This window comes from Enhydra lutris, unplaced genomic scaffold, assembly GCF_002288905.1.
Source record: "Enhydra lutris kenyoni isolate GAN:26980312 unplaced genomic scaffold, ASM228890v2 scaffoldscaffold68, whole genome shotgun sequence".
NCBI classification, from domain to species: domain Eukaryota; kingdom Metazoa; phylum Chordata; class Mammalia; order Carnivora; family Mustelidae; genus Enhydra; species Enhydra lutris.
Window position 1 is genome coordinate 9,831,146 of NW_019154152.1, and position 144,179 is coordinate 9,975,324.

At 37.6% G+C, this 144,179-nt stretch overlaps 12 protein-coding genes and 1 pseudogene across 13 annotated transcripts; 7 read left to right on the forward strand and 6 right to left on the reverse strand.

The window, feature by feature from the left end:
- Positions 1–2,632: 2,632 nt before the first annotated feature.
- On the reverse strand, positions 2,633–3,577 carry LOC111159589 (olfactory receptor 51G2-like). Its single transcript, XM_022522124.1, has one exon. It carries the CDS (start codon positions 3,572–3,574, stop codon positions 2,633–2,635), a length of 942 nt encoding a protein of 313 aa, XP_022377832.1. The 5' UTR covers positions 3,575–3,577.
- Positions 3,578–10,842: 7,265 nt separating this feature from the next.
- On the reverse strand, positions 10,843–11,799 carry LOC111159536 (olfactory receptor 51L1). Its single transcript, XM_022522062.1, has one exon. The coding sequence runs from the start codon at positions 11,788–11,790 to the stop codon at positions 10,843–10,845; it is 948 nt and encodes a 315-aa protein (XP_022377770.1). The 5' UTR covers positions 11,791–11,799.
- A 6,904-nt stretch (positions 11,800–18,703) lies between these two features.
- On the reverse strand, positions 18,704–32,033 carry LOC111159320 (matrix metalloproteinase-21-like). The gene is made up of 6 exons (XM_022521725.1): positions 31,713–32,033; positions 22,615–22,737; positions 20,407–20,597; positions 19,454–19,587; positions 18,817–18,978; positions 18,704–18,738 (listed from the first exon to the last, which is right to left on the reverse strand). The coding sequence occupies exons 1-6, from the start codon at positions 32,031–32,033 to the stop codon at positions 18,704–18,706; spliced, it is 966 nt and encodes a 321-aa protein (XP_022377433.1).
- A 10,197-nt stretch (positions 32,034–42,230) lies between these two features.
- LOC111159322 (olfactory receptor 51A4-like) lies at positions 42,231–43,146 on the forward strand. Its single transcript, XM_022521726.1, is given in 2 exon segments — positions 42,231–42,730; positions 42,732–43,146. Coding segments are annotated over 2 exon segments (915 nt in total).
- A 1,597-nt stretch (positions 43,147–44,743) lies between these two features.
- On the forward strand, positions 44,744–45,693 carry LOC111159323 (olfactory receptor 51A7-like). Its single transcript, XM_022521727.1, is given in 2 exon segments — positions 44,744–45,356; positions 45,359–45,693. Coding segments are annotated over 2 exon segments (948 nt in total).
- A 7,863-nt stretch (positions 45,694–53,556) lies between these two features.
- On the forward strand, positions 53,557–54,504 carry LOC111159324 (olfactory receptor 51A4-like). The gene is given in 1 exon segment (XM_022521728.1): positions 53,557–54,504. A coding segment is annotated over 1 exon segment (948 nt).
- Positions 54,505–66,943: 12,439 nt separating this feature from the next.
- Positions 66,944–67,888, forward strand: LOC111159542 (olfactory receptor 52J3-like). The gene is given in 1 exon segment (XM_022522070.1): positions 66,944–67,888. A coding segment is annotated over 1 exon segment (939 nt). The 5' UTR covers positions 66,944–66,949.
- Positions 67,889–79,650: 11,762 nt separating this feature from the next.
- LOC111159325 (olfactory receptor 51G1) lies at positions 79,651–80,610 on the forward strand. Its single transcript, XM_022521729.1, is given in 1 exon segment — positions 79,651–80,610. A coding segment is annotated over 1 exon segment (960 nt).
- A 7,419-nt stretch (positions 80,611–88,029) lies between these two features.
- Positions 88,030–95,380, forward strand: LOC111159495 (olfactory receptor 51G2). Of its 2 annotated transcripts, XM_022522013.1 has the most exons (2): positions 88,030–88,945; positions 95,346–95,380. In XM_022522013.1, exons 1-2 carry the CDS (start codon positions 88,030–88,032, stop codon positions 95,378–95,380), a joined length of 951 nt encoding a protein of 316 aa, XP_022377721.1. The 2 variants fall into 2 exon arrangements, with proteins under 2 accessions (XP_022377721.1, XP_022377722.1); XM_022522014.1 differs by lacking the exon at positions 95,346–95,380 and having other exon boundaries at positions 88,030–88,971.
- Positions 95,381–100,024: 4,644 nt separating this feature from the next.
- LOC111159588 (olfactory receptor 51A7) lies at positions 100,025–100,962 on the reverse strand. Its single transcript, XM_022522123.1, is given in 2 exon segments — positions 100,025–100,689; positions 100,692–100,962. Coding segments are annotated over 2 exon segments (936 nt in total).
- A 14,059-nt stretch (positions 100,963–115,021) lies between these two features.
- Positions 115,022–115,957, forward strand: LOC111159622 (olfactory receptor 51A7-like). The gene has a single exon (XM_022522159.1). The coding sequence runs from the start codon at positions 115,022–115,024 to the stop codon at positions 115,955–115,957; it is 936 nt and encodes a 311-aa protein (XP_022377867.1).
- A 7,252-nt stretch (positions 115,958–123,209) lies between these two features.
- Positions 123,210–124,212, reverse strand: LOC111159242 (olfactory receptor 51T1). Its single transcript, XM_022521677.1, is given in 2 exon segments — positions 123,210–123,986; positions 123,988–124,212. Coding segments are annotated over 2 exon segments (984 nt in total). The 5' UTR covers positions 124,195–124,212.
- A 7,294-nt stretch (positions 124,213–131,506) lies between these two features.
- Positions 131,507–132,433, reverse strand: LOC111159326 (annotated as a pseudogene).
- Between the last annotated feature and the right edge of the window lie 11,746 nt (positions 132,434–144,179).

The window sequence follows — 144,179 nt, forward strand, 5'->3', positions numbered from 1 at the left end:
TCATGGCTGCATATTTTTCTCATTTAGCATCCTGAATAAATCAGGCCAGTCCCTTCTGGCCTGCCAGGTCTCTGTGGATAGGTCTGCTGCCAATCTAGTGTTTCTACCCACAGACCTCTTGTCCTGAGCTGCTTTCAGGATTTTCTATGTGTCTTTGAGATTTGCAAGCTTCACTATTATAGGTCAGGGTATTGGCTTATTTTTATTGATTTTGAGGGGGGTTCTCTGTACTACCTGGACATGGATCCCTGTTTTTTTCCCCAGATTTGGGAAGTTCTCTGCTATAATTTGCTTCAGGATACTTTCTGTCCCTCTCTTTCTTTCTTCTTTGGGATCCCAATTATTTTAATAGTGTTTTTTCTTTATGGTATCACTTATCTCTCAAATTCTCCCCTAGTGATCCTATAGTTGTTTATCTCTCTTTTTCCCAGCTTCTTTATTCTTCATCATTTGGTCTTCTCTATCACTAATTCTCTCTTCTTTCTCATTTATCCTAGCAGTTAGAGCCTCCATTCTTTTATTAACATATAATGTATTATTTGCCTCAGGGGTACACGTCTGTGAATCATCAGACTTACACATTTCACAGCACTCGCCATAGCACATACCCTCCTCAGTGTCCATAACCCAGCTACCCTATCCCTCCCTCCCCAGTCCCCAGCAACCCTCAGTTTGTTTTGTGAGATTAAGAGTCTTATGGTTTGTCCCCCTCCTGATCCCATCCTTTTTCATTTTTCCTTCCCTACCTCCAACAACCCCCTGTCCTGCCTCTCAAAATCCTCATATCAGAGAGATCATATGATAACTGTCTTTCTCTGATTGACTTATTTCACTCAGCATAATACCCTCTAGTTCCATCCACGTCATTGCAAATGGCAAGATTTCATTCCTTTTGATGGCTGCATAGTATTCCATTGTATATATACCACATCTTCTTTATCCATTCATCTGTTGAGGGACATCTAGGTTCTTTCCATAGTTTGGCTATTGTGGACATAGCTGCTATAAACATTCCAGTGCACATTCCCCTTCAGATCACTACATTTGTATCTTTAGGTAAATACCCAGTAATGCGATTGCTGGGTCATAGGGGAGTTCTACTGTCAACTTTTTGAGGAACCTCCATGCTGTTTTCCAGAGTTAGAGCCTCCATTTTTAATTGCATCTCATGAATAGCCTTTTGGTTTCGAGTTGCTTAGATTTTTGTTCTTCTATTTCTCCAGAAAGGGATTCTTTATTGTCTTCTATGCTTTTTCAAGCTCAGCTAATGTCTTTATAATCATTCTAAATTCCAGTTCTGACATCTTACTTATATCTGTACTGATTTGGTCCCTGGCAGTCAGTACTGCCCCTTGTTCTCTTTTTTGAGGTGAGTTTTTCCATCTTGTCATTCTTCCAGAAAGTAATAATCACTTTTCTATTTGTAGATTTGCAGGAATTCTTTTCTTAAGTCTCTGGTTGAGTTCACAGGTGTTCAGAATGTTTTGATAGCTATCTAGCTAAATTCCTGGGACCAGACAAAACTAAAGTCTCCTACTCCTCTGCCATTTTGGAAAGTCTCCCTGTAAATGTATCTTAAAACACTGAATTTTATACTTTTTTTTAAATAAGATTTTATGTATTTATTTATTTATTTGAGACAGGAAGAGAAAGCACACACATGCCCATGAGTTGGGAGGAGGAGCAGAGGAAGAAATAATCTCAAGCAGACTTCTCACTGAGCCCAGAGCCCAAAGTCAGTCTCAATCTTCACAACCCTGAGACCATGACCTGAGCAGAAACCAAGAGTCAGACACCTAACACTGCAACACCCAGGCACCCCGAATTACATACTTTAATTGAATGAATTATATGTAGGTGAATTATATCTCAGAAAGCTGTTAACATTTTTTAAAAAATACAGTACTTAACAACCTAGTCGCCTAAAATATATATTGAAGTAAAGGGATGGAGATAGATACAACATGCTAACATTAATAACAAACAAACAAACAAACAAACAAAAAATTCTAGAGAAGCTATATTAATTTCAGAAAAGACAATCTTTAAAGTGAGAAAAGCTATCAAGGATAAAGGGCATTATATTTTGATAAAGTGATTTCCAAGAAACAACAAATCTTAATATCTATGCACCCAACAAGAGAGAATCAAAATACCTGAGGTAAAAACTGATAGAATGATGAAGAGAAATAGAAAAATCCACTCATATTTGGAAGCTCTAACAGCTCTCTTTCAGTAACTGATAGATCAAAAGCCATCTTAAAATTTATTCTTCAGAAATTGAGGAACTTCCCAAAGTGTAATGAACAACTTCATTAGACTGTTGACTTCATGACTTTTAGTTTCACAAACATATACTGCTAATTATTAAAAGAAAAATCATAATTCTGGTAAGAAGGACCTAACTTAGGTTTAGTGACTTCCCTAGTTGTCAACATAAAGACAAAACAAAACCATGTCTTTATTCTCTATACTGAAAATACAGATTTTACTGCTATTGAGGTTTATATCTACCACCTTGAAATTAAAATATTATTAGCAAAATTTAATTCAAAATTCAACATTAATATGAAATACTCTCATAAATATAAAGGAGAGGGGGAAGAAATATGTCTTCTAGGTTCTCTCTCACTTAAACTTTCTGTTGCTTAAATTTCCGGAGGATTCGATCACGAATCTGCTTGGTCTTGACACTGTAGACAATGGGGTTCATTAGGGGTGGGACCAGCAAGTAGACATTGGCCATGAGCACATGGACAATTGGGGAAGCATTCTGCCCATAGCGACGGATCATAGAGAGCCCAATCATTGGTATATAGAAAGTGAGTACCGCACAGATGTGGGAGATGCAGGTGTTGAGGGCTTTCACCCTCTCTGTCTTGGAGGCTATACTCAATACTGTGCCAAGGATGAGGATATAGGAGAGGAGAAGAAGCACTGAATCAAGTCCCATGGAGCAAATGACCACCATGAGGCCATAGATGCTGCTCACTCGACGGCTGGATACAGTTGTTTTTATGAGGTCCTGGTGTAGGCAGAATGGGTAGGAGAGAATATTGACAGGATGATATTGAAGCCTCTTTAGGAGGAAGGAAGCTGGAAAGACTAGAGCCAAGGCCCTTCCAGCAATTGCCAACCCAGTTCCAATGATTACATCATTGGTTAGAATGGCCACATAGCGCAGGGGCTCTCGGATTGCTACCAAGCGATCAAAGGCCATGGCCAACAGCACAGCTGACTCAATAATTGAGAAAACATGAATGAAGTACATCTGGACCAGGCAAGCATTAAAGGAGATCTCCCGGGCATGGAACCAGAAGATGCTGAACATTGTAGGCAAGGTAGTAGTGGATAGGCCCAGGTCAGTAAGTGCCAGCATTGATAGAAAGTAGTACATTGGTTGGTGGAGGGAAGGCTCAGTTCTGATGATAAACAGAATGGTAATGTTTCCTGAAATTGAGGTGGCATAAACCAAAAAGATGGGGATGGAAATCAAGCTATATCTGCTTTCAAGGCCTGAGAAGCCTGTCAGGAGGAAGCGAGGGTACAAGGCAGAGCTATTGAAGACAGACATCGTGGTGATGGAGGCACCCTCAGTCTAATTGGGAAGACGAGAACCTGCAACAATTCATGTACAGTCAATATTGCAAGAAGAACCAATGCTCTGATGCATGCTGCTCTGCATAGTCTTTCTAGTCATTCCTTTGTTCATTATATACAATTACCACCCACATTTATTATCTTCCCAATTAATCTATTTCATCACTGTACATTTATTGAGAATATATTTTATAAAAGGAAAACTGGTAATACTAAAATGTAGAGAAATATATAAAAACAGAATTCAAATACTTATAGCCTAGTAAATGGAGAGATCTAAAATCAATGTAGTAGTTTAATACAGGCCCCTACAAAACACAGAAAGAGGGAGTTAACCTGACCCAGAGAAGTCAGGGAAGATTTACTGAAGGAAGATTTATTTATTTATGACCTGATTCAAGACCTGAACCCAGTCTTGAATTAGGTCTTCAATGACAAGTATGAGATAGAGGGAACAAAAGGCTGTGTTGGCTATTCTATGCTGATTGAAAACCAGGTAAATGCAGAAAAATGTTAGCATTATACATGTAAATGAATGCAACTGAGCAAAACAGTGGGATAGGGTGATTTTCAGATAGTTATCAGAGTGAAGTTTGAATAGAAATGGACCAGAATTTTGAAGGAATCTGTGTATAAATATAAAGAGCTTGGACTTAATCTTAGAAGACACAATATAGTCATTTTAATAAAAAGTAAGCAGTATGACCAGATTTATATTATATTGCCATCAAACTAGAATCATTGATAAGAATAGACTAAAGGTTGGCAATAGAAGGCAGAGAAATCCTTTAGAAGTTTATCATAGTAATATTTAAGACAGATTAGTAAACTTCTTTGAGCATAAAATCTGGGAACCATATTATCTTACTTAAGAGATTATGTAAGAAAATGTAGCTAAAATTCTTGCACAGAGTCTGAGACATTTGGGCTTAAGTGAAGCAAAATGTTAATGGAGTTACCAAAGTACCCACAATCTTAAGTGTACCAATTTTAAGTGTAACAGGAATCCAAAGGCAGGTGTGACCTGGAGTGTCTAAGTTATCACTTATAAAGATATTACACTTCAGGGCTTCTCTTGAGAGCTATTTTGTCAAATTTCTTTTTTGGCTCATAATACTGCCAAGAGTGTATGATACATGGGAGAATGAGATAGAGGAGGTACTCAAATCACCATGAACATTATCATCATCATTTTTAATGGTATAATTTTTAGTTAATATCAGATACCAATGTTTCAAAGAACAGAGATTTCAGTACATTGATTCCTATCGTGTACTACTTATATCTGGCGATGAGTTTACAATGGTATCGCATCCTAGGGCTCTTTTGATCAGCCTTTGAAGATGATACTCTGGCTCACTTTGGGGGAAATGACACTCTATACCTCTGACTTATCCTAAAGCTGTGAATTTGCATGAGCAATGCTTCTTGACTTATCCTTCTACTTCTTGGATTCTTCAAATATATTAAGTACTTATAATTTCTTGCCCATTTTGCTCACTTTTGAACCCTTCCTTTAGGCATACCTGAGTCCTCAAGTGCGGACAGCCATCCACCCTGCTACAGATTTGCTGGGCTCCATTCTGCCAGGCCAAGGGTATTGTTGCAGGTAGAAAAAGCCACTGAATATGGACATAAAAGAAGACTAAAAAGCACAATGGCAGGTAGCTCTCCAAGGAAGAAGTATAGATGTCCTGAATGAGGCATCTGTTTCTCCTTCAACAACTCCAGAGCCAAGATAACATGTTTGCTTTCAGTGTCTCTGACTCTACCCAGCTAGGTGCTTTAACCATACTACACTTCTTGGCTTTAACTACTTTAAACTGCATTGCCCCTCTTGACTAGCTATCCCCTCAGGAACATTCTTTTTTTTTTTCTTAATGTAAACTTCAGAGAGGATAAATGCCACTGGAGATTTTACTCCTGCTCAGACAAAGGAGATGATTATGCCAATTCCCAAACTGGGAATCCAGATGTGCCAGCAACTGAGCAGTGTCCTTGGGATCCTCTGATAGAGTAAAACAGTGAATTTAGTCAGAATAGAGTACTAGAAAAAGTCTGTGCGCTGAATAAAAGACAAAGACAGCAGTTATTTACTAGCAGTTGAATGTTGGGAAAATTACAGTAGTTCCTCCTTACTTTAAAGTGGTTTCACTTTATGTGGTTTCAGTTACCCAAGATCAATTGTGGTCTGGAAACAGATGATCCTCCTTCTGAAGTATCATCAGAAGGTCAGTTGTGGCACAGGCTTCAGTGCATTAGAAATATAAATCATAGCTTCTTTCCTCATTGCACTTTATTTGGTGCCTTGATCAAGCCTTCGCTGAAATAACCTTCTTCTAATGTCTAACGTGTGGCACCAAAGGGAAAAAAAAAGATGAAAATGAAAACAGACAAATAGACCAAAGAATAATTAACATGTGAGACATTCAAAGGCTCTAAAGATACATGAGAGAAGAGAACAACACAGAGCCAATATCTGAGGGACAATGGCCCAGAAATTTCCATCTGAATCTAGTGTTCTGCAGATTATCAGGAATTGATGTCTTTCTTGAAACCTTATTTGAAAGTTTTATAGAGAGAAAATCCCAGGCCCAGATAGCATTTTTTTTAAAGATTTTATTTATTTATTTGACAGACGGAGATCACAAGTAGGCAGAGAGGCAGGCACAGAGAGAGGAGGAAGCAGGCTCCCTGCCGAGCAGAGCCTGATGTGGGGCTCGATCCCAGGACCCCGAGATCATGACCTGAGCCAAAGGCAGAGGCTTAACCCACTGAGCCACCTGGGTGCCCCCCAGATAGCATTTTTTTTTTAAGATTTTATTTATTTATTTGACAGAGAGAGATCACAAGCAGGCAGAGAGGCAGGCAGAGGGAGAGAGAGGAGGAAGCAGGCTCCCCGCTGAGCAGAGAGCCCGATGCGGGGCTCAATCCCAGGACTCTGAGATCACGACCTGAGCCGAAGGCAGCAGCTTAACCCACTGAGCCACCCAGGCGCCCCCCAGATAGCATTTTTAATGAATAACTTAAAACATAGAAAGAAGAAGAAGAATAGAAACCCTACATATGTATTTCTGGAGAATATAAAAAGAGGGATCATTTCATGATTTTTATGAGGCAAGTATAACTGTATGCCATTACCAGAAAATGACATCACAGAAAACAAATATCGAAGAGCAAAATACTCTGTAAAATTGATTATAAAAATCAAAACCAAATATTAAAAACTGTAATCCACTGACTACATGTGCATGCACGCGCGAGTGCACACACACACACATACACACATACACACTATGATCCTGTTGGATTTTTATGATAATACATAATCAGTATTAAATTTAGTCAAATATTTTTTCTTCATCAGTCTGGAGTAACAAATGATTTTCTCCTTTTTGTTTGTTTAAGTCAAGCATCAAAGTTGTTTTACATGCAAAAATCACACAGTGTAATTAACTATATGTAATATAGTGAATAGGGCATATATAGAAAATATAGTGAGTATAGTATATATAAAACATAGTGAATAAAAGGGATAAATCATTTGGTAATGTAGATTGATGAAGAAAAAATATTTGACTAATACTGATAATCCTTATTAAAACATATTAAACTAAAAAGAAGAACTTTCTTGATCTGATTTTAAAAACAAAAATAAACTTGATGTCCAGTTTCTTCTGGTTCCTCATGTCCTAACAATGAGGAAAAAACTGAACAGACTGAAAATCAACCATCTCTTCTTGGATCCATGAGAGAAAGGAAACAGGGCAAAACAGCCCCATCAAGAATGGAGAGTCAGAGAATATAGGGAGTCACAACTTACAGAGTAGAAGCTCACAAGAAAGATGGCTTCAGGAGACACCACTAGTGTAGGAAAATCTGAACCAAATTAACAGGTTACTGGAACCTCAGCGTGGACAAGTCTGACAGTTAAAATCCTCAGGGGGACCCAACAATGGCAGAGGGTGGAGAGTAAAATACTGTGATATTTGCCTCCAGAAACGCTGTAGAAAAATTTTCTCATGCTCCAACCATGGAGAAGGGGAAAGGAACCATTTTGAAATATGCCATGGCTCTCTGTTCATTTTCATAAGGCCTTAGGAGAAATTAGTTAATCAGGGCCTAACCTGCTAGAGTATTAGCATTTAACTGACCTTAGGAAAGCAAAATACCCAACTCCAGCCCTCTCTAGCTTGTCCATGTGGGAGATGGAAATACCCAACAGTCCATGCTAACTATCCTATTTCATCTAAGGCAGAAGAATTAAAACAAAACAAAATAAAACAAACTGAGAAACAGCTGTGAAGGTCAAATTTCAGGGGTATAGATAGGCTCACTGAAAGACTGAAACTTAATCATAAGACTATAGGATACTTCTGCCCACCCCCACATATCTTCCTATATATTAATAAACCCTATTTAAAGTAGTTCTTTTTACTTGGTACATCATGTCCAGCTATTGGGGGAGGGAAGGAGCTTCCTAAAAGGCTGAAAATATAATTTGAAGAAACAGAGCAAACATCAGAACTAAATATGACAAGGATAGTTGAATTATCAGACCAGGAATTTTAAAATCTTATGATTGATTAATATGCTAACAACCCTAATGGATAAGGTAGAAAGCATGCAAGAACAGATGAAATTTCCTTTTCTCAACCTAGCCAAATGAGAGCCTCCACAACTCTTTTTTGTCTATACGTACATACAATGCTTAGGAGTAGAGGAATAAGAATTATGTACCTTCTCCCAGGCTCATACACTGAATTTGGACTTTTCTTAAGGCTTAGAATCAAAAATCATGGCTATCTGTTCTTACTTTGTTCCATCTTCCTGCACAAGGATGTCTCTGTGAGAATTAAATTTCATCTTTCATCTTTATCACAGTTTTTCTGGGAACCTCTCATCCCAGGGTTTCTAAGAAAGCAAACTTTGAGATAAAATTTAGTCTGCAATATGTGTCAGATAGAGACTCGTTGGGATAAACACCCTAAGATGAAGAGGGATAGAAGTAGGATTGTCAGAAGGAGAAATTGAGCTGTGAGTCATATCTGATGCTATCTATGGTCCATACCACAGAAAGTTCTAGGGGTAAAATTGTCCAAGTGAATTTTTTTGCATTGGCCAAAAAGGTCAGGGCTTTATACCTTATATCTCAGTGGTTGGATAGGTCCTGACCTTGGGTGAGGCTCATATCTGCAACTGAGGAAATTCTTGAAGAGGCTGAAAGTCAAAGGCTTTTTACTGACAGCCCTTCCAGCAGCTGAAGCTACAAATCCTTTACTGAAGTGGGATCTGGGCAGGGGCATGTCCATGGCCATTACAACTCATTTCAGAGTCATTTCTTTTCTTAGGTAATGTGAGATAGTTTGAGAAAGTCTCAAGTTTCTCCTGGAGATGGGGGTATATTACTAACACATGCTCTTTCTACAGTCTTTCTTTTTCTTCATGCTACCTCTCCTTCCTGGAATACCTTGCCTGGTGGGGTGCAGGTAAATGCTTAACAACCAACTCTCTAGGAAAATGTTTAAAAGTTTTGGTATATAGTGTTTACCTATTTCTGTTGTGTATTATATAATGTATACATGATGTATTTCCATCATGACCAGTTTCAAACTACCAGTGTTTTATAGAACATGGATTTGGAACAAGATATTGCACAATTGGCTTTCATAAGCCAAAGAAGCTAGCTTCAGCACACCACTTTCTTTCACACTTAGTCTAGATGGCAAGAATGAATTTAACCCACCAGACACAGCCAAAGTGTCAATCGCTTCAATCTCAATCTTTTTATTTTTTAAGATTTTATTTATTTATTTGACAGAGATCACAAGTAGGCAGAGAGGCAGGCAGAGAGAGAGGAAGGGAAGCAGGCTCCCTGCTGAGCAGAGAGCCCAATGCAGGGCTCGATCCCAGGACCCCGGGATCATGACCTCAGCTGAAGGCAGAGGCTTTAACCCACTGAGCCACCCAGGTGCCCCTTCAATCTCATCTTTAATAAAAATATTGTACTATTTATTTATTTCAATGATAGCATCTGTTAACTTTAATAATCCTTTTATAAATGTGTCTCCGCTATTAAACATTAATGCTTTAACATTAAGACCATGCATTCTATATTTTATATATCCACAGTATTGCAAGCAGTGAGTGCCGCAAAAGGTATTTCATTTTTCTCAGTATGTTTTACTTGGATGAACAAATAGGCAATATCATTTACACTTATTGGTACACATGATGGTTGGGGGAGGCCAGCCCCAGAGTGATGTGTTAGTGTAGCAGTCATGATAAATAGTAAAATATCACTAATGAAAGCATATGTGTAAAGCATATTAGTGAAAAAGAGAAGTCACAGGTTATTGACAATAAAGAAACTGAGAAAGACAATAATATTAAAGATCTACATAGAAATGCAGAACAAGAGGAGAAAAAAACATAAAAAAAAATTTTATGTTATAAAAAATAACATTTTTATTAAAAGATAATGATGGCTATTCTACACAACTCCCAACCTACTCACTGAGGAAGACATGAAATTCTGTGCTGTTGAACAAGGAATCTGCACATTTGCCTGGAGGTTTAGACTGTCAGGCCTTCTGGAGCAACTCCTATGTGTCTTCCTCAGTATTTGCTGATAAACTGAAGAAGCTGATAGACCTACAGCGGCCAGGGGAGAAAAGACACATCACTGTGTGATGATGAGGTGAAAACTTAGTTTATAGCCAACAGCCACAGTAGCAGTTCAAAGTCTTGTCAAAAAACTCAATTTCCAAACTTGCCCCAAAAAGTCAGAAATCTTTTCATTAAAAAATATGACATTTTGGCATGAGAGACACAATATGGGCAAGTGAGAGAGATTTATTTCTGGATCATAAACATGAGAAATTACATAAACAGTTGTATTTTATGAAGAAAATTCTTGCTATTATTGTCATTCATAGTAATAATTTAATGATATCAACAAATTTGTAGTTTTCAAAAGTAATCTTTTTTACACACATTGTCCCTTGTAAGTCTCAATTATTTGGGGCATAGAAAAGAACATACTTAGCACAATTTGGTTATGAAAAATCTAAATCTCATAAGGGTTGATGATTAACTGAGATCACATATCAAGGGAGTAAAAGAATTATATATTTAACCAGATGACCAAGACCCAAGTATTTTACTTCTCATCTACTCAGACAGCTGCCCCAAGATTTTTCAGTGGGAAACCTTGAGGATAGATTTATTAATAGAGGTTATTTAAAACCTCCTCCCTAGTCCAAACTTGTGAAGAATTCTTAAACGAATCTGCTTTGTCCTGACACTATAGACAATAGGGTTAAGTACTGGGGGGAAAAGCAGGTAAATATCGGCCATGATAAGGTGAACTATGGAAGACAGATGTTTCCCAAAGCGATGAACCATTGACACTCCAATAACTGGCACAAAGAAAATGAGCACCACGCAGATATGGGACACACATGTGTTGAGTGCCTTAAGCCGCTCTTCTTGAGATGCGATGCCCAGCACAGCATTCAGAATCAGAACATAAGAAAGAAGTATGAAGACTGAATCCACGCCCAGTGTGGTGATAACTACACATAGTCCATAGACACTGCTGATTCTGGCATCTGAACAAGATAATTTCAGAACATCTTGGTGCAAACAAAAGGCATGTGAAAGGACATTGACATGGCAGTAGTGATAACGTCTCAGGAGCAAGGGTGTAGGAAGTACAACTCCCATGCTTCTTAGCAAGCAGGCCAAACCAATCTTGCCTATTACACTGTTGTTAAGGATTGTGGTGTAGTGCAGTGGACGACAGATAGCAACAAAACGATCGAAGGCCATGGCCAATAGCACCGAGGACTCCAGGAATGTGAATGTGTGGATGAAGAAGAGCTGAGCATAGCAAGCACTTGCCTGGATCTCCCGAGCATCCAGCCATAACACAGCAAACATGGTGGGAAGCGTGGACATGGACATACCTAGGTCAGTCAGTGCCAAGATGGAAAGGAAGTAATACATGGGTTGGTGGAGTGAGGACTCTATCCAAATGACAGAGAGGATGGTGACATTACCAATAAATGCTACCAAGTACACAAAACAAAACGGGATTGAGAGCCAAGAATGGACATACTCCAATCCAGGAAATCCCCTCAGAATAAATATGGGCTCTACAGCGTTATTATTACTCCAGACCACCATGGTGACCTTTGGCAAACAGTGAAGAATGTTTTCCTTTTTTTCCCTCAAAATTATCCCTTGTGAACATGAGCAGTGCAATCAGGATACAGTGTATCTTTCCTCCAACCTCACAGAGATAGGAAGGATGTACTTATTGTTCTTACATGAGAATCAATTCCCAGTAGAGCACCAAATTCCAGAGCAAAAAGTGTGTACCACAAAATCTGGTCATCTCTGACAAGAAAGTTGATGAATTTGCATGGAGGACACTAAAAATTAAAGCAGTAAAAGAGTAGATAAAGAAATTTTTATCAAACATTATAAAAATAAAACTAGAGAAAAGTCAGATTAAATGTCTATGAATTTGCATTAAGTTTCCTGTCAGTGATGTTCTTGAGTTAATCTTTTGTTGCTTCCACGCAGTCTCTTAATTCATAACAACTGAACTGTTCCCAAGGACTAAACATAATTTCCTTTCATATTTAGTTTTATTTAATACTTTATAATATTTTAAAGATTGAGAATATTTAATATTTTAATAATAAAAAATAAATGTCACATTATATAAAATGGAGACATGAAAAAGAGTAAAGTCCATAATCCTAGCACACTTGCATATTTTCTGCTGTTTAATAAAGCAATTCTTCCTTCATCTAAACTCCTCACAGTAGCAGGAAAAGTATTTATTATGATCAATATATCATAAGATCACAATGTAACTATTAAAACTCTTCCTATATCCCTTCCCACAAAATAAAATTAAAACAATATATTCAAATTAGACATCTGTTAGTAATAGTGGATAATATCTGCTTCATTTCTATCGATCTTTTCTTGCATTTTTCTCTCAAAATGATGCCTATAATCATATTTTTTAAATGTGCAACTTAAATATTAAATGTTTTTCCAATTTTATGACCCAGTTCATGTACCTCCATGAACCCAGAGCAATCCCAGAGATGTCACCTTTAGCATCCACCATCAATACCTCTCAGAAACAATTTTTTTTTCCTTTTTCAAAATAGAATTCTAATGTCTGGCCTTACTTCCTCAGATCAGTCTTCACTGTGATTGCCTCTGCTGATGCTGGTCTTGCTATTCCCCAGGCTGATAACACTGGTCACAGCAGCTAAGCCCTGTGGAATTCTCTGTCCCTTCAGTTCTCTGCTTCCTTACTTTAGCCCTGTCTAATGCCATTGACTGTCCTTGAGAAAATTCTTCACTTACCCCATCTTTTTTTTTTTTTTCCCCTCTCTCTCATTATAGAAAGAAAGAGAGCAAGCTTCACCAACTGAGCCACCCAGGTGCCCTTACTTCCTCCAACCCTTAAGGTCAGACATCTCTTCTGCAACATCTCAGCATCTCCCTTATCCTACCTTGTAGACACTTAGTGTCTGAACTCTTAAAAGTCTAACACAGATTTCAGCTCTGGCCAGAAGTGAAGATCTTTCCAAATGTAGCCCCAGGTTGGTCATTGGTTCCATTTGTCCAGTACTGACATTTTATTGTCTCTATTTTATTTCACAAAACCTTTTTTTTTAATTCCCCCCTTTGGTGGATTCTCATCTGCATTTTTTTATAGTGTTAACACTGAAAGTTCTCCAGGCTGAACAATCTGTAATTCCAAAGAACTCTTCAGCTTAGAATCTACAATCTGAAGAACAGAAGGAAATACCAAGCCATCCTCTCCATGTAGTAAAACAGACTTGCCGCTTTCTCCTTTTTCCCCCAAGCCCAGGCATCCCATCGTCTAGGAGTGAGACACCTCCCTGGTCCTCTTCTCCAGTCCCAAGGAGCCCAAACTGAACTTTCACTGGGGCCCGTGTCTTGAGAAAGCAGTCAGCTAAGCAGTTCTGCATCTACCAGGCAAAATATCAGTTCTTTACCTCCAAGCAACATTTTTCTCTCTGGTCTTCAAAATCTACTAAAGTCCCTACTGCCTTTCTTTTTTCTTCCTCCTCACTCAGAAATATTTCTTCTAATTTCTGTTCTAAAGCTCAGCTCGTGAAAATACTCTAGACATTAACATTGAAGTATACAGCACACATGGGCATGTGTGTGCACACACACACACCCACACACCCACACAAAGAGATTGTATTGTGGCCACAAACGGTAAGTAGTTTATTCCATGCCAGGAAATCATTCTATGCGTTCTCTTTCAACTTTGATATAAGTCACATTTTCTTTAATTCTCAGAGAAGTTGCAGAAAATAAAGTGGATCACTGGTATTTAGAAATGGTTTTCTCCCTGATCTGAGCCCTCTAAATTCAGATTGCAAGGTTTAGAAACCTTCAGTTGCAGACCTGTGCATAGATTTAAAGCTCAGACATTTGTGCTCTTTCTTGTCTTTCTCTCTCACCAAGTAGCTGTCATGTCTTTCACTCTTTCTCAGTCCCTCTATGATTGTCCTTTCTCGGTTCATTTTTTTATGACTCTATGTCTATGTCATTCACAATGATTCATTGTGGTTCTTGACTTATTTTAACACAACTTAGTCATGGTAAACTGAGAAAGAAATAGTCGAAAGAGGCTGAGACTGATTTCAAGGCATTTCAAGGGCAGAGCATGAAAAGACTCACATCGCACACTTACCTATTCCAATTAAGGGAGAGCCGCTGAGGGTGAGGACACCATTTTACACAGCCTCTCTGGGGTCTTGCTGTGGTTCTCAAAAAATCCCTTCTCCCCACTGACTAGCCTATATTAAAATTGTTGGAAAAAGACATTATGATAGGTCATACATTTCATATTGTTTCTCAACTTGTTCTAAAGAAAATGACACTCACTTTCCCCTCCTGCATAAATTGTGCATTGTCTGAATGATTTTACTCTCTTTGGCCTTTGTATAATAACACAGATTGTGCCAAAATCTATCTGCTGTTTATTTGTAATTTAAAAATTACACTTACCTGAATTTATAAGATACTCACATCACTGTGAATGCTTAATCACATAACCAGGAGCCATTTTCCCAAAGGATCCAGTTTCCTTGTGTCTTTCTCTGCCTAAACCTTCTTCCGTTGGAGGTAAAATCATATTCTCTTTCTGTTTCTGTCTCTGGGGCTTTCTCTCTCTCTGCCACTTAGTTTACTTTCTAAACATCTTTATCCTTCTTAATCTGCCCCCTGCTGCCATTTTCTTGTATTTTATTCCACCTAAATCTGTGTCCTTTCACAAATTTAGGAAAAAAACAAGTGTAACTATCTTTTTCCAGTCCTTTTATTGCCCCTGTCTTCTCATTTCTCTGCTTTTAGTTCTGTTTCAGTTTAGCCCTCACCTGAGAAGAACTCCCTTCTCTATCTGAAAGTCACTTATATACTGGTTACAGATGCTACTATTGTGATTATCCATGAACCTCAGGTCCTGAAAACCTTTGATTCCATGAATAGTGAGGCTTGAATACTTTTACTTCTCTATAAATACTCCTGGTTTCTCCCAGGATAGAAAAGTAGGGTTGGTGTCAGAGTCCGATGGGTCCTCAGAGATGAAATTAATATAAACAACCTTTCAGCACAGCTGTTGCAAGAGCATATAATTATGATACTGGAAATTGTAAAAATGGCTCCCTCCTTCTCTCTCCACCACTCCCCGTCCTTACTTTCAAATGTAACAGTTTTCTTTCCTTGAATGAACATTTGATAATCAAAGAATAACTACTCCATCCCAGAGGGATATTGAAACTTCAGCTTCATTAGGGACATCTATATAGAACTGTGGTAATTAAGTGCAGAGAGCCCTTCTGTTACAAGGTACTTACAACTTCTCACTGAACAGGATGTTCATAGGGTTATGTATTTAATAATCATTTATTAAGCAACAACAGGATTCAAGTCTCCGTACTAACTTCTGTAAAGGCAAAATAATTATCTAGTTCATCACTAACTTCCACTGTGCTTAGTACGGAACATGACTTCTTAATACATTATTTTTTTAGCTTATACCTGACAATCCACCTCTTTGCACTTCCTTATGAATTTTATAGACAGCTTATCAATTTCCATCCACTAAGATCTATATTGGGACTTTCATTGTGAATATATCAAATCCATAGCTCTGTTTTAGGAGAATTGAAAGTTTTAGGTTACCAGGTCTTCCAATCTGAGAACACAGACCTCAATTAATTAAGGTCTTTATTTTTTCTCAGTATTGTTTTATGCTTCTAAAATAAGAACTATTATATATCTTACATTATATTTATTCCTAGCTATTTGATAATAATTTATGCTAATATGAATGGCACTTATAAATTATCTTTTTCTAAATCTTTGGTTCTGACATATATATGTGTGTGTGTGTCTGTATATATGTATATATGTATATATAGTATATGTATATGTATATGTATATATGTCTATACATATATGTATAGACATATATATAATGACTGCAAGATGTCTTTGGCAAGAACTATTAGCTATCTTTGAGGGAAAAAATAAAAGGTTTATTACTTACAGGACCAGGAAATTACATGGCACACCTGGGGCAACATAGCAAGGTGTGGGGTGGAGGTTGGGGGAAGGGAAAGAGCCCACTTCTGCACAGGGGCCCAGGGTTCTTCTCCTATTGGACTAGAGTTTCTTGGGCTCACTCTTTATTGGTGACTTCTTAAAATTTAAATTCAATTAATTAACATATTGTGTAGTATTATTTTCAGGGGTAGAATTTAGTGATTCATCAGTTGTATATAACACCTGGTGCTCATTATATCGAGTGCCTTCCTTAATGCCCATCACCCAGTTACCCCATCTCCCACCCACCTCCCCTCCAGCAACCCCCAGTTTATTTCATAGAGTTAAGCATCTCTTATAGTTTGTCTCACTCTCTGATTTCATCTTATTTTTTCCCTCCCTTCCCCTATGTTCATCTGTTTTGTTTCTTCAATTCCACATATGAGTGAAATCATATGATAATTTATTGGTGAATTTAAAATTTAAGAGCTGGAATTTAAAGAGAGAAAAGACAAAAAGCACGTGGCCCAAATGGTCAGTCAACTAACGAGCCTCAGAGGGAGTGGGGAGGGAGGGCATTGGTTTAGGTGACCTTGTTCTCTATCTAGTTGTGTGGCTGGCAAAGTGTTTACCTGAAATAGTCATCTTTGAAATGAATGCCTCTTTAAAGTGGAGGCTTAATCAAAGCTTAAGTCAGGTACTTGTATCACAAAAAAGAGAAACCAACTGTCAGGGTTTACACTACAATTGATTCTGTGCACTGGTTAAGACCCCTGGTGCAGTGTTGAGCAGAAGTGATGAAAGTGTTATTTTCCCTTTGTTGCTCTCACAGGTAATGTGCTCACCATTTCCTTATTAATGTATGTTTGCTAGGATTTTTTTTGTAACACTTTTATCAGAGAACATGTTACTTTCTCTTGTTTATTTGATCAAATATTTTACCCAGAATAGATGTTGAATTTCATAAAGTTATTTTGTGTCCATTGAGATTTGTGATTTTTATGATTCATATGATTTTCCTTCATTATCCTGTTAAAGTGATTAATTATATTGATTGATTTTCAAATATCACCTTTACATTTCTGGAACAAACCCAACTTGGACATGTTACCTGACCTTCCCTTATTTATTAGCAGGTTTAATTTGTTAATATTTTGTTCAGGATCTTCACATCTATGTTCATCAGTGAGAGTACCCTGAAATTTTCCTTATTTATAATGTTTTTGTCATGTTCTACTGAAAATAACCTTTCATGTTTTCATGAAAATAACCTAAGAAAATTTTTTTTCCTACTGGAATATTTTGCATATGGTTGGCATGATGTCTTTATTAAATGGCTATCCAGGGGTTGTTTTTATGTATAGTTTTGATAGATAATAGTTAAAAGACAGTTCAGATTTTCTTCTTTTCAGTTTTGAAAATACTTGTGAAGAAATATAATTATAGATTATATTTTTAAGCATTTGTAGGGCTACTTGGATTTTCTAATTCTCCCTTTGCCTGTTTTTATAAGCTATGTTTAAGAATGTATATTTTAGGTATGTATTTTGATATTTATTAACTAGAGATTACTCATTACACATCTTTATGATTTTTCAATGTCTTCAGGAGTGTCAAAATATTGCCTTTTTTCATTACTGATGTTGGTTTTATATGCATTGTCTCTTTTACACTTGCCAGTCATACCACAGATAATTTCAGTGATCTTTCAAAAAGTTAATTGTCTGAAGTTCGGTTCTCAAAAGTAAATATTAAGAGAATTTGGGATGTAAAGTGTAGGTACTTTGTCTAGAAAGCATGAAAGCTACCTACTTTGGTCATTTCTTTGGGTCTCAACTTTATCATTGCATCTCCACGTGCATGTAATTAATCTGTTTTCTTTCTCCTTTAGTCTCTCTCATATCAGTTTCATTCTTAGGACAAGAAATTTAAAGTTTATTTAAATAAATTTAGAGAAATTAAAGAAATTTGAAGAAATTTTAAAAACTGAGTTATAAGGAGGTTAAATATATTTACTGAAACTTTCAGAGCTAATAAGTGGATAGGCCACCATCCTAACACTTGGTCTCTATAGCTGTAATCTTCAATACAGTATAAACAACATTCCTCAAATGCTACCCATGTAATTACATATGAAAGACTTATTCCTATTCTTATTTTTTTCTTACATTTCAGCTAATTTGAGACTTCTAAGGCCATATCTGTTAGAGTTTTCCATTCTAAAATACTCTTCTCTCTTGCCTTGATTACAGTGACGGAATATATGAAATGCTGAGATATACCAAATTGTAAGAACAAATTTTTACTCTTGAAAACCATCTTTATTGGGACCCAGAATTATTTTGAGCTTTGACTCAGCTGCCTTAAATAGAATCCATTCTTTAGGGGTTACTTCAAGCAGTCCCCAATGCTGTGTTAAGGTCTTGAATTCTTTGATCTTCCAGTGAAGCCACTAAAACCCAGGTTGAATGATTCTTCTGTGTTAACTTTGGGGTATTTCAGATGACCATCTTTCTCCTTATGAAGACAGAAGAAAACAGTAAACTCCAAGTGGAATTTCCTGTCTAGATATCCTCCCTTCCAGCAGGCACAGACCATAGGGTTGCTGGATTATTTTGATATCATCACCATCAAGATGGAAGGTTGTAGGGTCCCAATTCACATATCTGGGGTACATTATGGAGTTCAGACTCTTGGAGAGCAGCAGGCCCTGAGAATGGCCAAGCTCATGAATAGCAACAAGGAACAAACTAAATCCTGAAAAGGTACAGACAAATGTATACATATTAACTATGCATAAAGAAGGCAGAAAAAGAAGGGAGGAAAAAAGAACAAAAAAGGAAGAAATAACAAATATTAGAGAGCAAGATAAAGGCAAGCAGAGAGGGAAGGAATCTAGTGGGAAACAGAATGGCAGAATAGATGGACAGATAAACTGGAAGTGAACGAGAAGCACGGAGAAAATTGAGACAACAATAAATGGAAACAAAGTCATAACAGAGAAAAGAAAATGTGACAATGTGTTCATGATAGGAGCATCTTTGTTCAGAAATGATCCCAACTGCTTCCACTCAAATAGGAGACCCAGTTCCTCAACCAAACCTTCCCACCTCACCCTGACACTAAGTCCTTCACTTTACTCTCCTCACTGCATTCTAAGCCCAGGTGAAGACCATCATTACCAACACCTGTGCTCCCAGAGTTCTAGCATTCCTACCAGGTAGGTCTTTACTTCTGTCTGAAGTTGACCAATGTTCTCCTCTGTCAAAGTGGATAACTCCTGGAGCTCCAGAATTTGGTAAAAAAGCATGACCTAAGACACCATCTGGTCCATCAAAGGGCCAACAATCTCCATGGGCCGTGGACAATGACAGAAGTTATTGTCACAATGGGGGATCAGGGAAAGGACAGAAATGATCCTAGTAAGCCTCAGTGACTTGGAGTACCATGCAACTGGATAACACTAGAGGTGTGAGAGGGTTAAGGCACCATCTATGCAGAGGAATGGGGTGGCACCAAAAATCTAGCCATGTCTTATCTTCTGTGGTAAAAGAAGAAAAGATGGCAGAGATTGAGTGAAGGTTATACGTTAGACAAAAAAACTTCCCAAAACGGAAGGAAAATGGAGAAGGAAACTTAGACACTGCAGTGTTTTTGTTTTGTTTTGTTTTGTTTTTAAAGATTTTATTTATTTATTTGACAGACAGAGATCACAAGCAGACAGAGAGGCAGGGAGAGAGAGAGGAGGAAGCAGGCTCCCTACTAAGCAGAGACGTGGGGCTCGATCTCAGGACCCCGGGATCATGATCTGAGCCGAAGGCAGAGGCTTAACCCACTGAGCCACCCAGGCGCCCCAACACCGCAGTGTTTTATAAATATGTTGGATTAACTTTGAATAGCATTTCAACAGATTTAAGGGCTACACAACTGCCTTTTGACAGGCAAATGTGTAGTCCCCATCCTTCACTCTATTCACTGCACAGTGCATCTCCTCCCCTATCTCCTGCTACATTAGACTGAAGATGTCTTCTCTGTGTTATAGATTTATCAATTTCCATTAGCTTTGTCTGATTTTTTTTCAAAAGCTGGACTGATGGACTGGGTTTTTGTTTATGGATTGAAACCATTTGTCCTTTACATGGGACAACATGCCCTCCCTCCCATGTCAGTTTCTTACCTAAGTTCCAGAAAGAAACCTTGATGTCTGCATCTTGATTTTTCACTTGTTGGAAAATCAAGGGGGTCTCATTGCTCCAGATGGAAAATGCATCTTGCTTAATATCTTTCACCGTGGATTGGCTTATATCTCTTGGGTAATTGATAATCCTGAAAGAAGAAATCTTTAGGTGGAATAGCTCAGAGGTATGGGAATTATCCTACATGTAAAAAAGACCAAGTCTACTTTGGGGCAAATCACTTAATATTTGGGGTCCTCATTTTGCTCATCTGTAAATTAAATTCCCAAAGAATTAAACCTGCAAAATATAGATTCCTAAGAATTTAGACATTTGTTAGATTTCTGAGAATTTTATCAAATTCCCCACCTTCTTATGTAAACTAAAATCTGGAAACCATGGCCCTAACAAAATAATTATAAAAAAATAAACAATGTGGACTCAGTTGAAAAATGTGCAGCTTTCTATATAGATTAGTATTGCTTGGCTTCAGATGTCTCTAATATGCTTTGGATCCCCCCATAGAGAGAGTAGCCTAGCCAGGGTGTCTCCTATAGACACCCCACCACCACCAACACCACTACAACACATTAAAAAAAAAAAAAAAAAAAGATTTAACTAAGTAGAAGTCAGTAGAAGTGCCTCCCGGAGGCACCTATCACTACCGGCCTTAACAACAAACATCTGTAGGTCAGAGTGTGCCTCTTCCCTTTAGAACTTCCTAAGAAAGCAGTTACTCATTTACTCCACAGTGGGGCTTGTGTGGCACAGTCAGCATATGCCCATTCTGTAGGTCTGTCTCATTCAGATGAAATGGTGGCAGGCACTGTATCTTTTCTGTCTGGGTGAAGAGTAGTGACTCTTTCTTGGTCTGGAAAATCTGATGGAAATAGTCCTGAGTGAAAGACAAGGAAGGGATAAATAATAAGAGAGGATAAGGACAGACTTGCACCACCAGCAACCTAGGGCAGAGCCTCATTTGAGGTTCTGGGAAGGATGGGGCTTTGTGTATCTGACCTTCCTAAAATTCCTGTTCTCAGCTGAAGGATGAAAATTATCCCTCATTTTCCTGTCGCGGGGAGACAATAAAATAAAACTGACCTGGATAGCCTGTTAAATATTCTCCCAAAATAAAGCATCCAGTGTCAGGATAGAGAGGCCCAAGAATAAAGGTCATAAGGTATTAGGTCACACTTGCCCAGAGAAGTTGGTGTCTTGTCTTTCTTACTGATTGAAGATTGAGGTGTTCTCAGTCAGGACAGAATCTACGACTCCCATGACATAAAATTTGGTCATTTCTGCATACCCAGTTCATTTGCATTTATTCATTCTATTCCATTAAAATAATTTTTAATTTTTTATTTATTTATTTATTAGCTACTCCCTGTCTCCATTAAATTTCTTACCATCTGATACTGAATTTCAGCTCCTGGGGGGGAAAGTGCACCTTATATTATAGTTGGGCTGTATCTGTATCTATGTTTGAACTCTAGTACTTTAAGGGCAGTATTTATCCTATCATAACTAGGCCTACACCACAGTTCTTATGATAGTACTTGATAGAAACTCATGATTCATTTTTACAGTTTGTATAAAATTACATGCTTATGCCTTTATTTTATTGTGGACTTGTCTGGGCACTCAGAGGCATATGATATAGCATATTTTTCTGGGCTAAGTATGAGCAGGAAATTTTACCCAGTCCCTGAGTATTTACAAAGTACACAATTAACACCAGTTTCAGTTATTTTGGATGCCTAAAAAGTCTGGAACAAATTCACAATTTCTTGAGGAATTTGAAAGTGTGGAGTAGGCAGTTTGAGAGGTTTCTCCATCCACAGGAAGGACATATTTATTAGTCCATTTAAATTATTTCCCCTGATTGCTTATCACCTGCCAGACTAGAGATGCCAACCCTGAGTGTTCATCCTATGCCCTTCCAGAAGGCTAAGAGTGGGGGAGGGAAGCACTGCAGTGAATTATTCACTAGGCACCATTAGCACAGTACTTTTAGGGGCCCAGAAATGGTTTCATTACTTCTAAAATCAGAAGAAAAAAACCTTTGAGCCTGAAGAAAATGAAAAATGATTTAATATGTAATACTAATATATTCATTTCTGTGCCATGAGGTAACTCTATATCTATGGATGTATCACATAGCAGAAGAATAGCCCACAGTAGTCATAGTGTGACAACATGGTCTAATTGGCACACTAACCTTAGTAAAGTCCAGTCCTTTAAGGTCTGCAGCAGGGGGCTCTGGGAAGGCCAGGCACCATGGCAGGAAAACAGTAACCTTTTTATGGCAGGCTACATGGCAAATGCTCGTTTCTCCCCCTGCCTGAACTCATGTACCTAACATTGATCATGGAGACTTTATAGCCATGTCGGCTACATCCACTGACTCATGCTTCGAGTTGCCATTTCTTTGCACTGGTTAGTGTTGTCATTGTCTTTCCTGAGCCGAAGGCCGAGTGGTCAGCCTGGCAGGGTGATGACAACAGCCATGGGATTTATCTTCCCATTCACTTCACACCTGATGGCCCTCAGGATACCTGGCTCAGCACCATCAGAGGAAATAGTGGTATATCTCGGGTTATAGGGGACATTATTATTTAAAAATGGAGGGGGGAAAACCTCAAGAAATAGGAGACATAGGGACAATTTATTACAGCTTTACATATAGAATAATTTCTTTACTAGTCACAGGCATATATTATCTTCCTCCAGAAGCGAAAGAGAGAGAGGGTTATGAAAGTGAGGAAGAGGGTAGCATCCACGATCGTGAAAATTTAGATCAGAATATGAAAAATCTCTGAGACCCATATAGAAGAGTTATAGGGACACACAGAATGAGAAAGTTGCTAAAAATATGTTTGAGAAAATAAGTCAACTGACAATAAATTGAGAGAGACACAGATTTATATATACAGCAAAAGATTTCAGCTCATAGCCTTTGAAATCATACAAATATGAGTATGAATATTAACTCTGCTACCTAAAAGCTGATCTACCTTAAGCAAGTTATTCAATACTGTAAAGTCTCTGTCTCTTTATCTGCAAATTAAGGAAACTAATAATATTCACATAGTTTGATGTGTAAGGGAGTTAGAAACTGATCACTGTGCTTGGTAACAGTATTCACAATTGGTAAGAGCTGTTTTACAATTATTATTACCTTGACACTGACACAAAAATTGAAGGAAAAACAAAGACCTGGAGACACTGAGAGAGAATACTTCAAACACTTGAGCGCTTTCTGAATACCCAGACCTGAAATTGCCTCCAATGAAGAAGACACAGAGTGAATGGATGTGGTTCCATTTCTTGCTATCAGGAGCTAATCCTTTGGCAACCACAGGGACACCTGCTACATACCTCTCTCCCTCCTATTCCTGCCAGTTCCTTCCGATAAATGAAAGAGGATAAGATGACTCTGAAGAGAGTGGAAATAGGATAGTGAATGGATGGAGCAAGTAGGGGTATTCATTACTTCTGACTCACCTCTAAAACTCTAGAATCCCCACAGATTCCCCCATCTGTGCTGTGCTCATTTAATCAAATTTCTCTCTTCTTCTTCCAGGGGTACCTACCCCCTAAACATGATACCATCCAGTCACTGTCTCTGCAAACACAGGCTCAATAAGTCAAAATGGTTTGCCTTCTCCTATACTCTGAAAACATGCCCTTCTAGGATAGTGAAACTTCCACTGGTGCTCCTTTGGAGATGTGTAGCCCTCTGCTCTGTCTCCCCATCCCTCTCTTCTTCATGGCTGGGAAAGACACCATATATGATTGAGATTTCACTGCCTTGGCAATATTTGGCATTGAGAAATGGTGAAAGACAGAGGGTGTGAGGACTGTGCCAACCAAGATCTTGACATAAGACCAGGCTCACAATTTCATTAAATGTTAGCCTGTTAACAAGACGTGATAGAAGCCAGAGTTCTAGGACTGGACCTATAGTAAAAACAAAAATCAAATAACAGGTGTTAAAGATGGGAACTGAGGATCACAAAAGAACATGTAAAACAGGGGCGCCTGGGTGGCTCAGTGGGTTAAGCCTTGGCCTTCGGCTCAGGTCATGATCTCAGGGTCCTGGAATCAAGCCCCACAACAGGCTCTCTGCTCAGCAGGGTACCTGCTTCCCTTCCTCTCTCTCTGCCTGCCTCTCTCCTACTTGTGATTTCTGTCAAATAAGTAAATAAAATCTTAGAGAAAAAAAAAAGAACATGTAAAACATATGCATTTATTGAGGCCTGGTTAAACAAGTCTGTATTTTATGCCTTTTGGGAATATTATAATAATTTTACAGATTAAAAGATAGGACTTGAAAATAAGAGATGTCATGTAGCCAAGTAGTTAAGGAATAAAGTTACTTTCAAATTCAACACTGAAATGCTCCACCAATAATCATGAACAAAATTATATATAGACGACAGATAACTGATCAATCGATAGATGATAGCTAGGTAGAGGATAGCAGACCGCTACGCAGCAACAACAGGGAACCAATTACTGACACATGCAACAAAACAGGCAACATCAAAAACATAACTTTGAGCTAAAGATGTGTGATTATATAGTAACATTTATGGGAAGTTCTAGAAAAGGCAAACTAATTTATGGAGAGAAAACTGAACAGGGATTTCCTTTGTGGAGGGGAGAGAGGATTGATGGTAAAACACACACACAAAGGAATTTTCTCAAATGATAACACCTTCTATTTCTTGACTAGAACCTGGATAATGCAGGAGGATTCACTTCAAAACTCACTAAACTATACTCAGGTATCTTTGCCTTTACCATATGCTAATTATACTTCCATAAAAATAAGTATTACTTATTTAAATAAGTAAGAGAAATTGTAGATCAATAAGGTACCAGATGGTACACACATTTCATCCTGAATGATATGGTACTATTACCATTATCCATATAAATGGTAATATCTGTTGTTGGGAGCCATGAGGACTGGTCAAGGGCATTGCCCCACTAGGTTAAGGTTTGAACTGATGCAGGCTGGACAGACCCACAGATAAGCATGGTCTGCCTCTTGCCTTTTTCTCTGATTCCCGTATCTCTCTCAGATTAAGAGCCCCTTGCTCATCTGCCGCAAACATCTCTCAGTCTTAAGGACCGGAGCAACTCCAAGGAGGTAAATTATTCTGTACCTAGGACAATGGAGAACTTTAGATGTGTACCGCAGTAGACGGTTTCCTCCCTAGGCTGATGTTTGTCCAAGGCTTTCACAGCTGAGCCATTGATATACACCCTGCCTCCTGCAAAGGTAATTCCTTCTCGTTCCTACTTCTCTCCTATATACTTAGTTTCTCCAGATACCTTCCCGTTTTCTATTAACCTGTATCCTGTTTTCCTGCAGTTCCATACTATCTAGTTTATCCCTAAAGCTTCTCACTTTCCATTAACCTATATCCTTTTTTCCTGTGGACCCCAGAATAAGTTACCAAAAAGCACGTTTCTGTGCTACCTCCCATGGCTTTCTGAGGGACTTGATTACTCAAGAAGCAAGACCCTGTCCCCCATCCCTGGTGCCAGTCTGTACCATTATAGCTTAACTAGAATAACATGTGCTGAACAAAGAGAAATTGTCTGATGAGTGCTTGAGTCTTTTGATGTCCTTTGCACGAATGTAGCCCTCTATCACAAATAAACTGCTTATATAAGAAGCTCATTGAATGGTGATAAACTGGAGATGCCTGACTGCTGACCAAAACTCACTGTGTGGCTCTCTCATTTCTCTCACCGATGCCACCCTTCCTTCAGGGACACCTGGACATGCCGAGGCTGGACCCCGGAGATCTGTGGTCAAATAAGCATATATATAATTATGTTGTATTTTTTTTAATGTGAAAATGCTATAAACTAGTTAATATTCTAAGAGAAGGAAGTTATATCCTAAAGATACAGGTAAATAAATAATGAATAATCCAACAGAAGAATTAATAAGATTGGAAGTATTTGTGGTAAACTTGGAGAAGAGAATATTCTAGATCTGGAAAAGGCAAGGTGGAGTTAAGATTATCTATAGACCAGAGGTGTTTATTGTTAGGCAGGTATAATATAAAGACAGTTTATTTCTTTTTTTTTTTCTTTTCTTTTTTTAGATTTTATTTATTTATTTGACGGACGGAGATCACAAGCAGGCAGAGAATCAGGCAGAGAGAGAGGAGGAAGCAGGCTCCCAGCTGAGCAGAGAGCCCAATGCGGGGCTCAATCCCAGGACACTGGGATCATGACCTGAGCTGAAGGGAGAGGCTTTAACCCACTGAGCCACCCAGGCACCCTAAGACAGTTTATTTCTTTTTTTTTTTAATTTTTTATTTTTTTATAAACATATAATGTATTTTTATCCCCAGGGGTACAGGTCTGTGAATCGCCAGGTTTACACACTTCACAGCACTCACCATAGCACATACCCTCCCCAATGTCCATAACCCCACCCCCCTCTCCCAACCAGCCTCCCCCCAGCAACCATCAGTTTGTTTTGTGAGATTAAGAGTCACTTATGGTTTGTCTCCATCCTGATCCCATCTTGTTTCATTTATTCTTCTCCTACCCCCCAAGCCTCCCATGTTGCATCTCCACTTCCTCATATCAGGGAGATCATATGATAGTTGTCTTTCTCCGATTGACTTATTTCACTAAGCATGATACCCTCTAGTTCCATCCACGTCATCGCAAATGGCAAGATTTCATTTCTTTTGATGGCTGCATAGTATTCCATTGTGTATATATACCACCTCTTCTTTATCCATTCGTCTGTTGATGGACATCTAGGTTCTTTCCATAGTTTGGCTATTGTAGACATTGCTGCTATAAACATTCAGGTGCACGTGCCCCTTCGGATCACTACGTTTGTATCTTTAGGGTAAATACCCAGCAGTGCAATTGCTGGGTCATAGGGTAGTTCTATTTTCAACATTTTGAGGAACCTCCATGCTGTTTTCCAGAGTGGTTGCACCAGCTTGCATTCCCACCAACAGTGTAGGAGGGTTCCCCTTTCTCCACATCCTCGCCAGCATCTGTCATTTCCTGACCTGTTAATTTTAGCCATTCTGACTGGTGTGAGGTGACATGTCATTGTGGTTTTGATTTGTATTTCCCTATGCCGAGTGATATGGAGCACTTTTTCATGTGTCTGTTGGCCATCTGGATGTCTTCTTTGCAGAAATGTCTGTTCATGTCCTCTGCCCATTTCTTGATTGGATTATTTGTTCTTTGGGTGTTGAGTTTGCTAAGTTCTTTATAGATTTTGGACACTAGCCCTTTATCTGATATGTCATTTGCAAATATCTTCTCCCATTCTGTCAGTTGTCTTTTGGTTTTGTTAACTGTTTCCTTTGCTGTGCAAAAGCTTTTGATCTTGATGAAATCCCAATAGTTCATTTTTGCCCTTGCTTCCCTTGCCTTTGGCGATGTTCCTAGGAAGATGTTGCTGCGGCTGAGGTCGAAGAGGTTGCTGCCTGTGTTCTCCTCAAGGATTTTGATGGATTCCTTTCTCACATTGAGGTCCTTCATCCATTTTGAGTCTATTTTCGTGTGTGGTGAAAGGAAATGGTCCAATTTCATTTTTCTGCATGTGGCTGTCCAATTTTCACAACACCATTTGTTGAAGAGGCTGTCTTTTTTCCATTGGACATTCTTTCCTGCTCTGTGGAAGATTAGTTGACCATAGAGTTGAGGGTCTATTTCTGGGCCCTCTATTCTGTTCCATTGATCTATGTGTCTGTTTTTGTGCCAGTACCATACTGTCTTGATGATGACAGCTTTGTAATAGAGCTTGAAGTCCGGAATTGTGATGCCACCAACTTTGGCTTTCTTTTTCAATATTCCTTTGGCTATTCGAGGTCTTTTCTGGTTCCATATAAATTTTAGGATTATTTATCCCATTTCTTGGAAAAAAATGGGTGGGATTTTGATAGGGATTGCATTAAATGTGTAGATTGCTCAAGGTAGCATAGACATTTTCACAATATTCGTTCTTCTAATGTAGGAGAATGGAACAGTTTTCCATTTCTTTGTGTCTTCCTCAATTTCTTTCATGAGTACTTTATAGTTTTCTGAGTATAGATTCTTAGCCTCTTTGGTTAGGTTTATTCCTAGGTATCTTATAGTTTTGGGTGCAATTGTAAATGGGATTGACTCCTTAATTTCTCTTTCTTCTGTCTTGTTGTTGGTGTAGAGAAATGCAACTGATTTCTGTGCATGGATTTTATATCCTGACACTTTACTAAATTCCTGTACAAGTTTTAGCAGTTTTGGAGTGGAGCTTTTTGGGTTTTCCATATATAGTATCATATCATCTGCAAAGAGTGATAGTTTGACTTCTTCTTTGCCTATTTGGATGCCTTTTTTTTTTTTTATAATTTTTTTTTTTTTTTCAGCATAACAGTATTCCTTGTTTTTGCACCACATCCAGTGCTCCATGCAATCCGTGCCCTCTCCAATACCCACCACCTGGTTCCCCTAACCTCCCACCCCCCGCTACTTCAAACCCCTCAAATTGTTCTTCAGAGTCCATAGTCCCTCATGGTTGACCTCCCCTTCCAATTTCCCCCAACTCCCTTTAATTTCTTTCTGTTGTCTGATTGCTGAGGCTAGGACTTCTAGTACTATGTTGAATAGCAGTTGTGATAATGGACATCCCTGCCGTGTTCCTGACCTTAGCAGAAAAGCTTTCAGTTTTTCTCCATTGAAAATGATATGTGCGGTGGGTTTTTCATAGATGGCTTTGATAATATTGAGGTATGTGCCCTCTATCCCTACACCTTGAAGAGTTTTGATCAGGAAGGGGTGCTGTACTTTGTCAAATGCTTTTTCAGCATCTATTGAGAGTATCATATGGTTCTTGTTCTTTCTTTTATTAATGTGTTGTATCACATTGATTGATTTGCGGATGTTGAACCAACCTTGCAGCCCTGGAATAAATCCCACTTGGTCATGGTGAATAATCCTTTTAATGTACTGTTGAATCCTATTGGCTAGTATTTTGGTGAGAATTTTTGCATCTGTGTTCATCAAGGATATTGGTCTGTAGTTCTCTTTTTTGATGGGATCCTTGTCTGGTTTGGGGATCAAGGTGATGCTGGCCTCATCAAATGAGTTTGGAAGTTTTCCTTCCATTTCTATTTTTTGGAACAGTTTCAGGAGAATAGGAATTAAGTCTTCTTTAAATGTTTGGTAGAATTCCCCTGGGAAGCCGTCTGGCCCTGGGCTTTTGTTTGTTTGGAGGTTTTAGATGACTATTTCAATCTCCTTACTGGTTATGGGTCTGTTCAGGTTTTCTATTTCTTCCTGGTTCAGTTGTGGTAGTTTATATGTCTCTAGGAATGCATCCATTTCTTCCAGGTTGTCAAATTTGTTGGCGTAGAGTTGCTCATAGTATGTTATTATAATTGTTTGTATTTCTTTGGTGTTGGTTGTGATCTCTCCTCTTTCATTCATGACTTAATTTATTTGGGTCCTTTCTCTTTTCTTTTTGTAAGTCTGGCCAGGGGTTTATCAATCTTATTAATTCTTTCAAAGAACCAGCTCCTAGTTTCATTGATTTGTTCTATTGTTTTTTGGTTTCTATTTCATTGATTTCTGCTCTGATCTTTATGATTTCTCTTCTCCTGCTGGCTTTAGGCTTTCTTTGTTGTTCTTTCTCCAGCTCCTTTAGGTGTAGGGTTAGGTCGTGTATTTGAGACCTTTCTTGTTTCTTGAGAAAAGCTTGTATCACTATATATTTTCCTCTCAGGACTGCCTTTGCTGTGTCCCACAGATTTTTGCTCTGTAGATAGCAGTCACCAAATAGGGCTACTGGGTGATCAGGGCAAACAGGGCTCCTAAAATCCCAGGCCGTTTAGTATTGAGAGGATAATCTAGGTCATGTACCACTGACATATACTATATTGATTTTTTAGCTAACCTCATAAATAAAAGTAAAAATTTTAATTTTGAAGAGAAATAACAGAAGCTCTAGGTTCTTGGAATCCATTGAGGGACGTTACCCTACACCACACCTTCCTTAGCATCTACCTCATACTTCAATTAAGTGTTTCATTGTTTCCTATTTATCTGTGCCTCAAGTGCCAGTAACTCGAGAGTCATAAGTCCTATGGTTCTAGGACTTCTCCAGTAGCATCCAATGAAAACACACCCAGTGTCATCAATTATAAATGGCCAGTTGTTTCCTTGCTTCTGAGGTGGCTGACAGATTAAGGCTTCCTGAATATTTACTGCTTTCAAGTCTGCCCCAGTTAGTTCACTGGGTTAAAGAAGATATTCTTTTTATTATTATTACCATGCCCAGGAAATGGGTTCAGTTCTGTTTGACTCACTCCAGGTACTGCTCCTGTCAGACCATGTCACCCGAGCACTCACACTTCCTTTCATCAACTAGAGCGCTTAGCTAGAAAATGGAACTTGATTTAAAATAGGACAAATCTGGGGTTACCTGGTTGGCTCTGGCAGTTGAGAAGCAGAGCTCAAGTCAGGATCTCAGGGTCGAGAGATTGAGTCCCACACTGGGCTCTGTGCTCAGTGGGAAGTCTTCTTTAGATGCTCTCCCTCTCCTTCTCCCTGTGCCCCTTCAGCCTTTCTCTCTCTTGTTTGACCTTCACTGGGAACATGTGCATCACGCATCTCAGATTTTTTGCTGTTCTATTCAAGTCCATGTATTATCATGAAAGTGCTGTGGATATTGGTTTCTTGAACTGGGCGTAGGCTGGGTGAGCTCAGAGTGCAGCCAAAGGCCAAGGAGATGGGAGTGATTGGGCGCTTTTCTCTGAGGGCGCACTGAGGAGTGGGGCCCCGAGCTCTCGGCTCCTCCAGGTCAGAGATTGGGTGATTGCCATTTTCATTCCCCAAGACAGTTTATTTCTTTTAGCCTCTTTCAAATTTGTAAAATATGACTTTGTTCACTGAAAGCTCACAGTGATATAGGCCTTAATCTTCATTTCCAAGATGAATAAACAAAGGTTTAGGAAGTAATACAAACCTCTCCATAGAAATGGTAAAATCCACAAGAGTTACATCTCTATCTGGTTAACTCTAAAGCAAATTCTGTTAAATGGGCATGATGTCTATCTTTACTGGCAGATATCCATCATTATGCCATCAACACATCCTTGTACTTTCAACCAGAATAAATTCACAAACCTTGGGGCCTAAGCTCAGGGGAGTCACAATGTTAGAAATAATGCCTAACTGTGAAAAGTCACTAGAAGTTTTCCAAAGTGCATGGCAACACTGAAAAAAGAAGCACAAAATTTTTGAACCTCTTATGTCTCCCTGGTTACTCTAAAATACCTCTTTTTTTAACCCATCCCACTCATCAATCCCTGACATGCTCCTGCACACATTCCTTGTCAGTTCTTCATCCCTAGTTTCTTCCTTACTCTCCTGCCCCTCAGAAGTGGTCAGTTGGAGGTTGGCTTCTCCATCTAGGTTAGATGTCTCCAGGAAGTGAGAAGTCAGGTCCTCCCTGAACCCTGACACAACATGATCAGAGTCCCCCATAAAGGGCAGTTCTTCAGTTACTCTGAATTGTTCTTCAAATTCTGGCAAAGGATTGTTAATAAATGAAATCCCCCTATGTTTCCAGGTCTGTAAACTACTCTGTAGATTCATTAAGGATAGACTGAGACTTTTCCAATTTGCACTGATACATGTACAGTGGTCTTTGGAACTGAGAAGGAACTCATTACTTATTAGATGAATAAATGTGCTCAGTGATAGAATATCATAGCTACTAATGAGACTAAGTTGTTTGTATCTATTTTGCTAGTGGCAAATGGGAGCACATAACTCAAGTTTCTCAACCTAGGGCAGATAAAAATTATAATAATTTATTATTATTTATATATGCCAAGCATGTACTATCTTGTTTCATTAACACAATCATTTGTGAAGTAGGAGTTTTATTACTTTCCTCTTAGAGTTAATGAAATGAGGCCTTCACATCATTTGGCCATCATTTGACAGCCATAATACTCAAAAATGATACATGGAGGTTATTAAAAAAAAAGAGTTTCTTACTCTGATGGCAGAATAGTTCATCACTGAAGTGGACTGCCAATTTCATAGCTTCCTCACTTGTGGTGCTACACGTCACTGTGAGACTTTCTGGTGATCTGTGGTACAGCGCACAGTGTGATAGGGTGGACTCGGATCAGTAGCCACCTGTAAGACCGACCCTGTACTCAAGTAAATGAGTGCTGGGTGCTGAGGCCTTGCTTACCTAAGAAAGTAAATGAGTGTCCTATTAACAATTCTGCCACAGTTTGAATTACAGCTGTGTTTCTCAAAATGTGATGTAAATATGAATCATTTGAGGATGCTATTAAAGAGATAGATTCTGATTCACTAATCTTAGATGATCCTAATATGTTTAAAGTTCATATTTAAATCCAGTTAGGTAACATACAGTGTTATATTAGTTTCAGGTGTACAATATAGTAATTAAACAATTCAATGCAACACCCAGTGCTCATCACAACAAGTGCCTTCCTTAACCCCCATCACCTGTTTCATTCACCACCGCTCCACCTGTCCTCTGGTAGCCATCAGTTTGTTCTCTATAGTTAAGTGTCTGTTTCTTGATTTGTCTCTCTCTTTCTCCCTTTGCTCATTTGTTGCATTTCTTAAATTCCACATATGAGTGATATCATATGGAGTTTGCCCTTCTCTGACTGACTGATTTCACTTAGGATTATACTCTCTAGCTCCATCCATATTGTTGCAAGAGGCAAGATTTCTTCTTTTTTATGGCTGAATAATAGTCATATGTATCTATATCTATATCTATATCTACATCTATTTATATCTATCTATCAATATAATGGTCATATATATAGTATACCTTTATATATTCATATATAAAATACATCTCCTTCATCCATTCTTCAATTGATGAAGTCCCAATATTTTTAATTTCTAACAAGCTCCTAGGTAAAGCCAATGCTGCTTATCTAAGGATCATACTTTCTGAGCAGTTAGAAGGCAAGAAGTTTTGAAAATATAGGGAGTATAGAGGCTGTGAATTCAATCAGAAATCTTTGAGAATGAATATTAGATTTTACATTTTGTTTTAAAAATTAGAAGCTTAGAGAAACAGGAACCCATTTCTCATCCCCTCTGTACCCATATTTTTGCCCTCTTCATCATTACAATTTTTTAGCCTGGGGCTAAAGAATCTGGCTTATTCCCAAAACCTTTAGCAGAGTATGGATTGTTTCCCAACTGCTTCTGGGTAAACTATCTGTGTGGCAAGAGAAAAACCATTTTCAAGGTATAGGAATGCATGACCTCCATTTCTGTGATTAAGGTAATGAGGTGGTGGGGGGAGAGCATTTTCCAGAGCTGGGAAATTGTTGCCTTTGTTATGACACTGGCAACTCTCCTGGGAAAGAATGACTCAGTATCTTATTCATCTGGAGGTAGAAGGAATGTTTCCAGAGCAAAACTAGACTTTGGGGTTAGACTGAGAAAAGAATTACTGGTAGAGAACATAGGGGACAATCAGAGGTGGGAACAAGGGAATTGTACAGGCTGTGAAGAGTCATCAGTATCCCTATGGCAGTACAGAGCAACAAAAATGTTTATCATCATGTTTAATTATTTAATTATTATCACTGTATATTTTCTCTCCCAAAACTATTCTTCATCACTATTTATCATTTCTGTCCAGAGAATACCATGTCATTTGTGATGCAAATGTTATTAAGATACAGAGGCTTCCTTAAATTAGTTTCCCATCTCATAGAATGTTTTGTTAATTAAAAATATAATTGTGAAGCAGTGCTCAGCCTTGTAATAAATATACATAAGTTAAACTAAGGACTAACTGGAATGAGATGTTGACCTGGGTTATAACCTGGTTTGGCCAGAGGAAATAAACAGAGGTATAACCTAGCTGTTGTATTTTAAAAAGTATTGTAGGAATAAAATAAAATATAAAATAGAATAAAATAAAATAAACAAGATAAAATAATTAAATTACATTAAATAATAAAATAAAATGAATAAAATAAAATAAAATGAATAAAATAAAATAAAATGCATAAAATAAAATATCAAAAGTATTATAGGAACTCAGGGGGAAAATCCTGGAACTTTATGTCAGTCCTTTTGGTTGGAGTATAGGTTTATACTGAGCAAATATCTTCATGGATATAAATATGTAGAGCAAGTGGGAAACAGATTATTCAGGGCTTTAAAAATGATATAAAATAATTTATATTATTTACATTTTATAAATGTACATTTATATTATGTGTTTATTCAAATAAGTATTGTTGGGTCCCCAATGTTGGGTCCCCCAATAATGGGTCCGTGATTAAAGGAGTGAGACTGATACAAAGCGAAAGTCAAGCAAAGCTTTATTTCGTGCCAAGCATCAAGAATCAAACCGACCATTCTGGGCCGCGCCTCTTACAGAGAGGGCGACCTCTCTCTGCTTCACAGACTAGCTTTTAAGGGCAAAGGCCATGTGGTTGGGCCTGGCCACGCACAGGTGGCCAATAAAATTGTAACACACAGATAAAGCTGCACAGTCATATTAGGTCACACATAAGTGACCAATTGAATTACAATTTACCCTAGTAGATATTTGAACCAGCCTATCATCTTGGTCAGAATTGGCGCCTAAAAGGTGGTAAGGTATGCGCCCCCCTACTGATTGGATGTCTCCACCTGGCCTGACCCACCCTTGTATTTGGGCTTTGTTACCTGGGACTGGTTTCCGGGACTTGTTTTTAAGTAAGTACCCTGGGGAAGGGGGGCAGGGACAGTTTAAGGGTTAAACAACAAAATGGCAGTTCAACTGGGGTGGGGCCGCTCTGGCTGAATAGGCCCTTACAGTATAATTATCAAAAAATAACCACAATAATAAGAGCAGCCAACTTCTACTAATTGTTAAATGTCACAAGCTATTTATATGAATTAGATCATTTAACCCTATTTTATGGATTAGGGAATTAAAGCTCAGAGAGTTAAACAATTTTCCCAGATTTGGAGAACTTTAACTGCCAAAACCTGCAATTTTTACCTATAAATATATACACACATACGTCCGTGCATGCACATATACATCCATATACACAAACACACACATCTTTGTGTTATAAAAATTGCACATGCTTCACCAAACAGACTGACCACAGACTCTGAGACAGCTCAGTGCTGTGGCTCCAATCCTGTTCATGCATGGTCTCAGGCACTCCTGTCTGGCTAAGGATCTAGGAGGAATTATGCCTGTCCACAACCCTAGTAAAAGGGCCATGAACCATAAACATGACTGGACTCAGAAGCAGTCTTATAACCTGGCTCTAGCCCCACTCAACCAAAGTCCCAGAGGCGGTCCTAACTGTCCAGGGACCTGGCAGAAAACCTTTACCTACCAAAACCAGTCTATAAAGACCAGAGGAGGTGACAGCTTCTTAAAATACACAGACACCAATGTAAGGCTACATGAATCATGAAGAATCAAGCAAACATGACACCAGCATAGGAAACCAGTAAAGCACCAGTAGCTAACCATAAAGAAATGAAGATCCATGAACTGCTTGAAAGAGAATTAAAAATAATCATCTTAAAGAAACTCAGATTCGGGTGCCTGGGTGGCTCAGTGGGTTAAAGCCTCTGCCTTCGGCTCAGGTCGTGATCCCAGGGTTCTGGGATCAAGACGCGCATCGGGCTCTCTGCTCAGCAGGGAGCCTGCTTCCTCCTCTCTCTCTCTCTCTCTCTCTCTGCTTGCCTCTCTGCCTACTTGTGATCTGTCTGTCAAATAAATAAATAAAATCTTTAAAAAAAATTAAAAAAAAAGAAAGTTAGCTATAAAAGAACACAGACAATTAAACAAAATCAGTAAAATAATACAAGAACAAAAAGAAATTCACTAAAGAAATAGAAACCATAAAAAAAGAATCAAAGAGAAATCCTGTGGCTGAAGAATACAATCACTGAGCTGAAAATTCAATAAAGAGCTTCAACAGCAAACTGTTTCTGACTCTGTGAGGGAATTCAAAGAGAAGTTATTTGAAATTATGCAATTAGAGGAACAAAAAGAAAAAGAAAAGTATGAAAATAGTGGAAAAGTCCTGAAAGAGTTATACAACACTACAAAGAAGCAATATAGATACTATAAAAGTCCTAGGAGAGAAAGGGGCAGAAAACTTTTTTAGATATAATGGCTGAACTTCTCAAATCTAAAAAAGTTACTGACATTCAGATTCATGAATCCCAAAGAACCATAAGTACATTAAACCCAAAGAAGTTTACATTGAGATACATTATAATTATCAAAAGTCAAACACAAAGAGAAAATTTTAAAACAGCAAGAAAAAATGAATTATTATTATTTTTTTGAATTATTATTATACAAGACAGCCCCTATAAGATTATCAGATTTCTCACCTTACAGGCTAGGAGAGAGTAGGAGCTTATATTCTAAGTACTGAGAGAGAGAGAGACAAGACAAAACTTCAAGCTAGAATGCTTTGTCCAGAAAATCTGTCCTTTAAGAATGAAAGAGAGGTAAAGACTTTCCCAAACAAGAACTAAGAGTTTGTCACCACTAAATCTGCCTTATAAGAATTGTTTCAAGTTGTTCAAATTGAAAAACTTCAAGTTAAAGAACAAATTTTCCAAGTTGAAGTTTAAGTAGAAGTGATGAAGTTCTAGAATATACGTGAGGTTCTCTGAGGTGAGGTCCGGAGCCCATGACCAAGAAAGAATTCTTGTGACATCTTTGGTGCAAAATGGTTGTTTATTAAAGCACAGGGACAGGACCCCTGGGCAGGAAGAGCTGCTGCCCCTGGTTGTGAGAGATGGCAGGTTATGTACCTTGGGGGTAGGGGAAGTAAGGAAAAGGGAGGTTTCAATAGAACTTTCATATGCTAAAGAGGACCTACAAAGATACTGGATACCAGAGACCCTGCTACCAGAGGCCTTGCTGGGGTAAAGGTTGTTTTTCCCTTTTAGCAAGCCATTAACATTAAGATAGTTGGGACATTCTTAAAGAATGTCACATTTGTCCCACCCAGGAGTGGTGGGGGTAAGGGGGAGATTACTAGGTGTCAGTCTTTTGCTTTGTCCTCAGCCAGCCTTCTGCTCCATCAGAAGAACTTCAAAGAGTTCTTCAATTTGAAAAAGAGGACATTAAACAAGTAAAAAAGTTAAGTAAAATATTTCACTAATCTTACATATAAAAAAACTCACTGCTGAAGATAAATACAAAGAGAAACAGAATACGGTAATGGTAGTGTATAAATCACTTTTAACACCAGAATACAAATTTAAGGACAAAAATAGTAAGAATAACTAATTCCACATTAGTTCTATTTCATTCTTTCCCCACAGGCTTTTAACCTCCTAGCACTCTCCAAATAAACTCTGCACCCAAATATTTACCTCAGTGTTTGATTCAAAGAGAACCCAGCCTATGACACTGTCACTAACAAAGACAAGTACCTGTGACCTAAGGGGAAAAACTATTTGCATACACATCACAATAGATGACTATATTCTTTAATATAAAAGGCACTCCCACAAACTAATAGAATTTTTTTTAAAGAGCATACTTGGCTGGCTTCTAAAAACAAACAAGAACACCAATATCATTTCTTTTACAAGGTACAAATTGCATTTATCAGCAGTAGCAAAACTGAATATGAAAACCTAATTATAGACACGAATATAAGGACATTGAAAAACAAAATGTGACACTCCTCCCAAAGAGGGGTCTGTATGTCTCCCACATACAGACTCTGTAATTGCAGGTGACAGAGGAATCAATTTTGCTTGATGCAATGAGAGAGGTCTCCTAGGGCAAGTCTCCTAGGGCATTAAACATAAATGGCTAATTCATATGCATAATGGGAATTCAGCTGAACACTGCTTGAATTAATTCATTTAAGGACTTTTATTCCTTCTGGATAGTTTCCTGAGTTCTCATCCCCAGAGGCCTTTGTTATGCTAAAAGGGAAGCCAGGTAGAAGGACTAGAATCAGACTGTCCTGAATAACCTTGTGCCTAACAACCAGGATTGGGGTGGCTTCATCCTGCATTCATTTCCTTTTTAACCTTGAAGTATAAATGCAGTGGCCTACACCTTGGTAAGTACCTAAAAACCCTCATGATCTTATCAATCAATAACATTAAGATACGTACCATTTTCCCCTGGCAAGCTATCATGATTTTTCTGTTTAATGCCTGCTTCAGTTTTAGAATATGCTTAGCATCTGAAGCTGTCCCAAGGACACCATCCTGACTACATTAAACATCGCTCTACCTTTAACTTAAATAACATGACAAACAACCTTATTTAACAACTTCCATACAAATAGTAAACTTTATTTAAACTTCATCCTTTAAGGACATCTGTATCTGCTCCTTAAACTGTATTTTTTACATTTTTGCAAAGCACAGAATTGGGTTGGGTAGGCCCTTCTGAGATGGAAACAACATACTGGAAATATTCCTGCATAGTGTTTTATTTTCCTGCAGACTCTCTAAAAATGCTACACTTTAAGTCAAATAAAATAGCCCTTCCAGAGAGGTATGTATTGTTTTTAAATATATCATCTCATTGAATTTTTTTTTAAGATTTTATTTATTTATTTGACAGAAAGAGAGAGCACGCACACAAGCAGGGCAGTGGGAGAGGGAGAAGCAGGCTCCCCACTAAGCAGGGAGCCCAGTGTGCAGCTGGGTCCCAGGACCCCTGGGATCATGACCTGAGCTGAAGGCAGACGCTTAACCCACTGAAACACCCAAGAGCCCCAGTATAGCAATTTCTAAAGATATATCTATATAGATATATGTATCTATATAGATATAGATATATATACACACACACACACATATATATAAGTAAGTTTTGGAGAAGTAGAGGTTGATAGTGAAGAATAAATAATGTGCTCATTGAAAAAGTTATTACTTCCTTTTTCTTGATTTATCAATAAATAATTTTTTATTACATTAAGAGAACTATATGTCAAAAAACAATTCCAAGTTTTCAACAACCTATGAAATTTGGGAGAAATATAATATCATTTATTATATAATCCCAAACTTCCTATGCATTTCTCTAATTGTCTATCTTCTAAACATCTCATTTTTGAGGGGAATAAATGTCACTAAAATGTTTACAGTCAACCCAAAGATGGAAGTAGTTTGGGCAGAGGAAAGTACATATAAGAAATTGGAGGTGGGGTTCAGTCCAGAAAATCCATCCAGAAGGCAATGAAAGTTTAAGAAGCAAAACAACCCAGAAAGAACTGAGGGTGGATTACAGTGATTGATGTTTGAGATCGTAGAATAGACAAATTGCAGAAAAGAAATAGTTAAGAAAAAAAAAAGAAAACATGAGTTTTTATGAGTTTTACATCATGACACAATAATGACAAAATGGTTGAAGATGTACGTAAAGATAAGAATGGAAGTACTGGGGTGCCTGGGTGGCTCAGTGGGTTAAAGCCTCTGCCTTCGGCTCAGGTCATGATCTCAGGGTCCTGGGATTGAGCCCCACATCGGGCTCTCTGCTCAGTGGGGAGCCTGCTTCCTCTTCTCTCTCTCTCTGCCTGCCTCTCTGCTTATTTGTGATCTCCCTCTGTCAAATAAATAAATAAAATCTTAAAAAAAAAAAATGGAAGTACTAAGAAATGGCCTAAATAGTTCAGATCTGAGAGACATTTTGAAATTCCTCAGGACAAAGATTGATGAAGAAGCCTGCAATTAGCTCTAGTGTGTTATTAAATAAATTAGATTAGCTCATTATTTCCAAAAAGCACATGATCAAACTATTCTCAAAAAAAAATCAACTTTTCTGAACATAAGATCTAACAGGTTATATTTTTTAAGCTGTATTGAAGTTTTGATGGAGAATTTTATTCAACATGTGGTAAGCTGAATCAGGTATGTCAATTTGTACTTTATGCCAAACATGCAGTAATAATAAATAAAATATAAATATAATAAAAAGACGGTTGTCATGCTCCTTAGATAGACAAATAGATAGAAAATACATGATAGATAGATAACAGATACTTAGACGATGAGGATAGATAGATAGATGATAGATAGATAATGAGATGCCATGTAAAAACATATAATTGTGTTGAAGTTGAATCCACAGACCTATGTGGCTGCTGGTCTAGAAGCATATGGGTGATTGGCAGCTCAGCACCTGCATGGGACTCAGCATGATAGTGCTCTGTATTTGACAAGGGACCAATATAAGTTACCCTGCTTGGTACATGAAGCTGTTAATCCATGTGGGGAGTGGAAATAGGTGTTGTCACAGCCCAAGTCTACTCCCCATAACAAGCCAAGTCTTGAGATAGTTGGTGAGTGTTGGTAGGTGGGAATGGGAAGGGCAAAACTGTACTCAGCTCTCATTTGGAGCAATATCCTTTTACCGTTATAAAAAGAACAGTTGACAAACAAGGAAGGAAGGGTCAACCACTACATCTAATCATGGGGCATAAACAAAATAAATCATCAAATGAACAAGGAAATTTTCACTCAAGTTGAGATTACAAGTAAAATTCTAAAACATATATGAAGACTAACACTGATAAAGAAACTACAATTTCAATACTCACTGATGAAAAAAGAAAAACTAACACAATTTAAAAGGAGTTTTGAAGCAGGCATGCTTAAGATCCTCAAAACTTGAAGGCAGAATAATAACAATAAAATTAATGAAAAATTATGAGGGCATAGGTAGATATAAATTGAAAATAAAAATATAAATTGGAAAAGAAAAATAGAGTAATGAAATAAAACTCAATAGTAGAATACATTTCAGAGCAGCCACAAATGAAAACAGAATTAGTAAATAAGAGAGTACTACTGAAGAATGCATCAAAATGCAACAACAACAACAAAAAAGCAACAAAAATAAATGAAGAGTTTGAAGTTATGAAGTAATCTAACTAGGAAGTTAGATTGAGAAGGTTCAACATGTTCCAGCTAGATAAATTGCTTAGTAGGCAATGTTGAAAATTATAATGGCAGAAGATTATTTATCAAAATTTAAAAAAAATACATAACTTTTCAGATTTAAAATGTTACAAGCAGAGTAAGTTCATTATGATCTCCACCTGTGTATTGCGTGTGGCACTACAGAACATCAGTGATAATAAGAACAGCCTAAAGACAAGAGAAGAAGATCCTAAGAAAAGGGAATGAGAGAACATGTGCCAGCAAGATATAGATGCACATGAGGAAGTCAGTTGAGGAGTGTCTACTGAAGGATTTCTTTACAGAAGTGCATACATGGTTAAGGGGGCAAAAGAAGATGATGAGGCACTCAGGGATCATGGTAGGAAAGGAGGATACAAAAAGATAATGGCCGGCACAGACAGGATTGTATGGGCTTCTATAACAAAAACCTGCAGTATTCCTCTATTGTCTCTGAATTTTATGTAAATTAATTGAAATTTTAACAGTATGTAAGTTATAATATTTACATTAAAATATTTACATTAAAAAGTGAAAGTATCAAGTTCCCAAATTGGAAAAGAGGCACATGTATAATTATCTTAATTGACAAATCAGCCCTTTTATAGAACTTATACCTATTATAACTTGTATCTGTTATAAGATTCAATTTTGATATGAATTTGTTTTCCTTTTCTCTCAGTTTTTGTTTTCAGTTGGATATTGATAACTTCTTTCCCTATCTTTCTCCATTTAGGCTTATAATTAAGAATTATGTGCATATCACTTGGATTCATAAAAATCTCTATGACTGCAACTGGATAGAGTCAGGCGTCTGAGCCTCTCCCAAGCCTTTCATCTTGATTCCCTCATCTACCAGGCATGTCCACCTTCAACACCTCTGAAACTGAAATCTCTACCTTCTACTTGATTGGGATCCCAGGGATGGCACGTGCCAACATTTGGGTCTCCATCCCTATTTGCTTCATGTACCTCATTGCCATCCTGGGGAACTGTACCATTCTGATTTTCATAAAATCAGAGCCATCTCTGCATGAACCCATGTACTACTTTCTTTCCATGTTGGCTCTCTCTGACCTAGGACTGTCCCTCTCTTCTCTCCCTACCATGATAAGGATATTCTTGTTCAATGCTCCAGGAATTTCCCCCAATGCCTGCTTTGCCCAGGAGGTTTTCATTCATGAATTCTCAGCTATGGAGTCATCAATTCTTCTCATCATGTCCCTTGATCACTTTATTGCCATCACCACCCTCAGATACACCTCCATCCTGACCAGTGCCAGAGTCACCAAAATTGGACTTGCTTTTTCTTTGAAAAATGTTTTGTTGATCCTCCCTTACCCTTTCACTCTAAAACATCTAAGCCCATTCCTACTGCCTCCATCAGGATGTCATGAAGCTGGCCTGCTCTGACAACAAGATCTATGTCATCTATGGCTTATTTGTGGCTGTCACAGGCATCCTAGACTTAACATTTATTTTCATATCCTACATGATGATACTGAAAGCTGTATTGAGCATAGCATTACAGAAGCAAAGGCTCAAGGTCCTCTATATCTGTGTTTCCCCCATCTGTGCTGTGCTCATTTTCTATGTTCCCATTATCTCCCTAGCTGTTATCTACCGCTTTGCCAAACATAGGCCCCCAATCATTAAGATCCTCGTGGCTGTTGTTTTCCTATTGGTACTACCATTGATGAACCCCATTGTATATGGTGTGAAAAGCCAACAGATAAGAAATATAGTTTTAGGGAAGCTGTGTGAGAAACATAGCTGACAGGGATGCTTGACCACATTGAAAACTCAATAAGTACATGACACAGAACAAGCAGAACAAATCAGTAAGGAATCACATCATATATTAATTGCTTTACAATATCATCTTTCAACACGCTTACTAAGATTGAAGAATCAGTCTTACAAATATATTGGTTTAGGATTTCGGATTAGGGCTCATATATAAACATAACATGTATTCTAATGTTCCATTTTCACCCAGCTTGCTTTAACCAGCCTTATGAGCATAATATATGCTTACCATTATCGTACTTAAAGTTATTCTATACATTTACTTGAGAATTAACAGTGTACATTTACATGGATATTGATCAGAAATGACAGAGGATTTCCTCTTCATTTAAAGTAGCCCTCTTCAACTCATAGTTTTCACTTTTATGAAATATGCTTATGCTCTCAGGAATGAAAATTGAAATGGGCAGGAATATGTACATGCATGAGACCAATAAAACAAACAAATATATACCTATGCAGAGTTTACAAAAACATAAGAGAATTTAAGCCATTTGCCCATTTCATTTATTTCAATATTTCCTTCTTGAGCATTAAAATATCACGTCTATGTTATGCAGGATAGGAAGTTTCCTGTCTTCCAGGTTTCTATGGGAGTTCTACCTAATGCCATTAACTCATTATACTGTATATGATTTGTCTTTCTCCCATGCAAGAATGTAAACCCTGATTAAGACTAATTTTCAAAAAAGGTAAAATTACAGCTCTCTCAAAGACATAAAATGAACATCCATTAGAGATCTAATTTAATTCATCATTTTTTGTAGTTTCGACGCCCAGCATGGAGCTCAGAGTGGGGCGTGAACTCATAACCCTGAGATCATTACCTGAACTGAGATCAAGAGTTGAACACTTAACCAACTGAGCCACCCAGGGGCCCCCAATTAAACTTACTTTTAATGAAAGAACCAGGCAAATGATACAGCCAGTTCAAAGGAGACCCCATATAAAAGGTACCTTTATAGACAGGAATATTGACATTAATTTGCAAATGAGTACAGTCTCTTCTACTTTGTGGGACACATGCCTATTGACCGTCTATCAGATAGAATTTATTTACAGGTCTACTTACATGAAATATTTGGTTTACTATTAGTATCTAAAACTTTCAGAGTTGGAAAATAGCTCAAAGGGATTGAAAACTCCAAGTCCCAATATTCAGAATCAAATAACCCATAAGAATGTGTTCTAAACAATGTAGTTTTCCACTGAAACACAGATTTTCCCCTACAGTCTCCCCCATTTTATTTTATTATTTTTTAAAGATTTTATTTATTTGAAAGACAGAGATCACAAGTAGGCAGAGAGACAGGCAGAGAGAGAGGAGGAAGCAGGCTCCCTGCAGAGCAGAGAGCCCAATGCGGGGCTCGATCCCAGGACCCTGGGATCATGACCTGAGCCGAAGGCAGAGGCTTAACCCACTGAGCCACCCAGGCGCCCCTAGTCTGAGAATTCTTTTACAAAAAAGCTGCAATCCCAAGATTTATACCAATGTTTAAAGCATACACTGAACTAATCTATTCATGCCATATCCTGATGCCCTCACATTCCTATACACAAATTAAATGATCTCCTCACATTCATTCCTTAATACCTCGGAAGTGGGAATCTCTACCTTCTTTCTCATTGGGATTCCAGGGATGGAGCATGCTCACATTTGGGTCTCCATCCCCATTTGCTTCATGTACCTCCTTGCTATCTTGGGGAACTGCACCATCCTCTTTTTCATAAAAACAGAGACCTCTCTGCATGAGCCTATGTATTATTTTCTCTCCATGCTGGCCTTTTCCGACCTGGGGCTGTCCATCTCCTCCCTTCCAACCATGCTGAGAATCTTCTTATTCAATGCCATTGGAATTTCTCCTGATGCCTGCTTTGCCCAAGAGTTCTTCATTCATGGATTCTTAGCTATGGAGTCATCAGTACTTTTCGTCATGCCCATCGATTGCTTGATAGCCATCTACAGTCCTCTCAGATACATCTCCATCCTGACCAGTGCCAGAGTCACTAAAATTGGCCTCTTGTTTGCTGCTTTATGTATTATGTTTGTTCTCCCTTTCCCCTTTCTTCTAAAGAGACTGAAATTCTGTAGGAAAATCCTTCTATCCTACTCCTATTACCTCTACCAGGATGTCATGAAGCTGGCCTGTTCTGACAACAAGGTCAATGTCATCTACGGACTGTAGCTCTTACATCTTTATTGTATTTGGTATGCATTTCTGTATCTTACATGTTGATCTTAAAAATTGTTCTGGGCATTGCCTCACATAAGGGCTGCCTCAAGGTCCTCAACACTTGCATCTCCCATATCTGTGCTGTGTTCATCTTCTATGTACCTATTGTCACCTTGGCCACCCTTCACTGCTTTGCCAAAAATGTTTCCCCAGTTGTTAGAGTTGTCATAGCTGATATCTTCCTTCTTGTTCCCCCTCTAATGAATCCCATTGTGTACTCTCTGAAGAGTCAGCAGATTAGAAATCTGATCCAGGCAAAACTATGTGAGAAACAATGTTGACGAGCAATTTCTGTCACAATGAAAGCTCAACTCAGCAGTTTTGGAACAGCTATAGAAACCTGAAGATGGTAATGACAGGAAAGAGACTGAACACAAAGAGACACACTGCTTGTACTCAGAGGACCCAGCAAATATCTAGCTATTGATTTAATTAAACAGCAACACAATCTAGAGTAGATGTTTTAGGAGTCAGGATTGGGGTTCTTATCTTCCTGTAGCTAAGTGTCCCATCTCCTTTCTGATTTTTATCTCTCTGTACAACCAGCTGACTATCAACCTTAGCCATACAGGAGCAGTCCTAATTAGATTTAAAAGATTTTTAAAATATCGTTCTAAACAAAAATAGAAAAAGGTAAAATAACATGTTCATGGCTTTCATTATCTTAGGCATGATTATGACTAAAATGTGCCAAGCACACATACTCACCCATACACAGACTCAGCATCTCCTGAACATCTAGTGTGTATATGTGTGTGTTCCTGTCACCAGCAATTTATGTAAACTATTAAAAATTCCTCTGTCCTATAGTAGTGTGAGATATGTTTGGAGATACAAGGTTCACATACATAAAATGATTTAAATTAAAAGTAAAAATAGATATATAAATATTTAATATTTCACTAATTATATATATTTTTAAAGATTTTACTTATTTATTTGACAGACAGATCACAAGTAGGCAGAGAGGCGGACAGAGAGAGAGGAGGAAGCAGGCTCCCCACGGAGCAGAGAGCCTGATGCCAGTCTCTATCCCAGATGGGATCATGACCTGAACCGAAGGCAGAGGCTTTAACCCACTGAGCCACTCAGGTGCCCCTACTCATTTATATTTTAAATGCTTTGCACAAATTACTTCCTTTGAATATATATTGGGTTAGCTATTCTTCATCCAAATCTGTATAACATTATTTACTACTGCTATGATGTTAAGCAACAGTATTTTTTTGTCTATTTCCTTAATCAATGTGCAAGTGATTTAAGAAGCAATTTAACTTTTGTCTTTGTCAGTACTGAGCAAAGTACCTGGAATATCCTATTCATGTTTATGTAAATATTTCATAATTATGAACAAATTTTCTATTTGACAAGACCCTGCTGTGGGATCTAGATGATTTATCTGTCCTAGATTGTTTTCATACAAATACATATGTTAGAAAAATATGCACACATTTTCAAGTAGAAGAGGCAGTATTTTTTAGCCTTAGAAATCACTTTAATAAGAGATGTATGATAAATCATTAAAAAGCAAATGTAGATTTTTTTTTATGTCTATCAGGGTTCTTATTTGGAAGTGTGTTTTCACCATTTCTAGGCATTTATGAAGGATATGCATGCTTGCTCTAGAGGTTCTAGTTCCATCCATGTCATTGCAAATGGCAAGATTTCATTTCTTTTGATGGCTGAGTAATATTCCATTATATATATGCACATATATACCACATCCTCTAACAGACACATGAAAAAATGCTCAATATCATTCAGGATGAGGAAAATAAAAATCCAAAACCACAGTGAGATACCTCACACCAGTCAGAATGGCTAAAATTAACAACTCAGTAAATGACAGATGTTGGCGAGGATGTAGAGAAAGGGGAATCCTCTTACACTGTTGGTGGGAATGAAAACTGTTGCAGCCACTCTGGAAAACACTATGGAGGTTCCTCAAAATGTTGAAAACAGAGCTAATCTACAACCCAGCAATTGCATTACTAGTTATTTATCCCAAGGATACAAATATAGTGATTCGAAGGGGCATATGCACCCCATGTTTATAGAAGCAATGTCCACAATAGCCATACCATGGAAACAGCTAGATGACCATAGACAGATGAATGGAAAAAGATGTGGTATATATATGCAATCTATTTTTTTTAAACATTTTATTTATTGAGAGAGAGACAGTAAGAGCATGAACAAGGAGAAGGTCAGAGGGAGAAGCAGACTCCCCGTGGAGCTGGGAGCCCGATTTGGAACTCAATTCCAGGACTCCAGGATCATGACCTGAGCTGAAGGCAGTTGCTTAACCAAATGAACCACCCAGGCACCCCTATATGCAATCTATTTTTAATAAACTTTGTAAGTATATAAAAATATTTCATGATTTTAATCAGCCTTGGAAGATATGAATAGAATGTATGATAGTAAATCCAAAGAATTAATCTATGTCTGGGAAACCCTACTAATGTAGAGCTAGAAAAGAAAATAAAAGCAAAGTAAATAGCTCTTGGAAATCATTTTAAAAATGAAGTAATCTTAAAAAAAAAAAAAAGAAGAAGTAATCTAGGTATCACAATCCTAGATTCCAAGATATACTACAAAGCTGTAGTAATCAAAACAGTATGGTATAGGCACACAAAAACATACACTTAAGTTAATGGAATGGAATAAAGAGCCCAGAAATAAATCCATGTTTCTATAGTCAGTTAATACAATAACAGAGGCAAGAATATGCAATGAGAAAAAGATAGTCTCTTCAACAAGTGGATGCTGGGAAAACCAAAAAGTGACATGCAAAAGAATGAAATTGGGCCATTTTCTTACACCAGACACAAAAATAAACCCAAAATGCGTTAAAGACCTAAATGTCAGATGTGAAACCAAAAAATTCCTAGAAGGAAACATAGGCTGTAACTTCTTTTATATCAGCTGTAGAAACATTTTTCTAGATCTGTCTTCTAGCAAGGGAAATAAAAGCAAAATTAAACTGGTAGATCCTACTCCAAAATAAGAAGAGCTTGTACAGTGAAAGAAATATCAATAAAATAAAAAGGAAATGTACTGAATAGGAGAAGATATTTGTAAATTACATATATTATAAGGGCTTAATAGATAAAATCTGTAAAGAACTCATACAACGCAACTCCTAAAAGACAAATAACCTAATTAAAAATGGCCAGAAAACCTGAAGAGACATTTTTCTAAAGAAGATATACAAATGGTCAAGAGACATGTCAGAAGTGCAGCATTACTAATCATCAGGGAAATGCAAATCAAAACCACCATCAGGCATCACCTTACATCCACCAAAATAACTAAAATCAAAAAGACAAGAAATGACAAGTGTTATGAGGATGTGGAGAAAAAGGAACCCTCAGGCACTATTACTGGGAATGCAAACTGATGCAGCCACTGTGGAAACAGTACAAAGGTTCTTCAAGAAATTAAAAATACAATTACCATATAACCCAGTAATTCCGCTGCTGGATATTTATCCAAAGTAAACAAAAATACCAGTGTGAAAAGATATATGTAACCCTATGTTTATTGCAGCATCATTTACAATATGATAAGCAAGAGATAGTGTGTATATATATTTGCAACAAATACAATGCTAAGCGAAATAAATCAGAGAAAGAGAAATACCATATGATTCCACTCATAAGTAGAATTTAGGAAACAAAACAAATGAATAAATATTTTTTAAAGAGATAAAACCAAAACAACACAGCAACAGCAACAACAAAACCCACAGATTCTTAAATACACAGAACAAACTGGTCATTACCAGAGGGGAAGTAGATAGGGGGATGACTAAAATAGATAAAGGGCATTAAGAGTACACTTATCTTGGGGCGCCTGGGTGGCTCAGTGGGTTAAAGCCTCTGCCTTTGGCTCAGGTCATGATCTCAGGGTCCTGGGATCGAGCCCCGCATCGGGCTCCCAGCTCCATGGGGAGTCTGCTTCCTCCTCTCTCTCTCTCTGCCTGCTTGTCTGCCTACTTGTGATCTGTCTGTCAAATAAATAAATAAAATCTTTTAAAAAGAAAGAGTACACTTATCTTGATAAGCATGTTTTTTTAGAATTTAGTTGTAAAAACGAGAGTAATCTCATGTGTATATAGGACACTCATCAGATCTATGGGATCTCAGTGAAAGTTCCCTACTGAATTTAAACCTAATTCTAATACTAATACCATTACTCCACACTCAACCTTGAAAATCAAAAAGCTTACTTTGATGAGATACACACTCCATTACAAGTGACAACAAACCAAATAATATTACTAAAACATTCTTAGATAAGATATTATAACATCCTACAGATACAGAGTGAAACAAGTAGGACTCTAGGGAGCTAGAGCAAATTTCAGTGCAGGAAAGAGGTTGTTAGCACCACCAACTCTCACTGTCTTCACTTCTTTTTTCTACTTTGTCAGTGTTCTCAATGGAGCTAACCCATATGCTATGGTAAGTGGTCATGAGCTGAATGAACAGGCAGTGAGGACACTTCTTACATCTCATCTAACAGAGGAGAGAGAGCTTTCACTATCAGATCCTTTTAAAGATCCAGGGAGAAGATTGAATATAGCTTTCTTATTCTCCTAAAGAGAATGGACACTATATCCAAGGAGATGAGTTTAATGCCAATGGCAAAATTAATCATGGCAAATGTACTTAATAATAATTGTGAATCATTATGGAAAAATAAAGTCATCTTTGGAAAGTTATGCTTAAGAATAGAGACAGGCAGCCAGGTGTGTGCTATCTTAACTGATAGCACCTACACAAGACCCATGAAAGCACACTTCCTGAATATAACTGAAGTTATATCTTTGTTTTCAAATATTCTTTCTTAATAAATGAACTTTACCTGTACGTTTCCATTGAGCAATTGCTTAACCTGCAGTCCATCTGTTTGATATGCATATTTTTATTCACATTTGATACATAGGACCAAGAGGAACTTCAACTAATCTGTAATGCCTTTTTTTATATATATATATAAGAAAAAATGCTTCAGGGACATCTGGAAGGTTCAGTCAGTTAATCCTCTGCCTTTAACTCAGGTCATGATCCCAGGATCCTGGGATCAAGTCCTGCATTAGGCTCCTTGCTCAGCAGAGAGACTGCTTCTCCCTCTGGTTGCAGCTCCCTCTGCTTATGCTCTCTCTCTCTCAAATAAATAAAATGAAATCTTAAAAAAATGCTTCAAATCTGTATGACCAAATATTAATAATTATGATATATACACATAATTCACCCTATTGTGTCATAATATTCCATATTTGAAATATTTTTATATGCAAATAAAACTTTCAAAATAATATATAAATGACACATGCAAAAATATAAATAATGCCAACTTACACAGTAAAAATTCATATGAATAGATGTTACATTTACCAAAGCACTATCCTTTTACTCCATAGCAAGCATAGCCAAATGGGAAAGATACTAAAAATACTAAAGTTAAAAATAGTATATGATTTAAGATGCCATTTTTTTTTTTACAATTCAATTCATTCATTCATTTATTCCACATTTACTAACCTATCACATGCCATTCAATGTGTTAGAGACTGCTCATACAAAAATAGCCATTATAGATATGACAACTGCCATGTTGTAGCTTGTTAATATTGTCATAGGACAAATGGAATCTGTCTCCAAAGTTGGGCAATAATCCAAAAACAGAGAACACCACCACTGCAATTGTGACACACACACATATACATACAATGATAATAAAAACCCAGATACATTCTACCATTTCCTTTATGAGAAGGAATCAGAAAGTGTAGAGAAAAACCAAGAGTTAAAGGTAGAGATTCTGACAACATGGCCAAGAGAACTTATTTCCAAGGAGGATGAAAACAATAGGACATGGGTAAAATAAAAAAACTCATAAAGTTCAAGAGAGATTATTATAGTGGATTATGGTAATATTCTGTTATACTTTCTCTCTTTGATCAACTCAGTATTAGCCTCTATCCAAGACTATATATTAATGTATACATTATATATATTTATAATGGAGGTAAATAAATATATACGTGTGTGTGTGTGTGTGTGTGTGTGTGTGTGTGTGTGTGTGTATTGCTTCAAGAACATTTTCTCTGGAATCCTTAAATATTTTTCCTTTTCTTTGTTATAAAGGTCAATAAATGTGAGGTTACATGTTCCATATAATTCCCCAGAATTGACTAATAGTTTAGAATAAATAAAAAAACTGTAAGATTCTATCATCCATTCAATCCATAACTCCACAAATATTGACCATCCTCATTGAATGAAATGTGTTCAGTTATCAGGCATCCAACGGACCTGAGTTCCTACCGTACCTCTACCATATAACCTTTATATGATCTAGGAGAGACAAGCTGACCCCCTTGAGAAATATTTTCTTCATCAGTAAAATGAAGATAATAACTGTATTGTCATTATCGAAAGATTCAGGGCCTCAAAATCACCATCTAGTAATGAATGAAAGTCAATAAGTTGAAGAAATTAAATTCTCAATAAATGTTGGCTATTACTATGAATAAGATGTGAGAGTGAAGAAATTAAAGGGATCAAATTTGAAGTTCATATAATATTAAGCATAAAGGCTTATTATGGAGATGGGTCCCTAAGAAGAGGTCAGAATTGGAAAAGGAGAAATTGAAGTCTATTGGAAGTTGATTTTAATGGATATTTATATTCATTTTATTAAGTGAAGTTGATTTTAAGGGATATTTAGCTAGTGATGTCTGGGAATAAATATGTAGAAGGGTGGATCCAGGCTTCAGGATTTAAGCCTAGGCTAAAAATGTATATCACAAGGTGTTTGTCTTACACCATTTCCTTGAATGAGCAGATTCAACTCACAGCATTTCTGTTTTCACTCTGTTCAGAGCAGAGTAGTATCTGAGCCAAATAAATACCCAACGGAAGTGTCAGAGACTTTGCATGGGATTTACCGTGTCTTTACCACCCCTCGTTATTAAGAAACTCTCTCTAACCAAAATGGTCCCTAATTTAAAGTCTAGATACTTCTTTCATTTCTTTGGTATTAACCATTTCTGTGGATTTACTGCATCTGCACATTTATTCTTATTCTCAACAGATTCATCCTGGCTGCAATCCCCCCAGGATTCAATGTCCCTTGGGATATCGAGACAAGCCTTTGTATATAAGGAGGCACCTTTGGTGACAGACTAAGCATTGACTTCTAGGATCCTTCGGCTATGCTCAGAAGTACTCTCCAAAATGTCCAATTTCTGGTGAGTGCTCAGATATCCTCATCTATTTTGCTTTCATTCTCTTTTTTGGCAATCAACTGCATACAACTTCATATAGACCAAAAAGAGGCTTCCACAGGCCTCTAGGAAAATTTTTCCTTTCAGAGATTTATAAATGGGGTATTTATCTTTTAGGGAATCAATCTTCAACAGAATTCAGATTCTCTTAAATTGTGATACTGACTACTTCATTATTATTAATCTTTTGTCAACACGACACATGTGGTCACAAATTCCAGGCCAGGAGAACAGGAGACATTACATGTCAGTAATCTCTGCAGTGACTGCCCTTACAAATATATACATGATTTGAAAATAGTGGGAATTTTTTAAAAGGATATTTCAATAACAATAAATTTGAGTTAGCAGGGGATAGAACCCAGGATAGTTTGTGAAATCATACTTTTGTGGGAGTTCCAGGAGCTAGGAAGAAATTAAAGTTGTGAGATACCTTTGTCTTCACAGTGTCATTCTAGAAATCATATATTCTACCCAACATCTTATCTAGGATGTGAAAGCAAGGAATAGTAGAAAATTCCACATTAATTGATGACAGTTTACTAGTATTTCACAGGGAAAATGAAATTAGATTAATATCTGAATGAAAAATATATTTCCAGTTTCTCAATAAGAAAACCATGGTCAAAAGGAGTTTTCTTTGTCTATTATATAGGCAGATATCAGTCTAAATTGACATCCACTTCTCACTGTCTGATAGTTTCATAAATATTTTATTTCTGCTGAAAAAGAGCTAAAAAGAGCCAAAATTTCAACAACTGCATTTTTCTACCAAATTTCCAGACATCCATATTTACTAACTCAAGAATCTCTATTTCATTGTGTAGAGCCCTCTAAATGCACCATGTCTATTATCAACAAATTGAATGTTGAAATCACCACCTTCTTCTTGGTTGGGATGCCAGGGCTGGAATATGCACACATCTGGATCTCTATCCCCATCTGCAGCATGTATCTTTTTGCTATTCTGGGAAACTGCACCATCCTTTTTGTCATCAAGACAGAGCCCTCCTTGCATGAGCCCATGTACTACTTCCTTTCCATGTTGGCCATGTCTGACATGGACTTGTCCTTCTCTTCTCTACCCACCATGGGGAGGATCTTCTTATTCAATGTCCCTGAAATTTCTGCTAATGCCTGCTTTGCCCAGGAATTCTTCATCCATGGATTCACAGCAGTGGAATCTTCAGTGCTCCTGATCATGTCATTTGACTGCTTCCTAGCCATTCACAGCCCTCTCAGATACAGTTCCATTCTGACTCCTGTCAAAGTTGCAAAAATAGGAATAGTATTATTCCTTAAGAGTGTCCTTCTAGTGCTGCCCTTCCTCTTCACTCTCAGAAGTTTGAAATATTGTAGTAAAAGCCAATTATCCCATTCCTACTGTCTCCACCAGGATGTCATGAAGTTAGCCTGCTCTGACAACCGAATTGATGTCATCTATGGCTTTTTTTGAGCACTCTGCCTTATGGTAGACTTTATGCTCATTGCTGTGTCTTATGTCCTGATCCTCAAGACTGTGCTGGGAATTGCATCCCGAAAGGAGCAACTCAAGGCCCTCAATACTTGTGTTTCACACATCTGTGCAGTGATCATCTTCTATCTTCCCATCATCAACCTGGCCATTGTCCATTGCTTTGTCAGACATGTCTCACCTCTCTTCAATGTTCTCATGGCAAATATTCTTTTACTTGTGCCTCCAATGATGAATCCCATTGTGTACTGCATAAAAACCAGGCAAATTAGAGTGAGAGTTCTAGCAAAATTGTATCAGAAGCAGATACAACAGTGATGTGTAATAGGAAACACAGTGGTCAGTTGTTTGAGGAAAGATTTCTAAGATAAGTTGCAGAGAACCTAATATTTGACGTGAAGATGAATCAGTATCACTTTTTGTTATTATGTAAGATTTATTTCATTCACAAGTAATACTGGTCATGGATATAAATAGCAGAAAGTGCATATCTTGAGGTCTCCCCCTTAAGGCATCTAGGAAAATCTATGACCAGGATGAAAATAGATGTCTTATGATGTGATCTATGATAAAAACAACAAAAAAATGCTAATACAGAAAAATGATCATGTATATCCTTCCAAAGGATCCAAAGGATATATAGAAGTGGATTCCTCATCCCTCAAATGAAATCCATCTGTATTAATTTCTTTCAGGTCTAAACTCAAATTACAACCTAGTTATATCTTCCTCCCACTATTTTTATTTTAGTCATCTCAGTATAAGTCATTGATATCACTTTAATGAAATACTGCAATAACCTCACAAGTTCCTAAACATCTACTTTTGCTAATTTCTAATTGATTCTTTATGCAAGGCAAGAGTTATGTCTTTAAAATGAAAATTGGATAATGTGATGATGACTCTTTTAAATATGAAGTTTCTTTTTCTTTGAGAATAGAATTAAAGCAATGAAGTTATACTATAAGACCATACATTGACTGGGTCTTCTGTACTTCTCCGTCATCAGACAGTCATTAAACTCCAACCATTCTGGACTTCTGCATATTTGTAGAATTTACAGAGCACTCTGCTTTTTATAAGTTATCACATCTGACTCTCAATTTTAGAATATTCTTGATCCCAATTTCATATATTTATTTCTATTCAATTTTCAGTTATGTTCTGACTTAATTTCACTCTAAAATACTTCCCTAAACCCTCAGTCTGAAACATGACCTTCTTTTTGAATTTTCTTTTATAACTAGTTTATCCTTTGTTTATTATTATTTGCAATCACAGATATAATTTTGTTCTTTTCTTTTTACTTTCTGAATAAAGTGTGCTTTCAAAGAAAGGCAAATCATATTCATTTTGTTTCTGTGTCCCTAATGTGTAGCATATTTTCTGATGGTGAGTAAATCTGCAATAAATAATTATTCAACGAATATGCAACTGAGGCCACATTTGGAGAAAGGGGAATTACTTTGGAAGAGCTCAGTAACACTCTAACCAGATGTGATATAATTGTCTTCAATTGTGTACTACAAAGGCAGACATATTACAGATGCTCAAAAATGCTAAAGAAAAAATAATATAGAAGGAGGAGTCAAGATGGCGGAGAAGTAGCAGGCTGAGACTACTTCAGGTAGCGGGAGATCAGCTAGATAGCTTATCTAAAGATTGCAAACACCTACAAATCCAACGGGAGATCGAAGAGAAGAAGAACAACAACTCTAGAAACAGAAAATCAACCACTTTCTGAAAGGTAGGACTGGCGGAGAAGTGAATCCAAAGCGACGGGAAGATAGACCACGGCGGGAGGGGCCGGCTCCCGGCAAGCGGCGGAGCAACGGAGCACAAAGTCGGGACTTTTAAAAGTCTGTTCCGCTGAGGGACATCGCTCCAGAGGCTTAACCGGGGTGAAGCCCAGGCGGGGTCAGCACGGCCTCAGGTCCCGCAGGGTCACAGAAGGATCGGGGGTGTCTGAGTGTCACAGAGCTTACAGGTATTAGAACGGGGAAGCCGGCTACAGAGACAGAGCCCAGGAGTGAGCTCTAAGCTTGGGGTTACCTTGAACCGATCGCAGGCTCGGTCAGCTCGGAGCACGGCCGGAGGCCAGGGTGACGGGAGTAATTGGGCGCTGTTCTCTGAGGGCGCACTGAGGAGTGGGGCCCCAGGCTCTCGGCTCCTCCAGGCCGGAGACCAGGAGGCCACCATCTTCATTCCCGCCCTCTGGAACTCTACGGAAAGCGCTCAGGGAACAAAAGCTACCGAAAGCAAACCCAGCAAACCCAGCAAACCCGAGCGGATTACTCAGCCCGGCCCTGAGTAAGGGCGGTGCAACTCTGCCTGGGGCAAAGACACTTGAGAATCACTACAACAGGCCCCTCCCCCAGAAGATCAACAAGAAACCCAGCCAGGACCAAGTTCACCTACCAAGGAGTACAGTTTCAATACCAAGGAGAGCAGCAGAATGCCAGAGAAGGAGAAAGCAAAGCACGGAACTCATGGCTTTCTCCCCATGATTCTTTAGCCTTGCAGTTAAGTTAATTTTTTTTTCTTTTTCAATTTTTTTTCTCTTCTTCTGCTAAATTTTTTTAACTTTTACTGTTTTCTTTTTTAACGTTTTTTAAATAGTTTATCTAATATATATATATATATTTTTTTTTTCCTTTTTATATTTTTTCTTTATCGGTTTTCTTTTTTTAATTGTTTTTTTTTTTATTTCTTTCTGAACCTCTTTTTATCCCCTTTCTCCCCCCTCATGATTTGGGATCTCTTCTGATTTGGCTAAAGCATATTTTCCTGGGGTTGTTTCCACCCTTTTAGTATTTTACTTGCTCTTTCATCTACTCTTATCTGGACAAAATGACAAGGCGGAAAAATTCACCACAAAAAAAAGAACAAGAGGCAGTACCAAAGGCTAGGGACCTAATCAATACAGACATTGGTAATATGTCAGATCTAGAGTTCAGAATGACGATTCTCAAGGTTCTAGCCGGGCTCGAAAAAGGCATGGAAGATATTAAAGCAACCCTCTCAGGAGATATAAAAGCCCTTTCCGGAGAAATAAAAGAACTAAAATCTAACCAAGTTGAAATCAAAAAAGCTATTAATGAGGTGCAATCAAAAATGGAGACTCTCACTGCTAGGATAAATGAGGCAGAAGAAAGAATTAGCGATATAGAAGACCAAATGACAGAGAATAAAGAAGCTGAGCAAAAGAGGGACAAACAGCTACTGGACCATGAGGGGAGAATTCGAGAGATAAGTGACACCATAAGACGAAACAACATTAGAATAATTGGGATTCCAGAAGAAGAAAGAGAGAGGGGAGCAGAAGGTATATTGGAGAGAATTATTGGAGAGAATTTCCCCAATATGGCAAAGGGAACAAGCATCAAAATCCAGGAGGTTCAGAGAACCCCCCTCAAAATCAATAAGAATAGGTCCACACCCTGTCACCTAATAGTAAAATTTACAAGTCTTAGTAACAAATAAAAGATCCTGAAAGCAGCCCGGGAAAAGAAGTCTGTAACGTACAATGGTAAAAATATTAGATTGGCAGCAGACTTATCCACAGAGACCTGGCAGGCCAGAAAGAGCTGGCATGATATATTCAGAGTACTAAACGAGAAAAACATGCAGCCAAGAATACTATATCCAGCTAGGCTATCATTGAAAATAGGAGGAGAGATAAAAAGCTTCCAAGACAAACAAAAACTGAAAGAATTTGCAAATACCAAACCAGGTCTACAGGAAATATTGAAAGGGGTCCTCTAAGCAAAGAGAGACACTAAAAGTAGTAGATCAGAAAGAAACAGAGACAATATACAATAACAGTCACCTTACAGGCAATACAATGGCACTAAATTCATATCTCTCAATACTTACCCTGAATGTTAATGGGCTAAATGCTCCAATCAAAAGACACAGGGTATCAGAATGGATAAAAAAACAAAACCCATGTATATGTTGCCTACAAGAAACTCATCTTAAACCTGAAGATACCTGCAGGTTTAAAGTGAGGGGGTGGAAAACAATTTACCATGCTAATGGACATCAGAGAAAGCAGGAGTGGCAATCCTTATATCAGATCAATTAGATTTTAAGCCAAAGACTATAATAAGAGATGAGGAAGGACACTATATCATACGCAAAGGATCTGTCCAACAAGAAGATCTAACAATTTTAAATATCTATGCCCCTAACGTGGGAGCAGCCAACTATATAAACCAACTAATAACAAAATCAAAGAAACACATCAACAATAATACAATGATAGTAGGGGACTTTAACACTCCCCTCACTGAAATGGACAGATCATCCAAGCAAAAGATCAACAAGGAAATAAAGGCCTTAAATGACACACTGGACCAGATGGACATCACAGATATATTCAGAACATTTCATCCCAAAGCAACAGAATACACATTCTTCTCTAGTGCACATGGAACATTCTCCAGAATAGATCACATCCTTGGTCCTAAATCATGTCTCAACTGGTATCAAAAGATTGGGACCATTCCCTGCATATTTTCAGACCACAATGCTCTGAAGCTAGAACTCAATCACAAGAGGAAATTTGAAAAGAACCCAAATACATGGAGACTAAACAGCATCCTTCTAAAGAATGAATGGGTCAACCAGGAAATTAAAGAAGAATTGAAAAAATTCATGGAAACAAATGATAATGAAAACACAACGGTACAAAATCTGTGGGACACAGCAAAGGCAGTCCTGAGAGGAAAATATATAGTGGTACAAGCCTTTCTCAAGAAACAAGAAAGGTCTCAGGTACACAACCTAACCTTACACCTAAAGGAGCTGGAGAAAGAACAAGAAAGAAACCCTAAACCCAGCAGGAGAAGAGAAATCGTAAAGATCAGAGCAGAAATCAATGAAATAGAAACCAAAAAAACAATAGAACAAATCAAGAAAATTGGAGCTGGTTCTTTGAAAGAATTAATAAGATTGATAAACCCCTGGCCAGACTTATCAAAAAGAAAAGAGAAAGGACCCAAATAAATAAAATCATGAATGAAAGAGGAGAGATCACAATGAACACAAAAGAAATACAGACAATTATAAGAACATACTATGAGCAACTCTACACCAACAAATTTGACAATCTGGAAGAAATGGATGCATTCCTAGAGACATATAAACTACCACAACTGAACCAGGAAGAAATAGAAAGCCTGAACAGACCCATAACCAGTAAGGAGATTGAAACAGTCATCAAAAATCTCCAAACAAACAAAAGCCCAGGGCCAGACAGCTTCCCGGGGGAATTCTACCAAACATTTAAAGAAGAACTAATTCCTATTCTCCTGAAACTGTTCCAAAAAAATAGAAATGGAAGGAAAACTTCCAAACTCATTTTATGAGGCCAGCATCACCTTGATCCCAAAAGCAGACAAGGATCCCATCAAAAAAGAGAACTACAGACCAATATCCTTGATGAACACAGATGCAAAAATTCTCGCCAAAATACTAGCCAATAGGATACAACAGTACATTAAAAGGATCATTCACCACGACCAAGTGGGATTTATTCCAGGGCTGCAAGGTTGGTTCAACATCCGCAAATCAATCAATGTAATACAACACATTAATAAAAGAAAGAACAAGAACCATATGATAGTCTCCATAGATGCTGAAAAAGCATTTGACAAAGTACAGCATCCCTTACTGATCAAAACCCTTCAAAGTGTAGGGATAGAAGGCACATACCTGAATATTATCAAAGCCATCAATGAAAAACCCACTGCAAATATCATTCTCAATGGAGAAAAACTGAAAGCTTTTCCGCTAAGATCAGGAACACGGCAGGGATGTCCGTTATTACCACTGCTATTCAACATAGTACTAGAAGTCCTAGCCTCAGCAATCAGACAACAAAAGGAAATTTAAGGCATCCAAATTGGCAAAGAAAAAGTCAAACTATCACTCTTCGCAGATGATATGATATTATATGTGGAAAACCCAAAAGACTCCACTCCAAAACTGGTAGAACTTGTACAAGAATTCAGTAAAGTGTCAGGATATAAAATCAATGCACAGAAATCAGTTGCATTTCTCTACACCAACAACAAGACAGAAGAAAGAGAAATTAAGGAGTCAATCCCATTTACAATTGCACCCAAAACTATAAGATACCTAGGAATAAACCTAACCAAAGAGGCTAAGAATCTATACACAGAAAACTATAAAGTACTCATGAAAGAAATTGAGGAAGACACAAAGAAATGGAAAAATGTTCCATGCTTCTGGATTGGAAGAATAAATATTGTGAATATGTCTATGCTACCTAAAGCAATCTACACATTTAATGCAATTCCTATCAAAGTACCATCCTTTTTTTCAAAGAAATGGAACAAATAATCCTAAAATTTATATGGAACCAGAAAAGACCTCAAATAGCCAAAGCAATATTGAAAAAGAAAGCCAAAGTTGGTGGCATCACAATTCCGGACTTCAAGCTCTATTACAAAGCTGTCATCATCAAGACAGTATGGTACTGGCACAAAAACAGACACATAGATCAATGGAACAGAATAGAGAGCCCAGAAATAGACCCTCAACTCTATGGTCAACTAATCTTCAACAAAGCAGGAAAGAATATCCAAAGGAACAAAGACAGCCTCTTCAACAAATGGTGGTGTGAAAATTGGACAGCCACATGCAGAAAAATGAAATCGGACCATTTCCTTACACCACACATGAAAATAGACTCAAAATGGGTGACGGACCTCAATGTGAGAAAGGAATCCATCAAAATCCTTGAGGAGAACACAGGCAGCAACCTCTTCGACCTCAGCCGCAGCAACATCTTCCTAGGAACATTGCCAAAGGCAAGGGAAGCAAGGGCAAAAATGAACTATTGGGATTTTATCAAGATCAAAAGCTTTTGCACAGCAAAGGAAACAGTTAACAAAACCAAAAGACAACTGACAGAATGAGAGAAGATATTTGCAAACGACATATCAGATAAAGGGCTAGTGTCCAAAATCTATAAAGAACTTAGCAAACTCAACACCCAAAGAACAAATTATCCAATCAAGAAATGGGCAGAGGACATGAACAGACATTTCTTTAAGGAAGACATCCAGATGGCCAAGAGACACAGGAAAAAGTGCTCCATATCACTCGGCATAGGGAAATACAAATCAAAACCACAATGACATGTCACCTCACACCAGTCAGAATGGCTAAAATTAACAAGTCAGGAAATGACAGATGCTGGTGAGGATGTGGAGAAAGGGCAACCCTCCTACACTGTTGGTGGGAATGCAAGCCGGTGCAACCACTCTGGAAAACAGCATGGAGGTTCCTCAAAATGTTGAAAATAGAACTACCCTATGACCCAGCAATTGCACTGCTGGGTATTTACCCTAAAGATACAAACGTAGTGATCCGAAGGGGCACGTGCACCCAAATGTTTATAGCAGCAATGTCTACAATAGCCAAACTATGGAAAGAACCTAGATGTCCATCAACAGACGAATGGATAAAGAAGAGGTGGTATATATACACAATGGAATACTATGCAGCCATCAAAAGAAATGAAATCTTGCCATTTGCAATGACGTGGATGGAACTAGAGGGTATCATGCTTAGCGAAGTAAGTCAATTGGAGAAAGACAACTATCATATGATCTCCCTGATATGAGGGAGTTTAGATGCAACATGGAGTGTTAAGGGGGTAGGAGAAGAATAAATGAAACAAGATGGGATTGGGAGGGAGAAAAACCGTAAGTGACTTGTAGTCTCACAAAACAAACTGAGGGTTGCTGGTGGGAGAGGGTTTGGGAGAGGGCAGTGGGGTTATGGACATTGGGGAGGGTATGTGCTATAGTGAATGCTTTGAAGTGTGTAAACCTGGCGATTCACAGACCTGTACCCGTGGGGATAAAAATATATGTTTATAAAAAATAAAAATAAAAAATAAATTAAAATTTAAATAAATAAGAGAAAAAAAATTCCACATATGAGTGAAATCATATGATGTTTTTCTTTTTCAGACTGACATATTTTGCTTAGCATTCTACATTCTAGCTTCTTCCAGGTCATTGCAAATGGCAAAAATCTCATTGTTTTTTATGGCTGAGTAATATTCCATTGCATACATGTACCACTATTCCTTTATCCATTTATCTGCTCATGGGTATTTGGGCTCTTTCCATAAGTTGGCTATGGTTGATAATATTGCTATGAACATTGGGGTGCATTTACATGTTTGAAGCAAAGTAGGAGCAATATCATATGTGTAGGACTTAAAACTTCATCCCTGGCTCTGAAAATGGAGAAGAGAGCCATGAGTTAAGGAATGTAGGTAGCCTATAGAAGGTGGGAAAAAGTAAAAAAACAAACAAACAAAACCCAAAAAACATTCTCCTCTAGTGTCTCCAGAAACAGATGCAGACCAGCTGAAAACTCGATTTTATCTCAGTGAGATATGCATCAGCTTTCTAACAAACTGAACTGCAAGATAATAAATTTACATTGATTTAAGGCACTACATTCCCAGTAATTTATCACAGCGGCATTAGAAAACTAATAACGGCTTTGCTCCCAAGATCAGCACCGGGGAGAGGTGAATGAAGAAAGAGGGAGAAAATGATTTGTAATGAAATATGAACAAAAGTGTCAGCCAGAAGTTTACACAGGAGTGTTGGAGCTTGAGTGGCCCTTCATTATTGTCCTCATTGTGGTGAATCCAGTAAGCTTTATGCTCCTTCATCAACCAGGCATTATGGGGGCTCTCTGGGAGGGGGATTTGACCTCAGCTGAGGAAGGTCCATTAGACAATAGAAACAAAGGGGGCCACATTCTCAGTAGTTAGATGATTGAGAACTTCAGATCTGTAAGGAGGATATAGATGACACACTGCAGCACCCAGGGTAGGAGTTTCATGTGGCAGAGACACTACTATGAAACCACCTAATTCTTTAGGAATTTGCCTTTTGGTGCTTTTTGCCTCTGGCTTTTCTGAAAACCTCAAGACAGAAACCTTCACATCCCTTCCCTGTCTTTGAAATCTAACGACCCCTTGTGTTTTCAAGTATATGCTAGACTGCTCTCTCTTATCCTTTAATGACGGTTTCTATTGACTTTGAAGATATATATATATATATATATATATATATATATATATATATATATACACACACACACACACACATATATATATATCACTTAGTTTTAACTTATATATCACTTAGTTTTAAGATCAGTTTTAATATATCTGAAGCTTTCTGGGGTAATGACAATAGTTACATAGACTGCAATCTTGACAGCAGAAACTGTAACATTTTTTAAAAGCTTGGGAAACCAACTTTTCTAAGATATTGTATTTGACAATAGGTCTGATCTGAGTGGAGTAATTTTTTTCAGTTAATATTCATTTATGATAGTTTTTGTTGTTAAATTGTTGTATGGTCTCATTACTTAAACATTTCAAACTCCATAAATTAGAATGAGAGGCAATAATGTTGTCTGTATTCCAATGACCCCCCACACATTTTGACATTGTTTTGCTGTTTCAAAATATGTTGTTTCATATTTTTGACCTGTTCATTGAAATTCTATCATATATTATTTTGTATAGTTCATGTACACCTATAGATGAAAGTGTATACATTATGTGTAGATGCCTAATGTACTTGTGATTTTAGTGAAAGTGTAATATCTTTGTGAAAGTGTAATATCTTTGTGAAAGTGTAATATCTTTGAGTGAATGAAATCTTCTGTGCATTTAAGTACCTATTTTTTTTGCAATAATTCAAAGTAGTATAATAACAATTTTTGTGCACAAAGCTCATTTGATATTTGAAGTAGATAACATGATTATTCGACATTTCCAAAGATCCTCATTTCTTCATTTACAGCCATTTAAAAGCTTTGGACATTTTCCATCAGCTGGTAGTAATCCTTTGGCATTTCTTATTGTGCCAATTGGCTGGCAAAGGAATCTGTTAGTTTTTATTTATCTCAAAATGTCTTTAAAGGTAACTGAAAATGAAAAATAGAAGTTGAGTAGACATTTGTAGTTGAATTTAGTAATCAAATACTTCCTATAATGAAAGTCTTAGGCCCACGTATGTTCCCTGGTGAACTCTATCCTATGTGTAAAGAGTAATTAATATCTCATAACAGTACAAACTCTTTCAAATCGTATGAGTGGGAAATCCAGTATCTGAACTGAATCAGACCAACTCTAGGATAGGATATATTCAACACTTCTCTCTGTGGCTTCTGTGACATAGATATGATAAACTGTCAAGGAGGAAGATTGAGAAGATCAATCATGGACAAAGGATAGTGGGACCAAAAACTCACAGATGTCATTCCATAGGCAAGCATTCAATGAACCTAGGACACGTGGTCAGGACAGTGCAGGGAGATAGCAAGTACTCAGGTTGAAAATGGGATCTCCTACACCAGGCTATTATTTTTGAAATTAGAATATGGATTAAGTACACTTTGATCTAAGAAACAATCCATAGAATTAGGCTGCAAAATATTACTTAGGGGGAGATAAGATGTATCTATTTTTATATCATATAGTAATGATAACATTTGTGTGTTTTTGCCCCACATTTGTAGTTTGTCTCTATAAATTCCTACTCATGCCACTTTTTCATTGGCTTCTGTTTCTCTAAACCATAGTCTAGGAGTTTTGCCCACATTCTCAGAGGATTCAATCCCAGGGCACAATTTATACTAGAAAACTGAGTTCTAATTTTATAAGCAGCTAAAGCCTCAGTATAAAATGACTCTCCTTAGACTGTATTTTTTTTTTTTTAAAGCACACAGAGCTGTGCTACTTGAGATTTTCCTTGTTGTCTCTATTCCTGTGGAGGAATGGATCATCAAAATCAAAGATGAATTTTATTTTGATTTCAGTATGTACTGCAGTCAAATGAAAGGGAGATGGTCAAAGGTAGCTGAGAAGAGCTACTGGCTTGTTGTGATATGATATTCTATGCATCATGTGGCCCAATTTCTGAATCTAATTGGGGAAGAAACTTGCAATATATATATATATATATATATATATATATATATATATTTTTTTTTTTTTTTTTTAAACTGAAAACTTTTTTCATAGTAGTTTTTTGGTGTTTTGTGGGTCTTTTGTTTTTTTTTTTTGTTTTTTTTACTGTTTTAAGTTTAACCTTGCAACTTTTCAAATTTTAAATGGAGATTGGGTGTCTTTGAAAATGTCTAGAAGATCCAAGGCATTATGATTATATAGTTGGTCAATAAAGTATCATTTCTGTTTCTGCTATGGGTTATAAGGAATGAATGAGATGGACCTCCAAAACATAGAGGAAACCTGAGGTGAGCAGTGCCATGTTATTGAGAGTTTATTTTCAGAGAGAAACCCAAGGCAGACATCTGAGTCTTAGAAGGCCTATTCCTGGGTAGCATCCCACTACTGGACAGCGGCTGTTACTGGAGTTTCAGTTCTTTAAAAAAAAAAAAAAAAACAAAGATAAGGGAGGCATTGCAAAATATAGCTCTTCTCTCCCCTCCACAAACACACACACGTCTAATCTTAGAATGCATATAACATTATTTTTACCTTGTTATGCTTCCCAGAGAAATATGAAGCTATATAACGCATAAAAACTGGAGCCTGTGCTACTATTTCTGACCTCTCCACCTCTGTCTCGAGGTGGAGACCTAGAGAATGTCCATTTATTTCATTATTTGAGCTTATGAGTGACTAGGTCCTTCATCATTTTGAAGGCATTGCAAAAGCCACCTTCTCTGTGCCCTTTAAACAACTACAGAGAGCAGTTCTATAGAGACTTTATTTTCCAGACAGTTTTGTGCTGCTCAAAATGCCATCTTCAGGTCCCTGCCCCCTGAAGCCTTCTAGGCAGTCTTTTACCCACATTCCTAGTTCATCAGGCAGAAGGAGTGAACACAGTACATGTTCATTCTTTAGCAGTCGTAACTTGGCAGGTTTTCCCAGACAAACTGATATGGCATGGAGAATAAATAAAGAAGCTTTCAAATACTGCTAGAAACCACCACTCCCTTAACACTATGTAAGGCAATGGGCTATGCAATGGGTTGGTCTTGGGAACATAGAGACATGAACAAAAATAGACATACGGTTTATCACTAACTTTCTTTCTGGGATGTTTCAAGTATAGAGGTGTATGACCTAGCCTGTGCTTTTGATTGTAGCAATGTACTTCTGATATTCTGCTTATCTTTGATAGAATGTTTGGCCAGATCTTGGCATTTTCTCTATGTCAATAAATGATGAATGAATCATTAGATAAATTCTGCATTTCCTAATAACGGAAGTGTCTTGTACATCTGTGCCTGTCACGTTGCTTCTAGCTAGTCTGTCACCTCTTGGATTGTAACTGCATTTCCATGTGGGCATCCTTGATTTTTTGCATATCTCTCTTCAGACAGGAGCTTTACAAAAGGTACAGAGCATACAAAATTATTTCATATTTAATAGCACATTCTGTGTCTTATAATTTTGCCATTGGCTTGCTGATAAGCCTTGTAAGTTAAAAGAAAGAAGATTAAAAAAAAAAAAAGAGGATTGAATTCTTTTGAGAGTGGCCCATTCAAAATGAGTATTCCTTGGCTTATAATAACAAAATACATTAACAAGCCCTTTCAAATAGCAATCTTTTTCATTTTCACTATATATCGGGTCATTAAGCTAGTCATTTTCATGACCACCTTCAAACTTTTCCCCCTCTTTGTAGGAATGACATCTCCTTCTCTGTTATTTGGAAGGATGTTTTATCCCAACAGGAGTACTTTTCATCCAACCACATTCTTCCTCACTGGAATTCCGGGTCTGGAAGGGGCCCATTCCTGGATCTCCCTGCCTTTCTGCTCAGTTTACCTTGTGGCTTTACTGGGCAATGCCACAATTCTGCTGGTCATCAGGATGGAGCAGAGCCTGCAGAAGGAGCCCATGTTCTACTTCCTGGCCCTCCTTTCAACTATCGATTTGGTCCTTTCCTCAACCTCTGTGCCCCGCATTCTGGGTATCTTCTGGTTTGATGCTCATGAGATTAGCTTTGGGGCTTGTGTGGCCCAGATGTTTTTGATCCATGCCTTCACTGGCATGGAGTCTGAGGTCCTGGTGGCCATGGCCTTTGACCGCTATGTGGCTATCTGTGCTCCACTCCACTATAGAACGATCTTGACAACCCTGGTGTTGGTGGGTATCAGTGTATGCATTGTGTTTTGTCCAATTCTATTTACACTTCCCATGGTGTATCTCATTTACTGCCTACCATTTTGTCAGGCTTATGTAACAGCTCATTCCTACTGTGAGCACATGGGCATCGCAAAACTGTCCTGTGGAAACAACCATATCAATGCCATCTATGGGATCTTTGTGCTCTCTCTCGTTCTGCTGAACCTGGTTCTTATTTGCATCTCCTATGTCTACATTCTGTGAGCTGTCTTCCGCCTCCCATCACAGGATGCTCGGCTAAAAGCGCTCAGCACGTGTGGCTCTCACGTTGGTGTCATCTGTGTTTTCTATATCCCCTCAGTGTTCTCCTTCCTCACTCACCGATTTGGACACAACATACCACGCTACATTAACATTCTTGTTGCCAACCTCTATTTGGTTATCCCACCTTCACTCAACCCCATCATTTATGGTGTAAGGACCAAACAGATTCGAGAGCAAGTGCTCCGTGTCTTTGCTAAAAAGTAGGTACTCTTGCCTCTGTTTACCAAGAATTTTGACCTAGCAGGGAAAATGAGGTCTCATTTGAGTTTTTTTTTTCTGTCTAAATTTGGTGCTGCCAAATTATATTCTGGAGCATTTGATCTTGTCCCATTGTTGATTCTATGATTTGAATTATCTTTAAAATATTTCAAGTTCAAGGACCAAATAATGCAGTTGTTGAAATTTAGGCTCTTTTAGTTCTTTTTCAGCAGAATACAATATTTATGGGACTAACATATAGTAAGAAATGGATGTCTATTTAGACTAATATCTACCTATATAATAGATGAAGAAAATTCCTTTTGACCATGTTTTTCCTAGAGAGAAACTAAAAATATATTTTGCATTCAGATATTAATCTAATTTCATTTTCCTTGTAAAATATTAGTAAACTGTAATCAATTAATGTGCATTTTTTAATTAATCCTTGTTTTTTCATCCTAGATAAGATGTGGTGTAGAATATGATTTCTAGAATGACACTGTGAAGGCAAAGGAATCTCACAACTCAATTTCATCCTACCTCTTGGAACTTGCACAGAAGTATGATTTCACAAACTACCTTTAGTTCTATCCCCTGCCAACTCACCTCTCTTCAATGTTCTCATAGCTAATGTTTTTTCACTTGTTCCTCCAGTGACAAATCTTATTGTGTACTGTGTGAAAACCAGGCAAATTAGAGTGAAGAGTTCTAGCAAAATTATGTCAGAAGCAGATATAATAGTCATATATTATAGAAAACATATCTTGGGAATATCTTGGATAAGAGTTTAAAGGTGAGTTGAGGAAACCTAGTATTTGCCACAAATAATCATCAATGTATTTTTCTTGTTATTATCATCCCAGATTTATCTTATTCAAACTGGATACTAAACAAGGACATAAAACAAAAATATAGGAAGTATATTTTCTCAGGTCTCCATCCCAGTTAAGAAAAAATGAAAATATCAAATGTCATCTCTCTATAAATTCCAATCAAGATGTGATATGGTAGCTCATCTTAAAAATACAGAAATGTATTTTTAATCCTATATTCAATCTATCTGTACTAAATTCTTTTGATTCTAGACCCAAATTATATCATAATTCATCTCCTCACTATCTCCTTTATAATCCCCCTAATGCGTCACTAGCATGTCTTTAGCGAATCATTGCAATAACCTCCATGGTCTCTAAATGGTTACTTTTGCTGCTTTCTAAATGGTTTTCTATGTAAGATGAAAGTTCTCTTTTTAAACGAAAATTTGAATGATACACTACGTCTTTTAAATATGTACTCTAACTTCTTTGGGATTCGAATTAAAACTCTAAGTACGTACTAAAAATCTACACATGTCCTTGGCCCTCTCTCTCTCTCCAATATTATCAGATAAACTACAGGTACAGTGGCATTTGAAAATTTGTTGAATTTACAAATATTTCTGTTTCTTTTAGGTTTTCACATCTGACCCTTATTCTTAGATGATCTTCTCTTCAATTTCTTTTAACTCTTTATTATTCATTTTTAAAGTTTCAACATAATTTCATAGTAGATTACCTGAGCTCTCACAGTTCAAAGTATGACCCTCCTTTTAAAAAATCTTTTTATTGCTTATTTATTCTTTATTCTTCATTTTACTTATTATTATGATTTGCAATTACAGATGTATCTTATAGGTTTTTTATTTCTACTTTTTAGAGTGTGCTATTAGTAGGGGGAAAGACATATCTGTTTTCTTTATGTCTCTGTGCTTAATATCTAGGATAATTCCGGCACAGAATATGCCTCCAACAAATAACTGTTAACAAATGGATATGGAAATGAGGCCATGTTTTATAAAGGGAATTGTTTGTTGAAGAGTTCAGAAATACTGCATTCATATGGGATATAACTTTCTTAACTAGTTTATTTCAAAAATAGGCATAGCACAGATGCTCACAGATTTTGAAAGTAGGAAAAATATGGGATTAAGGAGGAATTTTTTGTCTTGGGTTTGATGGGTGACTAATAGTCCACATTCTCCTCCTAATGTGACTTAAAAACCTTGTGAATCACAGAAAATGTTTCTTACATTTTCTTATCCCCACTCATCGACCAAAGTCCTCTCTACCAACCACACCAGTTGTAATCTCCTACACTTTTATCCTCAGGTAAATAAAGCAACAACTTCCATCAATAACAAACGCTTAAGAATAATAATCAGCCTGTAAGGGGATATCATCTCACAATTAATGAAAAACTTTCAGATATAAGCATTGCATTTGAAATGCTAACATATACAAAATATACTTCTGGGCAATTTTAGGCACACTTTCTATTTTGATTCTCACAATAACTAATTTTATAAATCATTCTTCCTATTTTTTCCATTGAAGAGATTGAGGCTCTGAGAGATTATTTTACTCAATTCCCACACATACAGGAAATCAAAGCTGGTAGTCACCTTATCTTTTATACCCCAGGATAGTACTATTTGGCTACATTTTAGCTTTCACATTCAGCATTGCATCTGTTTCCACAATTCTATCTCAGATCAGGGAGCTAAGTGCCTCTGTGCCTGAATAACATCACAGATGTAACCATGGGCACTGAGGGCTATAGCACACAACACATGTTGACATCCTTTATTAATTGTTAGAAATGGAAGCTCATATTTTCCCAGTGTGAAGATAGGTAGTACAAAGTGAATGCTTTGAGTGTATGTTAATAGGAAGAGGGATAATAAAATGGATTTAAAGATTATCAATTCTCATGATTTATTGTACAGGCATGTCACACTCAGTACAATTTATATTTCAGGTTGTTTCTGACCTCCTTGATAAAATAAGACAAAAGCAAGATGAAGCTACAAAAATGTCAGTAGGGATGGGAGGACTTTATGGTCACCGTGAGTATTCCCACATGTTCCTGGAAGAATGAAAGCCTAACTCTGGGCCTCCTAAAACAATGGTTCCCAACTGGGAAAAATTTGGCCACCAGAAGACATTCAGCAATATCCGGAAACATTTTTGGTTTTTGCAACCTGGGAGGTCTGTTATCATCATCTACTGGGTAAAGATTAGGGATGCTGCCCACCCATTCTACAGGATGCACTCTACAATGCACAGTACAGCACACTCTACAATCCTCCCCAAAATAACTACCCAGCCCAAATATCATAGCGTCAGAGATTAGGAACGGTAGTCTAAATGTAATTGTCAAACAAGAAATGGTTAACCCCATGGTTACGCAGATTTCCTGGAGCTAGACTACACAGAACTTCAGCATAATCTGCTGTCAGGGCAGTCCCTCAGAAAGGCACTCAATGGAAGACTGAGAAAACTTCTGGAAAAGCAAAAGAATCCACTTTTAAGATACTAAAACACTCTTCCTTTACAAGAAGAAACAGCAAAGACATATGGAATGCATATAAACTTGACCAGGGGATAATAGTTTAAGGATTTTTAAAATTATTATTTTTTATTGTTTTGTTTTTCTATTGGATATTAGCCAATTATGAGAGATTTGGGGAAAACACTGCAAGGTGTGATACACTGTATAAAATTAAAAGGACAAAAAGGGCCATTATTTCCTAGATGTATTAGGTCTGAGAATCAGGCAAAAAGAATATTCCTTTGTGATACTGGAGTTATGTGAGCAAATTAGTGTAATTTTCTTTTTTTCTTTTACTATTTTTTAAATTTATTTGACACAGAGAGAGAGATCACAAGTAGGCAGAGAAGCAGGCAGTTGGGGGAGGGGGAGGAAGCAGGCTCCCTGCTGAGCAGAGAGCCCGATGAGGGCCTGGATCCCAGGACCCTGAGATCATGACCCGAGCCGAAGGCAGAGGCTTAACCCACTGAGCCACGGAGGCACCCCTAGTGTAATTTTCAAAATAGGTGAGTATTTGCTTGTGTAGCTTAAACACCTTAGTGTTATTAGGGCCCTTTAGCATATTTTCCTCATAGATAACCTTATAAATTAAAACCTCAAGTAAGTTGGGAACCTACACTTTCTAGACTTCAGTTCTGATGTGCAGAAGTGAGTGCCCAGTTGCATCAAATCAAAGACACACTGATTGTAAACAGCATTCCAATTTCAGAGATCTTAAAATGTGAAGAATGTGCGTCTTAGAATACATAAAATACAGTGTTATTTCTATATAAAAGTTGTTCCTGGTCATTTTATCTAAGGATAATTTCAAAATCAGGCAGGTTCTACAAATCTTAGATTCATCAATGGCAAGAAACTCAGAATTTCTTATACATGTTTAGAAAATAATTTTTTTGCAGTGTTCTCTTTGTCTATCTTTTCCTCTCTCATAGGCACTCTGTTTCTATTTCTGCATGACCATTCATCAACCACTTGTTTTTTTATTTTTCCCTGAGATTCTTCAGTTTCAGTTGGAGATGTTCTATATTTTGCTTTTGCCATTTCAAGCTGTTTGGTAAGTTGTTGATCAAAGAAACAGTCCAAGATTCTCATTATAACTGCATATTAGAGTGCTCAGTGAAGACACACAATTATGTGCCATTATTTTATTCAAAAACCATTTGTTAAATACCTACTTTGTTGCACTTTACTACATGATTATGAAAAGATAATTAATGTGATGAGAAAATATTCTATAATACATTTTAATTCATAAATTATAATCAACCTCGTGAATTTAATTCTAGTATAAACACTGTTGGTTTTCTTTTTTGTAATGCTACTCCCTTAAGTTTGGTTGCTAAGGCAACCACTTCAAAGGGACAATCCACTTCGAAGATAAATATATTGACAGCCACTGAACTAGATAAATGCCGGGCTATCCACTCCACCCCAGCCCTCACATCTACCCACCAGGCTCCTTTGCTTTAGAGATCTTGATTGATTTCCATAAGTGAACATTTGTGCCATTTATTTTTTCTATACTTTCAATGTACATTCTGGCTTTTATGTTTTATAATCACATATAAAGAGTGAGCACATAAAACCCTGAGTCCCAACAAGAGCAGAACCCCAGTCCTGTGCCATGTGCTGGCAAATGAGCCAAGAAAAAAGTTGGTAAATAGCTATTGAATCTCATTATGACCTCCAAGCTCTTATCATATTCTATTTTCTCTATCTGTGTCTGCATTATGAGCTCAGGCCTAGATCCATGTCCCCTGAGTCAATCAACCCCTTAGAAGATTTTCCATGAGGTGTGTGGTGTTATTCTCCAAACAGCTCTTGCTTATAGCCATCCCCAAGGACTCTCTTGGCTTCATAAGATATTGTCTACAAAGCACAAAAGGGAGTCTATAAATTCTTTCCTGATTCTAATCTCTTCCTTCCCATTGACTTTGGGGTGGAGTGTTACATTGTTTTTAAAAAAGGCCAGAAGGAAGTAAGATATAAATCTACTCTTTCAGAATATTTGACATCATTTCATTCCACTCTCTATCTCTTTGGATCCTGAAAAGGAGGGCTAGATGTTAAAACAAAAGCAAAACAGGAAGTGCTTGGGTGGCTCAGTCAGTTAAGTCTCTGACTCTGGTTTCAGCTTAGGTCATGATCTCAGAGTTGTGAGATCCACACACAGTAGAGAATCTGCTTGGGATAACTCTCCCTCCCACTCTGCTCCTACCCCTGCTTTCTCTTTCTCCCTCAAATAAGTACATACATACATACATACTTTTAAAAAGGGCAAAACAAAAGATTTGCTAATGGAAATTGAGACTCTTTCAGAATTACCAAAGAGAGATAGAATGTACATGCTGATGGGAGTGTGTTCTGGGAAATTTCAGAAATACCCAGTCTGAATGAGATGTGTGAGAAGGGTCTATAGCTCAAATATCGCATGATTCTTTTTCTTTATGTCCCAGTGGCGGATAGATACAGGACTCTGGACAAATTGTTTTACCTCTCTAAGATTTGGTTTTTATCTGTAAAATGGATAAAATTATAGCATAACAACACAAATGAGAAAAATCTACCTAAACCATGTAGCAGGGTGTTATGTTACTACATAAAAGATTTAAATACTAAATATATGATAAAATAATTACATTTATGGATGCTTGCCATATACATTTAGATTAAATCTCAATAATACCTAGTTCTAAAAAAATATTCTTCAAGACAATGGTGAAACCAAGGCCAGAATACAAATGGTCAGTCTGTCAATCTATCATCATAATTTTGGCCAAATCTAAGAGTCAGAAAAGCATGTAAGTTCTATGGCTCAGACAGGGAGTTTCAAAAGGTGGGCAAACTCATAAAATGGTGGATATCATGTATTTATTTGCAACTGTGGCCTTTCTCTTGTGTCCTAAACACTCATTCTTAATAAGATAAGGGTTCCAAAGGAAAACAATCCTTGGATAATACTGTGGGTGTTCACCCATTTGGAGGTTGGGAAGAAGAGGAAAATCCAGAAAAATGCAGCTAGTATGATACTGAAACACAATGAGATTATACTTTATTAAAAGCCAAGTTTCTCTCATATTCTCAACATTCTTGGATAACTCTGAGAGTCAACTCTGACAGGTAATTAAAAATGAGGGAGATTGTACTTAACTAATGAATCATTGAACACTACACCAAAAACTAATTATGTACTATGCAGTGGCTAACTGAACATAATAAAAAAAGTAATACTTAAAAAACGATACAAAAATTATAGCATGAGTTACTAAATTAATGAATGTTTTTGAATTTAAAAAATGAGGGAGATTGTGTGGATGATTCCATGGACAGTCAATAATGACTGACCATTAATAAAATGGGGGGCAAAACTCAATAAAGTTAATGACTTTGGAAAAGACAGACACTCCTTTGGACAAACAGCCAAGGAATTGTGTTTCCATATGTTAACAAGCACACGTATTTGTTAGTAAGGAACATCAAACGAGGAATCTAAAGGAAAACAAAAGATCAAAATTCGCATATATATTATTTCACAAAATAAATGAAGTTTAGTCTAAAAAGACACAGCTAATGGAAGAAAGCATTACTGTCTTCAACTTTGGGGAATTACATTCAATTAAATAAATAATTATGAAGTTGCAACTATGTTTCACTAGTAAAAATGCTAGGCTCTGGACATGCAGCCATGAACAGTGTACACATGAGTCCCTACCCTTCTATTCTAGAGTAGGAGAAGACAGACATCAATTAAGAACTAATGGGGAAAATAATAAAGAAGTTATTTTGTGAAAATGGAATTAGATTCTGTACCTGCAGAGGAAAAAAAAAATTGAATTACATATAACACTTTGTAATAAAATGAAAAATATTGGACAGATTCCAAACTGGTTGGGTGCTGCTTCCTGTCAGCACACGGGAGAAGAATGAGGCACAAACAAGTCAGCTGCAAGAGAAAGGGAGCAGGGGACAACAGTAGAAAAGACTTTTATTAGATAGAAACGGTAATCAACAGAAGAGCCGAAGAAGGCCAAACATTAGTCATATGTTAGTCATAGATAAACAAGAAGGGAGGCAAAATATGTCTGGACAAGCAGTATAAAGTTTAGAGTTGAACAAGCACATTCAAAGGTCTTATCTAAGTAGCCACAGGCACTCTCAGGTGGGGGGTGGGGAGATAATAGAAAAATGAAGCAGGTGAAGCAGGCATCGATCTGCCCTGAGTGGGCCTGGCATCCCCCGCTGCTCAGCTTCAAGGCCATATATATGGTCCTCTCCCCCAGAGGCCTGTTGCCAGTATGTGTTTTTCTTAAGGCTATATCTAAATGTGCTTGGTAACTAGTAAAATTTCCCATGGGTTATATTTTAAGTAATACATTGTTCTGAGGGACAGTTGCAGTTGGGAAACAAAAACAGTAAGTGTAAATTAGGCCTACTGTTGGCAAACTAGAATCACACTCACTCTACTAATTATTTTAATAATTGTGTTTACTGAGAATCGATTAAGTTCAGCTATTCTGCCCAGGTGTTCCCTCCAATGTTAAAATCAATTCTGTAAGAACTCTTGATATACATGTTGGTAGTTAAAATGGGTTGATGAACTATTTTAAAGTATTAAACTGGTATTTGTAGTACAAGTTTCTGAATTAGGACCCAAGCCACACATGTATGGAGGAAGTGGCCAATAGTAATTAAGAAACTAATAGTTCATGCCTGAAGGCCAAGGTGGGACTTTCTTCTCCCCAAACTCAAACCAAATTACACTAGCAGATGGCTCTAAAACATGCCTGATGGGACCAGGGTCTGAATAAAAAGAAGAGGGGAGAGATTCCCTTCTTAGAATATAAGAAAATAATTTTTCCGGGAGATTAATTTTTCCTAGTTTGCATGGTCACATGGTTAGAAAGTATAGTAAGTATCAGAGATTAGGTTGGAACCAGCTTTATCTTTTATCTGAATCTGAATCAAAACACTCTCGCTCTTGCAATACTGCACACCAAATCTAGCTAGATCTTTCTTACCTGGTTTCAGAAAATGAAATCTAGAACTAGAAGCATCCTAACGCCTTGAAGTTATCCCTTGCCCACACACAGGGTTGAAGTTTCTTAGCCTCCCACTGCCTCCATCCTCAGCTAAGCATCTTGAGAACTCGTCAGGGAATTCTCAGCCTCAGCAGAGGTCCCAAGGGAGAAGCGGCTTGAGCTCTTCAAAAAGACCCTGTATTTTAAGCAGAGAATATTCCTGTAGCTGTGCAAGCACTCATCCTGTGTTCTGATTGTTCTCTCCAGTTGTTGGTGTGTTCCTGTGTATATTGCAGGAAGAATCTGAAGATGGTCACCAACACAGATGCTGATAATCTTGAACACCTTTGTGTGAAGTTATATGAGGAATAAGTCAGAGGAAGTCAGACTGTCCTTGAAATCATTGCTCAACCCATATCTCCTCTTTTCTGCCATAGACATTGGAATGACATTCCTGTAACCCCAATAAACTGGAGTTGAAAGGACGATCAAGGATGTATGATAGAGTCTCCTGGAGGAACAAGCCAACACTTCTCTGATCTGTTAATCTGGAGGTGAGTGCCTTGGAGAAGAAAATGTAGTCACTGCACTAAAAATTATAGTTTAATCCCTATTACATCTCATCTCTTTTTTCTAACCATTCGCTTATGTATTTATTCAGTAGGCTTTATTAGATCCCAAATCTGTATTAGGGTTGCAAGTCTCTAGTCAGTCTTACAGCAATTCCATTTCTTCGGTGGTAGGTATGGCTTATTTTGATCTTTCTTTTTCCCCCTCCCAAATCTGTCAAACTTGCCTAATACCCACCCCCAAAATATAATATGCAAGTAATATATTTGGAAGGCAAGGTAATAGCAGAGTGAGAGAGATGATGGATGCAACTTCTCAGGAAGCAGCAGAATGATCCTTCCCCGTCTGGAGATAGAGGAGTGAAACAGATCACCTCCAAATGTTGCTTCTCTTTCACAAACTTTGAATTGGCTCCCTATAAGATGGATGGAAACAAGCTTCACTGTGAGTCTGGTGGCTGAAAAGCTACACATATCTTTAAACTCTGGTTTGCATCTCCCCTTAATTGATGGAAAATTTCCCCTTCTTTCTTATCATTCCTTTTTTTTTAATATTTTATTTTTTATAAACATATAATATATTTTTATCCCCAGGGGTACAGGTCTGTGAATCGCCAGCTTTACACACTTCACAGCATTCACCATAGCACATACCCTCCCCAATGTCCATAACCCCCCCCCCCCCCCCCCCCCCCCTCCCCCCATCAACCCTCAGTTTGTTTTGTGAGATTAAGAGTCACTTATGGTTTGTCTCCCTCCCAATCCCATCTTGTTTCATTTACTCTTCTCCTACCCCCTTAAACCCCCATGTTGCATCTCCTCTCCCTCATATCAGGGAGATCATATGATAGTTGTCTTTCTCTGATTGACTTATTTCGCTAAGCATGATACCCTCTAGTTCCATCCACGTCGTCGCAAATGGCAAGATTTCATTTCTTTTGATGGCTGCATAGTATTCCATTGTGTATATATACCACATCTTCTTTATCCATTCATCTGTTGATGAACATCTAGTTTCTTTCCATAGTTTGGCTATTGTAGACCTTTTTAAAAGTTCTGTTGGCCATTTTCTGTCTTGATTTCGGAGCGAGACTGCATTGTTGCCTGTGCTTTCCACAGCCTATTCTGCAAATGCTGTGATAATCCCTTTTCCTTCACAGCTCCTCTCCCTCCCGTCTCCACCTCTCTCCTTCATTCTCTTTCCCTTTTCTAACATCTGGAATCACAAAATAAGAGGGGTTTTATTATTCTATTAATTATTGCATTATTATTTTATTCTTACATGTTTTGATTAATACATGAATGGCAAAAGCTGGGTACAGACTTTTCTTCTTTTTCCTCACTCTTCCATGTCCCTTTACAAAAGAAGTCTTTTGAAAGAGTACCCTGAACTCCCCATCTCTCCTCCTTAAAATATCCTGGTATCTTCACTCATCCTCTAAGATTTTCTCTTAGAAGAAAACTACAAACAATATACGCATTTTACTTACTCCTCCCCACCCATTGATAATTTCAGCCCTTATAATCTTTCTCCAATCTATCAACATATTATCTAACAATTGATGATAACCTCACCATTATAAGTGCAATGCCTTTTTAGAAATCCTCATCCTACTTTATCTTTTTTTAATAGGCACAGTGGTGACATGACTTTGGTGAAAAAATACACTATTATTTTCATTATGTTTCCCTGATTGTCCATTCTTTGTCTCTTTCAGCTATTTTAAGCTTTTTTATGCATATGATAAACAATATACTAGTCACACTGTATTAATATACATACACCCCATTATAGTATGGCTTACAATAAATGTAATTGAATAAAAGTTCTGAAGGCAGAAGTTAAATAGAGCCCAGTTCAGGTATTATAAAGACAGACCTATACCTGTGTGTCGTATTGATCCAAACCCCAAATGCACAGCTTACTCTGAGAGCCTTAAGATTTAGTTTCCTCATTATAAGCTAAAATTAGAGGCTTTCCTGACCATTTTAGGTTTCTTTTTATTATTTCTGTTTCAGATCTGATGCATACCTCCTCTGCACCCTCATCTCTACATCTAACACCAGCTTAACAGCCCTGATGTTGGAAACTCATAACTCTTGTGATATCTCCCAAAACGAAGCCCCAGTGTACCCTTTCCTAGAATTATTTGTTTTCTGAAGATCCTGTTTCTTCTCAGACATTTCTCAGTACCAGACTTCAGATTTGTGCAACACAATTTTCATCGTTAGTCACTGAAGGATTTTATGCAGATTCAGGAAAGGCATCACTGTGGCCACAAGTTACAAGCTCAAAAAATTCAGTGACCATTTACTCAATGCTTCCTCTGCATCCCCCTGCAGACTAAACATTGTGGAATAAAGCACAATCCCCAGCCAAACTAAAAATACATTTAAAGACATATGATAGGCACTTGATCCTAGTACACAATTATGCAAAATCATGTATAATACTAATTTCCTGTATATATGATAGAGATTCTGAATTCTTTAGTTGATTAAACTGGATTTTTCTCAGGGAGGAGCATATGAAAATGGTGCCATCTGAGAGTCCAACACGGGCAGACATACCCCCATAAGGCTAAATCCTATGGCATCCATACACTACAGAAATCCCCTGTAAAAGTCCCCTTCCTAGACCCTCTAGAAAATGCTAATAGATCAAGTCCCCCAGTTCTTTCTCATTTCATCTGCAGACGCTTTCTCTCTCACTGGTCCCAGGACACTTTGGTGAGTGAGAATTCAGTTCTATTACTCTCCAGGAATCCCATTCTTGACTGGAGGTTGGTGAATCCAAGACTGTAAAGCCATGACAATCTTTTATAATAGCAGCCTCCAAAAAGCCACTTTCTTTCTCACGGGCTTTCAAGGTCTGGAAGATCTCCATGGCTGGATCTCTATCCCCTTCTGCTTCATCTACTTCACAGTTATTGTAGGAAACCTTACTATCCTCCACGTCATCCGTACTGATGTCACCCTCCATGAACCTATGTACTATTTCTTGGCCATGCTCGCCCTGACAGACTTGGGCCTTTGTCTATCTACACTGCCCACTGTGTTGGGCATCTTCTGGTTTGATGCCAGAGAGATTGGCATCCCCGCCTGCTTTACTCAGCTCTTCTTCATCCATACCTTGTCTCTGGTAGAGTCTTCAGTTCTACTGTCCATGTCCATTGACCGCTATGTGGCCATCTGCAACCCACTGCGCTACTCCACAGTCTTGACACCCGCACGTATTGTCAAGATGGGGCTGAGCTCAATGCTTAGAAGTGCCCTCCTCATCCTGCCCCTGCCATTCCTCCTCAAACGCTTCCAGTACTGCCACTCCCATGTGCTGGCCCATGCCTATTGTCTGCACCTAGAGATCATGAAGCTGGCCTGCTCTAACATCATTGTCAATCACATATATGGGCTCTTTGTTGTGGCCTGCACTGTTGGCGTGGATTCACTGCTCATCTTCCTCTCCTATGCCCTCATCCTCCGCACTGTGCTAAGCATTGCCTCCTGCCAGGAGCGACTTTGAGCCCTCAACACTTGTGTCTCCCACATCTGTGCTGTGCAGCTCTTCTACATTCCCATGATTGGCTTGTCTCTTGTGCACTGCTTTGGTGAACATCTGCCCCATATTGTACACCTCCTCATGTCTTATGTGTATCTACTGGTACCACCTCTCATGAACCCCATTGTTTATAGTATCAAGACCAAGCAAATCTGCATCCGCATTGCTAAGAAGTTTGAATTTGTAAAAGCCTTTAGGGGTTTTCGATAAGATGGGTTAAGATGAAGGGAGGGAGTTCAGGGCATCAAGTCTCTTGATATTTTTAGTTTCCAGTGAATCAATAGCAGATTACATCCTCAAGCAGCTTCTAGAAACTTCCTGGTGATTCCAGCTTGTTCCTCAGCTTCTTTTCAGAAAGTCAACAGTAACCCCCTGGAAAATTTCATCAGTCTTCCTGGAAAATTTCATCAGTCTTCCAACAAGTGGTTCTCCACCAACCAGCTCTAGCCTAATTGTGAACCAGCTTTGCCTCAGAAACCTAGGGAACTCTCTGTCATTCAATGAACTTCACTCACATTCTCTCCATCAACAACAAAATGCTAGCCATGGGGTTGGTTCTTCCCCTGAAAACTTGTTTCTTCTTGGAGACTCTCCCTCAGCCCTAGAGTACCCTTTATGATTCTTTCTTTCCCACTCTTAGTTGATTCCCTGTTACTGTAATCTCTTGTTAATGAATAAATTAAACTTTTCTGTTAAATTCCTGTGTGGTTTCTTTCTTCTGATTGGACCCTAACTAACACACCACTCAAAGTAAGTTCTTTGTTTTATCAGCTCTACTCTTCATTTTAATCTAGTATCTTAAAGGAACCAGTTAGTATCTAGGAACTGTGACTTGCCAGATGAATCCTATTTCTGTGTGAAACTCAAACTATCTGGTCTCGGATTCATCTCTTCTATGCCTCAGCCAACTGAAGTTGAAGATTTCTTCCAGAATCTTCCAGAGTCTTCGTACCACCCTTAGACTCATATCTATTGAATAATTCTTACAAAACTAAGTTTCAGAAGGCAGGATGAGAGCAACTTAAAACCAAAGTTGATAAAAAAAAAAAAAGTAATAATAATAACATCTTATGTTGATGCCTGGATGTACATTCAAAATTTTGTCAGAGGATTTGGGAACATTCTTTAATATGTATACATTTTAACTTTTAAAATAAATAAAGCAGCCTGTATTTCCTCCCCCACCTCCATCTTTCTTACTGATTAGCTGGGAAATAACAATAAAAAATAATAATTACAATTGTAGTAATAGCACCTAACAATTATTGAGCATCTACTATATACTACAGAATGTCTCGAAGTGCTTGCATGCAATATCCAATTTGACTGTCCTTTGAAAACTAAGATGGCAGAGTCAAAATTTTAAAATAAGATTTTTCAGTTAAAAAAACTACTACAGGAAGGTATTCTCCAGGTAGCAGCTAAGTGACTGCTATATCCTGATTATATTATTGAGACATCAAAATTATGAATTTTCTGCTATGTAGAACTATAACCTATGATCCAGATCAAGAATTGTCATGTTTATTTCTGAAGAATGTCCTCCCAGACACTTAAGTAGGCTAGAAAAGACCTCAGTAGGAGTTAAAAAGGTATGCCTTATAAAAACTTCAAGAATGTTAGTGGAAAAGCATGCCTATAAGACACATTTTAAATGGTCATGGCATTTACCTACTTACTACGACAGTATCATTTTGTTAAAATTTTAATTTTTCAAATTATTTTTATTCAGTGCTATCTTACCATTTAAGATAGATAATTTCCTTTTAATTCTCATATAATTCCTTTAGATTGGAGGTTCAATGAGGTCAGTTACGATAGCCAATATCATATATAATAAATGGAAAACTCAAAAACCACATTGAGGTCTGTCAGATCTCAAAACCTAAACTTTTGGCATTAAGCTGTTGAAAGTTTATGGACTCTAGTTTTCCCACATATGCTAACATTTCAGATGAATGGACATCTATTTGCCTCAGTAGAGACAAAGGGGAAAAAACGATGTGAAATAGCATGGCATGTTCCTGGGAACTATACATAGTGGGCATTCTGTAAATATAGATGGGAAACAACTTTACTCACACAACTAGGGTGCACAGGAGGAGAAATATTGCTTATTTTCTTTCTTTCTTTCTTTTTTTAAGATTTTATTTGTTTATTTGACAGACAGAGATCACAAGTAGGCAGAGAGGCAGGCAGAGAGAGAGGAGGAAGTAGGCTCCCCGCTGAGCAGAGAGCCGGAGATGCAGGGCTCAATCCTAGGACCCTGGGATCACGACCTGAGCTGAAGGCGGGGCTTTACCCCACTAAGCCACCCAGGCGTCCTGCTTATTTTTTTTCTAAATCATCTATCTTCTTCATAAACATCTGCCAACTAAATACATGGAAAAATTGTAACAACAAGAATTTAAAAACCATGCTGAAATTAAAAACAAACAAACAAAAAACAAGATGAATTTTTGCATCAGTTTGTCTAAGTTCCATCCAATAATATTCTCTTTAGGTCCCTTTAGTGTTTCCCAGCTGGTATCTCCTCCAGGCAGCATCTTTATGTACAAGGTATTCCCTCATATTCTGCCTCTATCTTGTTTCTTTTCCCTGCTCTTTCTGGGCTAGGAGATAAGGACCCTTTTGGGGGGAAGGGAGGAGTCTCTTCAACATCATATCCTATTTTTCCCTCAAAGAACCTGAATAGCTAAGATTTAAAGAAGGCAGGATATCTTCCCTGTAATACGATCAAATTCTATGCTCCTTCTAATCAAAGCTGTTCAAAGACTAAACCAGTCTCCCCCCCCTCCATAACATCTGAGACTCAAACCTATTTTCTTCCAAAACATAACGAACACTACTTTTTTTTTTTTTCCAGTACTTGGACTCAGAGGCTATAAATAAATATTGCTTCTGTGTTTTTATGGAGGGGGGAGTCATTTCTGTTATAAAATATTTGTTAAAGGGGTGGAAAAAAAGACTGGATGATAAGATACATGTTATGTATACATATACATGTTATGGGCTGAATTGTGCCCCCCATTCATATGGTGAAATCCCAGCCCTCAATACCTCAGAATGTAACTGTATTTGGAGGTAAGGTCTTTTGGAAGCCATTAAGTTAAACTCAGGCTTTCAGAGTTGGCCCTAAGCCAGTATGACTCATGTCTTTATAAGAAGAGAAAGAGACATCAAAGACATTCATACACAGAAGAAAGGCCACATGAGAACACAGAGAGAAGTTGGCCATTTGCACTCCAGGGAGAGGGGCCTTGGAAGAAACCAAACCGTCAACACTTTGATGTTGGACTTTGCTGGCCTCAAGAACCATGAGAAAATAAATTTCTGTTGTTAAGCCAACTAGTCTGTGGTATTTTGTTATGGTGGTCCTAGCAAACTAACAGGAGGTAACTGTATTTTGAAATGAATTCCAGGTAAAAGGTGAAGATGCATTTTTAATTATAGAGGGAATAAAAAACTCTGGAATCAGACCTGAAAACAAATCATAAGGACAAGGATATATGAAAAAATCTTAGACTTTTGTGATTGCCACTAATGTTAGTTTTTGATTCTGCATTATAGGGATAAGGCCCAGAAATCTGCATTTTAACAAGCATTACAGGTGATTCTGATCCTGATGATCTGGGAACTCTGATTTGAGAAATATTGCTTCACAACACTCAAGTGTCTCTACAATGTGCTTGACCAAAAATTAATGGAATGTGGCCACAAGAGGAACCCCAGAACATTCTAAGGGGACCAATCAGGCCAATTAATTGGAATAACCTCTTATGGTTAGCGAGGGGATCTGGACATTCCTTAATATTTATACTTTATATTCCCAAATTAGATTCAAGTAGCTGGACACTAATTAGGTGAGTAATGAAAACACTGAAACAGCCTCCACGCCTCCCTCTAAAATGTCTTGCCTGTCAGCTTTCAAAGTCTAAAAAATGGATGATTAATTCCTCATATCCCTGTATTGACATATAAAACTCCCTGGTTTAACTATCCTTTGCAGGGGCTCATGTTGCCTAGAAGGCTATAAGAATGAATTTGTTTCTCCAATTAGCTCCTGTATGTCTAGAAACATTAGGGCTGAGTTCTGTGTCTGTGTAGATCAGAGACAGGAAGAGAAAATGGAGTCTCTCAATGTAGGCAGGAGTCAGGAATATATATTTATATTCATACACACACATACACACACACACACACACACACATACACACACACACACATATATATAGGGTTGTTGGGGCACCAAAACTCAAAGCTGTCACAATATATCCAGGAACTTGGTCTGATTCCTTTCTTCTCCTTTAGTGACGGAGGAAGCACTGAATTAAAAAGGCCCTTTTAAGGTTACATAAGGTTATGTATATCCACAATACACATTGTCACAGCTGATGTGCATTAACTATAGAGTTATGATATATGATATATCATATATAAAACACTAACACTAACACCCACTCTGCTTCCCCGAAGTTATGGAGTTGTTCAAAATCTCATGAGATCTTTAAAAAGTAGCTACACTGTGTGACATCTTCTGGGCTTTTCATGTAGATATCTCATAAGACTCTTCTCTTCTTTTTCCCTTATTCCCAGAGTATAAAATAATGAGGTCCAGGGAGCCAGTCCTAGTAGGGAATTCATTAAAGATTCCTGAAGGAATCTTAGTGGGGACCTCAGACAATTTCGTAAAAATCAGAGAATTCAAAGCCCACCCTCCAGTCTCTCTATATGCCCAAGAGCCTCTAGTATTAGCATTCCTTCTCCCCCATTGCAAGACCCAGAGGCTCTAGACCTAGCTTCGGTATGTGAGACAAATTTGTAGAGCCAAGAGGAGGTCCCAGAAAGTTCAGCCTGAGCTCTGGAGAAGGAGGGGAGAGAAGGACCTTTGAGGCACAAGAAAGGCTATAGAGGGTGCCTGTGGAAGGTGATGACTACTGCAGTCAGATCTCGCTCACCAAACCCTGGTCTGAATTTAGCACTAGCTTAGCAAAGATACAACAGCTTCCTCGCACTCATTCACTACCTTTGTCTCCTGCCCAGAAGCAGAGTGATCCTCTGAAAGAAAAGCTTGTCTGTGACATGAAAGGACATTTTCTTGGGTGACCATGGAGTCCGAGTGATAGAATTGGAAGCAGCCATTGAACTTGCCCAAAACCCCTAGGAAGTATTCTCCAAGAACAACTGAGAGCCGGCCATTTGCTAAATTTCCAACTCCCTTCTACTCCAGACAGCTGCTTTTTCAACTGGTCAGGAACAATGAAATCCTCACCAAATCTGATAATTGAAACTCTGAAGACCTTTAAATAAGAAGCCCTTAGAACAGTTACCTCACTAAGATCTCCCCAGACAACAAGCTAAAGGTGATCTTTCCCAGGCAGATACCTCCTGCTTCACTACTCTCGATTTTCTTTTATGTCCAGGTCTCTTCCTTCAACTTCCTTCAACACTCTCTCTCTGATCCCTATTCTGCCCTATGTCTTTTAAAATGTGATGCACAATCTCTGATTCCAAAAAGAGTCCATCTTGAGCTAAAAGAAGGTGGGGCACAAAGGCTATTTCTATTATTTGTCATTCAATCTTCACCCATTTCAGGCTGTCTCAGCTTAAAAGCTGCCCAGAATGCTCCTTGGAACTCCAGAAATTTAAGTTTGAATTCCAGCTCTGTCAGTGATTGACGGTATGACTTAATGCACATCATCAAATTCTGTAAGCCTCTCCTCATTTGCAAATCAAGGTAATAATATTAACTTGCAAGGTTTTTCTTGCAATGTTATTTCTTTTGCAATGCTTCTAACAGTGTCTGACAAACAGTAGATGTGCATCAGGTATTATAAATAAACTTTTATATTATTAAACAATGTATATTCTTTCTTTACTACCTGTTTCATTTTCATGTCAAAAGATTTCCTGCCTTAAGTTTTATGACTTATATTGTTAACCACCATGTAGCTTGCCTGTCATATGACAGGTAAGTTTATCACAGCTCTTCTGAATTCACTTTGATGAAGGAGGTGGTGATCACTGACCATGGCAGAAGCAGAAGCTGAGGAACAACACACAAGAGCCAATCTGACCTTCAAGTGGACAGTGAGTTAATGACACTGGCAACTAATTTCACTGGTGTTTGGAGTGAGGAAGAAAATGTCTACATATATATTTGCATGTATGTCTCTAGTAAGTTTATTATTAAATTAGCTAAATAGCCAGAACATTTTTGGAGGTCTGTTAAGCCCCTGACCTTATGCTTGCTGCTTCTAGTTGACAGTGAATTGTCCTCTATGCAGGAAGAAAGTGTAATGGTTGTTGAGATCCAGGAATCTAGAGAAAAATCAGTTCAAATCTCATTTTGGCCATTTATTATATCTTTGATCTTAGAAATATTAATTTTCTCTAATTCTCTGTTTCTTCATCTATAATATGGTATTATTAATAGAACTTTATTCACAAGATTTTTTAAAGCAATAAAATATACACCAAGTTAGTAACAGCTAACTAAATAATTTAACTTTCATTCATGCATTAAAAAAAATCCTGAAGGCCTAAGCACTGTCTTTACAAAAATAAACAAAGCAAAGCCCCTGCCCTTTTTAATCTCACATTCCAGTGGTGTTAGGAATTGGAAGTGGGCAGATGACTGCTCTGAAACTCAGGAGGCTTAAACTGGCATAAGACCTCTTCCCAGTAACTATACTCTCATGAACCTTCATTTCCTAACCTAGAGAATATGTCCTACCAGCATTATTGGCTTCTATTCTGTGGACTCTCATGGACTCTGTCTTGCAATTGGGGGTGTAGTCATGGTTGATGCTTCAGTCTTTTCCCCCACCTAGGTTCATAGCAGTTGAATTCTAGATCTTTAGGGAATGTAGTTTACTGACTGATAGGAGAATCAGAGCTTTGATATGGTACTTCAGCAGTCAAGTATCACTTTACAGATAGCCATTCATTCACTCTCCAGTTCTAACTGCAATTATGTGAGTTGAGTAGCACATATGAGCCGTCTAGATCAAGCTAGGCTTCCATATGAGATGAGATGAGAAGATGAGTGAAGGACTCATCTGTGTTTACACTTAGCAATTGTATGTACCTGATGAAGTCAAGCAGAAGTAGAAAAGAAAGAAAGAAAGAGAGAGAGAGAAGAGGAAGAAGGATAGAAAGGAGGAAGGAAAGAAAGGAAGAGAAGAGAAGGCATAGAGGGGGAGGAAGTAAGGAAGGAAAGAGATAAAAGAATAGCAAAGGAAGTAAAGTAAGAGAAGGGAAGCGAAGAGAAGCTGAAAGAAATTTTGGAACTCTCGTTCTAGTGGAAAAGAGGAAGGTGAGAAGTGTTTAACGATCTCCTCAAAAGGGATAGGCAAAGTTAGGTATAACCAACAAGAATAATGAAGAGTGTCAGATATCTTAGCTTGAAGGAGAAAAAAGGAAAAAAAATTCTAAAACAATGTTTAAAGGGAATAAGGGGCCAGAAAGAAATGACCTCTGGAAGAGCTGTATAATTCTAGTCCTAGCTGATTCTAATGTTTTGTTTGGTTTGTTTTCTAATTTCTTCCCAGGGATAATCCCTAGCTTTTTCTGAATTCATTTCAAGAATTTGGAGGGAATCCAATTTTCCTCTTCCCTCCACACACAATGACTTTGGGATCCCTGGAAAGCAACTGCAACATTTCCTCCACCTTTCTGCTGAGTGGCATTCCTGGGTTGGAGCACATGCACATCTGGATCTTCATCCCATTGTGCCTTATATACCTGGTTTCCATCCTGGGGAACTGTACAATCCTTTTTATCATTAAAACAGAGCCCTCACTCCATGAACCTATGTACCTTTTCTTGTCCATGCTGGCTCTGACTGACCTGGGTCTGTCTCTTTGCACCCTCCCTACAGTACTAGGCATCTTTTGGATTGGGGCACGAGATATTGGTCATGATGCCTGTTTTGCTCAGCTCTTTTTCATTCACTGCTTGTCCTTCCTGGAGTCTTCTGTGCTACTCTCCATGGCCTTTGACCGCTTTGTGGCCATTTGTCTCCCCTTGCACTATGCTTCCATTCTCACCAACACAGTCATTGGCAGGATTGGCCTGGTTTCCCTGGGCCGCAGTGTAGCACTCATTTTCCCATTGCCTTTTATGCTCAAAAGATTCCCTTATTGTGGGTCCCCAGTTCTCTCACATTCTTATTGCCTCCACCAGGAAGTGATGAAATTGGCCTGTGCAGACATCAAAGCCAATAGCATCTATGGCATGTTTGTCATTGTTTCGACAGTAGGTATAGACTCACTGCTCATTCTCTTCTCCTATGCCTTGATCTTGCGTACTGTGCTGTCTATTGCATCCAAAGCTGAGAGATTCAAAGCTCTTAACACCTGTGTTTCCCACATATGTGCTGTACTCCTCTTTTACACTCCCATGATTGGCTTGTCTGTCATCCATCGCTTTGGGAAGCAGGCACCTCATCTGGTCCAAGTGATCATGGGCTTTGTGTACCTCCTATTCCCTCCCCTGATGAACCCCATTGTCTACAGTGTGAAGACCAAACAGATCCGAGATCGCATAACCCATGCCTTTTGTTGTTAGTTGGGTCTAGTCTTAGAAGCACTAATTACTTAAGTGTAGCCTTACTCCTTCCTTCATCTTTTATAATATCCAATGTCCATGAAATGGAGGAGACCATTATTTATTTACTTAACAAATACATGAAGGAATGATCAGAAGTCACAGCTCTTGCAGAATTATCTTTGCCCTGATTGGGGCAGTATGACATGGCAGATTGTACTTTTCCAAAAGTGGCCAAAGAGGTAATTCTAATCCTACATTTTCCTCCAGAAACTTGTTGCTCCGCCATCAAGAGATGGAGTCCATTTTTTCTCTCCTTGTAACTGTGTAGGACTTGGTAACTGCCTCAATGAATTGAATGTTTAGGAAGTGATCTTGTAGGACTGCTGAGGCTAGGTCACAAAAGGTGATATGTTTTAGACAGGTATATGCCTCCCAGACACTTTCTCTCTCCCTCCTTTTCTATCTTTATTTCTATTTCCATCTATATATCTATCTCACTCAATGCTTGCTTTCTGAACAAAGCCTGCGAATACCATACCAAGAGGAAGCTGAGACCACAGGGAGAAGCCACATGTAGATATCTCAGCCAATAGACCAAGCTAAGGTCTCAGCCTTAGTTGGATCATTATCATCTACTAGTGAGTAAATAAATCTTCATATTATTCCAAACCCCATTTTCCCCACCTTTCCAGGTGGTACCAAATAAAATAATCAACCCTACTCTGAACCTAGCCCAAGCTGCAGATTTGCAAGCTCAATAAATGTTTGTTTGCTTGTTTGTTTTTTTAAGACACTAAATTTGGGGATGGTTTATTATACAGTCATATGTTAATTGGGTTGCTCAAAATAAAAAGAAGTTGATATAGGAGCAAAAAGAGAAATATCTTCTTTCAGTTGGGGGAAACAATGTCAGGAAAGATTTCCTTGAGTTGGCACAGTATAAGAAACATACTGGAGTTTGGCAATCAAACAGGAAAATTATGGTCTTATCTGAAGGAATAGAATATACAAAACTGAGGCAGAGGTGAGAGAGAGAATAATGCATCTAAAGAAATATTTGAAGTAGTTTCTATTGTCATTGTTCCCTAGCATGTCAGGGAAAAGTAGAGAACAGGGGAGTGAAGGAAGGGGAGGTGATAAGTAGAAAAAAGTTGAGGCACTGACCATACCAGAAAAATCATAAACCTGTGAATCAAAAAGAGATCATTTCTTATACCCTCTTATCTGTCCACTACAATTTTTCCATCACTTTGCCCAAGAAAAAAAAATATATGTCTTTCAAAACATAAATGTGAGAACTAAAACCATAAAAATCCTAGAAGAGAGCCTAGGCAGTAATTTCTCTGACATCAGCCACAACAACATTTTTCTAAGTATGTCACCTGAGCCAAGGGAAATAAAAACAAAAATAAACTATTGGGACTACCTCAAAAAAAAAAAATTTAAAAAAATTTCTGCATAGTGAAGGAAACAACAAAATTAGAAGGCAACCTACTGAATGGGAGAAGATATTTGCAAATGACATAGCTGATAAAGGGTCAGTATCCAAATTATATAAAGAACTGATAAAAATCAACATCCAAAACCAAATCATGCAATTAAAAATAGGCAGAAGGCATGAAAACATACGGATGACCAACAGGCACATGAAAAGATGCTCAACATCACTCATCATCAGGGAAATGCAAATCAAAACTACAATGAGACATCACCTCACACTTGTCAGAATGGATAAAATAAAAAATACAAGAAACAACAAGTGTTGGCAAGGATGTGAAGAAATAGGAACACTCTTACACTGTTGGTGGGAATGCAAACTGGTGCAGCCACTGTGGAAAACAGTATGGAGGTTTCTCAAAAAGTTAAAAATAAAACTATTCTATAATCCAGTAATTGCACCACAGGGTATTTACCCCCAAAATCAAAAACACTGATACAAAGTATAGAAATAACCCTTGTCCATCAACAGATAAATGGATAAAAAAGATGTGAAAGATATATATATATCTTTCACATCTTTTATATATATATAAGATATATATATATAATTCATTATTCAGCCATAAAAAAGAATGAAATCTTGCCATTTACAACAGTGTGAATGGAGCTAGAGAGTATAATGCTAAGTGAAATGCTAAGTGAAATAAGCTAAGTGAAATAAGTGCTAAGTGAAATAAGACAAAGAAAGACAAATTCCATATGATTTCACTCATATGCAGAATCTAAGGAACAATGCAAAGGAAAAAAAGAAGAGAGACAAAGCAAGAAACGGACTCTTAACAATAGAGAAGAAACTCATGGTTACCAGAGGGGAGATAGGTGGGGTGATGGGTTAAGTAGGTGATGGAGACTACAAAGTACACTTATTGTGATATGCATGGAATAATGTATAGAATTGTTGAATCAATATATTGTACACCTGAAATGAATATAACACTGTATGTTAACTATACTGGAATTAAAATAAAAATTTTAAAAAATTATCTTTTGAGTAGTATATGTCAATACAGTGTTTGTAATTTTGTCTTGGAGGTATTTGTAAGGAAAACAAGTCTGGATAAAATGCTGCTAAGTAGGGTTTTAGACATTTAGAGGGAAGATTGAGGATGTCATGTTCCTGCACAGTGCAGGATCAAGAAAGGGAGTGGCAAAGGGCCAAAGATAAAACATCTACTACAGGGGTGCCTAGGTAGCTTGATGGTTTGGCATCTGTTTTGGCTGGGGTCGTGATGCCAGGGTCCTGGGATTGACCCCTACATCAGGCTCCCTGGTTGGCCGGTAGCCTGCTTCTCCCTCTCTCTCTACAGTCCCCCTGCTTATGCCCTCTCATTCTCTCTGTCAAATAAATAAGTAAAATCTTAAAAAAACAAAAAACAAAAAACCTCTACTACAAGGTTTATGTGAAGTCAGTTCCCATTTGAAGTTGGGCTTAATCTGATGCTATCTAGCACACCTGACATTTAACTCTTAACAGGTTATGCCTTCCACAACCAGTGCCTCATTCTGCAATGAGGGATATACGTGAATCTTGGGTGTTACATGTGGAAGATCCAAGGGTACTTATGCAAAACAAAATAAAATAGAATATGTGTGTGAGTGTCATGGGTGGTTTGTATTTTGGTTGTCTATATACACACAAAACCTCAGGAAAACCATAAAGCTACATGCCTCTATTTCTATTGGTACCACTTTAAGTCTAATTAATATTATCTCTCACTTGAACTACTGTGTCTCTTCTAACTGTTCTCCTACCTTCCAGTCTTTTCACATTTATTGAGGTATACTTGATAAATAAAGCTTGTATATATTTAAGGTGTACAATATGATATTTTGATATATGAATTGTGAAATGATTATATAATCCTGCTAATTAATATATCATCACATTCCATAGTCCATAATTTTTGTAGTGTGATAAGAACACTTAAGAAAAGCTCTCTTGGGGCACCTGGGTGGCTCAGTCAGGGAAGCATTCAACTCTTGGTTTCAGCTTAGGACATGATCTCAGGGATCCAACTCCATATTGAGCTCTGTGCTTGATGTGGAGTCTGCTGGAGATTCTCTCTCTTCCTCTCCTTCTGCCACTATTCCTGCTTCTGCATGCTCTTTTCTCTGTCTCTAAATAAATAAAGAAAATCTTTAAAAAAAATATCAACTCTCTTGGCAAATGTTAAGTATACAAAACAGTACTATTAACTTATAGTCACCATGCCATATACTATATTTCAAGGAAGGAAGGGATGAAGATTACTTCCTGGTTTGAGTTTTGAAAAATTAAGTATATGAGAGTTCTACTTAGTGAGATAAAGAATTCTTTCTAAGGAACAGGCCTAAAGGGAAGAATTAATTTATCGCATTTTGAAGATACTGAGCATCAACTGTCTATGCAACACAGAGAGTGTGTAGTGGTTAAGAATTCAAGCTCAGGTAAATAGGCTTGAGATGAATCCAGATTATATCACTTACTAGCTGTGTGTCCAGGAAAGTTTTTTTACTCCTATAAGCTCCTACTTTCTCATCTGCCAAACAGGGATAGATAATAATACCTCCTAATGGGTTAATAGAGGAATAAATGTAATAAGGTACCATATATTATGTAAAGCATTTGGTATAATATATGGTATTTAGTAAATGATCAATAATTGTGAAGTATTATTATTATCATTATTCTCATTAAAAAGTAGAGTCAATTAAGCATTTGGATCTATGGCCCTGGATCCTAGAAGAGAAGGTCATGGTACGGAAATAAATTCATGACGTGGAATCATATATTAAACCTATAATAAGGCAAGACTACTCTCTCATTTACCTCTCTCAAAGAAAATTTAGAACTGGGAACATAAACTCAAATCCCTCTGAAGGCCACCTAGTAAGGTAAATGAGTGAAGAAAAATTGTGGAAGACAAATAGCAAGTGGTAGGTTATGATCTCTGGCAAACCCTGTCTTAAGGGTTTTAACTACTCAACTCCAGAATGCTGGGCCGATAGTAATAGATGTGCTGATTCTTAAAAAGAAAATAAAAATCAGGTCTTCTGCCCATTTTAAAATCAGATTTTCAGGAGTTTTTCTTGATGCTGAGGTGTAGAAATTCTTTATACATTTTGGATATTAATCCCTTTTCAGACATGCCATTTGTAAGTGTCTTCTCCCATTCAGTAGGTTGCCTTTGGCTTTGTTTATGGTTTCCTTCATTGTGCAAAAGCTTTTTATTTTGATGTAGTCCTAATAGTTTATTTTTGCTTTTGTTTCGAGAAGACATCTAGAAAAATGTTTCTACAGCCAATGTCAAAGAAATTCCTGTCTGTGTTTTCTTTTAGGAGTTTTATGGTTTCAGGTCTCACCTTTAGGTCTCTAATCCATTTTAAATTTATTTTAATGTATGGTGTTAGAATGTGGCCCAGTTTCATTTTTCTGCATTTAGCTGTCCAGTTTTCCCAGCACCATTTATTGAAAAGACTGTCTTTTCCCCATTGTATGTTCTTGTCTCCTTTGTCACAGATTAATTGGCCATAAGTCATTATGTTGTACACCTGAAACTAATACTATGTTGTGGGTCAACTATACTAAAAAAAGTTTAGATAATTAGAAATAATAAAGTATATTATTGTATATGAATAGCACCAAGTCAAAAAGTTGCTTTGAAAAAATACTTGATAAAATATGAAAATAAATTCTTTACAATGTAGCATAGAAAATACCCAGGTTCTTATGTAAAATTTCATGATTTTTGTAAAGGTTGAGAACTAGTTCAATTTTTAAATAATTCACAGTTTTACGAATGAAACAAAGCCTTATTCTGCAAGCTTCGTCCTGTGGACCACCATTTTGCACATCTGGCCTATCATTATCCCCTGAACAGCCAATTCTTTCATTTTTTTTCTGTTTTGTTTATATCCTGGAAGATGGCATAACATAAAACTTTAGAACAAAGGCAAGTGGCCCCAAAGAGACCTGAGTTCAGTCCTCAGGCCTGCAATTTTAGTAATCACTTAATTTCTCAAAGCCATAAATTTTGGACAAGAATAATATCTACTTCAGATATTTACCACAAAGATTAAATGAGATACTGTGCATAATGTATTTGGTACAGTATGGAATAAATCACATATTGTTAATTAAGTGTATATACTATGTTTGCCTCTCAGACATCTGGCCTAATTTCTCCAGAACACAAAATTAACCCATCCAAGATCTTATTCCCTCCTACAAATCTGACAACACATGAAGGAGGGTGAAATCCTAGCACCTTCTTTCCTTCATTGTTCATGGTTTCAATTCTTCCACCTACCACATCCAGAACCAACCCTACAGTGCCCTCACCTTTGGAAGGTCTAGAATAAATTAGGTCTGACATGTTCTTTAACTCAAAAAAAGTAATTCTCCTTTCTTCCAATTTCTCCCTTCTTTTACCCCATTGGAATTTTTTTCAGAAGTTTTTGGGACTTATAATATCTACTTTAATAAGTTGAAGTTAAGCATCAAAACAAATGACTATATGGAAATACTCTGAAATTCACTTATAACCATTTCAGTTATCATTTGCTGTGTGGCCTTAAGAAAGGCATTGCATTTTTCTGGGCTCTGGTTCTTTATTTTCAAATCAAAAATTCATTGTAATCAATGAATTACATGGCTCCTTCCCATTTGTACATCTTTGTTCTCTAGCTGTTGTCTATTTATACTAGCCTGAGTTTTCATGGTGTCCATAGCAAAGAGGTCCAGGTGTTTTCAGCCTCTTGACCCAAAGTAAGGTAGAAAAAGACACAGCAGCCAGATCGTGGCTGGGGCCAGTGGGGGGTTGGCGGGGTGGTTTTTTAGGACCATAGACTGTTCTTTACCCCAATTGTAGTAAGAGAAAATAAGAGTGTTTTAAGTAAGTGGATAATGTAAGTTGTTTTACAAAAGGTCACTCTGGCTGCAAAGTAGAGAGCAAATTAGAGAGTAAGATTGAAGGAAGGGTCCAAATTAAGACCTGATAAAAACATTCTTGCATGGGAGGATGGTGATTTGGATAAGGATTATGGCAGAAGAAATAGATCAGGAAAAATTGATAGATGGTTGGGAGAAAAACGTCGATAGAATTTCATGTCAGACTGATCAGAATACTACCACAGAGGCCAGAGAAGACACAATCTCTGCTCTGAGAATTATTGAGAGCTCTGTAATTTCCACATTCTGTTCCCAAGGTGCGTCCAGAAGCTTGGGACTGCTTGCATCTGGAGGCTGCTGTAACATTGTCTCAACTGCCTGGATGTCAGGTGGCAGTTCTTCTTGCAAAGTCGTGGGAGAAAGTCATCAAATCTACGATAAAGTGACTTACAAAGCAATTGGCAAATGGTCGAGGCCATTCCATGGGCTCTGTATGCCTGAAGACATCACCTGTATGGTCAGCTTCACTTAAGACTTTTTAGGCTTCACTGGAAGAACAGATGTATACAACGAACATTTGATACTCAGCAAAATTTTGTCACCAAATGACAATAACCTGCATGCTGTTTTTTAAGTACAGAGACTGATTGGAGGTCATCTGAAGACTCTGAAGATCTTTGGAAAAAATCTCCAATGGGAGAGGGTAACAATGAGGATAATAATGAAGGCCAGGGATCAACAAATCTGTTACCTCTGCTGGGCTTGTGAGCTTTACCAAGTGAGCTTTACCAATGGATCTTGAAGAAATAACTTCATCACAAAGGTTAATTCTGAATTTCTAAGCATACACTCATTTTCCTTAAGGATTGTCTCCCTTTGGGAACACCAACTGAAAGTAGAAGTCTGGAAGAATCTGCACCAAACCCAACATTTGAGTACATCCCCCTTAAGCATAAAGGGGAAACTGAGCAAGAGCACTGAAGGAGGCAGGCAAACTAGCTTCTTGGTCTACCACTAATCATTCATGCGCGATGGTTAAGTCTGAGCAAGTCATCAACTTGGGGTGTCCATTTCCTCCCTTACAGAGTGAAAGGGCTGGACTAATTTTCTCTAACTTATTTTCTTTGAGTCTAAATTATAATGATGATCATTGAAGCTAATTATTTTTCTGAGTCTATCAATTATACATTTAGATCTCTAAGAAGGAAATAGAGAAAGGCACATAACAGATCTTGTTTTTGACATTATTTTCTTGATTTCCTACAACTGTTCTGGTACACCATGTTTAAGTAGTACTTTTATTTACTATAATTAGAATTTCTAATATACCATAAAATCCAAAGGCAAACAACACTAAGAATATTCCTACGTGAAACAAAAACATCTAGTTTATTAATTGAAACAAATTATATGGCACTGTGTAAAATAAAACCAATAAGCCTACAGTTTGGTTTTCCATCCAAAAAAAAAAAAAAAAGAATTTCATGTCAGTTTGGATATGGAAAATAAAGTGAGATAGTGGACACTGTCGTAAGAATAGATTTGAGTTGAGAGAAATAACAGTGGAGGCAGTTCTTGGCTTTTCACAAAGCAGACAGCAAAGTTCTGGTGGACTTTATAGACTTTCCGTTAGGCTTGGCATGACTGTAGGACAAGAGCTGCTTGAGGAAGTCATGACATGCTCTAATCTCTGGTGATTAACACAGTATAATTTCAGGCCTCTGTTCACAGAGATGCTCAGGATTTTTTTTTTTTTTAAAGAATTTATTTATTTATTTTAGAGAGAGAGAAACATGCACATAGGGAGGGGCAAGGGGAGACAGAAACTTCAACAGACTCCTCACTAAGCTCAGCTGGATGCAGGGTTTGATCTCAGGACCCTGAGATTATGACCTGAGCTGAAAAGAAGAGTCAGATGCCTAACCAACTACAACACCCAGGGGCCCCAAAATGCTCAGGGTTTTAAGCTTAGGAAATGAGCAGCAATTTTATTCAATGATGGTCTGTCATGAATTCACAAACTTCTCAACAAATATTGAGTCTTTCTTTGTCCAAGTATATGTTAAGCAATAGGGATGCAAAAATAAGTAAGGTATAAAGACATTTGTAGATCATAGGATTTACACTTTGGCAAAAGCAAACAACATTTAAACAATTAAGAGTTAATATTTGGGGGCGCCTGGGTGCTCAGTGGGTTAAGCCTCTGCCTTCAGCTCAGGTCATGATCTCAGGGTCGTGGGATCGAGTCCTGCATTGGGCTCTCTGCTTGGCAGGGAGCCTGCTTCCTCCTCTCTCTCTCTGCCTGCCTCTCTACCTACTTGTGATCTCTCTCTCTCTGTCAAATAAATAAATAAATCTTTAAAAAAAAGAGTTAATATTTGTTGAAATTACATTGTAGAAATCAGTACACTGTGAAAGGGAACAAAATTTAGGTATGAATTTATTATGCTTGGAGTGTCAGCCAGTATTAATAGAGGAAGTATATTCCTACTGAATTGTTAAATGGGAGAAATCTCAAAGAGTTGAAGAAAGGCATTTTTCTTAGCAGAATAATATTCCCCCCCCAAATTGTCAATGTCTTAATCCCTGAAATTTATCAATATATTACCACATCTGGCAAAAAACACTCTGTGGATGTAATTAAGGTTAGATACCTTCAGATAGGGAGAGTATCCTAGATTATCCAGGTGGACCCAAATTAATTACATGAATCCTCAAAAGCAGAGAACTTTTCCTAGTTATGGTCGGGGGAGATGCGACAATGGACAAAAGGCACAGGAGATGTAATTTTGCTGGCTTTGTGCATGGAGAAAGAGAGCCTTGAATCAAAAAATGTAGGTGGCCTAAGAAGCTGGAAAAACTCCATAAAGAAATGCAGGCTTGCCAACACCTTGACCTAAGCTCAGTAAAACTCATGTCAGACCTCTAACTTATAGAATTGTAAGATAATAAATTTATGTTGTTTCAAGCCATTAGTTTTATGATAATTTGTTATGCAGCAATAAAAAAACTAATACAGCATTCCTGATATATAATGCACCATAAGCAAAGGATTAGGTATAAGTGACAGTGTAAAGTATTTATATTACACCATCGAAGTGCAAGGCAGAGTATTAACAGATAAAGTAGCAGACAAACACAGGCATTGAAAAATGGAAAGCCCTTGTGTGAATATGGAGTCTTACCATTATCTGGTAACATTGGATATCTATTGAAGGATTTTAAGTGTGGTGGCATTTACATTTTAAAAAGATCCTTCAGGAGCGCCTGGGTGGCTGAGTGGGTTAAAGCCTCTGCCTTTGGCTCAGGTCATGATCCTGGGGTCCTGGGATCAAGCCCCACATTGGGCTTTCCACTCAGCGGGGAGCCTGCTTCTCCCTCTCTCTCTGCCTGCCTCTCTGCCTACTTGTGATCTCTGTCTGTCAAATAAATAAATAAAATCTTTAAAAAAAAAAAAGATCCTTTAAACAGTCCATCTCAATTTAAGGGATGATAGGATAAACTTGGGGAATTTTAAATAGCTTCATAAGGGAGGATCTTCACTGTTTGATGACTGAAGCTTGTTTAAAATATTTTACTCCCCTGTCTACAACTAAATATTATTGTCTTGCAAATGAGGGCAATGCTACCTTTCCAGTTGTGACAGATAAGCAGTATGCCAGCCTCCTCTTTCAGCATGTCTGTCTTTGAATATTCAGTTACTTATGTCTGTACACTCATTGTTTAGTGGAACTTGTGAATTTCTTATAAATTATGTTTGTTGTATAACAACAACAAAAACAACAACAAAAAGCAACCTAAATGATTTTATTCTGTCTCTGCCCATTCCCAGAATCACTCCATAGTGGGATTGTTGCTGCAGCCTCCTATCAATGCCTTCTTCATCTCTCTCAGTAGAATCCATCTTGCTCCTGCTTTCAGACATGCTTTTCGTAACATCTGATCCATCATGTTAGCTGTCTGCTGTAGAGATTAGATTGTCTCCCCAGCACTTCCTGCATTTAGACTATTCAAGGCTTTTCTAGATACTCCAAAATCTGGTTCACTCACACTAGTCAAAATTATCCCTCACTATTTGCCATATTATACTCTTATTCCAGCCAGACTAACAGCCTTCATGCCTTTATGTGCCTTGCTAGTTCATTTCTCCTTGATAGTATAGTAAGTGTACTTTGTAAATATATAAATTCAATAAATGCTGCTTGAGTAATAATCTCAATCTGTCCAATTTTATCCATTATTTAGGAGATGACTCAAACCCAACTGCTCCATTATATAGTGTTTTGTTTCAACTACTCAAAACATGAATTAATCCTCTGTGAATCGTATCATCTATCATGATTATTTCATCCTTCCCATTTAATAATGTATTCTTGACTTTATTGTAAATTCCTTTCAATCTCCCACAGTCCTCCACTAGATAGTGACCACTGTGGTACTGAAATAGGTGCCAATTCATATTTACTGGTTGATAATTTATTGCTTCCATATTCAAATTTTATCTCCTATATATGGTTTTTTTTATTTTATTTATGTATTTGACAGACATAGATCACAAGTAGGCAGAGAGGCAGACAGAGAGAGAGTGGGGGAAGGCTCCCTGCCAAGCAGAGAGCCTGTTGTGGGGCTTGATCCCAGGACCCTGAGATCATGACCTGAGCTGAAGGCAGAGGCTTAACCCACTGAGCCACCCAGGCGCCCCTATCTCCTACATATGTTAAACAACTTTCCCAAGACCTTTTCCCGGATTTGCTGAGTTTTTGCACAATACACAATGGGGTTCATTAGGGGTGGCAACAACAAGAATATATCTGCAATAAGGATTATAACTAGAGGGCTTTTGTGCCTGGCAAAGCGATGCATGGCAGCCAGGGCAATGATGGGTACATAGAAAGTGAGCACAGCACACATGTGGGAGACACAGGTATTGAGGGCTCTGAGTCTATCTGCCAGAGAGGCAATGCTGAGTACTGTCTTCAGGATCAGCATATATGACAGAAAAATTAATGCCAAGTCCAGCATAGTACAGAGAGCAACAAAGAAGCCATAGATAACATTGATCTTGTTGTCAGAGCAGGCCAGCTTCATGGTATCCTGATTCAGACAGTATGAGTGAGAAAGGAGATTCTTCTGACAATATTTTAATCTCCTGAGAGTGAATGGGAATGGAAGCACTAAAAGAATGCTCCTGATGGCTATAGTCAATCCCATTTTAGCAACTCTGCAGCTAGTGAGGAGAGAACTGTATCTCAGGGGATTATGAATGGCAAGAAAGCGATCCAAAGACATAACTAGAAGCACTGAGGATTCCATGACAGTGAATCCATGGATGAAGAATTCTTGAGCAAAGCAGGCATTGGGTGAAATTCCCTGGAATTGAACAAGAAGATTCTCAACATGGTAGGAAGGGAGGAGAAGGACAGGCCCAGGTCAGAGATGGCCAACAGGGCAAGGAAATAATACATGGGCTCATGAAGTGAAGGGTCTGTCTTAATGATAAGGAGGATGGTGCTGTTGCCCATGATGGCAACCAGGTACATGAGGCAAATAGGAATGGAGATCCAGATGTGGGCATGTTCCAATCCTGGGATTCCAATCAGAAGAAAAAGCTGGACCTCAGAATTATTGAGAGCAGACATGAGTGGGAATAGGAGCTTTTTAGCCAAATCTGAAATCACATAAATAAAAAGCAGTCACACTTCTGGATAAAATTCAGTGTTGTGGAGATAAGCAGCTCTCTTACATGCTGTGCTCAGAAGCATATTTGGCATAATAGTAATAAAATGCAATTTTCAACATTTATCAAAAGTCCTTAAACATGTTTATGTTCTCCAACATGGGAATTTCACTTATAACAATTTATCCTATGGTTGTGGTTTTCCAACACTTTTAGCCAAATATGAACTCATCATATCAAAACAGAGGTGCTTTGCTTGCGTCAATGATAGGCATGCAGAATCTTTCTCACTGTTCACCACATGATCTTTAGTAGTTGTCTCATTGGCTTTATAACAAGATCCTGACTTCATGTAAAAAGTTAAAAATAACATTTTAAGAAAATAATCAAAGACCCCTGAGAATATTTACACTATGGTAAATATTAAATGCTAGAAAGTAAATTTATAGACTAATCTGAAATGAAAGAGTTCCTACTTCAAGCAACTGTACACCACACTTCAGGGTATATGTTATTATTCCAAGGGAAAGTATTGATCCCATATAGTAGCATCAGCTGTATGTTTACCATATCTCTCCTGATCAAATTATCTTCTATTTTATATTCATGACCGAATTAGTCAAAGACATTCTAAATGAAAAAATCTCATCGTTCAGTTTCCCTTTGTAAAAATTTTAAATCCACCTATATTAAAATAAACCCTCGTTTTATTTTTAGGGTCTCTATTAAAGAGTTCACAAATTATATTTTCCAAGGAAAAATATATAGTCTTTCAACTTATTATGAATTTGTTGAGCTTCAGGATGTCACGATGTTGAATAATCAGACTAAACTGCTGGAGAAATATACATATCTAAGATAACCGTCATAATTCCCATCTATGTTTTTAGTAAGCCTGATGAATATATACATAAGTAAATGAGAATTATTAAATTAATAATTTCAATTGCAGACTCAAAAATGAAAGGAGAGCCAGTAGAAGGGTAGAGTATGCACACGACGCTAACCTCACTCCTTAATTTTTATAAGTTTGAATGGCAATAGAAGAAAAATCAGTCTTCAGTGGAGATGACACAGGAAATTATTGGGATCACCTAAATTGAAGTTTGATTATGAATTGATATTGTATTTTGTAATTCTCTAGACGATAACTGGAGAAAACATAATATGTAACAAGCAGCCCTCTACCAATGTATTTGATATTTTCTGGGCACTATCGATGCAGATGTGTTTTGCCGGCTTCTGAGCTGAGCTGTAAATGCTAGGCTGGGAGCTCCTAAGTAGTTTGACAGGTCTTATTTGTCTCCCATCATGGCAGTATGCCTAATGCCACACCCAAAGAATGTACATTTCGAGGGTGATAGTAGATTTTCAAATACCATGAAAATCATTCTGTATCTAATCTGTCAAACTGCCCAATTAGCAAATTTTGTTCTGATACCTCTTCATCTTTCCTTTTCCTCTTTGGCAGATGGGTACTGACTTGGGTCTTTCAGAGAATACATCTGTTGTATGTCCTTTACCATGAAGTTTCTACATTATTTTTTTTTAAGATTTTATTTATTTATTTGATAGAGAGAGAGAGAGAGAGAGAGATCCAAGAGTCCTGGGATCATAACCTGAGCCAAAGGCTGACGCTTAACCAACTGAGCCACCCAGGTGCCCCATCTACACTATTTTATAATGTACTGTTTTCACGTACCCCTCCCCAGCCAACCCCACCATCACCATATAAACCAACTGCTAAATACTGAAAGGCACAGAAGAAATTTTATTTATTTTCATCTATCTGTTATCAACATAGTTTCTGGAACATAAAAGGCTCTCAGCAAAAGTACAAAAACTAAATGTGAGTGGAAAAAATGTAAAACATGTAGAATAATTTCTTTTATTCTTTCTTTAAGATTTTGCTTATTTATTTGGGGGGGGGATAGTGAGAGAGAGAACATAGGGGAGAGGGAGAAACAGGCTCCCCGCTGAGCAGAGAGCCTGATATGGGTTTCAGTACCAGGACTCTGGGATCATGACTTGATCCGATGGCAGATGCTTAACTGACTGAGCCACCCAGGCACCCCTGCAATCATTTCTTAATGCCGTCTCCTTTTCATCTCTACTAGTAACTAAGGGATATTTATGCTCACTCTGCTCACCTACATCCTTAATGGTAAACTTGTTACTCAGACTATTCTTTTGGACACGCAGTATGAACTTTAGCAGAAATGGGCCATGAAAGTAGATGAGATCACCCAAGAAAAATGTATAAAATACAAATTTCAAATCTCAGAACCCGGAGGAGAAACAAGATTGTTGAGAGGATCTTGTCCAAGAATATCCAGATATCTGGGAGAAAAACTAGCAGAGTGGGATATAGTGGATATCAAAGGAAGACAATTTTTCAAGGATGACAGTCATTGTATCAAACATTGCTCAGACCTCTTAGAATTTCCATCTTTAAGGTACAAAATAAGCCCTCAGGTCTGATGCAGTAACCTCCAGATATGTATTCAGCTTGGCCATTTGCCATCTGTGTGAATCTGGGTAAGCTGCTTAGGCTTCCAAATAGATGTATATACTCTTCCATTAAATATTATAAACACAGTGTCTATACACAACTAATGAATCATTGAACACTACATCAAAAACTAATGATGTACTATACAATGGATAACTGAACATAATAAAAAAACACAATATCTATCTAAAATAGTTATTATATAACTATTAAAACCATGTATATAAAGTAGTCTGATACAGTCTTTAACATACGAAGATAATCAATAAATACCAACTACTAATAATTATTTCACCAAAATTTCCAAACCAACCATTCCACACATCAAGTCCTAGACTGACTGAAGAGGACTTTTTCTATCTTAATTGACAATACAGTTTACTTTGATTTGTGATATTATCAGTAAATGGGACCTTCTTAATACTAGTGTTAATAAAATCTTTCCTAAATTTCATTCACACTCCATTTACATACATAGAACACACACACACACACATACATACACACACGCAAACCACTTCCTTTTCCTTTCCATAATCATTTCTTCAAAAACAAATGGATTTTCATTTAATTCCACTTACCAAAACTAGATGCTCAATATGTCCCTGAAAATAAAAGTAAGAACTTTCAACTTTGACCTCCATTTTATCTAGATGTACCTACTTCTACTTCCCTCTGGGATAGGGACCTTTGGGAGGAATAGAAAAACAGCCTGATTTTTTTTTTTTTTTGTAAACTTCTTACAGGAAAACAGGTGGGCCTAGTACATTAACTCTTTGATGCCCAAGAACTGCAACCTGAGCTAGAGAGAAATTATGAGGCAAAACAATTGGAGAACTACTCAAGTCAGAGGTAAATGCTAGAAATCACACTGATAGAGGAAGCTTGATATGTAGCATTCATAGCAATCGGGCAATACAGTTAAAAGAACAAATTATTTGTAATCAAAATACTTTAGTTGACCATACCACTTTGCTTTTTTCATTTGAGTTTAATCATCCACAAAATGGAGACAAGTATCAAATATTTATGAAAGCAATTTACAAGCTATAAAATGACTTATCAGTTATTTCATTTATTTTTTTGATCCATTTTTGGCAAATGTCATTAGATAAAGATTGAAATAGGCATTTCCTGCCATGCCTGTTAGATTTCCAACCAGGTATCCACAAATTACATGCCTACTACATTATACCTTGCATTCAGTAGAACTATTTGAAAGCTATCTCCTGTAATTTATTCACATCTTTCTAATTTTTATAAAAGTCCTATAGTGGTTTAATTCCTAAATTGAATAGTAGTTACTCAAGCTTATGAAGCAGCGTGAAAATTTGATAATTTAAGTATAAAAAAGATATATATATATGATAACTAACATACATGTATCTGGCAACAAAGATGTAGAAAGTTAAGAGTAGCCCCACTTACATAACTTTCAGTCACGTATTTGGGCATTTTGCTTCTCATTCTTGTAGTTTAGGTTCTGTTGGGCAGGAGGTTCTGATTCCCAGAGTGGGGGATATAGCAAGGGTACAATTAAAATTTAAGTTATAGCTCCTGCCTACTAACTTTTATCTTCTCAAGTCCAAAGACCAGCAGACACAAAAAGAAGTCCCTAACTTGGCAGGGTAATTAATCCCTAATCAGGAAAAAATAAGGATGCTGCTAAACAATGGGAGGATGGAAGAAAATGTTCAGTACTCAGATGGTTGGCTGGTTATCTCTTCATACTCTCCTGACAAATTTTGATGATGAATGAACAAGGGCAGCAGCCATACCCTGAGAAGAGCATGGTATCTAGGGGTTCATACCTTTTGGCAATAAGGATCTGGGTCACTCCATCATGAAACACACCTAGACCATAAAGGTTCTAGGTGAGGGGAATTTAGAAAGGGTGGTAGAGGTGGAAAATGATGAGTTGAGGCATCAAGAATACTGAAGTGAGTGGTGCCTGTTGTATTTTATTCTCTAACCTTCAATATTTATGTTCCTTCAGGCAAAGGAACCAACCCAAACACTGGATGGGCTATTCCAGACTGGGTGAATTTACTAGATGAAGCAGTTAGATATGAACTGTGCTACAGCAGACTCTCATAAATGCAGTCAGCACTACTGCAAAACTGAGACACTACTTCCCCAGCTTCCAGGAATATTGGCAGCTATTGGAATATAACTGAATTCTACTGGAATTTTTCTGATCAAAATGAAGCTGCCTCACCCAAGTTCCTCGCTGGTGGAACAGAATTCATTCAGTGATTGGTTGATACAGAAGTTCATAAATCTTACCTCTTTGTCTCAAAAGCTATCCCAGTGCACAGTTTTCTGTAGGATTGACAAAGCCACCCAGTACAACTGCCTTGAATATCAAATTATCCTTCTAACCAATCAAGATTCTTCCACACTCCTATAGGCATTTTTACTGAAAGTCTAAACATACATACACACACACACACACACACACACAGAGAGAGAGAGAGGGAGAGAGAGAGAGACAGAGAGAGAGACAGAGAGACAAAGAACAAAAAAGATATCCTTCCTGCTAATTTTCACCTAAGAGTCTGTTCTTGAATGAACCCTACCTTAAATAGAATCAAACCAATAACTTCTGGAAGAGATGGATTTTACTGAGTTTCTTTTTGACAGAGAAGGTAAGTAAACATATTTTATCTGTTAAATAACATTCCCATGGACATTTCTGAGACAGATAAATAATGTTAATATAAATCTATCATCTCTTGTTAAAATGTCTATATTATCCAAAACAATCTATACATTTAATGGAATCTCTATCAAAATACCACCAACAATTTCACACAGCTAGAACAAACAATCCAAAAATTTGTATGGAACCACAAAAGACCCTGAATAGCCAAAGCAAGCTTGAAAAAGAAAACCAAAGCTGGAGGCATCACAATTCTGGACTTACAGCTATATGCAAAGCTATAGTGATCAAGACAGTATGGTACTGACACAAAAATAGACACATAGATCAATAGAATAGAAAACTCAGAAATGGACCCTCAACTATATGATCAGCTAATTTTCGACAAAGCAGGAAAGAATATACAATGGAAAAATGACAGTCTCTTCAACAAATGGTGTTGGTAAAATGGGACAATTACATGCAGAAGAATGAAACTGGACCACTTTCTTATACCATACACAAAAATAAATTCAAAATGTTGAAAGACCTAAATGTGGGACAGGAAATCATCAAAATCCTAGAGAAGAACATAGGCAGTAGCCACTTTGACACTGACCATGGCATTTTCTTAGTAGACCTGTCTCCTAAGGCAAAGGAAATAAAAACAAAAATAAACTATTGGAACTTCATCAAAATAAAAAACTTCTGCACAGTGAAGGAAACAATCAACAAAACTAAAGGGCAACCTACAGAATGGGAGAAGATATTCACAAATGACACAGCTAATAAAGGGTTAGTATCTAAAATATATAAAGAAATAAAACTCAACCCCTGAAAAACAAATAATCCACTTAAAAAATGAGCAAAAGACATGAATAGACATTTTTCCAAAGAAGACATACAGATAAATGGCCAATAGGCACATGAAAATATGCTTACCTTCACTCATCATCAGGGAAATAAGCATCAAAACCACAAAAATATATCACCTAACACCAGTCAAAATGGCTAAAATTAATAATACAGGAAATGACAAGTGTTGGCAAGGTTGCAGAGAAAGGGGACTCCTCTTATACTGTCAATGGAAATGCAAATTGATGTAGCCACTCTGAAAACCAGAAATGCAGGTTCCTTAGAAAGTTAAAAATAGAACCTCCCTACAATCCAGAAATTGCACTACTAGGTATTTACCCAAAAAACACAAAAACACTAATTCAAAGGGATATATACATCCCAATGTTTAGTAGCATTAGCAACAACAGCCAAATTATGGAAAGAGCCCAAATATACATCAACTGATGAATGGATAAAGAATAGGTGGCATATATACATATGTATATATACACACAGTGGAATATTATACACACACACACACACACACACACACACACTATGCAATGGAATTTTACTTGGTCATAAAAAATAACGAAATCTTGCCATTTGCAATGACAGAGATGGAGCTAAAGAGTTTTATGCTATGCAAAATAGATCAGTCAGAGAAAGACAATACCATGTGGTTTCACCCCTATGTGAAATTTAAGAAACAAAACAAATGATCATGGGGAAAAAAGAGAGAAAACCAAGAAACAGACTCTCAACTAGAGAGAACAAACTGATAGTTATTAGAGGGGAGGTAGGTAGGGGATGGGTTAAATAGGTAATGGGGATTAAGAAGTATACTTGTTGTAATGAGCACCAGGTGTTATATGTTAAGTGTTGAATCACTAAGTTGTACACCTGAAAATAATATTACACTGTATGTTAACTAACGAATTTAAATTAGAAAAAGAAATCTATTTTCTTATTTTTAATAATATAATTCAGAAATTTATTTGTCCCTAATTAGAATGTGGAAAAGTTTTTAATACATTAATTTATGTAAAAAATGAGACTGTCTAAATAAACTGAAACTCAGACACATCACAACCAAATCCTGAAGAAAAAGAGAGACATGTTAAAAGCAGAAAAGAAAAAGATAATACAAAGAGAGAAACAATGGTAAAGAATGCTGAGATGGAAGACAATAGAATTGTATTTTGAAAGTACTGAAAGAAAAATCTGTCAGCCTAGAATTCAGTATTTGTCAAACTTATCTTTCAAAAAGAAAGCCAGTTGTGTATAGTTACAAACAAGACCTTAGAAAATTCATAGCCATGAGAACTGCATGCAATAAAAGCTAAAGAAAGTTTCCTAAGCTAAAGTAAAATAACATAAGATGGAAATTCAGATAAATAGAAAATAATGAGGAATGCTCAAAAGAATGAATATGTGAGAAAACATAAAATATTTTGTCTTTTCTTAATTTCTGGACATGATAATTTACTTTTTAAAATAAAAGAATTACAATATACTGAGAGATTTGTAACACAGATAGAAATATGTACGTGACAATAATTGCTTACAATTTTAAAATGAGATAAATGGAAGTATACTGTTAAAGGTTTCCTAAATAACTACAATCTTTAAAAGGTGGGGGGGACTCAGTTAAGCATCTGCCTTTGGCTCAGGTCATGATCCCAGGGTCCTGGGATTGAGCCCTGCATTGTGCTCCCTGCTCAGTGGGAAGTCTGCTTCTCCCTCTTTCTCTCCCCTATTCTATGCTCACTCTCTTCCTTTCTTTCTCTCTCTCTATCAAATGAATAAAATCTTTTTAAAAAGTTTTTTTTTGCGTTACCTATGTGGAAGTATAATAGTAACTTAAGATGGACTCTGGAAATTAAGGTTGCATTCCATAATCCAAGGAGCAACTACAAAAAATAAAACCCAGAAAGTAAAGCCAAAACCCAGCTGAGGAAATAAAATAGAATACTGAAACATACCTGAATTGATTTGATTTAAAGATTTCTTAAAAAGTAAGTAAAGCTATATAACAGAGAAGAGAAAATAGATGGGACAATGAGGGAACAAATAAAACAATGATAAACATAAAATTGAATGTATTAATAATTACATTAAATATAATGGGCTAAAGACCCCAATTACAAAACTAACACTAGTCAAACTGGATTAAAAAACATGCCATTTATAAAAGTTGGCTATGAAATCACAGATAAGTTAAGAGGAAGAAGATAGAAAAGATGTATCACCCATACCAAAATATATGGTGAATGGCCAAATTATCAGAGCACATGGAATTTAAAGCAAGACATAGCATCAAGAAAAAAAGGTGAGGGACGCCTGGGTGGCTCAGTTGGTTAAGCAGCTGCCTTCGGCTCAGGTCATGATCCCAGCATCCTGGGATCGAGTCCCACATCGGGCTCCTTGCTCGTCAGGGAACCTGCTTCTCCCTCTGCCTCTGCCCCATTCTGTCTGCCTGTGCTCGCTCTCTCTCCCTCTCTCTCTCTGACAAATAAATAAAATCTTTAAAAAAAAAAAAAAAGAAAAAAGGTGACATTTTGCAATCATAAAAAGGGTGAATTTATGAAGTCATAACAACTTGAATGTTTATACATCTAATAGGAAAGCTTCAAAATACACAAAGAAAAAGTAACAACTAAAAAGAAAAATTCATAATCAGATTTGGAGATTTTAGCACATCCTTCATTGTTACTTCGTACCATATGTAGGTAAAAATCGGAAATCTGTGTCTTTCTATATGTAAATTATTTTTCAATAATAAAAACAGGAAAAAACACTTTTACTGATGATAAGAAGAAACAAAGAAATGGTGAACCAAAAATAATATATCAATTAATTTGGAATTAAATGATTTCTTGGAGCCTCAAGTACTTTCCCTAATCTCTGGGGCAGACTCTCCTTGATATGTGCAGGTCTCCAAAATCTGTGAGACATCCAAGTCTGACCTTTTCATGGTCTTGTGGGAACCAGTGAATTAAAACTATGGTCCTGAACCAAGCTCTCTTTCAGGAATTTCTAGGAAATTTCTCAGGGAAATCATTTGTTTACTGAGGGTAGCAGAGCTGGAGGAATTTTTGTCCCAAGAGTGCAAAAGTCAGAGGACAGCTCAAAGAGCCTGGAATCTATAGATAAAGGTCTTAGTCAATAGATGTGGTACACTGAGGTTGAGAAGCCTGTAACCTAAAGTCATTTCTGTTTCACTATGTGGTGAAATGGATAAGTGCAAAGGGGCCCTAACATAATTGTCATTTGTATCCTGAATGGCTTTGTATCCTGAAATGTGTCTGAAAGGTGAGTACTCAAAGAACTGGGTAATGCACATAAGGGAACTGTGAATGAGGGGTACTGCAGGGAAGCTGATATAAGGAGCACTATGAGGTGGAAAATAAATAAATAAATAAATAAAGATTCCAAAGGGGAGAAGGGAACAGAGTGAGCTTTTATCAGAGCAATGTTTGCCACACAAGAGGAGAGTTCAACTTAAATTCGGAGAAGAAGCTATGAAAATTAAAAATGCACTGAATTTTCTTTTAGCCATCCAATGACACTGTTCACTTCACCCATCCATGGTTCATCTTAGAAAGCATCAGTTGTTCACACAGTTAGACAAAAGGCTAGACAAAGTGAGAGAGGGACTGGGAAATAGGAAAACCAGTCTGTTTAAAACATAAAATTTATCTGGCTAGATAAAAACAGAGAGGGAGGCAAACCTAAGAGACTCTTAACTATAGAGAACATACTGATGGTTGCTGGAGAGGAAGTGGGTGAGGGATGGGCTAGATGGGCGATAGGTATTGAGAAGGGCACTTGTAATGAGCACATATAATGGGTGTTATATATAAGTGATGAATCGTTAAATTCTACTCTTGTAAACCAATACAACACTATTATCTTAACTAACTTGAATTTAAATTAAAAAAAAAAAATACCTGCCTAAGCAAAGAATGGGAAGGCAGATATCCCAGGTTGAGTCAGGCCATGGGTAACAGGGTCTCAGCTGTTAGACTAGAATCACAGAAAGGGCTTTAGTCTTGGCAGAAAGAGCAGCTGAGATGACACTATGGTTTCAGTTAATGGAAGAACTTTGGAACAGGGGCCAGAGGACAACCAAGTTAAATAAAATGAGTCACAGGAGATTAGAAAGGAAATAATTAATATAAACAGCAGTAGAAAGTAGTGCTTGGCATCTGGCAGGAAAATAAGACATACTTGGGTTTGAATTCCAGTCTTACCCCTTACTAGCTGTTTCTTTGTTTCCTAATTCATAAAATAGATAATAACAGTACTTGCCTTAAAGGGTTGCTCTGAAAATTAAATAATGTACATAAAGAGTTTAAGATACCATTTGTCTAAGAGGAAGTATTTCTGAATGTTAGTTCTTATTAGTAATAACATTTAGGACGTTCTCTCAAGACAGTTAATTTACTGAGGAAATATTTTAGTAACGTCTCTATGTGAGGCACTGTACTTGACAAACAAATGTACTGGGCCCTTTTTGACAATAACTATTGTTGCAGGATTTCTCTGCCTTTATTGCCTGCAGGTCTTGGTCACACCACTTCGAAGCATGAAGAGGTAGATGAGACAAAGTGTGGTGGGCAGCAAAGCAAAGTTTACTGAGCAATAGTACAAAATTCCCAAAGAGGGAGGGGACCTGAGAGCATTGTCCTAGGCGTTTCTAAGTGTAGGGCTTTTTATGAGCTCTTTTGCAGAATTGTTTTAAGCAATCAGGGTGTGCTGAGTGGTGCCAATCAGAGCTTTGGTCACGTATCTATCTGTCTACCTATTAGGTTACTGTCCATGTGCTGATGGTCTTTTTTTGGCTGACATCTGGGGGCTTATGTCTTAATTGCCCCTTGCCCATGATACTGACAGATGCTTTTTGGTTAATTGTCTTATTTTAGGACATCTTGTAGAAGTCATTTCTGCAAAGCTGAAGTTTTGGGGAACCTGGCTAAGTTAGAGAAAGTTTGGGGAAGTTAGGGCATAAGGTGGTGCAGGAGTACTTAGAAAACATGACCATGCATGCACCTTGTCTTGAGTCAATGAAGCTTGTGCTTCTTTTAGGGCAGAGACTTTCACATTATAATGAAGTGGAGGAAGTTGGGAGAAGGAGAGGAGAAGAGCATTGGGGGAACCGTGAGAGACTGTGGACTCTGAGAAACAAACTGAGGGTTTGGGAGGGGAGACAGGTGGGGAGCTGGGTGAGCCTGGTGGTGGGTATTAAGGAGGGCATGGATTTCATGGAGCACTGGGTGTGATGCATAAACAATGAATCTTGGAACACTGAAAAAATAAAATAAAGTTTAAAAAAAATAATGAAGTGGAGGTTAAAGGTCAGAGGACAGGAAGGGCCTACGGGCATCCTATGAGAGCTGGTATAAAGTGATTGTGCTTCTTATCTTGGGTGAGGAAGTCAGGCCTTGCTCTGTTTTGAAATAGCACTACTGAGTTTTATCATTGGCAGATCCTCTCTGGTATGGTCAGGCTATTTCCTGGCCTCAGAGAGCCTGTTGGTTTTTATATTATTCCCTTTGTTCCCTTAAAGGCGTTAACTACTGAGGTTTTTGCATTTCTTTGTAATTCTGACAACTCTTAGGAAGTTCTGCAAGAAGTGTGCTTGGGCAATTGGGGTGTAGATCACGAAAATAGCTGGGGGCCTAAAATGACTTCTCCAGTGTCCTGAAAGCCACATCTTGTCTTTTCTGCTTAGAGTTTGAATCAATGTCATTTGAATCAAGCTTTTTCATTTATGCCATGCTTCCTATCTCATGTTAATAAGTTTAAAAACTGAATACATCACAAGGAAATTGCATTCTGATGGAAGACATATAAAAATTAGTGTTGGGAATAAGTAATATAAATGGCAAGTAAGGTTGAAGCCTTGAATTTTATTGCATCCCAGTTCTAGTGCCCTATAGAGTTCCTCCAGAGCTATGTTAATCAACATAAGTCATTTCAATTTCATTTCTGACAAAAGTGCATCAGATGAGAAATAAAAGGTCAACAGAGATTGTTGATAGCAAAATCCAGCAAATAAAAGGTCAACAGAGATTGTTGATAGCAAAATCCAGCAAGAAGAACCAACTGTAAAACAGTAAAGGCAAAAGCAGGATATTTAACAGAAAAATATTTAGGGGCATAAGCGTTTTGTGAGTGAAAGGAATTGGTCACTGTAATATTGTGATTTATAATAAATATGTGGTCCTCATGCAGGTTTTTGGCCCTGATTTTCCTTGGAATTTGCTGTGTGATGAGAGGGATAAAGTTGTCTTTTCTCGTGTTAATGTGGTAACTTCTGCACCTCACCTAAGATTGGGGGCTGTTGTCTGGAGAATCAACCAGGTGATAGGAGGGTTGAAACTTTTAGTCCCATCCCCTGACCTCCTGGGAGAAGAGAGGAAGATGAACTAATTGAAAAGCTTGTGTTTCTGATTCCTAATAGACGAGAGTGCTCTGACAAAGCCCAGGCTTCTGAATAAAACCCTCCCTTCTCTAGGCAAACGGGTAGAAACCATATGCTCTATGTGCCTTGGAATCCCATTGTCCCAGATTTACCTAATTCCTTAAAGAAAGAGAAAACTCTCAAAGGTACATATATAGTGAGCTCAGTTGTCTATTAAAACAAACAAGCTACAGTTGTAGAACATCTATTTACCTTATGGTGTCAAGGGAAAAAAAAAAAGGATCCAGAGAGAACCAGTCTCCCTCATCACCAACATACTGTGTCTCTCACCTTGCCACCCACCATGGCTGGCCTATAGTCCAGTTGGCTGAGTCACTTTGTGTTTATGAGAGTATATGTTGGCCTATAAAGTCTAAGAATCTCTCTCTACTCCCATGCACATGGATGGAGAGCACTGATATGGATTACTCATTTCTTTTTTTTTTAAGATTTTATTTATTTATTTGACAGACAGAAATCACAAGTAGGCAGAGAGGCAGGCAGAGAGAGAGGGAGGAAGCAGGCTCCCTGCTGAGCAGAGAGCCCGATGCAGGGCTCCATCCCAGGACCCTGAGATCATGACCTGAGCCAAAGGCAGAGGCTTAACCCGCTGAGACACTCAAGTGCCCCTGGATTACCCATTTTAAAGAACATTCTAGGGGCACCTGGGTAGCTCAGTTGCTAAGTTTCTGCCTTTGGCTCAAGTCATGATCCCAGGGTCCTGGGATGGAGCCCCGCATCGGTCTCCCTACTCAGCCCTCTCCCACTCCTTCTGCTTGTGTTCCCCCTCTCACTGTGTCTCTCCCTGTCAAATAAATAAATAAAATCTTCAAAGAAAGAAAGAAAAAGCAAACATTCTGCTTCCATACAAGAAAATGGGATTTTTCACTATACTAGAAAAGGTTAACAAGCAAGCACACATGACCTATTTTCTGTCCTTTCTTTGTACCTCTTCTGGTGGAGAGCTTGTGAGTAATGTCAGCTTTAGAAGCTCAAGTCCCTGGCCTGAAAAACATTTGGAAGAAAGGACTATAGAAATTGGAGAAACCACTTAGTATCTGTTCTCTTAAAATCTACTTCCAGCTGTTTCCAGCTTTTTTTTTTTTTTTTTTTTTTTTAATTCTAGGCTCACTTTGGGCCAAGCTAAAAGTATTATCCTATGGTTCAGCCTAACTATGTAAAATTTTTCATTGGCTTGGGTTGGGGAGGTGCAAATCCTAATAAAAAAGGAAGAATTTGTTTGTAGGTCACTGCTCCTTATGTGGGTGGTTTTTTTTGTTTGTTTGTTTGTTTGTTTGTTTTGAGGACTTTATGGAGAAACATGATTGGTCAAGGTAGTTCCTATATACCTGCTTCTCCTTACCAATTAACATTATCTGACTCTATTATCAATAGCTTGTTCAGAAGAAAGACTTCATTCTTACATTTCTTGATATGAGTTTCAAAATTGCATTTCTTTGTGTCTCAGACAAAAGTGCTGAAAGGAGGGAAATTAACATAATAGACTTATGTTGATAGTATCATTTCAGGTCTGGGAATAAATACTTTCCAACTGATTCATCATGCACACTCTCAATTCCTCTAAAATTGAGATCGCCACCTTCTTCCTGATTGGAATCCCAGGACTGGAGCATGTTCACGTTTGGATCTCTGTCCCCATTTGCCTCATGTACCTAGTGGCCATCCTTGGCAACTGCACCATCCTCTTTGTTAACAGGACAGAGCGTTCACTCCATGCCCCCATGTACTACTTCCTCTCCATGCTAGCTGTCTCTGACCTGGGCCTCTCCCTCTCATCCCTCCCTACTATGCTGAGGATCTTTGTTTTCAATGCTACAGGAATTTCCCCAAATGCCTGCTTTGCTCAAGAATTCTTTATCCATGGATTCACAGATATGGAGTGCTCAGTGCTCTTGGTCATGTCTTTTGACCGTTTTTTGGCCATACGCAACCCTCTGAGATACAGCTCTATCCTCACCAATGCCAGAGTTGCCAAAATGGGCCTGGTGTTTCTCGTTAAAAGCATGCTTTTAGTGCTCCCATTTCCTTTCACTCTCAAAAAACTGACATATTGTAGGAGAAGCCTACTTTCTCACTCTTATTGTCTGCACCAGGATGTCATAAAGCTGGCCTGCTCTGACAACACAGTCAACTTTTTCTATGGCTTCTTCGTTGCCCTCTATATGATGTCAGACAGTGTGTTCATTGCTGTGTCCTACATATTCATCCTGAAGACTGTGATGGGCATTGGATCTCATAAGGAGAGGCTCAAGGCCCTCAACACCTGTGTCTCCCACATCTGTGCTGTGCTCATTTTCTATGTGCCCATCATTGCTTTGGCCTCCATGCACCGTTTTGGCAAGCACAAGTACCCAGTGGCCATGATCCTCATTGCTGACATTTTCTTGCTAGTACCACCTCTGATGAACCCCATTGTACACTGTGTGAAGACATGGCAAATCTGTGAGAAGGTTTGGGGAAAACTAGGTCTAAAATGAAGGTATGGGAAAAGGTAAGAAAAGGTCAGCCAAGATAGGAGAATAAAATATTTCTAAGCAAAGTATTATGGATATTTATTCTTACCTTCCTTGATCATTCATATAATCACTACAACATATAGGCTGGGCACTGAGATCTATAAGCCTGGGACTCACATGGGCATTGACAGGTAAGTATGGAATAGATTTTGCAATACTATATTTTAAGTATTTTTACTTATTTATTTGACAGAGAGAGAAAAGTTTTGCAATATTATTAAAATCATGAATCAATGTACTGATTTGGAATTTTAATTACACTATTTATTACAGCACCAGGATAAATACACAAAGGGAGTAGAGCTTGTGCTCTCTTACAGAAAATGTATACTAGAGGAAGTGGAAGTTAAAGGATGTTAGCCCAAACCATTTACAAATTTTCTTTCAGGCAGCCTTCAGACATATATTTGTTGAGGGGTCTTCAGTCTATTTAATGCAAATTCTTGATTTCTCATTTAAGGAAAGAAGTGTATTGTCAAGTGCAAATTGGTTAAAAATTTCCTCTCTTTGCTCTTTCCTTAGTAATCAAATAGGGACAACCAGTGATTCTCTTTTATGTTAGAGCTTTCATAGCCTTGAAATATGATAGTAAGTGGCACCTGGGTGGCTCAGTTGTTAAGCAGTTGCCTTCTGCTCAGGGTCCTGGAATAGAGCCCCACACGGGGCTCCTTGCTCAGCAGGAAGCCTGCTTCTCCCTCTCCCATTCCCCCTTCTTGCGTTCCAACTTTCACTGTGTCTCTCTCTGTCAAATAAATAAATAAAATCTTAAAAAAAAATATGACAATAAGATCTCTCATAACATTCTTTAAGACAGACCAGATTTTTTCTCCATATTACAACAGGTTTCCAAGAAATTATAGTTACTAAAAGGAGAACAGAGAGATCATTCTGCTCTTGGTAGGAGACAGAAAAGCTAGTAGTTCAGTCATTTTTAAAACACTGACATTCTTTACTACTTTAAAATAATGGCTCTCATGCTTGTTTAAGCACTTGGTATTTTGAACTATGATATATGCAATAACACTAAAGAAGCTAGAAAAATTTTAAACTAGCAGAAAATGAACATATATTAAACAATATAAAATGGTATTCATACATATATGGTTTCATTTTTTTTAAATAGTCAACTAAAGTAGATTGGCTATCTCAGTATACTCTGTAAAATTTGTTTCCTGTTTGTCTTTTATTGGTGAGTACTTCATAGAAGACAAAGATTTAAAACATAAAATTTAGAATAAGTCAACCAAAACCCTTTAAAAGTTTGTACTCAGGATTGGGGAAAAATCAATTTTGGTAATCAATTTCAATGTTTTATTGCCTCAGTTGAACTCAAAAATAATTAGTATTATTTGTTCCAAAGAACCATTTTGAAGAAGATGTTCTCTGATGAATAAATATTCATATACATTTTATGTCCCCAGGTGAGTTTACCTGAGTTCTTATTGTTCAATAGCTGACCCTGTCTAGATGCCCATAGTTTAGTCAAGACAAAGTTCTGGGCTTCCTCCCAGGTTGTTTCCAGTTATGTTATTAGTTCACCTGTCTGTCTTTCTTACTTATTTCATTTCCTTAAAGAAACTGCATACATCAAATTTGTTGGCATATCTCCAGACTTGTACATTGTATATAAATGACATCTAGATAGTAGTCTGACACATCTCCCAACTTGTTTAGATAAAAAGAACACACAGGCACACATACCAAAAAAACAAAAAAACAAACAAACAAAAACCTTTGACAACTCAGAATATGATAATAAATTACAAGCACACAGAACATCTAGAATGATAAAAAACAAAACAAAACAAACAAACAAACTGTTGCAAAAATCAGTCAGGAGCCACTATAAATTTTGAATCAAAGAAGCTGCCCTGAGAAATGGTTCATATCCTGTTTAGTGATGAGAAAATGCAAATAGGTTGTCATAAGAGAAACAAGGAAGAATATTTATCCTCCATTCCTTAGTATTTGCTCTCAACACAGAAATTTGGATCTTTACAAGACAGAAAGTGCTCAAGTCATAAGGTATCAATAAGTGGTGGGGCACCTGGGTAGCCCAGTCGTTAAGCATCTGCCTTCCACTCAGGTCATGATCCCAGGGTCCTGGGATCAAACACCATGTTGGGTTCCCTACTTGGTGGAAGGCCTATGTCTCCCTCTCCCACTCTCCTTGCTTGTGTTCCCTCTCTTGCTTTGTCTCTCTCCATCAAATAAATAAATAAAATCTTAAAAAAAAAATGCTTTTCTGGATAAGAGCGAATAGGCTACAATCTGTTTTCCTCAATTATAAGAGAGGTTTAATGAATTTCCAACCATGGTTCCAGTGACATTTCATTTAGAATGTACCAAAATATTTCTAAGAAGAGATTTTTAAGTGTCAACTGGGAATATAAGAAAAAAATAAATAGCAACTGTAAAAAAGTTTCCTAAGAGAGCAAAGTTTATTAACCAGCTGTAAAATTATAGGGTCGCCTGGGTGGCTCAGTGGGTTAAGCCTCTGACTTTGGCTCAGGTCATGACCTCAGGGTCCTAGGATTGAGACTGGGCTCTCTGCTCAGCAGGGAGCCTGCTTCCCCTCTCTCTCTGCCTACCGGCCTCTCTGCCTATTTGTAATCACCCTCTCTGTCAAATAAATAAAATAAAATCTTAAAAAATAAAATAGTGTGTAGTTTGCTCAACAAATCAATGGGAAGAACAAAGAAGAATAAACACACTGCAATATACTCTAAATGATATGAAAATAGTATATAATTAAGGAATATCAAAACGTTATCGAAAATAGATTCAAATAATAGTGGCAGAAAAAATTACAACCTACTTTAGAAACCATATTTGTGTGTGATCTTTTATTACACACAAAAATAAACTAAGATAAATTAAGAATTAAGTACAAAGATAATTTTTTTCAAGTTTTTATTTATGTTAATTAACAAACTGTATAATCTGACATTTGCTAGGTACCAGACATACTTATTTGTATAAACTCAGTTAACTTTTGCAAGAACATGGGAAGTTAGATTTTATTACTTCCTCCTGTTTCATGGATTAAGAAGCTAAAGCTCTGAGAAATGAAACAATTTTTCCAAAAAAACAGAACTATAAAGTGTTAGAAGCTTGAATCTAAATCCAGACAGTACATTTCCAGAGCCTACAACCTTATACAGTACACCAGATTAATTATTATTTTGCTTCTTTCTAAATTTAATAATTCACATTCTAGGAATCTAAGAACAGAATCAGAGGTGTGATCAAATACTTATTTATAATGTATATCAAGGATTATTTTCTATGATAAAAATGTTGTAAACTACATATACAAATAATATTAAATATTATTCACCTACACAACATAGCATCAACAACTAAGTGGCATTTGCTAAGTGTTTTATTAGATATTAAGGATTAAATGAAACTTAACTTTAGACGTGCTATTAAGGGGTTTACCGTCTGGTGGTGGGGAGACCAAGCAAATAATTAAATTCACTGAGTAACATATGGTAAGCTTAAGTACACATATAAGAAAGCAAATAAAAGACTGGTAACTTGTCTATTTTAGTGAAGAATCAAAGGAGAGTGCTTCCTAGTGGAAGTAAAGTCTAATACAAAGTCTAATATAAAAATCTGATATATTATTAACAGAAAATGATAAATAATATCAAGCACATAAGATATACATTTGAGTATATACTTCTATCCTAGTTTAAAATGTATGTGTATGCAGGGATGCCTTGGTGGCTCAGTTGAGCAGTCAACTATTGATTTCAGCTCTGTTCATGATCTCAGGGTCCTGGGATCAAGCTCTGAGTTGGACTCCATGCTCAATGGGTAGTCTGCTTGAGGATTCCCTCTCCTCCTCCCTCTGCCCTTGCCCCCTGCATATGCTCTCTCTCAAATAAATAAATAAATCTTTTTTTAAAAGTATGTCTGTGCACATATGTTGGTTATTAAAAAAAGATTCAGTTATATATCATAAAATTTCTCACTAGATTATGAATGATTTTTCTTATCAATTACAAAATTTTAATTATATATTATATATATAGGTGTGTATAGTTATACATTTATAATTGGACATTTATAATCAGACATGATATTTATAATCAGAACAACCTCCAAATATATTAAATACATTCCTTGACAAATTCATGTCCTAGTAACAATTGTTATGGGGACTGTAAGGACCTATTTTATATTTCTATTTTAGCCAGAGGCTTCCATTGAAGTTAAACAATAACTTTGTTGTTTAACTCTTAAACTGTCCCTGCTCCCCTTCCCCCAGGGGACTTAAAAACAAGTCCCAGAAACCAGCTCCAGGTGTGGAGGCCAAGAAAAACAAGGCTGTACCCACCTCGAGTCTAGCCCTGACATAAGTACAGCCATCTTGGCAAAGCAAAAGCCGGCACGTTGCACTGTAAGAGTGGGTTAGCATAAGAATGGCCATCCTGAAGGCTGGGAAGCCATTTTACTGAGCGTCCCTAACCAGCCCACAGGGCGCACATAACTTGAGACAAGAAAAAGTAGCTAAAACCTGAAAAAACAACTTAATCATATACCACCAGGGTGGTAGGTGGTGGTGCCACAGGGACCAAATGTTAAAGAAAAACAAATAGTTAACTTGCAGAGATCACAATCTTGCAAGACAGGAGCCTCCCTTGGTTTGCAAATGTCCTGGTGATTTACAACAAAAAGGCCATCTCTTCAATGGTCCAATTTCCAGAGACAAATGGCTCAGTGCCTCCAGGCCAAAGGTCGTCCTCCCCACCACAAAACTGTGGGAGGCTGAGGCAGAAGGAAATGTAGTTATGGTGAAAGTTCTGAACCTAAATCTCACTTAACCGCCAGGGTGACACCGGGGTGGCAAAAAGTTAAACAAAGTTAAACTGTCAAAGTGGGGTGCAAGAGATGTATGTAGCCATGAAGAAGTGCCTTGAAAATGCTATACAAACCCTTGGCTTTGAGTGCTCGGGGTCCTTGTTGAAACCCACGGCGCCGGGCGGATACTTGGACCCCAGCGAGCTGGAAATAAACCTCAATATGTGACTTGCATTATCGAGAGTGTTCTCTGTATAATTGAGGGGTGGTCGACTCCATACCCTAACAGGACGAAGAACACTGATAAAAGCATTTTTGGTATGGAGCAGGTGAGTTGCCTTTTGAGCCAGATGTGAAAAGCACTTTTGGAATAATAAAAGATGAACACACATGCAGTAGACTGCCTTAAATATTGACCATCATGAAACTGGAAGAATGCTTACACATTTCTACAACTGTTCAGCTAAAACTCTTGGAATTTATAATTTTCTATACTCTAAAAAGGCCCTACATCCCTGGAGGCATTACCCTATATTCAAGCACAGCTATATTTCTGAAGTGAAATGTGCAGATGTTCACCCAATGTGTAATAAATAATGACCATAAATACATTTGAGTCAGTTTATGTTAACTTTCGCTGCCAATAAGTTTTGGCCCCAAAGTTAGGAATTAAAAAAAAAAAAAGTTTTTCCAGATGTTTTTAAATTCATGAATTATAAATGGAGTTATTAACTTTTAGAAAGGTCTTCAAAGAAGCAATTGAAGAGCTATTGGTATTGGTAAGAACTTACAAGGAAAAGTCTGGATGGTTAGAGTAGGGGGTGGTCCTGCATGTCTACTCTGCCACAGGTTGATTCCAGGGTCAGAGACTGGTATTTCTTGGTTTGGGCAAAGTAAAATCACAGAATTGTCAGTGCTTGAGCTGAACAGAAGGCTGAGCAAAAACACCAGAGTTTGGAAGTGGTATTCCCTGTCTGCCAGGAGTAAGAAGTTGATACGTGGAGAGGAGACAAGTGGCTTAGATCAGAATATGGGCTTGGTCTCCTGTGCTCAGATAGGAATTATCCTGAGTGGAACAAAGTTTCATAACTCCATGTGAAAGAAAGCGGGAAAATTCCCCAACATCCCATCAACTCTATAATGAGGTTACTTCTTGGCAAAACAAATACTGTTAAGAAAGGTAATCCAAAGATTTCCTACAAAGAAGCGTCAAAGTCACTGTGCAATTCTACAATGACAAGTACACCAAAAGGTTGAGAAGCCCAATCGCTAGGTAAAAAATTAACTACCCAAGAAACAATGGCAAATAGAAAAAAAAAGTGCTGTCCTGAGGCAGAGCTGACACAAAAGAGGGGCTGTAGAATCAGAATCAGAACTAGGCATAAAATTAGAGTATCTAGGCAATAGGAAAAATAACGAAAGGCAATATGTGACTTTGGATATTGGACTCACTGGAAGTATAACAAGTAGCAATTCGTTCTGTGACAGTTTCATGTTTGCTAAGGAGAAAAAGGGTTCAAGAAAGGATAGAGGTTCAGGGAGTGCATCTGCAAGGAGATGGGCTCCCTGAAGGTGACTTCAGGAACTGAAACTAGTGTGCAAGAATTTCCTAGAGTTTTAAATTACAAATTGCAATGTGCATGTCTTTGCACACACATAACTCTTTCATTTACCAGCTTAAGGAAAAAAAAAAAAATCTGGGATGTCCCCTGGGAAATTTAACCACAGAAATAAATAAATAAATAAATAAATAAATAAATAAATAAAATTTTTTTGTCTTCTAAATGCAGACATACAACTATAAAATGACTATTAAAGAAAACTATAAATGACTATAAAACTATAGCCATTTATTTTTGGTCTAAGAATTACCATTTTAAGAAGATAATTAAATTATTCAACTAGAATAAAATGATCTTACCGTGTTTGTTTGTTTTTTTAAGATTTTATTTATTTATTTGACAGACAGATATCACAAGCACGCAGAGAGGCAGGCAGAGAGAGAGAGAGGGAAGCAGGCTTCCTGCTGAGCAGAGAGCCCGATGCGGGGCTCAATCCCAGGACCCTGAGATCATGACCCGAGCTGAAGGCAGAGGCTTTAACCCACTGAGCCACCCAGGCGCTCCATCTTACTGTGTTTTTAATGTGCACAGGAGTTCCATGTAATTGTTTTAAATGTTTGAGGGGCACACACAATTAATTTGGTTTTGAACTGTAGTGTTTTTGTTAGTTTAGTTTTTGGTTTTGTTTTTGTTTTATTTAACTCTTCAATAAGTTTAGGGGAAATGTATTCTCCTCTTTCTGTTCCAATGATTTAATCAACACTGCCTTAGTAACCAAAATGCCTGAGGATGGCACAGACCCAAATCCTTTTCCTGCTTAAATATAATTTATCTCCCCTTCAATCCCACCGTCCTCTAAGACCCCTCACACTGGGGCCCCGTGAGCCTTTAAACTGGAGCAGCTGGAGAATAGCCTGGCGGATCATCTTGGTCTTCAAGCTATAAATGATAGGGTTCAGTACAGGTGGTAAGAGCAAGTAAACATTGGCCAGAATGCTACAGACCACTCTTGGGGTGGAGCTGAGAAGGCGGTATGTAAAGGACAGGCTGATCATTGGCACATAGAAAACAGTGACAGCACAGATGTGACAGACACAAGTGCTGAGAGCTTTTTGTTGCTTCTTAGGGGCCACAATGCTCAAGATGGTTCGAAGAATCAGAACGTAGGAGAAAAGAATGGACAGTAAGTCAGTGCCAGTCAGGTAGAGCTACAGAAACATGCCCAAAAAATTGCTGATCCAGGGGTTGGAATATGTGTATTTGATCATATCTGGGTGGTAGCAGAATGGGTGGGAAAGCTCTTTGCCTGCATGGAAAGATACGTTCTTCAAGGCTAGAACCATGGGAAAGGTGAAAGCAACTTGCTGCAGGCAGATGACCAGTCCAATCAGCAAGATTATCATGTCTGTGAAGACAATGGCATACTTCAGTGGGTTACAGATAGCCATAAAGCGGTCAAAGGCCATGGCTACCAGCACTGAGGACTCCAGGATGGAGAAGCCATGCACAAAGAACATTTGAATGAGGCAAGCTTTCAAGCTAATCTCCCGAGTGTGAAACCAGAGAACGCCAAGCACAGTGGGAAGAGTTGAGATGGTCAGACAGAGATCAAAGGTTGGACAGCATGGAGAGGAAATAGTACATGGGCTTGTGGAGACTCTTCTCAATGATGATGACAAGCAGAATCATGCTATTTCCCAAGAGGGCAATGATGTAGAGACAGCAGACAGGGATGGAGATCCAGACGTGAGCAAGTTCCAGCCCAGGAAATGCAGTGAGTAGGAAGTCTGGGGAAGATGATGTGGTGTTATTGAAAATTATCATGGTAGATTGAGAACACACCCTGAAAAGAGAGACAACAAGGATAGTGTTTGTCATATTGATCCTTTTTTCAAACTCTATCTCTTTTATAAACTCTTTCCCATTGTTTTTCTATATTGAAAGCCTCTAGTCCAGTTATGGTACCTATCACATAATTCCACAGTATCTTGAAATTTTTCTTGTCAGAACCTGGTCCCATTTTTCTTCCTTTACCCTCTCCCAACTATAAGCATCAATCTGTTTAAACTCATTCCAACCCTACTGCCCAGACTAGTCCTGAGGTTTGAAGTAGGAAATGTATATAGGCTTATGTCATATACATGCACACACACCAACAAAACATGATTATGTCTTTGCAAACTGATGGGTCTTTGCCTTAAGTCTCCAAGCTGTATAAACTGCTTAAGGAAAAATGGACAAGCACAAAAGATCCACTGGGCCTGTGTGATAGCATACTCCATAATGTCCTTGCTGGAAGCTGGTACGAGATATTGTATCCAGAGGTATCCTTGTACTTCTATCATCAACCAACCCTCCTAGCAGACTCTATTATAAGTCTCCTTTTGGTATCAGGGTTTCTTTGTTCCTTTTCCTATAGTGGAATGGTCTCTATAATTTTTCCCTTCCCCACTCCACATGTGTATGGGACTTGAATTTATCTTGTGTTCTAATTCTGTTTCTCTGTGTACTTTTCCAGGTCCACTGAAATAACTAGTACTAGATCTCCTTTTCTTCATCTTATATCTTGGGATACCTGTTTCTACTCCTTTCCATGAATATTTAAAATTAGCCTGTGGCTTTGGACCAACTCACTGTGAGTAGATTGCTCTAATGAATTCTGTGAAAAATTCCAAACAGTATTCTGGAATACATGATTTCAGGCATCCTAATTTAGGTAAAGTAGGTAAGCATAGACTAAACACCCATATGAAATTTATGGGAAGCACTCTGCAAAAAGTGATGAATCACTTTCACAAAAAAGAAAAAAAAAGTGATGAATGACTTTCTAAGAAACCTGGGTAGGATGGAAGTTGGGACTAATAACTAAAAGGGAATCACTCAAGGACATGGAAGGCTGAGGTGACATCACAAATTGGAATATCAAGTAGTTCACTGAGTAAGAAAGTACATAGAATGGCAGCTGCATAGAAAAGAGAGATGGGGGTTTCCCGGGTGGCTCAGTCAGTTAAGCATCTGCCTTCAGCTCAGGTCATGATTCTAGGGTCCTGGCATTGAGCCCCACATCGGGCTCCCTGCTCAGTGGGAAGCCTGCTTCTCCCTCTCCCACTTCCCTTGTTTGTGTTCCCTCTCTCACTGTGTCTTTCTCTGTCAAATAAATAAATGAAATTTAAAAAAAAAAAAAGAAAAGAAAAGAGAGATGGTGTTATAAAGGAGGCAGAATCTGGAATCTGTGTTTAAGAGGACCATTGCAATTCTATTTAGGACTTGTTCACTGAGTGCTGATGTCATCACCACTTTTTAAAATTTGTATGTAGGGCATTTAATCATCAATGAACAGCTAGCCAGGAATGATATACTCAGTCCATGTGTTGTGTGGATATGGTCAGCCATAAGTATTTTTATTTTTCAGTATGTAGGTTTTCTGTCTTGTATCTGAGTAGATGCAAGGAATTTGCTAGTACCAGCCATTGTCAGTTGCTTCATAAACAAATATTAAGGGGCTGTTGGTTATTTTCTTCCCCTCCTCCATTCTACTGAAGGTGGTGAAAAGACCACTTGTTACTACAAAGGGGGGAAAAAAGACTAATTGCTTTTTCTGCTATAATATTTAATATTATTATATTATACGTGGTTGAAAAAAATACTAAGAATCAGGAAAACTAATGTCAAATGAGATACAGATTACAAACATGCAGAGTTATGTCAGTCATTTAGACTCTAAATGATTTTTTTTAATTTTTTAAGTTTATTTAAAGATTTTATTCATTTGTTAGAGAGAGAGAGAGTGCAAGCAGGGGGAGCAGCAGGCAGAGGGAGAGGGAGAAGCAGGCTCCTTGCTGAGCAGGGAGCCGGCTGTGGGGCTCTATCCCAGGACCCTAGGATCATGACGTGAGCCAAAGGCAGATGCTTAACCAACTGAGCCACCCGGGCGTCACTCTAAATGATCATTTTAATGTCAGTTACTACTCAAATCAGGGAAACAAAAATGCATAAAGAACAGTTTCTGCATTCAAAACTCTCTCAACTCAGTGGTATGAATAGTGTGAAAAGCCAAAGCAAAATATTAATGAAGGGCTATTACCACATGGGGACACCAGGGAAGACTAGCCAGACAGGAAAACAGAGGCTGTTGAGATTTTTGTTTCTGACTCCTAGGCTCCCTTCAGTCTTCACATCACCTCAGAAGACTTATAAGCACGTCTTCTGTCCTTAAGTTGGTTGATTTGAAATATTTAAGAATTGCTAATAAAGTATTTGCAAACATTAATGAGAAGTAAATTGAATTTAACATTGAATGCTTTCAATCATTCACCTTATAAGCCACTATTAAACATTAAAAAAAAAGAGTGAATCCCCTCTGTGATAACTATTCAAGAATCTTTCTGCAACACCAAATCACTCAAACTATTGACTGTCCTTCAATAGTACTTTACATATTTTTTTTAGTAGCACTAAAATTCTATTGCTTGATCACATTTCTTTCTCCATTTAGAATGCTGGCTCTCTGGGAATATAAAACATATGTATTCATCTTTGTATTTTCTCTAGAGATAAACTTAGTGATTGGTACATGATAAAAACTCTAATAACCTAATTTACATTAGATGGGTGGATAAATAAATAACGGATAATAGAGATATGGATAAAGACTAGATGAGAGAAATATATATCGAGCCTGGAAGTTTTGTGGGAATGATGAGCCAGAGGGAAATCATTTCCCTAGCCACCAGGGAAACTAAGGAGAGTAATATCCTCTCGCTGACTGGAAGAAGGAGGGTAGGTTAAGAGAAAAGGAGATAAATTAAGATCCTCTGTATATGTCAACACTTACCAGCCATCTTATATATAATTTTATATCACCCCAGGAAAAAGGGATATAGGTGTTTTTAAAGAAAGGAAAGTGGCCTAGCAAGAAAAACAATATATCAAAGGTAAAATAGATACATATTCAAAATGCAAAACCAGATTTACTAACTCTAAGGTCTATTATTTATCATTAAACCATAAACCGTTTAGAGAAGCTAAGCTTATGAGAGAAGTTTAACAGTTGGACAGTGTGATTTCTGTCCTTTAAAATATAAGAATTGTTTATACTCTGTTGTACATATATGTATATAGTCATATATATGTATATATGATTTAGAAAAGCAATAGAGATGAGCAATCAATAAAAGAAAACAATGTCCTCATGGCTTATTTAAAGACTATTTGGGGCATCCATGTGTGTTTAGAAATATGTGACTGTTTATATGTTTATATTGTGTATATCTCTATGTACCGGTGTATGTAAAGAGGAGTTTTGGAATGGAAGAGTAATCAAGAGATAAGGTGACCATAAAGCAGATACCAGTTATCTTTTGTTCTTTGAATTTCGTCTCATAAAGGAAAAAAAGATGACACTGAGGATGTGAGGGGGTAAAAAGAGAAGAGACAATGGCTCATTTTGCTGCTGGAGAACATGTTTCCTATGGATAGATATGTGGACAGAAGAAGGAGCAGAGGGCTTCCTCTCTGGTTTGGTGAGCTTGTATGTTCCAGAACCAGTTGTAAGATAAAGCTCAGTGCCTCAGTTCATCAGGGTTTTCTCTGCACTGCCTACTAACCAGAAGAAAAGGCTAGTGCTTTTTATTTTCAGTTCTCCAACTGATAGGCCAGAAGGTAATGTCTACCAATTCATATGCAAAAGCTTAGATTAAATGACTTGGATAAGATCCATCCAACTCAATCATTTAGTGATTGACAGGTCAACATCCCTGCTTTCTGGCATCAATAATGATAAAAAACCAATCCATGTTATCTACCAATCCCAAACTTCCTGGTAATTTCTCAACACTGAAATCTATTCTCCTCACAATCTGGAACCTGCCCTGACAGCTTCAGTCTATATTAACCAGAAACTTTACTTCTGCTTCTCTGCAGTGAAGTGGTGCGGAGAAGGTCCATGCTTGGACCTTTCATTTAATTCTTAATATTGAGGTATGGCTGATACTAGTAATTTATATAAGCAGATTTAATCTTCTTTATCTGCCTGGAAGGTGAGTTCCTCAAAAGTTTGGGCATTCTTGTTTTTTTTCTCAATGCTAGCTACTAAAGTAGGATCTGGAATAACAAAAAGCTTCAATTAGTAAGGTTTACTGATGCCTGAACAATCTTGTCCACCAGAAGAGCGTTCTGGTCATATCTCCTTTTCTCTTTATCCTTCTGTTTCCTCCTGTCCTCTGTCTCTTATCTCAGTTTTATCGAGGCTCCATCACACCTCTCCATTTCTTTACCCCAGCTGACATATAGCTGCCATCATTCATTGTTCTTCTCAGTTCCCACTTTTTCCTAGGATTTCTTACTCCTTAATCCCTTTGCCTCCCATCCCTTTCCATTTATGCACTCTTCTTACCTGTTCACATCAGGAGGAAACACAACCAACTTCTCTTCAGTCCCATCACCTAGCAAGGACTAAACCAGCTCCCAAGAGTGGAGGCTTTATAGGAAAATTAGTGGAGTCATCAAGCAGCAGAGGGCTGTCTTTATTGGTGAGTATACGGGGTAGAACAAGAATTATGGGACCCATAAAAATATGTTCCTCTATAATAGCTCAGATAACTCTCCCTGACAGCTTCAAACCCTGCTCCCAGGCCTAAGCAAACTCCATATATCAGGAGCTGTAAGCATAGTGATGGCCCTGGGGGCTGACAGTAATGGGTATCTTCTAAAACTACAACCATTCCTCTTTACCCTGCCTTAGGCTATAGAGTTTCAGCCAGGGAGGCTCCCCGAATGTCAGAGCAGGATCCCAAGAGTGCAGATAAGTTTTCCTTCTGTTCTCTGCTCCAAGATGTACTCTTTCCAACAGGCTTCATTGTACCCTGGCCATTCCCATGTCTCTCCTCTTACCCAGCAGTCCCTCCTAAGAAGCCAACCCAGTCACTGAGTCACATTCGCAGCCCACCCACCCTTTTAAGCATAATTAAGCTAGCACTTGATGAAGTCACAATATATGCTAAAAAGTGCACTCTACCCTTCAAGTGCGTTGTTGTTTTTATTCATTACCAAGTTTACAGGTTAAGTATTCTCCATTGTTTCACAAATGAGGAAATTGAAACTCAGAGAGCTTTTGAATATTACCCAACTAAAAGTTAGCAAGTTAGAGTTGGCATTCAAGTCCATGTCTAGCTTACTCTTAAGTTCTTACTCTATGCTATTCTGCCTCCTATAGTCAACTGTTTGCACTGTATCTTCAAAAAATGTAGTTGTCTATGGTGAGTGCTGTGAAGCGTGTAAACTTGGCGATTCACAGACCTGTACCCCTGGGGATAAAAATATATTATATGTTTATAAAAAATAAAATTAAAAAAAATGTAGTTGTAATATATGATCCTCATCTATCCATTCTACAGATTGCTTGCTTCCCAGCTGCATGTCTACATCTGGTTTAAGCCTCATTCCGACCAGAATTTACCTCTGCATAGTAGGCTGTGAATTAATAATTCTGACCACATATAATAATCCCTGACTTTTTAATCCTCCTTGAAACATTTTCTGGTCCATACTCATACTTTATTGGGCACACTCGTGAAGATATTTATCCCAACAAGTATCTGGAGAGATTAATTAATTCCATAAAGTTACACAGTAAGTAATGTTCATATTTATATGTAAATACCACCCCCTTCCACTGGTTCCCACCGGCAAAAATTAATGACGCTGGTAATTTCAAATGAGACTTACTAATATTAAATGAACAAAGAAGTTTGGAAACATGAAATCAATCTTGATAAAGTACAGTTTTCACTCATTCATGAATTCAAAAAAATTATATATTGAACATCCATCATATGTTCTGAACTACATTAAGTACTTGGGAAAGACTAAAATAAAGTTAAAAGGATCCCTGTTCTTATAAAGTATATAGACTAGCAGGGGAGATATACTATTGGTAAATTATGGTACAGTATGAGAAACTGTAACATAAGTAAAGAAAGGCATGTCAGAAAAGCTTTCTGAACAAAAATGAAGTTGAAATTAAAATCTAACATATATATAGGAGTTCCTATTCCAGTTCATTAAGTTCACTATGCTCTCATGATTTACCTGCCGTTTTCTTTTTATTCTTTTTCTCTCTTGCTTCCAGCCTGTTGCACATACACACTTTATTTTTATTAAAAAATACTCAAAGAACATATAAATAAACACAAAAGGCAAAAGAACAGAAATGGCCTATGTTCAGCATTGAATCCCAGAATGACTATAATAGAGCAAAAACAATCTGCGGATTTTTCTTGGAAAAAAATGTTAATGACATACAATGGAATAGTGTTCAGTAGTAAAAAAGAATAAACTACCAATACATACCATAACATGAATGAATCTCACATGCATTATACTAAGAAGCCAGACATGGGAGACTACATACTGCAGGGTCCATGACACTCAAAAAAAAGAATTATAGACATGGAGAACAAGTGAGTGCTTGCCAGGGACTGAGTATGGATACAAAGGGGTAACAAGAAGGAATTTTGATGTAGTTTTTCTATATTTTGATGTCACTGGTGATTACCTGGTTTTATGCATTTGTCAAAAGTTGATTAGAGCCATATACCAGAGACAGTGAATTTTATTGTATATAAATGTCGATAAGCTGTGAGGCCCCTAGCTGGCTCAGTTGCAAGCATGTGTGACTCTTGATCTTGGGGTTGTAAGTTTAGTCCCCACAAGGAAGTAGAGAAAACTTAAAGAAATAAAACTTAAAAAAATGTTGATAAGCTGTTATATACCATTTTAAGGAGAATTCATATCTATCAAGCTACCTAAGATAAATTATTGCTTTCATCAAAACCATTATGCAAAGGTATATTATAACCCATTAGATTTATACTATTCAATACAGTATCTTCTAGCTACATGTGACTATTTAAATTTATATTTCAATTAATTGAAATAAAGTAAAATTTAAATGTTCAGTTCCTTGGTTGTACTATCAAAGTTTAAAGTGTTCAATAGTTATGTGTGGCTAGTGGTTACCACATTAAACAACAGTGATTTAGAATATTTCCTTCACTGCAGGAAACTCTATTGGACAGTGCTACATTTGATACTCTTCCTTGTCTTGATTGCATCCACATGGAATTCATAGATGCCATTAAGGACCAATCCTGTCCCCACAGAACACCCGAACAATCCGCTGCCGGATCTGCTTGGTCCTAACACTGTATACAACAGGATTGAGCACGGGAGGGAGCAGCAGATAGACACTGGCCATGAGAGTGTGCACTATTGGTGACAAATGCCAATGAGAGGCACATAGAAGAGCAATACTGCACAGATATGAGAGAAGCAGGTGTTGAGAGCCTTGAGCCTCTCTTCTCGAGAAGCAATGCCCAGTACTGCCTGGAGAATTAGAAAGTTAGAAATTAAAAGGATCAAGGCATCTAGTACAATGATGAAGATCACAGCCAGCAGGCCATAGATGCTATTGACACGGGTGTCAGCACAGGCAAGCCTCATGGCATCCTGATGGAGGCAGTATGCATGGGAAAGGATATTGGAGTGGCAGAAAGGTAGTCTTTTGATGAGAAAAGGCACAGGGAGCACTGCACCCACACTTCGTAGCAGGACTATTGCTCCAATCTTGCTGATGACTCCATGAGTGAGAATGGTAGCATAGTGCAAAGGGAAGCGGATAGCCACAAAGCAATCAAAGGCCATGGCAACCAGAACACCTGATTCCACTCCCCCGAAGGTATGGATAAAGAACATCTGAGTGACACAGGCAGGCATCAAGGGTTATTGAGCGCCAGTTGAACCAGTGAACACTAATCATGGTGGGCATGGAAGATAGGGAAAGGCTGAGGTCAGTGGCAGCTAGCATAGCTAGAAAATAATACATAGGTTCATGGAGACTTTGCTCAACCTTGATGACAACAAGGATGATGACGTTACCTAAGAACATGGTACTGTAAAGAAGGCAGAGGGGCAAGGCCATCCAGAAGTCTTTCTCTGGCATTCCCGGAATGCCAGTCAAGGTGAAGTTCTGGTGGTTATCATTAGTTTGGTTGAACGGTGACATAGTGGAATGAAAGTCTGACTGGGCAGAAAGAGAATAATTTGTTAAGTCAAACAGCTGCAGTTAGAATCAGTGGCAGTATGTTTTGAGACAATAGCCGTAAGAAGGAGTGACTTCAATATTATTCTAATACCTTTATGTTCACAATCTGATATAAAAACTGATTGTCCTACCCCATGAGGCAATAAATCAGTGACCACTATATGCTAAAATATACTTAGGAGAAACAAAAAAGAAAAAAAAACTTCAATCAACACCTGCATCCAGGCGTTTCATCCAGAAACATTAAAGAGTTAGCTGACTTGCTTCCTTGCTAAGGAAGAATTTTATATTATACATTTATGTGGGTAATTAACACTGATGCCAATAACCAGAAAGGAAATGTTAGCAAGCACAAATGTGACCAAGGGTTGATCATAAACACAGATAGGCAGATGTGTGTATGTGTCTGTATCTTGACTGTGATCTTAAATTGTGGTGATTTAGACATTATGCTCAGTAGGTCTCAGTTTTTCCACCTGCATGATGTGGGACAGAGGAAGAAAGATACTCTTTAAGGACTGTAAAATTCTAACCTTCTGCATTCCTGGGAGTGTGTGGGTACTAAAATGACCTGAACTTACAGCAGGTGGTTTCCCTGTCCCTCCATAGAGACTTCTCCTTCTCTGCATTCCATACTGCTGTGAGGCTGTTCTAGTAAACTCCATCTTGAGTCAACAGAATCTGCATTTCCTACTCTGAGTAAAGCCTAGATAGACCTGTGGGCCATTCTAGACATTAACACCTAACACTTGCAGTGACAAAGATCAATATTAAAATCTTGGTGCCACACAGATCTCTTCTATTTCAATTATTTGCTATTATCTTCAAGAAGATACATCCAAATATGCATCTGAGCTAAACACTTTTTGGGCCTGTCTAGCCACAATTGATAAGGGGTTGGGTTAAAGGAAAGGAAAATGACTATCATGGCTCTTAACATTGTTTGAGTTATGATTCTTAGGAGAATCTGATAGAGAGTCTCCCAAATAAGAATGTTCACACACACACACACACACACACGCACACACAGTTCTGCATAAAAATTAAGTGAATTTGTATATTATTGAAAAGCATCTCAGGACCCATGTTAGAGAAAATGGAATAGGAGCCTGGGTCACAACAAGGAGAAAAGTCACTGGACAAAACGCAAGGGGCAGAGAGCTCTGGATGCATGGATAGAGACCAGGCAGAGTTACTCCAAGTTTCTTGTAAGTCAGTGGTCTAGTTCTACACTGTCCAATATTGTAGCCACTAGATATTTGTGCCTATTTACATTTAAATTAAACTAAATAAACATCAGTACCTTAGTTGCACTAGCCACTTTTCAGGTGTTCAGTAACTTCATATGGTTAGTTACTCTTGAATTGTGTAGTACAAACATGGAAAGTTTCCATCATTGTAGAAAGTTCTACTGAAATTTGAAAAATTGGTCCTGCAGACTACAGATTTAAAGAATATCAACATTCTAGGTGACCTCTTGACAAATCTTAGATCCAATGGATTTGTGGGCCTCTTACCTATACACTGCATAACATGTGTCTCTACATACTTTTCTCTGTCTTTGCCTCTTTTCTGGAAACTCAAAGAAGAAAATAGCTTTAAAATTAAAGACTCTGGAAATGGATCACCTAGGTGTAAATCCTGACTCTGTGACCTTGAACAAGTTACTTAATAATCTCTGCTTTATTCCTTATCTCTTTAAAATTAAAATGAAAATAATAGTATCTACCATGGGATAGTTAAAGATCACTGAAAAGATCAATAGGGCATTTAGATGAGCACCAGGCAGAGAATCAACACTCAATAAAGGGTAGCTGTAATCAGTGTTCATCTGCTATCTATAAATTTTGTAATGTTTGGTTAACTGTGAAAACTATCCCTCAAGATGTTTATAAGCCATGGAATCTATTAATATGCTGATAAGTTTATCTACCTACCCATATATTAGTTATATATTTTGATCAACTTCTATATTACCTAAATCTCTCCATCCCTCAGCCAGTTTAGCCCAACACTGAAAATCTGTGGCTTGCAGATAATGACTGTTGCAGTGTTCAAGATGGGAAATTCTATGGATCTGTGCTCAGTGATTCTGCACTTAACTGTGAATGCTTACATAAAGGATATATTGGAAGCAGGTGCTAGATAAACCAGAGATGAAAGAGTGATATGCTAGTAGGGGTCATGAGTAGTGACTACCAATAAGAGGAAGAAAATAATAAGGAGGTGCGCCTGGGTGGCTCAGTGGGTTAAAGCCTCTGCCTTCAGCTCAGGTCATGGTCCCAGGGTCCTGGGATTGAGCCCCGCATCAGCCTCTCTGCTCTGCAGGGAGCCTGCTTCCTCCTCTCTCTCTGCCTGCCTCTCTGCCTACTTGTGATCTCTGTCTGTCAAATAAATAAATAAAATCTTTAAAAAAATAATAATAATAAGGATAATTGATTCTGAGGCACCAGAACCCTAAAAGCAACACCACACTGACCATCTGAGGAGCTCAATCCCAAAGACCAGCACAGTCCTTCCAGAATTCAAGAGGAGGATTACAAACTAGGCTCTTTTATTTATTTATTTTTTTTAAATGAGAGAACAGGGAATGGAGAGGGAGAGTCAGAGGGAGAGAGAGAATTTTAAATAGGTTCCACACCAAGAGTGGAGCCCCACATGAGGCTTGATCTCACAAACCTGAGATCATGACCTCAGACCTTTAACCAACTGAACTACACAAGCACCCCCAAACTAGGCTCTTGATTCCTTAAGATCTAAAGAACACAAAAAGAGCTTTTCATGTTTAATTAATTTATTGATTAATGGCTTCATATTTGTCAAATGCCTATTACGTACTAGGCACACCATGGTAATCAAAGGACCAAAGGAGCAACTTCTTTCCTTATCAAAGAACATATGAAAAACAAGAGCAGAAACAGGAGTGAAATGTATGCCTGGGGTTGAATGACAACATGTTTTACAGAAGGGTCAATATGTCCAGCTTGTATGCCCAGCTGGACTCAGCCTAACTCTGTCTCTGTCAATACCAGTGACAGACCAGGGACAGAATCAAACCTAAACTTTCCTCACAGCAAAAGGTCAGGAGCTTCTGCAGCTCATGAAGCATATGTGGGGCTGGAGGTGGAGAAGAAGATAGACAACAGAAGTCTTTCTTTTCTATCACTGTGGAACTACAGTTCAATGCTCTTTTCCACCCAGGCAGCCAAGTGGAAGAGCTATTCTCTGAAGGACAGGACTGAACATAATATACTCTTTATTAAAGTGTCTGAGCTACAGGCTGAAGCACAGTTCTAGCCCCTTGGATTTGTCCTTTGCAGGAGCCATGCACTAGTCTTTCACTTGGGGAAGGAATATATTTGCTGTTTTCCTTGAGCTAGGACTGAGGGAAGGACAAAAATTTGCAGGCTTCAGTTTCTCTAATTAGCCTTTAGTAGAATAACAAACTCACCAATGAATTTTTCATATGTACAGTTCAAATTGTTATTTCTATTTTAATGAAAAAATGTAAAGGAAATGGAAAAATCTTGCTGAAAAAATTCTTTCTGCAACTGAGGATTCTAGGCTCTTTATAGATATATAGAAATCATGAGCAATCATTTTATATGATGATGTAGAGAATGCAAAAGATAATAGGCAGGCATTTTAAATTATCTTACTCCTTTAATAATAAAAAAATCTAATATTTATTAAATGCTTATTTATGCTCCAGCCTCTGTTTTTAGCTCCTTACATATACTATCTCTTCTAATGACTAAAAAAAAAAATTTCTTATGAGAAAAGAACTGTTGCCAGTATGCATGAGTAAAACAAGAGTCAGAGAAGTTAATTAACTTGACTAAAATCCCAAAAATAAAACTTAAATCCAGGTGCTCCAAACATTATCCTATGAGGTTCTATTTAGTCCTATAGGAGATGATAAGCTTTTAGCTACAGGGACAACTTCTGTCATCAAATTCAAAGCCAGGACCAAACAACACACTGGGCTTAACAGACCAGATTTCCTCCATGCCCACCATTCTGTCCTAACCTCTAAATATTTCTCTATGAAGATAAAGATAAAAGATATTTCTCCATAACTACAGTCCCCTCCATTCTGTGAAAGCATCCTCAGAGAAAGCACTACCTGGGCCTCAGTCTGTCTCCCAACTCACCCAAAGCCTAGTCTGGGAGATGAGAGTCATTTCTGATGCTGGCCCCCATAGCAGTACAGCCAGAGATTTAAAACCAGCAGCATCCTAATCCAGAATTCCCTCTGAAGTGATCCTCTAGAGGCAAAGAATCAATTCCTGGAGATGTCCCCAGGGCCAACAGCTATAATGACTAAGGCTTCTGGGCATTTTGGTCTTCTTTGTCTTGATCTCAGAGGACCTAGTTTTCCCTAATTCAAACCTGGGATGGCAACCATCCAAATACAGACTTCACCTCAGTCCTGTGTGAATGGTGGTACCTCACTAGCTATACCAAAATGCAAGTATACTTTAGTGCCTAATCTTTAACATTGTCTCTAAAAGAGAGAGAGAGAGAGGAAGAGAGGAAGGAAGGAACAAAGAAAAAAAAAAAAAGCCAGCAAGAAAGAAAAAAAGATAAAATGTAAAATAAAAGCTCATTCATGAATACACATGCGTTCTAGTTGGGATTCTCTCATTCCTTCCTCAGCTTCCCAGTAAAGCCTTTCAGTGCTGTGGTCTGTAGTCTCTGTTTCCATGTACTTCCCATCCTATTTGCAGTTCACTCTAGTGAGAGTTTTTTCCCATACCACTGAAAGCATCTTTGCAGGTGTCTTCAACAGCCCGCTTATTGTTAAACCCAGAGAATATTCCTCACCCTACTCTCCTTTCAGCAGGATTCAGAACAGTGGAAAATTGCCTCCATATTAAGTTACTTTTATTACTGATTTTTCTTTTTCTTTCTTTCTTTTTTTTTTTTTTTTTTTGGTGACACCACATTTTCCTCCTGTTTTAATTTCCACTCTTCAATATCCTTTAATGGCTTATCTTCCTCCTACATCACTAAATGTTAGCGTGCCACTGACTTGTTTTTTTGCCCTATTCTTTAATCCCACTCTCACTGAATGATATTATCAAATCCTATTGATTTAATCTCTCTATATTTCAATTACCCTCAAAAGCATATCTTCAGGCCTGAATTCTGTCTTGAGCTCCAGACCAATTCCTACTTGATCATTCCATGTGGATATCAAATAGGAAATTTAAAATTTCCTTTTAAGGAAGGAAAAGGAAATACTTTTCTTTTAAGGAAAGTATTCAGTGTAGTGAATAATGTAAAACAAAAACAAAACTTCTTTTTATGTGCTCATAGTTAATTTTAATAAATCACACTAGCCATACCACAATCCACCCAGTTGCCCAAACAAAAATTCCAGATCTTTTCATACTTTCTCCTTTATATTTAATCCCTTACCAAGGACTATTGAGTCCAAACCAAAATATATTTCACATACTTCAAATTCCCTTCATCTTCACTTCTATCATGCCAGCAAGGTTACCATGACCTCTTGTAGAATAGAGCAATAATCTCCTTATGATTTTTTTTAAATTTGCTCTTTTATTTGTTTTACTTTGTTATGGTATGATTTATAAATCATAGAATTGATCCATTTTAAGGATACAATTTGATGAGTTTTAGTAAATTTATATAATTGTGAAGCTATTATCCCAAAACAGTCTTAAAATTTCCATTACATAAAAAGACTCCTTGATGGTGGTTTGAGGTCAGCCCAGGGTTTGTCTTCAGCTCCAAGAAATCAGAGATATGCTCTCTATTTTTATAGTTTGCCTTTACTAGAAATTTCATATAAGTGGAATCATAAAATATATTGTCTTTTGTGTCTGGCTTCTCCCAGTTAACATAATGTTTTGAGTTTTACACATATTGCTAAATATAGTTATAGCTTGTTCCTTTTCCTTCCTGAGTAGTATGTCATTGTATAAGTAAAATATATTTATCTACTCATTTGGTAGTTGAAATACATTCGGGTTGTTTACCACTTTTGACTATTATGAAAAATGTTGTTACAAACATTAGCATATAGTCCTTGTATGGACATGTTTGGGCAGATGCCTAGAAAAGGAAATACTGGGTAGTATGGTAGGTGTTTCTCTAATTTGGAAGAAAATGCCCAGCTGTTTGTGGATGACCCATTTTATACTCACATCACCAATGCATTAGGATTCCAGTTTTTTTTTTTTGTTTTTTTTTTTTTTAAAGATTTTATTTATTTATTTGACAGAGAGATCACAAGCAGGCAGAGAGGCAGGCAGAGAGAGAGGAGGAAGCAGGCTCCCTGCTGAGCAGAGAGCCCGATGCGGGGCTCGATCCCAGGACTCTGAGATCATGACCTGAGCCGAAGGCAGCGGCTTAACCCACTGAACCACCCAGGTGCCCCAGGATTCCAGTTTAATGTAACTACTGATTTGGTTAGATTTACATTTGTTGTATTGATATTTGTTTTTTATATGATTCAGTCTTTTTTGGTTCTTTTCTCCTTTATTGTCTTCTATCATGTTAAAGATTTTTATTGTACTGTTTTAAGGGTTGACTGCCTTTTTTTTCCCCCAGAACTTTGAATATGCCATTTGACTGCTTTCCAGCCTCCATTTTTTTTTTTTTCCCCTGATAAAAAGTCAGGAATTATTTCAAGCTTTTTAGCCTGTAACTTGATTAGTCATTTTCTTCTGCCATTATCAGTCTTGGGTTTTTGGTAGTTAGATTATGATGTTTCTATGTGTTAATATCTTTATATTTATTCTAATTAAGGTTTCTTGAGTTTCTTGGACGTGTGAATTTTTAGTTGTTAAATATATAAAGTTTTTAACATTGTGTATCTTCAAATATTGATTCTGTTATTTTGCTCTCTTTTTCTGGACCTACCAATATACATAGGTTGGATTGTCAATGTTGCCCCACAAATATCTGAGACTCTGTTTTGCTTCAATATTTTTTCTCTATATTATTTGAACTTGAGACTTCTCTATTTGTCTTCAAGTTCACAGATTTTTCCTTCCCCTTCCTCAACTCTGCTGAATCTATGTATTGATTTTTTTTAACTTCAGTTTATTATAATTTTTAAAATTCTTTTCTTTCTTTCCTATGGTTTCCTTTCCTATATGGAGTTCCCTTATTCATTCAATAATTTACCATTTGTATTTTCTTTAATTACTTGAACACAATTTTCTTTAATTCTTTGAAGGCATTTGATTTTTCTGAATCATTTGTCTGCTAAAATCAACATGTGGGTCCTTTAGGAGTCAGATTCTATTAATTACTGTTTTTCTTTATTTTGGTTCAAGCTTTCCTATTTCTTTGAAAGTCTCAGAGGTTTTTTTGTTTTGTTTTGTTTTGTTTTTGAAAGTTAAATGTCTTAAATATTATAGCATAGCCACCCTAGGTTCTTAATTGTCTTTTAAAGGGTTGCTGTGTTTTTGTTATTCTTTTCTTTGTGTTAACCTTTAGTAACTTGTCAATTTAAACTGTGGCATTCACATTCCCACAAGAAATCTCTCTTGCTAAGTACAGCCACTGATATGTCTTCTCAGATTACTTTTATTTCATTTATCAGCCTGACTTCTAGGAGTTGCCCATGTGTCTGCCCATCCTGGTGACATGCCAATACACCTTAAGCCGGAAACACTTCGGTGATTGATCTGCATGTTATACGGGAAGCATGCTTATTCAATTAATTCTCAAATACCCAATTACTTTTACTTTCTAGCAGGTTTTCTTAGGTTTCACCAACATGTTTGTAGTTTCTTAGAAAGCCAGTGGTGCATACAAAGCTACTGAGCCCTTCCATGACAACAATTTCCAGGTTCTCACTGTTGAATTTCTCTCTGGAGCCCTAACTGCAAACTGAAACTACGGAAGTTGTGTTTAATTCCTAAGAAGTTTGCCTGTTTTAGCTACAAAGGCTCTTTTTTTGCCTTTTCTCTCCACCTCAAGTTGAGGCTGCACCCTGGCAGTACTGCTGTTGGTTTTTAGTAGACTCCAACCTGGTAAAACTACTCAGCAAAAAAAAAAAAAAAAAAAAAAGGCAAGGGTGAGAGAATGGTGTCCTTACCTGCAGCTATGGCAGAAACACCTTTTTCTGATGGAAAACACGACATTATGTCTGAAGCTGATATAAATAGCCAAGTAGAGGGTAAAAACTTTATGGTAAGGAAGAGTGATAAAAAAAAAATTGTTGCAATGTTGTTCTTGAGGAGACACGGGAAAAATATAGTGCAAAATTGGAAGAATTGGCTTTAGGAAAGAGCATGAATATTTCGTCTAACTTATATAAGGTAACCGAGAAATTAGCATACATTTGACTCTCCTGGTTAGGCGAGTAAATGTAATTTAGGGCACTGGATATTGTTTTCTGATTGTTTCAATTTTCTTAATGAAGTAGGAAGTGAAGTCAGCAACAAAGAATAAGGATTTGGGTAAAATGTAAGGGAGTAGGAGAAGAGTCATTAAGTATACTCGAAAGCACAGAAGGAGTTATGTGAGCTATTTGGTATGAGTCAACATGGTTGCGTGATTTCCTCTAGCACACTGGGCTGTGTAAACTCAGATGGTGACATTAAGGACTAGCCGGACTTAACCAGAAGTCCTTTATAACAGATGACAAGGGAATGTTGAATGAATAGGAGGTTTCATGACTTTCTCTAAGATCAAACAGCTGAAAATTAAACCTGGTTTTAAGCAAGGTATATCAGACTTCAAAGACTCTACTCTTTCTGCTAAACTTTGCCATTTTGTATCTGGAAAGGCAGATCCTTGATAATGTAGAGTTCCAGATAAGAGGAAATTCTGATTGTTAGGATAATCTGGAAGTCCATCTGGAAGAGGTTAGGCTACAAGCAGCATCAGTTTCTATAGATATGAATGAGGCAAATCATAATGTCCTCAGAGGAGTTAAGTCACCAGTTAAAAGACTCAGAAAGTTTGCACCAAGCACTTTGTGTGTGTGTATTTCTGTTTATAAAAGTACTTGTAAGAGATTGGAAAGCATTAGCACTCTCACAAACTTGAAAATCCTTAAGGGCAAAGACTTACTTTGTCTTTTAACTCCTTACCCTTAATGGTTTGGGATGCTTAAAGATAGTTTAAAAAGAATAAAAACTCTCTATAGAAATTATACATACACACATATCACATGTAGGATCATGTAAAACTAATAAATATATAGACAGTCATGGATTTCTAAACATAGTCACAAACTCTTATATAATAATATACAGAAACACTTATCATAAAGCACTGGTTCTTAATGTTTTTTGAATAGGTGGTCTCCTATAGGTTGTAAAACATATTGGGAAAGAAATGGGTTTAGAAATCAAAAATGCAATAAAATAAAAAATACAATAAAACAAACTTCTATAATACATTCTCTAATGTGCCTGGGAAAAAAGCATCATCATAAGAATTATTTATATCTGGCTTTCGTTTTCTGCTGTTATATGTAAATATGCCTATGAAGGAAAATAAATGAGATCAAAAGGGGCATGAAGAGATGATGGATAGGGTCTGTGGATAATTTAAGGACCCAACACACAAAAGCACACATTGATGGAATAACTAGCTGTTTCTATAATTTAGAGAATTACCTCAACAACGAAAAAGTATCATTACAGAAAAATTCATTAAAACAAATTAAAGAAGTTATATTTAATAGATTTAAATAACATCTCAGGAAATCAAAGAATACAACAAATTCAGAGAACTTTGTTCTCTATGTTTCTGATGAAGAGTCAGGCAACCCTTCTCTCCATTCCAGAACAACAGTAGACTCCCAGCCCTATTTCAGGGTAAATCACAACACTATGTCATCATTGAAACTGAGACTGGTTTTGGAGTTAGAAGACCTGGATCAACATCCGGCTGGAATCCTAGAACTTATTTAGTGGTTCAACATGAGGCAAATTGTTTTTTATATATTTATATTTATTTACATATTTAATATATATTTATTACATATACAAGTTTTTTTAATATAATATGAATGTGTGTGTGTGTAAGAGAGAAGAAGTTTCTTCTTCAAACTTGGCTGACAGAGTGCAAATAAAATGAAAAAAATTTTGAGATTTGTTGGCAAAAGAAGGGACAGTTTGACAGATGAAGGAAGGGTTTGGAATCCTTAAGGAAATCATGACAGAATAGCCCAGAGGCTAACAATACCCCTGAGGGATGTTTTCAGAGGAGTTGTGAAATTGTTACAGAGTTGTGATAGTTCCAGACACCCCCAGAGGTTTGAGAAGTCTTCATAAGAGTTCTGTTTGCTAACCTCAGTAAAAGGAAGGAAGCCAGATTAATTCTGAACTGAAGCACAGAGGTTGATACAGGTAATAAATTAATCTTAAAATATTTTTACATGCCTTCTACATGGCAAGCACTGTGTGGAATTATTTATGTACATTATTTCATTAGATCATCATTGAAATTCTAGTGAGGGAAATGATAAGAGCAGATGACAAGAGTCTAAGTAAGAAAAGGTGGAAAAAATAAGTATACATGTTGTTATTAGGGAGAGAAGAAGACATATACCGCAGGGGAGAACCTAGTGCATGGAAAGAATGAAAAGAAGATCAGATGGAAATACAGGAACTGGGGGCTAGAAAAAGAGGGTGCTGAACGTTAGAGACAATGAAAAAGAGAAAGGAGAGTAGAGATAGGAATGAGGAAAAAAGAAGATGAGGTAAAACACATTTGGATAAAGAAAAACAGTCAAAAGCACTGGAAACAATCGGGAAAACAAGAATCATTATTTCCATAGAACAACTGTGCTTCTACAGGCCCTGAGGACTTCAACAATATCAAAGATTTTTCAAGTCTTTCCCAGAAAAACATCCATGTGGAATGAGTGAACTGGTTCTTCCCAAGTGAAAACCATCAGAATTGCCTGAGATGAGGGATCAGCAGACCCAAACATGTGAAGGACTCTCCCTTAACATGGAAAGAATTTAAAAAGCCCCTTCCTCAAGGAGCAGCTAAAGGGTTAGACAGACAACGCAAAGTGCTTTGTTTAGGTCTGAGCATTCTAATATATTGTGAGAGAGACCTGGAGTTTGTTTGCAGCACATAACACAACCTTTGTAAGTGGACCACACTATCTCTCAAGGATTCCTCGATGTCCAAGAGATCAGAATCTCTTCAGATCAGAATCTGAAAAAAAACAAAACAAAAGAAAACAAAACTTTTTCATAGTGCTGTAAGTGGACCACACTATCTCTCAAGGATTCCTTGATGTCCAAGAGATCAGAATCTGAAAACAAAACAAAACAAAACAAGACAAAACTTTTTTATAGTGCTGTCTCCCAAACAGCAATTCCTCAACTAACAGCAACACAGGAGGAAGGAGCAGAGAAGCCTACCTGGTCATGTGCATATGGCAAGTTCTTGAGATTTTTCTTTCTCCTTTCCCATAAGAGGCACCAAGGAGAGAACAAAGACACCATGATATCTTTCAAAGGCTCCTCATTTAAGGTTTTTTTTTTTTTTCATCTGTGTTATTTTAGAAAAAGATTTTTCTATTGGTTAATGATTCCCAACCCACATGCAAAAGATCAGGGAGGAGATTGAGAATTTGTAAGACTTCTGAAAAAAAAAATGATATTCAATCACCCACATTAATTAATTTATTTTTTCATTCCTTCATTTAACACATTAACACAACAACACATATTATTTTATTCCTTCATTTAAG

Excerpts from the sequence above, each read along its gene's own strand:
- LOC111159536 (XM_022522062.1), bottom strand. The coding sequence starts at position 11,790 with ATGGTGGTCTGGAGTAATAATAACGCTGTAGAGCCCATATTTATTCTG.
- LOC111159589 (XM_022522124.1), bottom strand. The coding sequence starts at position 3,574 with ATGTCTGTCTTCAATAGCTCTGCCTTGTACCCTCGCTTCCTCCTGACA.
- LOC111159622 (XM_022522159.1), top strand. The coding sequence starts at position 115,022 with ATGCACACTCTCAATTCCTCTAAAATTGAGATCGCCACCTTCTTCCTG.
- LOC111159320 (XM_022521725.1), bottom strand. The coding sequence starts at position 32,033 with ATGAATCTACAGAGTAGTTTACAGACCTGGAAACATAGGGGGATTTCA. Across the intron at positions 20,598-22,614 it reads AAGGACTGGACTTTACTAAG|GATAATTCCCATACCTCTGA; the intron begins GTTAGTGTGCCA and ends TTTTACATGTAG. Across the intron at positions 19,588-20,406 it reads GACATCAAGGTTTCTTTCTG|GTCCACGGCCCATGGAGATT; the intron begins GAACTTAGGTAA and ends ACTTCTGTCATT.
- LOC111159495 (XM_022522013.1), top strand. The coding sequence starts at position 88,030 with ATGACTTTGGGATCCCTGGAAAGCAACTGCAACATTTCCTCCACCTTT. Across the intron at positions 88,946-95,345 it reads GACCAAACAGATCCGAGATC|TTGTTTTACAAAAGGTCACT; the intron begins GCATAACCCATG and ends GGATAATGTAAG.